Source organism: Lithobates pipiens, unplaced genomic scaffold, assembly GCF_037356315.1.
Source record: "Lithobates pipiens isolate NorthernLeopardFrog02 unplaced genomic scaffold, aLitPip1_a1.2 Scaffold_13, whole genome shotgun sequence".
NCBI classification, from domain to species: domain Eukaryota; kingdom Metazoa; phylum Chordata; class Amphibia; order Anura; family Ranidae; genus Lithobates; species Lithobates pipiens.
In genome coordinates this window covers 248,119,689-248,263,867 of record NW_027507718.1, presented here as the reverse complement: position 1 = coordinate 248,263,867, position 144,179 = coordinate 248,119,689, and the positions used below count along the sequence as shown (strand labels likewise).

At 44.5% G+C, this 144,179-nt stretch overlaps 1 protein-coding gene and 1 long non-coding RNA gene across 4 annotated transcripts; one reads left to right on the top strand and one right to left on the bottom strand.

Annotated features, from left to right (window-relative positions):
* Window positions 1-41,921: 41,921 nt before the first annotated feature.
* On the bottom strand, window positions 41,922-58,735 carry LOC143974770 (uncharacterized). Its single transcript, XR_013272278.1, has 3 exons — window positions 58,541-58,735; window positions 46,303-46,419; window positions 41,922-42,355 (listed from the first exon to the last, which is right to left on the bottom strand). It is a non-coding gene; the product is annotated as an uncharacterized LOC143974770 (long non-coding RNA).
* On the top strand, window positions 53,407-113,688 carry PPM1K (protein phosphatase, Mg2+/Mn2+ dependent 1K). Of its 3 annotated transcripts, none has more exons than XM_077476487.1 (7): window positions 53,407-53,526; window positions 67,261-67,779; window positions 67,891-67,991; window positions 75,242-75,407; window positions 88,147-88,291; window positions 95,294-95,428; window positions 108,433-113,688. In XM_077476487.1, exons 2-7 carry the CDS (start codon window positions 67,337-67,339, stop codon window positions 108,562-108,564), a joined length of 1,122 nt encoding a protein of 373 aa, XP_077332613.1. In that variant the 5' UTR covers window positions 53,407-53,526; window positions 67,261-67,336; the 3' UTR covers window positions 108,565-113,688. The 3 variants fall into 3 exon arrangements, with proteins under 3 accessions (XP_077332613.1, XP_077332614.1, XP_077332612.1); XM_077476488.1 differs by having other exon boundaries at window positions 53,435-53,518; XM_077476486.1 differs by lacking the exon at window positions 53,407-53,526 and adding an exon at window positions 58,947-59,129.
* Window positions 113,689-144,179: the final 30,491 nt, after the last annotated feature.

Genomic DNA, 144,179 nt, shown 5'->3' with positions numbered 1-144,179 from the left:
TACTGACATCTCATTTCTTGAGGCCCTAAAATGTCTTCACAGTACAAATATCCCTCAAATGACCCCTTTTTGGAAAGTAGTCAGTACAACGTATTTAGTTTTTTGAAGTTGTATTTTTTTGTAATTTTGAAATTCAATTTTTATTTTTTTTATATACTGTCACCCATGCAGTACAGCGTCATGTGGCGGTGACCAGCGACACTGACTGGTGACAGTATGACAGTATGTAAAAAAAAAAATACAAAACAATTACAACAAATTTTAATTACCTGTATTTATTGGCATACAACACGCACAGGCGTATAACACACACCTTCATTTTAGGAGGGAAGTTTCAGGAAAAAAACTTAAATTTTAAATAAAGAACTGTGAAGCAAAATAAGAGTCAGTGCTCATCGATGCTGCCTCACCATTGCCCACCTGCAGCCTGATCAATGCCATCTGTAGCCTTCCAATTGCTCATCAATGCAGCTTGATCAATGTCCATCTGCAGCCTCACAATTACCCACCAATGCAGCTTGATCAATGCCCATCTGAAGCCTCACATTTGCCCACCAATGCAGCTTGATCAATGCCCATCTGAAGCCTCACATTTGCCCACCAATGCAGCTTGATCAATGCCCACCTGCAGCCTCACAGTTGCCCATCAATGCAGCTTGATCAATGCCCATCTGCAGCCTCACAATTGCCCATCAATGCAGCTTAATCAATGCCCATCTGCAGCCTCACAATTGCCCATCAATGCAGCTTAATCAGTGCCCATCTGCAGCCTCACAGTTGCCCATCAATGCAGCTTAATCAATGCCCATCTGCAGCCTCACAATTGCCCATCAATGCAGCTTAATCAATGCCCATCTGCAGCCTCACGATTGCCTATCAATGCAGCCTGATCAATGCCCATCTGCAGCTTCACAATTGCCCATCAATGCAGCTCAATCAATGCCCATCTGCAGCCTCACAATTGCCCATCATTGCAGCTTAATCAATGCCCATCTGCAGCCTCACCATTGCCATGAATGCAGCCTGATTTGTGCCAATTTGCAGCCTCACCTCAGATTACTGCTGCCTTGGAGGGGATAGGGAGGGGGGGCAAGACAAGCGCCGTCAGATTACATACAGCCAGAATCTCCTGTTTACTCGGTGGCCTCTTTAATACAAAGTCCTGCCTCCTGGACCGGCTTTTATTATAGAACACTGGTCCAATGCCAGCCCAGATGATGGGACTTTCTATTACAGAGGCCGCTGATTAAACAGGAGATTCTCTCTGTATGTAATCTGCCGGCTCTCGCCCCCCCTCTTCCCTCCTAGGCAGCCCAAACTTCAGTATCGGCGTATAACACCCACACACTATTTGCACCTGATTTTCCAGGTGAAAATGTGCATGGTATACGCCAATAAATATAGTATTTTATTTAAACGTTTTAAATATTTTTTTCTTTCATTTTTTTTGTTACCATTTTTTTTTTTACAGTTACCAGAGTAATACAGTGTTATCATACTAACACTGTACTAATCTGAGGAGGTGATCAGGATTTTCTTCTTTTTTTTTCTATGATTGCTTATAACCGTGAATTTTGCAGTTTTAAGCAACCATTTTTTCTGACTGAAAATGATTCATTCAGTGTTTACTATTGTGATTAGCTGTGATTGGCCACAGCTAATCGCATTGTACAGATGTGCTTTGATTTGCCCCATCTGTACCATGTGATCACTGTGACCAATCTCAGAGCTCATCAATATAGTACACAATGAAAGGCATGAATCAAAGTCTTCCATTGTGTACAATTGTCACATGATCTGCTGTGATTGGCCACAGCAATCACATGGTACCTGCAGCTGGCGGGTACAGTGATCTGCCATCTGCTGTATTCGGTGGAATACTTCGTCACGTTTTTGGGGTGTTTTCTTGCACATTAGTTACCACATTTCTTGAACAACACCATTCATTTGAATGAACCTCCTTCCACTCCATAAACACACTTAAGAAGCTCATGTACCAAATTTTTACATGAGCTAAGCATGTTTTGCGTTGTGTGTTTTTTGCGTGGAAAATGTGCAGCAGATTATGCAACTGCTACCCATGTTTGGAATAACATTAACAAAAAAGTGCGTTGCGAGTTTTTTAATGTGTTTTTTGTGCGTATGCAGTGTGAACAGGGCCTACAATAACAACAATAGTAGGTTGGTAGTTACAAAAGTTATCATAGATGGTTAGCACATCTGAATTAAAGATTTAAGACTTTACAGTTTGTTTGATTTTTTGATTATTTAGAAGTGGTTCTGCCTAGGGATTATTCCAACATTGTGGAAGGATGACACCAGAACTGTTAATATACCCTCCATGTTTTAGCAAGGTTTCCAGTGGCATGACGAGGTCAGGCATTGAATCTTTAGTATCTTTAATTAGTACATTTTAGGATTCTTATCATTACATTTAGGTTCTTATCCTTTTTGCTGCTTTTTTTGGATGGATTTTTGGTTCGAGAACAAAACAAGTTAAGGTTGCTAAATAATATAACATTACTGATTGTGGAGGGTTTTATACCATCATGGCTGGTTATAGGGCTTTTTGTGGGCTAATGTTTATCACTGTATTCAGTTTTAATAATTTAAATATTGTAGCTAAACACTGTACATCATTTGTATATGTATTTCAGGACATCTTACAAAACGTTAGTGGCTTTGGGGATCTAAATCTTCTTAGCAAGAATGTCACACTAGATTAACCTGTGAAGAGTACATGGAAAAGTACAAGACTTAAATGGATGAGCTGCTTCCGTCATATTTACATATCTACAACAGTTTCTGCGTAAGGTGACTATGCCCCCAAGGGCCTTTGGAAATTGTTTTAGAAAAGGCACGTACACAAAATAAGAGTAGATCGTAGAGGTCAGATTGTGTCTTAGCAGCTACACGACAATGATACAACTGTGTTTAATGATTTATATTACAGAGATCTGCTGTCAGCCTCTTTCAACCTTATTTAAATAGCTGAGAACAATCAGTTGCATACAATAATCACAAAGAAATTGCAAGGACAAGGGAAGTAAACGTAAACATAAATTAAATTAACATGAAAGAACAGCATATGCTATCACACATGCAAAATTATCAGCAGTATTGATTAGCATATTAAATATTCACATAAACACAGAATATACACTATATTGTCAAAAGTATTGGGACACCCGCCTTTACACGCACATGCACTTTAATGGCATCCCAGTCTTAGTCCGTAGGGTTCAATATTGAGTTGGCCCACCCTTTGCAGCTATAACAGCTTCAACTCTCCTGGAGAGGCTGTCCACAAGGTTTAGGAGTGTGTCTATGGGAATGTTTGACCATTCTTCCAGAAGCGCATTTGTAATCTCAGGCACTGATGTGGATGAGAAGACCTGGCTCAAAATCTCCACTATAATTCATCCAAAAGGTTGAAAGGGTTGAAAGGTTTGGGTCTAAGTTAGGCCTCTCTGCAGACCAGTCAAGTTCCTCCACCCCAAACTCACTCATCTATGTCTTTATGGACCTTGCTTTGTGCACTGGTCCAAATCATTTGCTGGAGGGGGGATTATGGTGTGGGGTTGTTTTTCAGGGGTTGAGCTTGGCCCCTTAGTTCCAGTGAAGGGAACTCTAAATGCATCAGCATACCAAGACATTTTCATGCTCCCAACTTTGTGGGAAAAGTTGAGGGTTGGCCCCTTCCTGTTCCAACAAGACTGCACACCAGTGCACAAAGCAAGGTCCATAAAGACATAGATGAGCGAGTTTGGGGTGAAGGAACTTGACTGGCCTGACATCAACCCCTTAGAACACCTTTGGGATGAATTAGAGCGGAGACTGCGAGCCAGGCCTTCTCGTCCAACATTAGTTCCAAACCTCACAAATGCGCTTCTGGAAGAATGGTCAAACATTCCCATAGGCACACTCCTAAACCTTGTGGACAGCCTTCCCAGAGGAATTGAAGCTGTTATAGCTCCAAAGGGTGGGCAAACTCAATATTGAACCCTACAGACTAATGCCCTGCACAAACGGTCGGACATTCCAACGACAAAATCCATCCACACTTGTCTAGCATACACACGGTCACACAAAGTTGTCGGAAAAGCCAATCGTTCAGAATGAGGTGACGTAAAACACGTACGACGGGACTATAAAGAGGCCAGTAGCCAATAGCTTTCATCTTGTAATTAATTCTGAGCATGCGTGGTAATTTGTGCATCGGAATTGTCTACACACGATCGGAATTTAAACGATTGGATTTTGTTGTCGGAAAATTTTATATCCAGATCTCAAACTTTGTGTGTCGGAAATTCCTACAGAAAAAGTCTGATAGTGCCCACACACGATCGGAATTTCCGACAACACAATCCGATCGCACATTTTCCATTGGAAAGTCCGTCCGTGTGTACAGGGCATGAGATCTCAGTCCAACAGTAAAGTTAATGTGCATGTAAAGGCAGGCGTCCCAATACTTTTGACAATATAGTGGACGTATTCATTGTGCTTGTGTGTTTCTCTTTGTGAGTGGTATGTGTTTACTTTATTAAGATGTAGATACTTTAGAGCTGAATTGAACTTTCAGCTTAAAGTAATATTAAACACACACTGTTTTCTATTTTTGTATGTGGATGATGACACTGTAATTATTATAATAAATATAACATCTAAGTACAGTAGTACTTTGGATTACGGGCATAATCCATTCCAGAAGAATGCTTGTAATCCAAAGCACTCGTATATCAAAGCAAGTTTCCCCATAGATAATTTGTTCTACAGCCACTGCTTGTCTATGCAGTATCGCATGGGGCCAGAGGTAGGGGGCGCTGGGGACACTTGGAAACACTTGGAGAAGCTCGGAGACCACTTGAAGACACTAGGAAACACTCAGGAACGGAGTGTCTTTGAGCGGCTCTGAGTGGCTCCGAGCATTACCACCACCCCCCACACCTCTAGCCAAATGCAGTACTGCACACCCCAGAGGCTTGAATCCTGCATATCTTGCGAGACAACACTCGCGAACTGAGTAAGGATTTTTTTTTTAAAACAGCTCGTATTGTGAAACGCTTGGAAAACGCGTTACTCGTAATCTGAGGTTTTACTGTACCTTTTCCTAATAGATATACAGCTGTCACGTGACCCAGCTCTTCCCCTGCCTGTCTGCAGGGAAACATAAGCAGGAGGAGGAACTCCTCTGCTGTTAGTCACATGTTCCAAATAAAGAAAAACCAGCCTTCGGAATACAGAGTAAAAATAAATAATTCATATCAATAAACTGTTTTAAATTGTCATACAAATATATATTTGAAATCAAATCTTTCTTATTTTTTGGGAATAACATGGTGCAGGCAGATTTTGTGTCACACCCCTCTAGTGTGTGTTTTAGAATAATAGGGAGGTGAAGCCACCATTCATCTACATGTAATGTGCCACCCCCATTGTGTTTAGCTGGTTAGTGGGCATGGAGGAGGAGGGTGGGGGTGGGCTGTCATTTACCACTGTGTATACGCCCACATGTGTGACTCTATAGTCACATGGGCAGCTCAGATGTGGTTTGGAGGAAATCCTCAACCTACTGAAAACTGAGCATGTGCAGAGTTGTCACCACAGCTAAAAAATCCCTAGCTGAATTGGGGACACGAACAGAAGGTGGAGATAGAGAGCAGCAGGATCAACCAGGTTTGTCTGCAGAATACAGAAAATGAATCTCATAGTGACTGAGTAAGTATGAGCAGCGTGTAATACAACATTTATTGATAGTTTTTTATGATGTGGGTTTTGTGAAAATTTAGATCGGCTAAACAATATCCGGGCACATCAAAACAAAAGCAGACAGTTCTTTTTCTTTAAAAAGCAGTCTGAGAAAAGCTTGTCCCCTGCCAGCATGCTGTGAAGAAGGACATTTGTTCTCTGTGCGACAGTAATGCCACGTACACACGATCGGACTTTCTGACAGACTTGGTCCGGCGGACCGGAATCCGTCAGACAATTCGATCGTGTGTGGGCTCCAGCGGACTTTTTTTTCCCCAAAAGTCAGACGGACATAGAAATAAAACATGTTTCAAATCTTTCAGACGGACTCAAGTTCGATGGACTAAAAATCTGGAAAACCGTTCGTCTGTGTGCTGGTCCAACGGACCAAATACGACGCAAGGGCAGCTATTGGCTACTGGCTATTGAACTTCCTTGTTTAGTCCCGTTTATGTCATCACGTTCAAAATGAATGGACTTTCGAAGGGACTTAGTCCGGTCATGTGTGGCCAAGTCCGTTTGTTCAGAAAGTCCATCGGACCTCTGCCGAAAGTCCGTTGGGAAGACTGTCGGACCTTGTCTGACGGAAAGTCCGGTCGTGTGTACATGGCACAACAGTCTCTCTGCAGAGGTCCAAATTGCCTGTTGATTAAGACCAGTAGCTCTGCAATCAGGAAGTCCATGCTCCCTGCTGATTGGAGAACTGACCCCAGGACGGCAGGCAACGAGCACGCTAGACCTCTGCAGACAGATTTTCAACACTGAGAGCAAAGGTCCTTCTCAGATGCATGCTGGCAAGGGATGGACTTTTCTATACAGGCTTTGGCTGCTTTGTAAAGAAAATGTACTTTACGACTTTGCACACCTCAAACGTGTTCAGCTAATTTAAATATAGTAATACTGGCATTCAGGATCAGTTGATAAAGATTTGGCCAGTCACTCCTCACCTATGAATATGAGCTGTCAGTTTAGAAATATGAATAGTACAGGCATACCCCACTTTTAAGTACACAATGGGGTTTATTTAGGCTGCTTTCACACTGGGGCGGGAGCAGCGTCGGCGGTAAAGCGCCGCTATTTTTAGCGGCGCTTTACCGTCGTTTTAGCGGCGGTGTGCGGGTGCTAGCGGGGTGGTTTTAACCCCCGCTAGCGGCCGAAAAGGGGTTAAACCCGCCCGCAAAGCGCCGCTGCAGCGGCGCTTTGCCGGCGCTTTGCCGGCGGTATTGCCGCGGTGTCCCATTGATTTCAATGGGTAGGAGCGGTATAGGAGCGGTGAATACACCGCTCCTTCACCGCTGCAAAGATGCGGCTAGCAGGACTTTTTTCACAGTCCTGCCAGCGCATCGCTCCAGTGTGAAAGCCCTCCGGCTTTCACACTGGAGTTAAAGGGGCCGGTTTTTTTCAGGCGCTACACAGGCGCTATTTTTAGCGCTGTAACGCCTGAATACCGCCCCAGTGTGAAAGCAGCCTTACTAAAGCTGGAAAGTGCAAAATCAGGTTCACTTCTTCATAGAACCCAATGAGCTTCCAGGTTTTATCATCAAAGATTAATTGAACCAGCTGGGGTTAGAAGCTCATTGGTTTCTATGCAGAAGTTTGCCTGATTTTGCACTTTCCAGCTTTAGTAAATAAACCCCATTGTGTACTTAAAAGTGGGGTATGCCTGTACCATGGTCACTCACCAAAGTGTACCAGTACCAGCATATAAATACACCTGGTTGCCACCCCACACGCTTGACACCAAATAAGTTTATCTTGGTTTCTTCAGCAAACTGTTTGTGGGCTTTGTTGTGCATCATCTTTAGAAGAAGCTTCCTTCTGTGACGACAGCCATGCAGACCAATTTGATGCAGTGTGTGGTGTATGGTCTGAGCATTGACAGGCTGACCCCCACCCCTTCAACCTCTGCAGCAATGCTGGCAGCACTCTTATGTCTGTTTCTCAAAGACAACCTCTGAATATGTTTTATCTTAATCTTTAGATTAAGGCTTACCTGTAGGTCCAAGAAATATCTCCTAAACCTATACGGTTTAGGAGATATTTGCCCGAAGACAGGCGCACTGAGCGCGGCATCGTCAACGACAAAGATGCTGCGCGTGTCGGCTCCTGTGCACATGCGTGGGAGTGACGTCATCGTGGCTTCACCGAATGACAGCGGCGGAGCTGCGAGACCCCACCGAGAAGATGGATGCGCCTGACTACAGGGGACAGCGGGGACTTCGCTGGCTCCTGTGTCAGGTAAGTGACACATAATGGGCTACTATGTGATGCATAGTAGTCCATTATGCTTTGCCTTTGCAGGGAATGAAAGAGGAAGTAAACCCATCAGGGTTTACTTCCTCTTTAACACACCTGCCCCCCATTCACACCTGAGACCTTGCAACACTAATGAGTCACATGACACTGGGGAGGCAAAAGGGCTAATTGGGCCCAATTTGGGCATTTTCACTTAGGGGTGTACTCACTTTTGTTGCCAGCGGTTTAGACATTAATGGCTGTGTGTTGAGTTATTTTGAGGGGACAGCAAATTTACACTGTTCTACAAGCTGTACATTCACTACTTTACATTGTAGCAAAGTGTCATTTCTTCAGTGCATTCACATAAAAAGATATAATAAAATATTTACAAGCACGTGAGGGGTGTACTCACTTTTGTGAGATGCTGTGTGTATATATATATATACACACACACATATATATATATATATATTGTAAGGGATCTTCCCGGGGTAGGGTGTGTTTGGACACAGTTCACAGCAGACTTGGAATTTATAAAGCAGATCTTGGCGTTTATTCGTGGTACAAACAGTCCAGCAAACAAAATATACAGCAACACCGTGCTTTCTAAGTACAACAAAAATAAAAGTCCTAGCCCGGCTGGGCGCTTACTAACAGGTTCTGCTCACCTATCTGACACTTACAAACACAGCGTCTTTCGCCTGGATATCGCAGGGTGAGTTTTAGCTCCAGCAGTGGCTGTGCTTGCAGCTTCCTTCAACACACAGATTGTTCATTCCCTGGCTGAGAAGCAATCACCTGCAGACCCTACAGAGCCTTTAGCTTCCCAGGCTAATTAGGATCCAAGCTCACCTGATCCCAAACCCAGAACTGGATCGGGGGATGTGGAATGACAGGTCCCTCTACCAAACCTACCTGCCATTCCATATAAACCCAGGCCCGGCAAAATTAAATAACAACTCAGCAGCATATCGCTGCTGAGAAACTGATCCATCCTGGATTTACCATCTCACACTGTGTAGCAACCTAGGTGAGATGTACACCCCCTCGATCACTTCTCCAGTGACATGTCTACATATCCCCCCCCTCTTTTTCAGACCGGAGGGCTGAGCCTTTTGTCCCCACAGACAACTTACCCTTGACAATGCGTCAGCATTTGCCTGTAATTTCCCTGGCCTGTGTTCCACAGTGAAATTAAAGTTTTGTAGGGAGAGAAACCATCTAGTCACTCTTGCATTTCTCTCCTTGTTTAACTTCATCCATGTTAGGGGGGCATGGTCTGTCACCAACTTGAATTTCCTGCCTAGCAAGTAATACTTTAAAGATTCTAGGGCCCACTTCACTGCCAAACATTCTCGCTCCACAATGGCATAATTTTTCTCGGCCGGGGTTAGTTTTCTACTCAAGTACGTCACCGGATGCTCCTCACCATTCACTACTTGTGAGAGTACTGCACCTAAGCCTGTGCTAGAGGCATCTGTCTGGACCAGAAATTCTCGCCTGAAATCGGGGGTGACTAACACAGGTGGTTGGCACAAGGCAGACTTAAGGCTTTGGAAAGCCTCCTCGGCCTCTGGGGTCCACGTGACCATTGCTGTCTTTCCGCCCTTTGTCAAGTCAGTTAGCGGAGCAGCAACTGAGGCAAAGTTCGGCACAAATCTACGGTAATAACCCATAATACCCAGGAAAGCTCTAACCTGTTTCCTTGTCAGGGGTCTAGGCCAATTCTGTATTGCCTCAATTTTATTTAGCTGTGGCCTAACCAATCCTCTTCCAACAATGTAGCCCAGATATTTGGCCTCTTCTAGGGCTAGAGCACACTTCTCGGCATTTATGGTCAACCCTGCATCACTTATGGCATCCAACACGGCCTGTACCTTACAGAGGTGACTTTCCCAATCAGGGCTAAAAATGACCACATCATCGAGGTAGGCGGCTGAGTAATCACGATGTGGTCGCAGAATCAAGTCCATCAACCTCTGGAAAGTTGCAGGCGCTCCATGTAACCCGAACGGCATCACTACATACTGGAATAGCCCATCAGGGGTGGAGAATGCAGTTTTCTCTTTAGCCTCACCAGAAAGTGGAATCTGCCAGTAGCCCTTTGTGAGATCGAGGGTGGTTATGTACCTGGCGTTACCCAACTTCTCAATCAACTCATCTACCCTGGGCATAGGATACGCATCGAACTTGGAGATCTCATTCAACTTTCTGAAATCGTTACAGAACCTCCAAGTTCCATTGGGCTTTGGGATTAGCACAATTGGGCTGGACCATTCACTCTGTGACACCTCAATTACCCCCAGAGCAAGCATACGTTTTACCTCGGCAGATACGGCTTCCCTACGTGCCTCGGGTATCCTATAGGGCTTAAGGTTTACTCTGCTTCTAGGCTCAGTTTCAATGTGATGATGGATGAGGTGTGTACGCCCTGGGAGGTCAGAGAACTTGTTTTTGTTTTTCTGTAAAAATTCCTGAGCCTCCTGTTTCTGTGACACTGATAGAGTATCACCTACCTTGACTGGAGGGATTGGTTGTGACAAATTATTAACAGTATTTGTCGCCCCCAAGGATTCCCTGTCTTTCCAGGGCTTGATCAAGTTTATGTGATAAACTTGGAAAGGCTTCCTTCTACCTGGTTGGTGCACCTTGTAGTTCACCTCACTGATCTTTTCAACAATTTCATAAGGACCTTGCCACTTCGCCAAGAATTTACTCTCAACAGTGGGGACTAGTATAAGGACCCTATCGCCTGGGTTGAATGTCCTGATTCTTGCGGACCGGTTGTAAATTCTACTTTGGGCCTCTTGAGCTCTCTGGAGGTGTTCCCTTACCAGGGGCATTACAGTGGCTATACGGTCCTGCATTTGTGCTACATGCTCAATAACACTCTTGTATGGGGTGGACTCATTCTCCCATGTCTCTTTTGCAATGTCTAGTAGACCCCTAGGGTGATGACCATAGACCAACTCGAATGGTGAGAACCCTGTGGACGCTTGGGGCACCTCCCTAATAGCAAACATGAGGTAGGGTAATAAATGATCCCAGTCACGACCATCTTTTGCCACCACTTTCTTCAACATATGTTTCAAAGTTTTATTAAATCTCTCCACCAATCCGTCCGTCTGGGGGTGGTACACAGAGGTACGGATGTGTGAGATTTTAAATAGTCTGCATAATTCCTTCATTACTTTCGACATAAATGGCGTACCTTGGTCAGTTAGGATTTCTTTGGGGATCCCAGTCCTAGAGAACATATAAAACAACTCACGTGCAATTGTTTTAGATGCAGTGTTTCTTAAGGGTACAGCCTCAGGATAGCGGGTCGCATAATCCAGGACTACCAAAATATACTGGTGTCCTCTAGCTGACTTTACAATGGGACCCACTAAATCCATGGCAATACGCTCAAAAGGCACCTCTATAATAGGGAGCGAAACCAAAGGACTGCGAAAATGTGACACTGGGGCACTAACCTGACATGTGGGGCACGACTCACAGTATTTTTTAATGTCATCATATATGGCCGGCCAAAAAAACCTCTGGAGAACCCTCTCTCGCGTTTTGTCAGTCCCCAAGTGTCCCCCAAGAACATGGTTATGTGCCATGTCAAGCACCTGACGCCGGTACGGCTTAGGTACCAGAAGCTGTTCCACAATCTCATCCTTAACCTTATTAACCCTATAAAAAAGATCATTAGTCACCGAAAAATGTGGAAATCTTTTTTCAGCATCTGGTTCCTGAGGTACCCCATTCATTACAGCAACCTGCTCTCTCGCATTTTTGAGAGTGGGGTCCTGTAATTGTGCAGCCCCAAAATTATCTCTAGACACCTCTAAGTCTAGTATATTTTGCTCAGTGGGAGGAGCCTCCTCCTCCCCAGCCAGGACCTGTAAAGGAAAACAATCATTTTCATCCTGCATACTTTTATCATTCACAGTGGACAAGGCAACCCCCTTAGAGGTATCCTCACTCCTTTTGGGGATTTTTCTTTTTTCCCAGAGAGCCCAGAATAATGGAAAATCGCGCCCCAATATTACATTATGCATGAGGTTTTTAACCACACCCACTTCATATTGTACGGTGCCTTGTTCAGTCCCGACTTTAGCCAGCACTATAGGGTACATTTTTGTATCACCATGTATGCACACAACACTCATATGCTTTTTAGACTCTAAGTCCCCAGTCACCAGGCTAGCATGCACCAAGGTTACAAGGCTTCCTGAGTCCATTAACGCTTTAACAGGAAAGTCATTGATTGTAATATCGCAGATTTGCGGTTCAGTCTCTAGTCCAGGAACTGCAGCACAAGATGGTTCCGCAAATAGCGACTGACGCCGGCTAGCGTCACATTCCATGGGTTCAGAGGTAAGAGGGCAATGGGCCGACACGTGTCCCGCCTCATGGCATCTCCAACACTGGATAGGGCCTGGTCTCTTTGGCAAGGAGTCCTTTTCAGAGCCCCTTAGCCACCCGGGACCATCACCAGTCTTTTGTCCCTGAGACACCACTTGAGCCCTTTTTCCCCCCATCAGCACCCCTCCACACTCCCCCAATAGATGGAAGTCTCTTACCAGCTGACGGCACAGATCTGGCGCTCCGGGGAGGTGAAGATGCTGCAGGAACATCACGGAGGTAGTCCTCAGTCGCCTGGAACCTCTCCACAAGGTTGACAAGTTCGTTTGCATTCTTAGGATCACCTTGTCCCACCCAGCGTTGCAAGTCAGTAGGAAGGGCTCGGAGGTAGCGATCCATCACGACCTTCTCTAGGATTTGTGCAGGAGTAGAAGTGTCTGGCTCCAACCACTTTCTTGCCAAATGGATTAGGTCATACATCTGGGACCTCGCTGATTTGTCCAGACTGTAGCTCCAGTTGCGTACCCTCCGGGCACGGACTGCAGTAGTAACTCCTAGTCGGGCAAGCATCTCCTCTTTTAGCCGAGTATAGTCCTTAACCTCTTGCTCACTGAGGTCATAGTAGGCTTTTTGAGGTTCACCTGTTAAATAGGGCGCAATTACCTCTGCCCACTCAGCGGCTGGTAACTTCTCTCGCTCAGCCACGCGCTCAAATACTGTTAGATAGGCCTCAACATCGTCCTCAGCAGTCATCTTTTGCAGCGCTTTCTGCACAGTCCTTCTCCCAGAAAAAATCTCTGGAGCGGCTCCCATCACCACAGGCGCCTCTCGATTTGCTATCAGGTGCTCAATAAGTTGTTGTTGTGCAGCCATGGACTGTTCATGTCGTCTATTGGCCTCTATCTGAGCCTGCTGTTGTGCAGCCATGGACTGTTCATGTCGTTGCTGTTGTTGCAAACTCACTTGCATAAACTGCTTCAGCATCTCCTCCATGTTGCTGGACTGTTCCTGGAGTGTCATTGCAGCTTTCACCCAAGACATAAGCAGCTGTAGCCAAGTCTGTCCACACCGTTGCCCCTAGCAACCGACTTTGCCCGCATTCGAACACCAATTGTAAGGGATCTTCCCGGGGTAGGGTGTGTTTGGACACAGTTCACAGCAGACTTGGAATTTATAAAGCAGATCTTGGCGTTTATTCGTGGTACAAACAGTCCAGCAAACAAAATATACAGCAACACCGTGCTTTCTAAGTACAACAAAAATAAAAGTCCTAGCCCGGCTGGGCGCTTACTAACAGGTTCTGCTCACCTATCTGACACTTACAAACACAGCGTCTTTCGCCTGGATATCGCAGGGTGAGTTTTAGCTCCAGCAGTGGCTGTGCTTGCAGCTTCCTTCAACACACAGATTGTTCATTCCCTGGCTGAGAAGCAATCACCTGCAGACCCTACAGAGCCTTTAGCTTCCCAGGCTAATTAGGATCCAAGCTCACCTGATCCCAAACCCAGAACTGGATCGGGGGATGTGGAATGACAGGTCCCTCTACCAAACCTACCTGCCATTCCATATAAACCCAGGCCCGGCAAAATTAAATAACAACTCAGCAGCATATCGCTGCTGAGAAACTGATCCATCCTGGATTTACCATCTCACACTGTGTAGCAACCTAGGTGAGATGTACACCCCCTCGATCACTTCTCCAGTGACATGTCTACAATATATATATATATATATACACATACACACAGTATATTTCAGTGATTACATTCTTGCTCTTTGATATGACACTGAAAATGATCAGTGACCAATTACAATGAATAGAACGTGTGCACAGATTTGTTGTAACAACTAACATAGACCATGAAAAACATCAGTGTAAAGATGATGATCTGCTAAGTCCAGTAGACACCAGATCTAAACCGGTGAAAAGAGGGTAGGAAAATATCAAAGCTTTCCAACTGTAACAAATATGATTATGTACCTGACTCTGCTAAATTTACTTTGTAGAGAGAAACAAAGGTAATCTCAATACAAGCAACTGTTATAGCAACTATCTGTCTCAAACTATTTTTGAGCAATATTTTATAACAGCTTTGACTATTTTTGAATCGTGACTAATAAGAATACCCATCCATCTGTTATCATCACATTTATATCTCTTGGAAACCCTGGAACTGAAGTTATTTACAGAATATTATTGGTGCCTCTGCTGCCAAGAGAAAGGGAGAATGAATCTCCTCAATTGGCGAAGGAAAAGCAATAAAAACCCAACGAAGGCTGTAACTTCGGGGCTAAGTCTGAGCTGTGTAATCTGTTACTTTAGGTCAGGGATGGACTCATTAGGCATCTGTCACTGACACTTCCCCCTGGTCTGGAAGTTTGTAGACACTTCCAGGGCTGGAAGGTGGGAGTAACAAAGGACTGCCCTGACCAATCCCCAGCAAAAAGGGTCTGGAAGGGGGCAGGCCACCTCATAAATAGACATGAGCCATGCCAGCGGGGTCAGTCAGGTGGAAGATGGAGATGGAGTGCTGAGGAGACTGTCGGTGGCCCTTGAAGGTGCCTCCTAGTCTAGGTGGGGGGTGACCTCGGGCCTGGGGCTCAGGTGCTGGAAGATTCCCACCTAAAACACATGGAGAAAACCCTTCCTGGAGGCACGGGAGCAAGGAGAGAGACAACAGGAGCAGGTCAGCACATCTGAGTGATTACCTGAGAGTCAGCCAGGTGGACTGGTGAGTGTCAGTCTGGAGGGGCAGCTGCAGCCAGGTGGGTTGGCAGTGCCTGATAAGGTGGTGCTAGGCTCAGTAGCCACAAGAGTGATGCTAGCTGGACACTGAAATTCTGCTACACAACTAAGGGGCCCGCGGGTTCCTGCCCATAAAGGGCCATTGCTTCATCTGACCAAGTGACTGTTTGGTACTCACAGTGTTCAAGCTAAATTCTGCAAGCAAGTGTGTGCTGAAGTGAAGAAGTGGAGCTGTACAGTCGTGCTCATAAGTTTACATACCCTGGCAGATTTTATGATTTTTTTTGGCCATTTTTTTAGAGAATATGAATGATAGCACAAAATCTTTTCTTACACTCATGGTTAGTGTTTGGCTGAAGCCATTTATTATCAATCAACTGTGTTTACTCTTTTTAAATCATAATGACAACAGAAAATAGCCAAATGACTCTGATCAAAAGTTTACATACCCCAGTTCTTAACCCCCCTGACGGTATTCCCGAGTCTGACTCGGGGTGGATTTTTTATACCAAGAGCGGTATCCCCGAGTCAGACTCGGGACTGCATCGCTGGATCAAGGAGGAGGATTACTTACCTTCTCCCTCGGATCCAGCGTTGTCTCCCCGCTGTACAAGCGAGCCGTGTCTCGCTCGATGCATTACATCGCCGATCTCCGTGCCCTGCGAGCGTTGCGACGCACGGGCACGGAGATCGGCGCCAAATTCAAAAAGTGAAACAAACAGTAAACATACAGTATAATGTAATCTTACAGATTACATTGCTGTATGTAAATATTTCACATCCCCGTTGTCCCTAGTGGTCTGCCCAGTGTCCTGCATGCAGTTTTATATAATAAAAACTGTTCTTTATGCCTGGAAACTGGAGATTGCCCATAGCAACCAAAACTGTCATTTTACATCAAAAATGATTTTAGACCAGCTAGAAAACAGCGATAATAAATTAGAATCACTCGCAGAATTGAGCGACAGCGATTTGTGGGGAGATCCGTCATCAAATACTGAAAAGTAATGACAGTGACAATTCTGCAACTGAGCAAATTTCAGTGTTTTTGATTTGATTACATTATTGAATAATTTTTATTATTGTTATATTATTATTTGGTACAATTATTTATAATTATTTATTATATTATAATTTATGATTTCATTTTTCAAACTTTATCATACCCGGAATGTCTGCTAGACTCTGGTTTGGACAGATTTAAAAGAGTTATTCCTAAGAATTGCAGGACTACAATATAAAACGCCAAATTTTCATGCAAAATAATGGTACCGCTTTTAGCACCTAAAATCCGAAATAATCGTACCGCCAGGGAGGTTAATACCATGTATTGCCCCCTTTAACATCAATGACAGCTTGAAGTCTTTTGTGGTGTTTTTGGATGAGGCTCTTTATCTTCTCAGATGGTAAAGCTGCCCATTCCTCTTGGCAAAAAACCTCCAGTTCCTGTAAACTCTTGGGCTGTCTTGGATGAACTGCACGTTTGAGATCTCCCCAGAGTGTCTCAATGATATTGAGGTCAGGAGACTGAGATGGTCACTGCAGAACCTTCACTTTATTCTGCTCTAGCCAATGACAGGTCGACTTGGCCTTGTGTATTGAACCATTGTCATGTTGGAATGTCCAATTACGTCCCATGCGCAGCTTCCTAGCTGATGAATGCAAGTGTTCCTCCAGTATTTTTTTATAACATACTGCATTCATCTTGCCATCAATCATGATCACATTTCCTGTGTCTTTGTAGCTCACACATCCCCTAAACATCAGCGATCCACCTCCGTGTTTCACAGTAGGAATAGCGTACCTTTCATCATAGGCCTTTTTGACTCCTCTCCAAATGAAGCGTTTATGGTTGGACAACACCCATGCATACCATTGCTCTCCAGTGTATGCCATATTTTGTCACGGTAAGCAATCACCCCAGTTTGGCTTTTTAGCTCAGTTTTGGTCTCATCTCTCCAAATGACTTTATTCCAGAAGATTTGAGGCTTATCACTGTGCTGTTTGGTATATTGTAAGCGGGATTCTTTATGGCATTTGCGTAGTAATAGCTTTCTTCTGGCGACTCAATCATGCAGAAGTGCCTCCTTATTGTGCATCTTGAAACAGCCACATATTATGTTTTCAGAGAGTCTTGTATTTCACCTGTTGTAGTTATGAAGAAGAAATAATAAATTTGTAATATGCTGATGGAAATGTTAAAACTCAAGCAGGCCGGATGAACTGTGATTTTGCAAAAGTTGAACTGTTTCCCTCTTGGAACCATTTAAAGCAAAATAGGTGAACTTGTATGCTTTACAAGGCTTAACCGCTTCAGCCCTGGAAGATTTTACCCCCTTCCTGACCAGAGCACTTTTTGTGATTCGGCACTGCGTAGATTTAACTGACCATTGCGCGGTCGTGCAACATGGCTCCCAAACAAAATTGATGTCCTTTTTTTCCCCACAAATAGAGCTTTCTTTTGGTGGTATTTGATCACCCCTTCGTTTTTTGTTTTTTTTCGATATGAACAAAAATTTTGTATTTTTTACATTTTGCTATAATAACTATCCCCCAAAAATATATAAAAAAAAACATTTTTTTCCTCAGTTTAGGCTGATACTTATTCTTCTACATATTTTTGGTATTAAAAAAAACGTAATAAGCGTTTATTGATTGGTTTGCGCAAAAGTTATAGCGTTTACAAAATAGGGGATAGTTTTTATGGCATTTTTATAAAATAAAAAAAAATTCATTAGTAGTGTCGGCGATCAGCAATTTTTATCGGGACTGCGACATTATGGTGGACACATCGGACATTTTTGACACAGTTTTGGGACCATTGTCATTTATACAGCAATCAGTGCTATAAAAATGCACTGATTTCTGTGTAAATGACACTGGCAGTGAAGGGGTTAACCACTAGGGGGCAGGGTAAGGGTTAAGTATGTCCTGGGGGTGATTCTAACTGTGGGGGGGTGTGGCTACATGTGACATGTCAATGATCTCTGCTCCCGATCACAGGGAGCAGAGATCAGTGCACTGTCACTAGGCAGAACAGAGAGATGCTTGTTTACATTAGTATTTCCCCGTTCTTCCTCTCCGTGAGGCAATCATGGGTATCCCCGCAGCGATCGAGTCCGCAGGACCCGCGACCCGACTCGCGGAGGTTCCAGACAGCGTGCACGTGATGGCACGGTGGCAAATTTAAATGAACGTACAGGTATGCCCATTTTCCCAGCCGTGCCATTCTGCCAACATACATCGGCGTGCGCCAGTCGGGAACCGGTTAATGCATCGACCATCTTTTCAGGTTATACAAGCCTTATGTGAGAGAGAGATTTTTGGACACTAGTGTACCTCTTCACAAAACAAAGAAGATGTGTACCTATCTTGGTTTGTAAACAAAAGTGACAAACACAGCCATAGATAAAAAAGTTACACAAATACATGACTAGACTGTTATCAGATAGAAAACACCTTCAATTCATTGTGTAGATTTTAGGAATGTGGACACAGCTAAACTCTCTAAAAAGCCATTGAAACTGTTCAAAGTTCAAATCAACACATGGTGGAAAAGATTTGAAGTTTGTGCAAGTCAGGAATATTTTAAAAGTATCTACATGGTTATTATAAGTCACCCTTGTCTTGGGTTCTGCCTCTGACCTGTCGCTAATTCCTGACACAGCTCTGTTCCTGACTTCGGCTTTGCTCATGATTTGGTACCTCACTGCACGCCTGTTGATGACCCTGGCTATTCCTGTGACCACACGCTTCTGTCTCTGATCCTGGCTTCATGTCTTGTTCAAGTGCCTGCCTGACTGTCAGCTGTACCAGCTCTGTGTACTGCTGAGTGTTCCGGCCTCACGTCTGCTGAGAGCTCTTACAAGCCTCATGTCCTGAACCATCTGCTGGCACTCGTGTTCCTCCTGTCCCTCTGTACCCTTTATTCCACTTCCAGCGGGGCCTGGCTGTTTCTTCAGAGTGCATGTGCCGATTACGTTGTTGGCGCATTGTACAGCAAATATGTCCTAAACGGCGCACGTTTAGGAAATATTTACAGTACCTATAGGTAATCCTCATTATAGGCTTACCTATAGGTACAACTTAGCAATGGGGGTTTACAACCTCTTTAACCACTTAAGCCCCACACCATTTGGCTGGTCAAAGACCAGAACACTTTTTGCAATTCGGCAATGCGTCATTTTAACTGACAATTGTGAGGTCGTGCGACGTGGCTCCCAAACAAAATTGACGTGCTTTTTTCCCACAAATAGAGCTTTCTTTTGGTGGTATTTGATCACCTCTGCGTTTTTTATTTTTTACACTATAAACAAAAAAATAGCGTCAATTTTGAAAAAAACGCATTATTTCTTACTTTTTGCTATGATAAATATCCCCACAAAATATATAACAAATTTCTTTGTTCCCTCAGTTTAGGCCGATACGTATTCTTCTACATTTTTGGTAAATAAATCACAATAAGTGTTTGATTGATTTGCGCAAAAGTTATAGCGTCTACAAAATACTGGTTAGTTTTATGGCATTTTTATAAAAAAATTTTGTTACTAGTAATGGCGGCGATCTGCGATTTTTATTGTGAGTGCAACATTATGGCGGACACATCAGATAATTTTGACACATTTTTTGGACCATTGTCATTTTTACAGCGATCAGTGCTATAAAATTGCACTGATTACTGTAAAAATTACGATGGGCAGTGAAGGGGTTAACCACTAGCTGGCTAGGAAGGGGTTAAGTGTGTCCTAGGGAGTCATTCTAACTGTTAGGGGGCTTGGCTACGAGTGACACGCCACTGATCACCGCTCCCGATCACAGGGAGCTGTAATCAGTGACAGTGTCATTAGGAAGAATGGGGAGATGCTTGTTTATATTAGCATCTCCCCATTCTTCCTCTCCGTGAGATGATCGCGGGTATCCCCACGGACATCGAGTCTGTGATGGCATGGCGGCAAATTCAAAGGGACGTACAGGTTTGCCCATTTGCACAGCCATGCCATTCTGACGACATATGTACAGGCGGCAGTTGGCAAGTGTATAGTCATGCAATTTAGCCATTATTGGCTGACACTGCTGGCACTTTGTTCTGTTGTGCAGCTTACAGCCTAGATACAGCTGAAAATTAGGACTGTATCCTCCTTGCATGCAGTGGTTTCAGACATGTTAACTTTTAGGCCTCCTTCACACCTAGCCATTCCATTGTGGTACATTACCACACGCATTTTATCATGTGTGAATTTTGCAATAGGACTGCCCATAAAGTGCATCTACCACTGAAATGTAAAATCATATATTAATTTCTACATCTTGCAGGCAGCAAGGTACCATGGGATGTGTAGTTCTTAGAAATTGGAAGTAAGGGAATGTTTCAATAAATCTTATATTGGATTGTCAAATATTACAATTTTTTGTATTACTAATATTACTTACAGTGTATGCTGTGGCTATTTTTTGTATTACTAATATTACTTACAGTGTATGCTGTGGCTATACAATTATTTTAATAAAGGCTGCTAGTGCACAACAACAAAAGGGAAACCAGACCTGCACAGCGCACCACAAACCAGTGTAAGTCGTTGGCACCTACTATACATGTGCGTTGGTGTGCCATTCTCAGTGACTGCACTATGCCACAACAGAAGCAGGTGAACCATAGCTAAAGCTTGCAAAGCTGTAATTTTGCACAAGTTGTGTTTTTTGATCACTGGATATTTAAAAATGCAATATGAACTACAAGTAGCACTTTCATGAGATTTGACATGAACATTTTAAATTGCTGTTATGAACATTTTTTGTTGCTGTCATTTTGTTATCTGTCTGTTTAGAGCCAAGCTCTCTCTGTGGTGCTAATGTTTTATGCTATGCACCAGAATAAATACAACACATGCCCACTGAAAAAAAGAGTTTTCAAGGCTTTGATATAACCCAGAGCCTGCCTTGTCATTTTTGTAAAACATGTGTTCTCATAATGTACAGACCACACTTATTAGGAATAAAACAATATATTAATTGGCATCATACATCACCTAATACATCACAGGGAACATAAATACAGTACATTACATCTGGCCATACTTGGTTGCAAAAAAAGATCTTTAAAAGGAGCCTTTTTATTAAATTACTTCACATTAATCAGTTAGGCATATGTTAGCATTTAAAAAATGACATTATCTCACCCCCTTTCATGTTTTATGCACCACATTTAATGTGCTTGCACGGGCCCATTTTAGGTATCTTTAATTCGCTCATGCCTACAGGTGTCAGTTCTTAGGCCAACCAGTTGAATTGGCATACTCGGAGCTCGAATCCACCCTTCGGGTGAAAGACTTGGAGAGACCCACGTCTCAGCTCTACGGGTTCCTGCTGGTTGCTGCCAAGTTGTCCTCCCTCCGTAGGAAATGGGTGGGCGACATACCGGAGCTGGATGAGGACGACTGGAGGGAGATTTAGGACCTTCCCGTCTCCCCTCTGGTCTCAGCTAGGGACAAACTGGTCCAATACAAAATTGTGCATAGAGCTCACTACACGCCTTACAGGCTGCACCAGATGTCGTCGGCGCATTCTCTGGCGTGCTGGCATTGCTCCTACCAACCGGATGACTTTTTCCACATTTTTTGGATTTGCCCAGTAATCAAACATTATTGGAAAGAAGTACACCAGGTGATTGCTAAGGTCCCTAAGACTCGTGTTCCTTATGATCCTAAATATTGTCTAGTGGGGCTGGTGGAACAACTGTCAATGCTCAGAGTCAGGAAAATACTCATATCCCTGCTATTGTACTATGCTAGTAAGGCCATTACGATGAACTGGAAACAATCGTCTCCCCCCTCTGTCAGATTCTGGAAAAGCCTAGTGAATGCCAGTTTACCCCGTTTAAAGCCACCTACTTGGGCAGGGGTTGTCCACAAAAATTTGAAAAGGTATGGACCTGTTGGCTAGATGATAATACCACGGCAACTGATGCAGTAACCAATTCCTAGATTAACACTATATCTCTAGTCTATATTGACCCAACTACTCTCATGTTGCATTATCCTGCTGGTACCAATTTGAGCACAGATTCTCCTGAACTGAACCTCTCCCCATATTGCGGTTATAGTATAAGTTAGTTTGTTTATGTTGTATGTTATGCCCTGTTGCGGTATGTTGCCGCATCAGAAGAACTACCCCTGCATGGGCAAAAGTTTGGCCACTGCATGGGCTAATTTTGTATGCTAATGAAAATATAAAAATAGATCACTCACACATGTGATGATCAGTTAAAACCATGACATTACAAAACAAAAGACATAAAGAACACATTGTGAATTCATAGCAAGCATACAAAATATATTAAATTAAGGTACTCTCCAAACTCTGAAAAAAACACTGGTAGCCAACGCGTTTCTGGTTCAAGTCCTTTGTCAGGATTATTGGATAGGAGAATATGTAATCATATATTTGTCAAAAGGTAAGCAAAGTGTTGGTGCGATGTACACTGAGCTATGCAAGAAGAAATCACAGCAGAACACTGCGGAAGATGGTGTCAAATGGAGGCTTTCTGCCACTGCCCCTTAAAATCAAAAGGTGGAGTATCGTACAAGAGCCCTCCACACACTAGTAGTCACAAATCAGGATGATATATAAAATACAGTGAGGTAGGTATGTGAACATATGTTCAATGTGATGAGTATAAAAAAGTGTCTGAGCCTTGATACGGCCCTTCTTGGTCCTTTAGATATGCCATAAACAAAGGTAAGTGACCTGCCCCATCTTCCTGTGATCTCCCGTTTTGGGCTTCTTCTCTGTTAGGGCACCATTCTCCTGGACAGGTAAGTGTCCTTATCAGTGGTGGCTGGTGCTCAAAATTTTTGGGGGGACGCAAACAAACTAAGAAATACTGAAACCCCCCCATCAATTGCAGCCATTGTGCCCATCAAATGCAGCCACTGTGCCCATAATATGCAGCCACTTGCCCATCAAACACAGCCACTGTGCCCATAAAATGCAGCCACTTTCCATCAAATGCAGCCACTTGTGCCCATCAAATGCAGCCACTTGTGCCCATCAAATGCAGCCACTTGTGCCCATCAAATGCAGCCACTTGTGCCCATCAAAATCAGCCACTTGCCCATCAAAATCAGCCACTTGCCAATCAAATTCAAACACCTGTGCCCATCAAATGCAGCCACTTGTGCCCATCAAATGCAGCCACTTGTGCCCATCAAATACAGCCACTTGTGCCCATCAAATGCAGCCACCTGTGCCCATCAAATGCCACCACTTGTGACCAAAAAATGCAGCCACTTGCCCATCAAATGCAGCCACTGTACCCACTGACCCCTCCACTCGTGGGGTTTGCAGCTCTGGCTGCATCCCCGCCGTATGCAGATCGTGGCTCTGGCACCCTCCCACATGCGCCGTTCACGGCTCTGGCACCCGTGGAGGTGCCAGAGCCATGATCCGCATGTGTGGGGGGGTGGGGGTGATGCAGCCAAGGGGACTTACCTCTCAGAGCAGCGGCAACCTCTGCTCCAGCTCGAGTCTCCTCGCTCCTCTTTCTAAGCAGGTCTGATGTCTTACCTCCTGTTTTGTGGGGAGGAAGGTGAGTGTGAAAATAGCGAAAATTCATTCCCTACCGTCACACAATTGGGTGGGCTCACTCTCTACGCCATGAGCCCACCCTATTTTGAAGCCTATTAGAGACTCAGGCTCTAATCAGTTGCTTCCAAATGTACCACCCCTTGCCACCCCTGCCATAAGAATCCATGTGTCCGGCATCCTGAAAGGGGCCGGGAGCATGGATGGGGGGATGGCGCACATGCTCCCACAGTGCATGGTCCTTAGATTAAAGTCAGTAGCTAAAGTATTTTTAGCTGCTGACTTTTTTAATTTTTGGGGGGGAGACTGGAGCTCCTCTTCAATCTCCATAGATGACGAAGGGACTGTCTCCTGAGTTGTGGGGTGGAGGTAAGGATATCTGGGGCAGGGGAGTGTAGGGAATGGAGAGGGTGGAGAGTTGCTATAGATAAGGTAGGGTTAAGGAGGCAGAAAGGATAGATAGATAGATAGATAGATAGATAGATAGATAGATAGATAGATAGATAGATAGATAGATAGATAGATTTATTGTCATTGTAGAAAACAATTAACAAAGAAATTACATTTCTACTCCAACAGTATTTATTCACCACAATCATCACACTACACATTTACCATACATAATTTAAATATACCCAAATATTAAGTGCAATTTGTGTGAAGGTTCATTTATCCTTGAAGGGGTAGATAATGAGGTTGAAAACTTTATCTCGATGCCACCAATTGGAGAGGAGGAACATCATGGAGGATTTTGTCCAGGGGCAGCATGCAGAGAACAGAAGGAGCAGCGATCCTAACCCATCTAGTGGCACTGCCTCACAAATACAGGCCACTTATATCACCAGGGCTGGACCACAAAGCTATGCAGTGTGGGTCTTTTCAACCTGCTGCCAAAAACAATGTTGTGGTTTTCAGCCTCTGCCTGCAGCATATCAGCCATAATAAATTTACCAGCCATTTGGGTACCACAAGCATGAAGAGAGCTTGTTGGGAGCAGTACTTCAATGTGACAGGTTGGTGCAAAAGGTCCAGACTCCTACTTCTCTTTGTTCCCACTTTTCCCATCCACAAGACTGTGGTGCATGTGCTGTAACATGTGTGGCTGTTGTGACTGGGAGGGAAGTCACCAAAGACTTTTCAGAGACTTAGAATATGCTATGTCAGGTGGGCAAGAGGATCTTGGGGGATGTGGAGTCAAGCTAAGGCTTGAACCCTGTCAGACTTCTCCTATACTGTACCCATTTCTATTGCAAGAGAAAACATGCCTTGTCCCCTCTTCTTATATTGCAGCCTAGTCAAGATGCTTATATACTCTCCAGCCGCTAAACAATGTTTGTGAATATTTTCTCTCAAATATAACACTCTAATGTTTATATTAAGATAAACCTGCCTTGTCTTTCCCTCTTACAGTGCACCCTTACTAAGCTACTTACATACTGTTCAGCCACTGAACAATATTTGTGGCCACTGTCTCTGAAATAATGAATTCTAGTTTCTATTTCAGGATAAAATCTGCATCTTCTCTCCCTCTTAAATTATGGCCTAATCAAGCTGCCTACACGTTGTCCAGCTACTGACTAATATTTGGAGCTATTACATAGTTACATAGTGGGTGAGGTTGAAGAAAAACACAAGTCCATCAAGTCCAACCTATGTCTGTCAAATAATAGACTCTAATGTTTACAACGTATTTTAGGATAAAACCTTCTTTGTTGCTTCCTCTTAAACTGCAGCTTTAACAAGCTACTTACATATTATCCAGCCACTGAACACTATAGATTCTACAAACAATGGTGCTAATCTCAAAAACATTATCACACCTGAAGTACTGACAGCCTGTCTCATTTCTTGATACACTAACAAGCCAGGAAAGTACAAATATCCCCCAAATGACCCCTTTTTGGAAAGTAGACATTCCAAGGTTTTCAGTGACGTTTGAGTTGGTGAGTTTTTTGAAGTTGTAATTTTTTTCTCACAATGTATAAGATATTTCTAATACATAGCATGTACATAGCAAAAATGTGACATGGATGTGGCACGGATGAGTACTGATGTGGCATGGATGTTGCACGGGCGATCACTGATGTTGCGTGGATGATCACTGATGTAGTATGAATGAAGCACGGATGAGCACAGATGTGGCACATATGAGCACTGATGTGGCATGAATGAGGCACGGATAAGTACAGATGTGGCATGGATGAGCACTGATGTGGCATGGATGAGCATGAATGAGCCATGGATGGGCATTGATGGGCACAGATGAGCCATGGGTGAGCATAGATGAGCATGGTTGGGCATGGATGAGCATGGCTGAGCATGGATGGAGCATAGGTGAGCCATGGATGGAGCATGGATGGGCAGAGATCAGTACTGTGGGCACTTCAGATCCAGCACATAGCGCTGCTGCACCCGGCTCCTTCCTCTCCTCGCACACTGTACCAATTGGTGCGTGGAGGAGCTGAACCGGACATTCTTCGGTCTGTTGACAACTGATCGTTCTGGTGGTAAAGGGTGCTGTCACTGGCCCTTTAAACCATTCCATGACACCAAGGGCCCATTGGTTACAAACATTCCTGGGTGTACGCCTCTAGGGGGCGTGAGGGAACGCGATTCTGGGAGGACATCATATGACAGCCTTCCAGAGTTATCCTACCGAGCTGTAGCTGTCACTCGGCTATGGCATGGTCGGCATCTGGTTAAAGATGTTGAGAAAAATGAATAACTATTGGAAGGCAATACCTTGTTTGTTTTTCATAAAAAAAGCCTTGTTTGTTTTCCTGAAAAAAAAAATGTAACAACAACAATATTTCTGATTTAGTAGACACACAGTAGTATGGAAGTATGGCTCTGGAGCGGGAAAATTGTTCTGGAACCAAACTTGTAAATACGTTATTCACTGATGTGACAAAACCCACATACCTTACAGGAAAATGTTTCCTACTGCATCCCGTATTACACCCATTGAATGCAAAAGGGGAGATTTACTAAAACCGGTGTACACAGAATGTGATGCAGCTGTGCATAGTAACCAATAATCTTTTAACTAAAGCTTGTTCAATTATGCTTTGACAACAAAATCTGCACCGCGAGGATCCCCTTTATTTCTCCTTTCTTTTCTTCTTCTTTCTTTTTAAATGTCGCTTTAAATTACACTACAGTTTTAGTGATGACTTGCTATATGTTGCACTGATCCCTAGCAGAGGTTTATTGCACTATTCAGTTTACACACGGTCTGTACTGCCACTGACTATGGCCATTATGTTTTGCTCTCGTCTCAAGTGGAATTCTTCTGCATACATCGTGATTTTGCTCAAATAAGTTACCACACTAAGATTTTTCTGTTATTGAAAACTTTTGATATTCAATAAAACATTGTTATTTGAAAAAAAAAAAAAAAATCTAGAAGCTGGTTACTGTGCACAGCTGCACCAGATTCTGTGTATTTTAGTAAATCTCCCCTATACAGTCTAACATCCATTATTGGACATCTTACAATAGACATAATTGGCCACTGAATTCTCACTGTTTGTGCCACCCATCTACTGTAGCTTACAAGCTGGGATGAACTATAGACTTATGTACTGATGTTTGCTCACTGGGGATGTGACAATGCACACCGGCATCCTCTTTAGTTATTATATGCCCGGCAATGCAATGACTCTTTGGACCACATTTGTATCTGCTATGTAAACACAGCAGATCTTTATGACAACTGTAATTTTGTTTGATTTCTTTTACATTGCTGGACATCATGTGGACCCACCCCACTGAACTTCCACAAGACATGGGATTTCAGATCATACTATGACAGCAATGCATGACTGAAGCAGGAAAAAGCAAAACAAATATTTATAGAATTCACAACTATGTGGCGTGTCTAATAGCCTCATGCATGCCATATCAGTTCTACATTCCTACATTCAGAATTACAAGCCAGTTATCTTAAAATCTGATATTCTATGTAGCACCCTCTACCTTAGATAGTAGGTAGGCTGCTAGAATAGAGTGTATTGTGGTTTTTGTTTTTGTTACAGCCAGTGTAGGTAAATTTAGGCAGGCCTAGCTGTGAGCTAGGCCTGTTTGTTTTGATCTGGGGGCTGGGAATGGTTTTGAGTGTAGCAGCAGGTGACTGACATGTACTTCATCTCTCTGGCGCCTCCTCTGTTTCCAGAGGATTCTGGAAAAGAGGCAGGGCAAAGGATTGGAGTGGCATGGATTGTATCTGGGAGCCCTGACCAATCCCCAACTAGGATTGGCAGGGGGCAGGCCTCCTATATATACTCATGGTCAGTCTGCTGGGGGAGGAGTTGTCGGGTGGGAGAACTGAATGAAGTGTTAGGCTGTGGTGGCCCTTGAGGGAACCCCCTTTCTGGGGGGGTGGACCTTGGGCCTGGAGCTCAAGAGCTGGGAGGGAGCCTCTCTTTATATGGTCATTGAGAGGTAACCTGGAACAGGAGCAGGAGGAAGACAGCAGGGAGCACTGCTGGGAAAGTCATTCCGGAGGGATCCATTCCGGGGTCGGTGAGTGAGAAGCACAGTGAGAAGCTCTTGGAGGAACATGCCAGGATTTGATGTGAAGCCAGAGGGAGAGACTGTGGTGTCGTTGAAGTCAAGTTGCTGCAGCCAGGAGGGTTGGCAGGATTTGCATTGTACTTTCTGGGATCAGTAGTCCACCAAGTTTCAGTTAGCACAAATGTCCTTTTTCATCGCTATTGGTTGCTGCACCAAAGGGGACTGCAGACCCCTGCCTGCAAATGGCTATTAGTGAACTGTTGGCAATATTGAGAGTGAGGCCTAACCATGTGCTAACGGTGAAAAGAATCTAGGATTGCGCAGTAGAGAAAGCAAAGTGATCTCAAGTAGTGTGCTGGAGGACTGTGGAGCTTTAGAGACTGTCAATATAGATTCAACTATCTTTGTTCAAACAAGCAAGATTCTTTATCTGGGCATCCCATGACCCTTTTCCCCATCTAAGTTTAATCCCCTAAATAAAAGCAACAAAAAACAAGCTAAAGAACTGTTCATTGACTGGTAAAGTGTGTCTGAAATGAATGCCTGGCCAAGCAGGGTGATGTGTGGAACTACTACATGCAGCGACCCCACGGGGGCACCGCTACATCTATATAGAGAGAAACATAATTTTGATGTCAACTTTTTAGTCCTCTCACAGGATATTGGCCCTTCAACACAGAGTGAAAGCAGTGGGGGAGATTTACTAATACTGCTGCACTCAGAATCTGGTGTAGCTGTGCATGGTAGTCAATCAGCTTCTAACTTCAGCTTGTTCATTTAAGTTTTGACAATAAAACCTGGAAGATGATTGGTTTCTATGCAGAGCTGCACCAGATTTTGCATGCTCCAGTTTTAGTAAATAGCCCTCAGTGAGTCTTGCTGGGGTCTCAGCTTAGCAAAACAACAGTAAGGAACTTATTTGGTTGCCACACCAATATAGATAATTGGAAGTATATTGTTCATTAAGATTAATTTTTTTGGCTGGCATTCTGGGACACCTGTACCAGAAATATGGTTGATCCATAGATAACTCACTCTTTATGTCAATGTGTGGATACTTCCATCTTCCTTGTGTTACGACAGGCTCTGCTTTTTCTTGTTGGTCATCTTCTGGTTCTCTTAAACAAGCAACTCTCTTATATGCTCCTAGAATACCTATATGAAAAACTAGGAGAATTTCCACACCCCTCTTTATTGCAGCCAAATTCACCATTGCTAGTTTCCGGGAAATCCCCCATCCTCAGCTTTGAAGTTGCCAAGAACAGAGTCAATGATATTATGATAAATGAGAAGTTGGCGGACTCTCATGACAAATTTTTACAAGAATGGTGACCTAGGATAGAGCACACTGCTCTGGCAAGAATTGGCTTTTCACTTTTGAATATGTAATATGGTTGGTTCTGAGACTCCCTGGGACCCATTCCCCCTTCTCTCCTCTGTATGGCTGATTATAGCTGCTCATTTATCTTCGCTCTGGTTTCTTTATTTAAATTCACCAGAGAATGTATTAAGGTTCGATGTTCACTAAAGAACGCCGTGCTATCCTATATAAAATATTGTTGTCAACATATAACAAGGGTTAACCAAATTCCTAAAAGAATGGGAGGACATCAGGGAGACCATAACAAGTAACAGTCTTTTTGCAACACATGTACAGTGCCTTGAAAAAGTATTCATACCCCTTGAAACTTTCCAAATTTTGTCATGTTACAACCAAAAACATAAATGTATTTTATTGGGATTTTATGTGATAGACCAACACAAAGTGGCAAATAATTGTAAAGTGTAAGGAAAATAATAAATGATTTTCTATTTTTTTTTACACATAAATATCTGAAAAGTGTGGCGTGCATTTGTATTCAGCCCCCTTTACTCTGATATCTCTAGCTAAAATCTAGCGGAACCAATTGAGTTGAGTTGAGTCCAACTGTGTGTAATTTGATCTCAGTATAAATACAGCTGTTCTGTGAAGCCCTCAGAGGTTTGTTAGAGCACCTTCGTGAACAAACAGCATAATAAAGGCCAAGGAACACACCAGACAGGTCAGGGATAAAGTTGTGGAGAAGTTTAAAGCAAGGTTAGGTTATAAAAAAAGATCCCAAGCTTTGAACATCTCATGGAGCACTATTTAATCCATCATCCCAAAGAGGAAAGAGTATGGCACAACTGCAAACCTACCAAGACATGGCCGTCAACCAAAATTGACAGGCTGGGCAAGGAGAGCATTAATCAGAGAAGCAGCCAAGAGGCCCATAGTAACTCTGGAAGAGCTGCAGAGAGCCACAGCTCAGGTGCGAGATTATGTTCACAGGACAACTATTAGTTGTCTAATGATTCTTACTCGTCTAAGGTTATCAGTGGTGTACCCCATGATTCAGTGCTGGGACCCTTACTTTTTAATATCTTTATAAATGATATAGGGTCTGGGATTAAAAGTAACATTTCTTTCTTTGCAGATGACACTAAGCTATGCAGTGGAATAACGTCCTTACGGATGTCTCCAATTTACAAGCCGACCTCAATGCACTGTCTAATTGGGCAACTAAGTGGCAAATTAGATTTAATGCTGATAAATGTAACGTTATGCACTTGGGGCTAAGAATATGCATGCATCATACATACTAGGGGGAGTACAATTGGGGGAATCAATGGTGGAGAAGGATGTGGGGGTTTTGGTAGATCATAAGATCAATAATGGCATGCAATGCCAAGCTGCGGTTTCCAAAGCGAGCAAAGTCCTTTCTTGTATTAAGAGATGTATGGACTCCAGTGAGAGAGATATAATTTTGTCGCTGTACAAATCATTAGTAAGACCTCATCTGGAATATGCAGTTCAGTTTTGGGCACTGGTTCACAAAAAGAATATCAGGGAACTGGAGAAAGTGCAGAGAAGGGCAACCAAACTAATAAGAGGCATGGAGGAGCTTGTGCTATGAGGTAAGATTAGAGCAACTGAATCTATTCCTTCTTGAGAAGAGGAGATTAAGGGGGATATGATCAACATGTACAAATACATAAGTGGTCCATATAGTGAACTTGGTGTTGAGTTATTCATCACAAAGGACAAGGGGGTACTCTTTATGTCTAGAAGAAAAAAGATTTAATCTCCAAATACGGAAAGGTTTCTTCACAGTAAGAGCTGTGAAAATGTGGAATAGACTCCCTCCGGAGGTGGTTCTGGCAAGCTCAGTAGATTGATTTAAAAAAGGCCTGGATCCTTTCCTAAATGTATAGAATATAACTGGGTCCTAACATTTATAGGTAAAGTCAATCCAGGAAAAATCCAATTGCTTCTCGGGGGATAAGGAAGGAATTTTTTCCCCTGCAGTAGCAAATTGGAGCAGGCTTTTGCTGGGGTTTTTTGCCTTCCTCCGGATCAACTGTGGGTATAGGTTTGTGTATATGGGATTTTATTATTAATATTATTATTTATTTATTTTTATTTGAACTAGATGGACTTGTGTCTTTTTTCAACCTGACTAACTATGTAAATATGTAAATATGTAGTCATGCATGCCACAAATCTGGCCTTTATGGAAGTGGCAAGAAGAAAGCCATTGTTGAAAGACAGCCAAAAGAAGCCCCATTTGCAGTTTGCGAGAAGCCATGTGGAGGATACAGCAAACATGTGGAAGAAGGTGCTCTGATCAGATGAGACCAAAATTTTACTTATTGGCCTAAAAGCAAAACTCTATGTGTGGCAGAAAATTAACACTGTACGTCACCCTAAACACACTATCCCCATTGTGAAACATGGTGGTGGCAGCATCATGTTTGGGGATGCTTATCTTCAGCAGGGACAGGGAAGCTGTTCAGAGTTGATGGGAAGATGGAGCGAGCCAAATACAGGGCAATCTTAGAAGAAATCCTGTTAGCTCCCGTACACACAGTCGGACATTCCGACCACAAAATCCATCAGATTTTTTCAGACGGATTTTGTCCGAAACTGGTGTTGCATACACACGGTCAGACAAAGTTGTCAAAAAATCTGATCGTTCGGAACGTGATGATGTTAGTTTGTTACGACGGGACTACATTCGGGCTAGTAGCCAATAGCTTTGGTCTTGTAATTTGATCTGAGCATGCGTGGCACTTTGTCCAATTGGAATTCTCTACAAACGTTCGGACAAAGTCCGATCGGATCATGTTGTTGGAAAATTTTATATCCAGCTCTCAAACTTTGTTGGTCGGACATTCCGACGGACCCCACACACAGTCGGATTTTCCGACAACACGGTCCGATATGACATTTTCCATCGGAATGTCCGACCGTGTGTTTCGGGGCTTAGAGTGAGCAAAAGACTTGCGCCAGGGGTGGAGGTTCACCTTCCAGCAAGACAATAACCCTAACATAAAGCCAGAGATACAATGGAATGGTTTAGCTCAAAGCATATTCATGTGTTAGAATGGTCCAGTCAACATTCAGACCTAAATCCAATTGAAAATTACTGTTTACAGAAGCTCTCCATCCAATCAGACAGAGCTTGAGCTATTTTTCAAAGAAGAATTGGCAAAAATGTCACATACCAAAAAAGACTTGCAGCTGTAATTGCAGTGAAAGGTGGTTCTACAAAGTATTGACTGAAAACAAATGCACGCCACCTTTTGTACATATTTATTTGTAAAAAAATTGGAAAATCATTTATCATTTTCCTTCCACTTCACAATTATCTTCCACTTTGTGTTGGTCTATCACATAAAATTCCAATAAAATACATTTACATTTTTGGTTGTAAAGAGATGGGGTTACCACCTCTCCAGGTAGGTCTGCTGAAACAAAGAGGTTTTTCCTCTAGGAAATGAAGAGCCCCAGGTGCTGGCTAATGCATATAGCAAATCAAGGTGAGCAGAAAATTCTGGACAGCCGCACTCCAAATGAAACTTCTCGTGCCTTTATTAGAACATCAGGACCACACTGTACATGTCACGGCAAAGTAATACAGAACCAAAAACAACTGACGCGTTTCACACTAAACGTAGTGCTTACTCATAGCTGGGTAAGCAGTACGCTTAGTGTGAAACGCGTCAGTGTTTTTTGGTTCTGTATTACTTTGCTGTGACATGTACAGTGTGATCCTGATGTTCTAATAAAGGCACGAGAAGTTTCATTTGGAGTGTGGCTCTCCAGAATTTTCTACTCACGTTTTTGCTTGTAACATGACAAAATGCGGAAATTTTCAAGGCGTATGAATACTTTTTCAAGGCACTGTATCTTCAATTATTTTATTTAAAAGCAACTGTTAGCTCATTTTAGGTAATATTGCACTCTGTAAGTTCACACTAAATATTTACCCATATCTATCCATTATGTTGGCACAGTTGCAATATAAGGCTTTCAAATCTCCCTATACGGACATGTCCATTAACCACTTCAGGACCGCCGTATTGCCATTGTACGTCAACACAATGGCACAGGCAGGCACAATCACGTAGATTTACGTGATTGCCTTCCAGCGGGTGGGGGGGTCCGATCGGACCCCCTCCCGCTGTTTATGGCGGTCCGGTTCGGTCCAGGAGCGCTCCGTGATGAGGGGATGGCCGTTGGTTTTCGGCCACCCCCTCTGGATCGCTCCTGGCCAATGAGAAGCTTCCTCCCCTGTGTATTGTTTACACAGGAAGGAGGAAGTGATGTCATTCTCCTCGGGGCGGTCTTTTTGACCGGACTACGAGGAGAAGACTAATAGTAAGTGTGCACCAACACTACACTTACATGTAGGTACACACAGGCACACAAACCCCCCCCCCGATTCCCCCCCCGATCGCCCCCCGATCCCCCCCGCCCCCCCTCCCCCCCCAGTCACAGTGTCACTGATTGCATTGATCATTTCTTTACTGATCAATGCATTCAGTGTCAGTTGTGACAGTAAAAACTGTCAGGACAGTTAGTGTTAGGTCCAGGGTAGCCCCCTATCACCCCCCAATAAAGATTTAACCCCCTGATTGCCCCTAGAGTTAACCCTTTCACCCCCTTTTGCCAGTGTCACTAAGCGATCATTTTTCTGATCGCTGCATGTGTCGCTAGGTAGCTAGTTATTTTTTTAGGTTCACCGCCAGGTTTTTATATCGCTAGGTCCCCTGATATACTACCCAATAATGGTTTTAACCCCCTGATTGCCGCTAGTTAACCCTTTCACCCCCTTTTGCCAGTGTCACTAAGCGATCGTTTTTCTGATCGCTGCATTAGTGTCGCTACAGTCGCTAGGTAGCTAGTTATTTTTTTAGGTTCATCGCCAGGTTTTTATAGCGCTAGGTACCCCGATATACTACCCAATAATGGTTTTAACCCCCTGATTGCCGGTAGTTAACCCTTTCACCCCCTTTTGCCAGTGTCACTAAGCGATCATTTTTCTGATCGCTGCATGTGTCGCTAGGTAGCTAGTTATTTTTTTAGGTTCACCGCCAGGTTTTTATATCGCTAGGTACCCCGATATACTACCCAATAATGGTTTTAACCCCCTGATTGCCGCTAGTTAACCCTTTCACCCCCTTTTGCCAGTGTCACTAAGCGATCGTTTTTCTGATCGCTGCATTAGTGTCGCTACAGTCGCTAGGTAGCTAGTTATTTTTTTAGGTTCACCGCCAGGTTTTTATAGCGCTAGGTACCCCGATATACTACCCAATAATGGTTTTAACCCCCTGATTTCCGCTAGTTAACCCTTTCACCCCCTTTTGCCAGTGTCACTAAGCGATAATTTTTCTGAACGCTGCATCAGTGTCGCTAGTGTCGCTAGGTAGCTAGTTATTTTTTTAGGTTCACCGCCAGGTTTTTATAGCGCTAGGTACCCTGATATACTACCCAATAATGGTTTTAACCCCCTGATTGCTGCTAGTTAACCCTTTCACCCCCTTTCACCAGCGATCACAGTATAAGTGTCACTGGTGACGCTGGTTAGCCAGTTAGTTATTTAGGTTCCCCGTCAGGTTTTTATATAGCGCCAGGGACCCCCATATACTACCTAATAAAAATTTGAACCCCCTGATTGCCCCTAGTTAACCCTTTCACCACTGATCACCGTATAAGTGTTACGGGTGACTCTGGTTAGTTTGTTTTTTATAGCATCGGGGCACCCACCATTTATTACCCAATAAAGGTTTAACCCCCTGATCACCCGGAGGGTGATATCAATTAGGTTTTAGGGTCAGGGTCTGCGTCGCCCCAGGCAGCGCTAGGTTAGTGCCAGTACCGCTAACACCCACACGCAAAGCATACACCTCCCGTAGTGGTATAGAATCTGAAAAGATCAATATCTGATCTGATCAGATCTATACTAGCGTCCCCAGCAGTTTAGGGTTCCAAAAAAACGCATTGTTAGCGGGATCAGCCCAGATACCTGCTGGCACCTGCGTTTTGCCCCTCTGCCCAGCCCACCCAAGTGCAGTATCGATCGATCACTGTCACTTACAAAACACTAAACACATAACTGCAGCGATCGCAGAGTCAGGCCTGATCCCTGCCATCGCTAACAGGTTTTTTGGTAGCATTTTATATTCAAATCCGGAAGGCAGTGCTTGGTTTTCGGGGTCCCGTACGTGGCTAGGCTCCCAAAAAGTCCCCCACATGTGGTATCCCCGTACTCGGGAGAAGCAGCAGAATTTATTTTGGGGTGTAATTTGACTTCTGCCCATAGCATGTGTGAGCAATATATCATTTAGTGACAACTTTGTGCAAAAAAAAAAAAAGTTTGTAATATTCCCGCAACTTTTGACAAAATATAAAATATTCCATGGACTCAACATGCCTCTCAGTAAATAGCTTGGGGTGTCTACTTTCCAAAATGGGGTCATTTGGGGGGGTTTTGTGCTATTTTGGCATTTTATGGCCTTCGAAACTGTAATAGGTAGTGAGGAGTTAAATCAAAAATTTGCACCCTTAGAAATCCTGAAGGTGGTGATTGGTTTTCGGGGTGCCGTGCGCGACTAGACTCCCAAAAAGTCCCACACATGTGGTATCCCCGTACTCAGGAGAAGCAGCAGAATGTATTTTGGGGTGTCATTTCACATATGCCCATAGCATGTGTGAGCAATATATCATTTAGTGACAACTTGGTGCAAAAAAAAAAAAGTTTGTAATATTCCCGCAACTTGTGGCAAAATATAAAATATTCCATGGACTCAACATGCCTCTCAGTAAATAGCTTGGGGTGTCTACTTTCCAAAATGGGGTCATTTTGGGGGGTTTTGTGCTATTTTGGCATTTTATGGCCTTCGAAACTGTGATAGGTAGTGAGGAGTTAAATCAAAAATTTGCACCCTTAGAAATCCTGAAGGTGGTGATTGGTTTTCGGGGTGCCGTGCGCGACTAGACTCCCAAAAAGTCCCACACATGTGGTATCCCCATACTCGGGAGAAGTAGCGGAATATATTTTGGGGTGCAATTCCACATATAACCATGGCATGTGTGAGCAATATATCATTTAGTGACAACTTTTTGTAAAAAAATTTTTTTTTTTTTTTTTGTCATTATTCAATCCCTTAGGACAAAAAAAAAAAATATTCAATGAGCTCAACATACCCATCAGCAATTTCCTTGGGGTGTCTACTTTCCAAAATGGGGTCATTTGGGGGGGATTTGTACTGCCCTGCCATTTTAGCACCTCAAGAAATGAGATCAGCAGTCATAAATTAAAAGCTGTGTAAATTCCAGAAAATGTACTCTAGTTTGTAGACGCTATAACTTTTGCGCAAACCAAAAAATATACGCTTATTGACATTTTTTTTACTAAAGACATGTGGCTGAATAAATTTTGCCCTCAATGTATGACTTAAATTTAGTTTATTCGATTTTTCTTATAACAAAAATAAGAAAATATCTTTTTTTTTCAAAATTTTCGCTCTTTTTCCATTTATATCGCAAAAAAAAAAAAATCGCAGAGGCAATCAAATACCATCAAAAGAAAGCTCTATTTGTGGGAAGAAAAGGACGCAAATTTCGTTTGGGTGCAATATTGCATGACCGCGCAATTACCAGTTAAAGCAGCGCAGTGCGAAATTGCAAAAAGACCTCTGGTCCTTAAGGTGTTTATTGGTCCGGAGCTGAAGTGGTTAATAAAGCCTTATGGAGGAAAAACCTTTATTCCCCCCGAACCACTTTTCTGGAACCCATGGATCCAACCCATACACTGAATATCAAACATAAGAAATGTTTTGCTGTTCTTGCTGAACATCCACTAATGCCACGTACACACGAGCGGACTTCACGTTAGACTAAACTCCGAAGGACTTTTTGATGGAGTTCCACTGAAACGAACTTGCCTACACACAATCACACCAAAGTCCAATAGTTTAGAATACGATGACGTACGACGGGACTAGAAAAAGGAAGTTCAATAGCCAGTAGCCAATAGCTGCCCTTGCGTCGTTTTTGGTCCGTCGGAACAGCATACAGACGAGCAGTTTTCTCAATACTGGTTCCAGCGGAAAGATTTGAAACATGTTCTATTTCTAGGTTCGTCAGAATTTTAGAAAGAAAAACTCAGATGAAGACCACACATGATTGTAATGTCCGACAGAATGATTCCATCTGACCTTTTCTGCCGGAAAGTCCAGTCGTGTGTATAGTGAATAAGATCATCATCCTGAGGCACTGGAAATTCTCTGTGAAGCCAAATCTCCCCAATAGGGACACCTATATCAATACAACCTAACCCTTTATTATGTGGTTGATTCTTTATCCTCAGTAAGAACTTGTTCACACCAGCAGTGTCGGGCTATGTTGCCCAATGCAGCCCCAACAGAAGAACTGCCCTATGGTTTAAGTTGACACCGACATGCTGAAAAGAAACAAATATACATGTTGCATTTTTTATGTTCCACCACACTGTAACACATTGTAAGGAGTTCCGATGCATACTAATAGAATACATTCCACAGCACAGCTTAAAAAAAATGTCAGACTTGCAGTTGTAATAAAAGAGGTTAAATTATAGTTTAAGCATAAACATAAGAAGAAAAAAGTTATAAAAAAATAGAACTCTTCCAGAAAAGAACTTGACAACTTAAAAAAATATTTTATGCATAATAACGTAACACCTGGATATGATTTTAACCACTTTCAGACCGGACCATTTTGCTGGTAAATGACCAGAGGTCTTTTTACACTTTGGCACTGCGCTGCTTTAACTGGTAATTGCGCGGTCATGCAATGTTGTACCCAAACAAAATTTGCGTCCTTTTCTTCCCACAAATAGAGCTTTCTTTTGATGGTATTTGATTGCCTCTGCGATTTTTATTTTTTGCGATATAAACGTAAAAAGACCGCAAATTTTGAAAAAAAATGATATTTTCTACTTTTTGTTATTAGAAAAATCCAATAAACTCAATTTTAGTCATACATTTAGGACAAAATGTATTCAGCCACATGTCTTTGGTAAAAAAAAAGTCAATAATTGTATATTTATTGGTTTGCGCAAAAGTTGTCACATCTACAAACTAAGGTACGTTTTCTGGAATTTACGCAGCTTTTAGTTTACGACTGCCTATCTCATTTCTTGAGGTGCTAAAATGACAGGGCAGTACAAAACCCCCCCAAATGACCCCATTTTGGAAAGTAGACCCCCTAAGGAAATTGATAAGAGGCATGTTGAGCCCATTGAATATTTTATTTTTTTGCCTCAAGCGATTGAATAATGACAAAAAAAAAATTTTTTTTTTTTTTTACACAAAGTTGTCACTAAATGATATATTGCTCACACATGCTATGGGCGTATGTGAAATGACACCCCAAAATAAATTCTGCTGCTTCTCCTGAGTACGGGGATACCACATATGTGGGACTTTTTGGGAGCCTAGCCGCGTACAGGGCCCCGAAAACCAAGCACCGCCTTCAGGCTTTCTAAGGGCGTCAATTTTTGATTTCACGCCTCACTACCTATTACAGTTTTGAAGGCCATAAAATGCCAAGATGGCACAAAACCCCCACAAATGACCCCATTTTAGAAAGTAGACACCCCAAGCTATTTGCTGAGAGGCATGTTGAGTCCATGGAATATTTTATATTTTGCCACAAGTTGCGGGAAAATTACAAACTTTTTTTTTTTTTTTTTTTTTTCACAAAGTTGTCACTAAATGATATATTGCTCATGCATGCCATGGGCATATGTGAAATGACACCCCAAAATAAATTCTGCTGCTTCTCCTGAGTACGGGGATACCACATATGTGGGACTTTTTGGGAGCCTAGCCGCGTACGGGGCCCCGAAAACCAAGCACCGCCTTCAGGCTTTCTAAGGGCGTAATTTTTTGAGTTCACTTCTCACTACCTATTACAGTTTTGAAGGCCATAAAATGCCAAGATGGCACAAAACCCCCACAAATGACCCCATTTTAGAAAGTAGACACCCCAAGCTATTTGCTGAGAGGCATGTTGAGTCCATGGAATATTTTATATTTTGCCACAAGTTGCGGGAAAATTACAAACTTTTTTTTTTTTTCACAAAGTTGTCACTAAATGATATATTGCTCACGCATGCCATGGGCATATGTGAAATGACACCCCAAAATAAATTCTGCTGCTTCTCCTGAGTACGGGGATACCACATATGTGGGACTTTTTGGGAGCCTAGCCGCGTACGGGGCCCCAAAAACCAAGCACCGCCTTCAGGCTTTCTAAGGGCGTTACAGTTTTGAAGGCCATAAAATGCCAAGATGGCACAAACCCCCCCCCCCCAAATGACCCCATTTTAGAAAGTAGACACCCCTAAATTTAGGGGTACACTAGTGAGACTAGGTAATAAATGGCGGGTGCCCTGAAACTATAAAAAAATAACTAACCAACCAGCGTCACCTGTAACAGTTATATGGTGATCACTGGTGAAAGGGTTAACTAGGGGGCAATCAGGGGGCTTTATGCGGTAGTATATGGGGGTCCCTGGCGCTATAAAAAGCTGCGGCGAACCTAAATACCTACCTGCCTAACTAGCGTCACCTGTGACACTAATACAGCGATCAGAAAAACGATCGCTTATTAGGCTGGGTTCACACTGGAGCGATGCGGGAACGCCACGAATGCGCGGCGGGTTCCCGCATCGCATGCCTCCCGGCGGCAGTTCACACTGCCCTATGCGAACTGCTGGGAGTGTCAGTGAAATGTTAATGACACCCCCAGATCAGTTCGCATATCGCAGTGCGATCTGCAAACTTGGATCGCATGGTGTGAACACCCATGCGATCCGATTCTGCTGCGGACCAAAAAAAGGGTCCCGTGCGAGTTTGCGGCGGGTGCGACACGAATTCAGCCATACTATCTGTATAGCTGAACTCGAATCGCACAGAGATCGGATGTGATTTGCACTGCAGTGCGGTGCGAATCACATCCGTTCTCATAAACCGCTGCAATGTGAACCCAGCCTTAGTGACACTGGCGACGGGGGGTGATCACGGGGTTAAACCTTTATTGGGGGGGTTAGGGGGGTACCTTAGAACTAAAGGGGGCTAACCCTAACTGCCCTAACAGTTATTAGTCACAAATGACACCTGCCGGGTGATCAGGGGGTTAAACCTTTATTAGGTAATAAATGGCGGGTGCCCTGAAACTATAAAAAAATAACTAACCAACCAGCGTCACCTGTAACAGTTATATGGTGATCACTGGTGAAAGGGTTAACTAGGGGGCAATCAGGGGGCTTTATGCGGTAGTATATGGGGGTCCCTAGCGCTATAAAAAGCTGCGGCGAACCTAAATACCTACCTGCCTAACTAGCGTCACCTGTGACACTAATACGGCGATCAGAAAAATGATCGCTTATTAGGCTGGGTTCACACTGGAGCGATGCGGAAACGCCGCGAATCCGCGGCGGGTTCCCGCATCGCATGCCTCCCGGCGGCAGTTCACACTGCCCTATGCGAACTGCTGGGAGTGTCAGTGAAATGTTACTGACACCCCCAGATCAGTTCGCATATCGCAGTGCGATCTGCAAACTCGGATCGCATGGTGTGAACACCCATGCGATCCGATTCTGCTGCGGGCCAAAAAAAGGGTCCCGTGCGAATTTGCGGCGGGTGCGGCGGGTGTGGCGGGTGCGGCGAATGGCTGAACTCGAATCGCACAGAGATCGGATGTGATTTGCACTGCAGTGCGGTGCGAATCACATTCGTTCTCATAAACCGCTGCAATGTGAACCCAGCCTTAGTGACACTGGCGACGGGGGGTGATCACGGGGTTAAACCTTTATTGGGGGGGTTAGGGGGGTACATTAGAACTAAAGGGGGCTAACCCTAACTGCCCTAACAGTTATTACAGTCACAAATGACACCAATGCAAAAAAAAAAAAAAAAAAAAAAAAAAATGACATTGGTGTCACTGTGACTGGGGGGCAGGGGTAATTGGGGGGGTGATCGGGGGGTAAAGGGGGGGTGTGAGTGTGCCTGGCATGTTCTACTGTGTGTGGGATGTGTTGGTGCAACTCACTGATCCGCTCTCCTCCGTGTCGGAACGAAAAATACCGACACGGAGGAGAGAATACATCACTTCCTCTCCTGTGTTTACATTACAGGAGAGGAAGTGATGTCACCGGGGATTTCCATTCGTCGGGAGCGATCGCGAGGGGGTGGCCATGAATGAATGGCCGTCCCCTCGTCCGGGATCGCTCCCGAACGAAAACCGACCGCCGCAGGCACCGGGCGGGGGCCCGATCGGGCCCCCGACCCGCGGGAGGCAAAGGACGTACATATATGTGCTTATGCCTGCCCGTGCCATTCTGATGACGTACATCGGCGTGAGGCGGTCGGCAAGTGGTTAAAACCAAGATCAAGTGGTGTCATCATTTTATCAGATTAGTAGTAGCAGTAGTTGTAAAAAAACAAAATAGTTTTTTGTAGTCTGGAAGTCCTAGGATTGTTTTGTAAAACCTATACGGTGTCAGTGATTATATTCCTATCATGCTCTTGTTGTTTTATAACATATGTTTTCGATTCAAACAACCTTTCAAGATTAGTAGTCCACTAATTGAGATGTGCTTCACGGAAATGAAACCCAGGTTGCTTGCTCTTTTCCAGTCTGTAAACATCATCGGTAACAATCAGAACTCTTTCCTGTGCCTAGCAACTGTATGCCCTTCCAATAAAATGCTTCAACTTGCATCTGGTTGGATATTTCACAGTACACGCCTGACAAGTTAAGTGATACCGTTCTCTACACAAACAAGGTCCTGTTGACATTTTGCACTTTCACGTATTCTGCAAACAAACACAAAGGGCACCATTTAGCTATAGCAATCTTCGTTTCTTTAGTTGTTTTATTAATTTTAGCAAATGTGTGCCTGCTCGTCAAGAGGTTATTTTACGCCAACTGGTGTTGGCCTCTTGTGATTCATCACTTATGGTATGAAACACAGAAACACATCCAAGAAGGTATTGTTTATTAATAAAAGTATGAATTAATAGAAAATTAATAAAAAAACAGGGGTAAGGAATATGCAATGCAGAGTTCAGGGGTAAGTACATAATGTACAGGCCAAGGAACAATTAAACAATACCACTTCCTCCCAGTACACATTCCCCTACCCCCCCACACAGCCCCAATTCTCCCCAGACTTAAGCTCCCCTCAGAGCAGACCCCCACCTCCCAGCCCCTTCTCAGTACAGACCACCCCCACAGCACAGACCTCCCCCTCCCAGCCCCCTCCCAGTACAGACCTTCCTCCAGTATAGACCCCCCTCCCTCCTCATCAACACACAATCACTTTCCACTACAGACCCCACTCTCCCCAACAAAACAGACTTACTTTAAGTACAGACATCCATCCCTCTAGTACAGACCTCCACTGCAGACCCACTCCCTCCCTCCCCACCAATACAGAACCCCCTAGTACAGACCCCTTTCCTTCCCACAAGTACAGACCCCTTCCCTCCTTTAAGCACTCTAACCAGATGCAGTGGTTACAGGAATTCTTCATCTAGATCAGGGGTGCCCAACCTTTTGAAGAGCAAGGGCCACTTAAGCGGCTTGGTAACCGGTCGCGGGCCACAATGAGCGGAGATGGCAAGTTCGTGTTCACTAGGCATTTGCAGAGCGGACACAGGCGCAGCCCAATATACTTTTTGGCGGATCATATTGGATGTAGAACACAAGTCGGTTTATGTCTTCCACTACTTGGAGGTGAATGGAGGGTCCAATTGGTTGGACTGTCGGGCTGACTGTGTGAAAGGGGTCCAAGGCTGCTTTCACACTGATGGGTTGTGGTTTACCTGCACCACGTGTGCAACGCAGTGTACCTTTGGCTTTCCTGCAGTTTGCAATAGACTTCTATTATATTCTGCAGGTTTGGTGCACTTTCAGAAAGGTCACCAAACTCGCAGGTAACAATAAAAGTCTATGGCTTAGTGCAGATAACCTGCAGGTAAACTGCTCTGCACCTGCGGATCAGTTTGAAAGCAGCCCAATTGCCATTGCAGAACAGATATGCCCAAATATACACTGTGATTTTAGTAATAAACTGACCTTTAATAACAGTATTCTTTCTATTCTATCCAAGAGCAGGAGGTCGCGGGCCACATGTGGCCCCCGGGCCACTGGTTGGGCACCCCTGATCTAGACTGTGCAATGCCATGTCGTGAAGGTCATTCATATGCAAATCTTAAAAACAAAGTAAGGCCGCGTACACACGCGCGGACTGTTTGCCCAACCTTGTTCGTCAAACAGTTTCGGCAAACAGTCCGCTCAAAATTTGCATGAGCGGACTTGCCCACACACGAGCGGACTGTTTGACGAACAAGGTTGGGCAAACAGTTCGCTCAACTTTTGAAATGAACGGACTCGCCCACGTAAGGAGGCAAATCCGCCCATTTCGAGCGCGTGTACAGGTAGGCGGGGCCCGCGAAGGAGACTTCGCGGGCTCCGCCGCCTGGAATGGGATTAAAGGGGACCACCAACGCCGAAAAAAATCGGCGTGGGGGTTCCCCCAAAGTCCACACCAGACCCTTGTCCGAGCACGCTACCCGGCCGGCCAGGAAAGGGGGGCGAGCGAGCGCGCCCCCCCTCCTGAGCCGTACCAGGCCGCGTGCCCTCAACATGGGGGGGTGCCTTGGGGAAGGGGGGCCGCGCGGCCCCCCCACCCCAAAGCACCTTGTCCCCATGTTGATGAGGACAAGGGCCTCTTCCCGACAACCCTGGCCGTTGGTTGTCGGGGTCTGCGGGCGGGGGGCTTATCGGAATCCGGGAGCCCCCTTTAAGAAGGGGGCCCCCGGATACCGGCCCCCCCACCCTATGTGAATGAGTATGGGGTACAATGTACCCCTACCCATTCACCTGTGAAATAAAGTACAAAAAAAAACACAACACAGGGGAAAAAATATTTTATTGCACAGCTCCGGGGGTCTTCAGTCTTCGGGGGTCTTCTCGCCGGACTCCTCCGCTATGTGTGTGTAGCTCTTTTACTAGCGGAGGAGTCCGGCTTTCTTCCTCCCCGCCGCCGGCCTCTTCTCCCGACTTCGGGGGTCTTGTCCCCCTCTTCGGTTCTTCTGCCGGGCCACCGCGCCTTCTTGTAGCTCTTTTACAGGCGGTGGCCCGGTCTTCTGTCGCCGCTGTCGTCGTCGCCGCCGCCGCCTTCCGTTCTTGTTCTTCTTCTTCTTCTCCTGGAGATGTTGACTCGACGATCTCTCCGGCCGGAATGCCAGGGACACGCTCCGCTGCCACTTATATAGTGACAATGGGGCGGTGTCACATGGTATATGTCACATGGGTTGGTCACATGGGTTGATGTCACATGGGGACTATGACATCGTAAGGGGGCGGGGTCACCATGTGACCAACCCATGTGACATATACCATGTGACACCGCCCCATTGGCACTATATAAGTGACCGCACAGCGCGGCTCTGGCATTCCGGCCGGAGAGATCGTCGAGTCAACATCTCCAGGAGAAGAAGAAGAAGAACAAGAAGAAGAACAAGAACGGAAGGCGGCGGCGGCGGCGGCGACAGAAGACCGGGCCACCGCCTGTAAAAGAGCTACAAGAAGGCGCGGTGGCCCGGCAGAAGAACCGAAGAGGGGGACAAGACCCCCGAAGTCGGGAGAAGAGGCCGGCGGCGGGGAGGAAGAAAGCCGGACTCCTCCGCTAGTAAAAGAGCTACACACAGATAGCGGAGGAGTCCGGCGAGAAGACCCCCGAAGACGGAAGACCCCCGGAGCTGTGCAATAAAATATTTTTTCCCTGTGTTGTGTTTTTTTTTGTACTTTATTTCACAGGTGAATGGGTAGGGGTACATTGTACCCCATACTCATTCACATAGGGTGGGGGGCCGGTATCCGGGGGCCCCCTTCTTAAAGGGGGCTCCCGGATTCCGATAAGCCCCCCGCCCGCAGACCCCGACAACCAACGGCCAGGGTTGTCGGGAAGAGGCCCTTGTCCTCATCAACATGGGGACAAGGTGCTTTGGGGTGGGGGGGCCGCGCGGCCCCCCCTTCCCCAAGGCAACCCCCCATGTTGAGGGCACGCGGCCTGGTACGGCTCAGGAGGGGGGGCGCGCTCGCTCGCCCCCCTTTCCTGGCCGGCCGGGTAGCGTGCTCGGACAAGGGTCTGGTGTGGACTTTGGGGGAACCCCCACGCCGATTTTTTTCGGCGTTGGGGTTCCCCTTTAAGCCCATTCCAGGCGGCGGAGCCCGCGACGTCTCCTTCGCGGGCCCCGCCTACCTATACACGCGCTCGAAATGGGCGGACTTTCCGAGCGGGAACAGTCCGCTCATTTCGAAAGTACAGCGGACAAGCCCACACACGGGCGGACTGTTCGCTCAAACACAGTTTCAGCGGACAGTTTTTCGGATTTTCTGAAAGACTTTGTCCGTCCAACTGCCCGCTGAAACTGTCCGCTGAAAGCCCACACACGAGCGGACTGTCCGCCCAAACACTGTTCAGCGGACAAGGTTGGGCGAACAGTCCGCCCGTGTGTACGCGGCCTAACAGTGCAATGCCAATAGCTCTATCAGCTCTATCAGAATAAATACATATACCTTAAATTTGCCAAAACATAAAATACATAAAAACTCATAAATTCCTATAATAGTCACAAAACTCAAAAGTCCACACTATTCTAAAAATATCTTCGATTTTTATCTTCGGTAAGATTCCCAACACATATTCACAAGGTGCTCTCAAATCTGGACCTCTATCACTCAGACTGCTTACAATAGAAAAGGCTTCTAAGCACATTTATCATCAAGGAAAGAAAAGGGGGTTCTACCACTCCTCAACAGTGATCTGGAAAGGATTCTCATCCACCGTTTCTTCCCAAAACAACAATATCTGAAAGAGAAGGATAAATCATAATTCTCACTGTTGTCATATAAAAATATATCTACATAAACAAAAAAAATACCATGCTTATACAAGAAACAAGTGCAGTAAACCAAGGTGTTCATCAAAGTGCTCTTCACAGTATACATTAATCCAGTGTGTTCACGCCACAGCCAAGTGCATCAAATCTGCTCAACTTAAGCAAATGACCCCTTAAATTACAGGAGGTCCAAAATAGCTTCTAACGTTTTAAAAAAAGGCATATCTTCCAATAAGCTCAATCTTCCCGCTCAAGTCCTTCCTTGCAAGCAACCATAATTCATAACTAGACCTGTTACAACAGAAAAGGTATATTACTGCATTTGTCATCAAGGAAGGAAAGGAGGTTCCCGAACTTCTTATAATCAACTGCAACATTCAATCTTGAAAGGATTCTCATCCAGCGTTTCTTCCCTAGATGACAAAAGCTAAAAGAATAGGATAAATCATAGTGCTCACTGTTGTCATATAGAAATATTTCTAAATAAAATTGCTCAACTCACAAAAATACAGCTCTTCGTGTAACAAACAAGTGCAATAATCCAAATTGTTTGTCAAAATGACTTCACATTGTGCAGTAACTCAGTGTGTTCACTCATATAAACAAATATATACTGTACATATAAACATATAAACACCAAAACACAAAAGAGAAAAAGAAAGGGGAAAATAAAAAAATATGGGAAAGGGGAGGAAAAAATTAGGGCAGCCACAAAACAGTCAAAAAAAGATGTAATAAATCACCAATAAAACAATGTCATAAAACAATGAGTTTAAACTCGACATTCAGACCCTTGGGTACCAGGACCTGCATTTAAAAAATCCATCTAGACTCCTGACTAATGTGTCTAATAAAATTGCCCCCGTGGCAATATTTTATGACCTTTTCAACTCCCCAAAATTTCTTAAGTGATGAAAGCGCTGGACTGTAAAGTCTGAATCTTTCCCGAGCCTGGACAGGCTGAATAACGTCTGCTGTCGGCTGAAAATGGGTCGAAGGAGTGTAGAACTATCTGGACTCCTGTGATCCATAGGAGATGTACAGCCAAAATAGTTTTGGCTTTACTTCTCCTTTAGCCCTTATTCACACAGGTGAGACTTGTCATGTGATTTGACAATTTAAAATCGCAGGACAAGTCACACCCTATTTGTGCCAATGGAATCAGTGAAATTGGTGCGACTCGGACTTCCTGCACTGTTTTTGGCGATTTTATGTGCGACTTGCTTTGACAACTGTGCATGAAATCGCACAGATTTCGGCAAGCCGACACGGAATTACACTGACCGGCAGCTTTGAAATCACGCCGAAGTAGCGTGATTTCAAAGCCTCATTCAACGTGAATGGGGGCTTAAGGATTGGGTATAATGAATCAACACGAGCAGTGACCAATATGCACAGCCCCTACACTCCACTTCCTCTGGCAACAAATGTTTTGTATCCCTGAGGTAAGCCTTCACTGTAGAGACCACTGGCTGTAAAAAAAAAAAAAGTCAAAATATTGGCCTATATGGACACTAACAGACTCACTCCCATTAACTATTGGTCTCCCAGGAAGATTAGTACTATCCTTATGATTTTTCGGGAGGTGATATGCTGTATGATTGAATGCGACATATGAAGGGTACAATATGCATAGCCTCCTTCATATTCAAAATACCCTTTTCTTGACCAACTTCTGCAACTCTTATATCTAGTGAGATTTATTTTATATAAAAGTGGGATTTCTGTCTAAAATCTTATAAGTACGTCTATCTTCCAATAGTCTAACTGTCTTTTGTTATACTCTTTACTAAGGGCAACAAAACCAACCCCCTTCCAGGGTGGATAACTACATATTTATGGTTCTCAAACTTTTTTAATTCCTTGCCTGATCCACTCCAGATCTGTAGTCTTCTTAATTTTTTTTTTAATTCTCTAGATTCTTGAAGACCATATTCTTGAAACACGACCACGAATACTGCACAGTATTAAGAGCAGTTTGATGAACACCTTGGATTACTGGTGTTACTTGGATTACTGCATTTGTTTGTTGCACGAAGCCTGTTATTTTTGTGAATGGAATCATTTAATTTAGATATATCTTTATCTGACAACAATGAGCACTATGGTTTATACTTCTCTTTGAGCTACTGTCATTTTGAGAAGAAACGATGTATGGGAATCGATAGAATTCAAATACATTTTTTAAATTCAAGAAAATAGAATTTAAAGAATTTTTTTTGAATGGTGTGGACTTTTGGGTTTTAGGACTATTACATTAATTAATTAATTTATGACACGTTTTTATGTATTTTTATGTTTTGGCAAATGTAATCTCTTGCTTACTGGTCAATTTCATCCCCTTCCAGCCCAGACCAATTTTCAGCTTTCAGTGCTATCACACTTTGAATTGTGCAGTCATGCAGCACTGTACCCATATGCCATTTTTTATCATTTTTTCTCAGCCATTGTACACACGGTCGGAGATTCCGTCGGAATGTTTCCTATCGGACTGTTTTGTCGGATATTCCGACTGTGTGTGGTCTGCATCGGAGTGTTTCCTTCGGAATATCCGACGGACCAACTTTTCCAACTTGCCGGTAAAATTTTCCGTCAAAATGCTCCTATCGGACATACTCCGATCATGTATAGCCTACTCCGACAGATAAAGTGCCACGCATGCTCAGATCAAATTCCTAGGCCAAAGCTATTGGCTACTAGCCTGAACGTAGTCCCATCGTAACGAAATAACGTCATCACATTATGTACAATCGGATTTTCCGACAACTTAGTCCAACCGTGTGTATGCAACATCACTTCCGGACCCCTCACGGAATTAATCCGTCGGAATTACTCCGACAGATTTGGTATCAGAAGCTCCGACCATGTGTACAAGGGCTAAGACAGACACAGCTTTTTTTTGGTGGTATTTAATCACCATTGGGGTTTTTATTTTTTTGCTAAATCAATGTAAAAAAAGTACAAAAATTGTGAAAAAAACTTTCTTTGTTTCTGTTATGAAATTTTGCAACTAAGTAATTTTTCTTCTTCACTGATGTGCATTGATGAGGCTGCACTGATGGGCACTGATGAGACTGCACTAATAGGCACTGATGAGGCTGCACTGATGGGCACTGATGAGACTGCACTAATAGGCACTGATGAGGCTTCACTAATGAGCACCGATGAGGCTGCATTGATGGGCACTGATGAGGCTGCACTGATGAGGCTACACTGATAAAGCGGTACTGATGGGCACCGATAGGCAGCACTGGTGGGCACTGATTGGCACTGATGGGGCTCCAATGATAATCAGTGTAAATGTGTGCTGTCACAGGATCACAGGATAGCTGGTTATTGGCTTTCCTTTCTTCACACAGTGACAGTGCTGAGGAAAGAAAATGACGATAACTGGCATTTATTTACACGGGATCAGCTGTGACTGAATGCAGCTGATCACATGATGAAGTGCTGCTGTGATTGACCCTTTACCCCAATCTGTGATCAGCTGTGATGTGCGTTGATGAGGCTGCACTGATGGACACTGATGAGGCTTCACTAATGGGCACTGATGAGTCTACACTAATGAGGCTACACTGATGGGCACTGATGAGGTTTCACTAATGAGCACTGATGAGGCTGCACTGATGGGCACCAACAGGCAACACTGGTGGGCACTGATATGCTGCACTGATGGACACTGATGATGGGACTCCAATGATAATCAGGGCACTGATGATCAGTGCCCTGATTCTCAGTGTAAATGTGTGTTGTCACAGGATCACAGGATAGCTGGTTGTCACAGTGACAGTGGTGAGGAAAGGAAATGCTGATAACCAGCATTTATTTACACGGGATCAGTCTTGACTGAACACAGCTGATCACATGATAAAGGGCTGCTGTAATTGGCCCTTTACCCCAATCTGTGATCAGCTGTGTCCAAAAGACACAGCGATCACAGATCAAACTCGATGCGCGCCCTGGGGGCGGGGTTCTATGAAGACATCAATAGAAGCCCTCCCAGAACTGGATGACCATGCTGTAGCGTCTTTTGGCTATAGCGTGGTCTGCAAGTGGTTAAGGTACATGTATCTATTCTGATAGAGTTATTAGCGCTGATCTGTTATTTTGTTTTGACTTTTGAACTTGATTGTGAAATACTTTCCAGTGCTGGCTGGATTAATTATTTATGTTATTGGGGTTAGGCATAGTTGAGCATGCAGTCTTTCTTGTATCATATACAAATCCTTCCCTGGCTTCTTCATATGTAAAACATATTCCAGTTGATTCATATAAAAGTCCCACAGCAGTATGCATATGAATGAACTTTGTGTACAAGGGCAGAGCATTTGTGGGACATAGCCACTGTGCTTGGGACAGCGGGAGTAAGGATAAAATCCAGAAGAGTCCCACAAAATCCAGGGCTGTTGGGAGGTACAGTGACTGCAGCCAATCAGCTGCAGTAACTGTTTGGGTATTCTGACAGCTACAAGTTCTGTTTGTCAGAATACAATAGCCAGCAGGTGAGATCAGTCCATCTGCGCTGTTCAGCTGGATGAAGAAATCTGTTTGATTTCTTTCATTCAGCCTATGTGTATGGCCAACTTTATTCAATATGGAGTTAGACTATTAACAAGCCTGTGCTTACAATGTATTAAACACAGAACTGATCCGCCCTATATGCTCACTGTGCAAGCTGCGTAGGGCCCCGTCTCTGTGGGGGGCCCCAAAGGGTGGATCAGCTCTGCTCCCAGAGCTCCAATCTGCTCGGCGATCCCCAGCAGCAGCAATCCCGGATGGCCTCTGCATCTTCCTCCTCCTCCCCTCCCCCCTGATGGAGGAGGGTGGGGCCCCTCTCACCTGTGACTCAGCCACCCGCTAGGCTTTCGGGGGTTATACCCGGATGATGCCCGCAGCTGCAGGCATCATCCCGGTACCGTTGTTTAGAGCGGGCGATTGGCTTTCCAGGGATAACAACCGATGTGGCTAAAAGCCGTTCGGCTGTTATCCCGGAGGAGCGGGAGGGGACATCTCCCCTCCCGCTGCCTCCCGGCGCTGTGAATGGGCCTTCCGTCCCACCGGGAGACCCGATCCTCAGTCTGCCACTTCCCGTGGCTAGGGACAGACTGGCATGAAGCTGGAAATGGCTTTGCTCCAGTCTCCTGATTGTAAACACGGAAGCGACGTCACAACGTCACTTCCTGTTACTCGGCTGCCAATGGCGCCAGTTTTAGCAAAATATACAGTATTCAGAATCACCGAAACCGCCAATCTGAATACTTTGCAGTGCAAAGGAGGGATCAAGGTTCTTTTAGACCCCCCGATTCCTCCATAAAGAATACCTGTCACCACCTATTACTGTCACAAGGGATGTTTACATTCCTTGTGACAGCAATAAAAGTGATCAAATAATTTTTTTTTTAAACACAATTTAATTATAGAAAAATAAATAAAATAAATAAGAATTTTTTTTTTTAATTGCCCCCGTCCCCACGAGCTTGCGCAGCAAAGAAAAACGCATACGGAAGTCGCGCCCGCATATGTAAATGGTGTTCAAATCAGGTATCGCCTCGATCATCAGAGCGAGAGCAATAATTATAGCACTAGACCTCCTCTGTAACTCTAACCTGGTAACCGTAAAAAATGAATGTAGATTTTTAAGTACCGTAGTTTGTCGCCATTCCACAAGTGCGTGCAATTATAAAGCGTGACATCTTTCACATTATACAAAAAAAATCGGGCTAACTTAATTTTTTAAAAATTCATGAAAGCGTCCCTTTTCCCAAAAAGTTGCGTTTAAAACACCGCTGCACAAATATCATGTGACATAAAATATTGCAACAATTGCCATTTAATTCTCTAGATTCTCTGCTAAAAATATCTATATAATGTTTGGGGGTTCTAAGTAATTTTCTAGCAAAAAATACGAATTTTAACTTGTAAACACCGAAATAAGCTTAGTCATGAAAGAGTTAAAGGAGGGAGGATTGTATTGGGAGCACTGAAGTGTCAGGTGTGACTGTGTGGCAATGGCAAATGGTTCACATAGCTCATGGCATCACGGGTCAGGTAGAGGGCCCCTTAGCAGAATTTTATCTTAGGGCCCCAGGGAGGTCAGGATCGGCACTAATTAAACATCTAAACTGTTGACCTTGAATATGCATTACAAGCACTCATTTGTACATATTATAATGTTGTAGTATGGATTTCATGATACTGTATGAATTAAGCAGTGTTACAGATTTTGAATGCTCTAAAGGCCCGTACACACGGTCGGACTTTTTGACAACAAACATGCAAATTAGCTGTTTTGGAGCAACATCCGACTGTGTGTACGCTCCATCGGACAAACTTTTTCTGTTTTCATCGGACTTTTGTTGGCTCTGCGAACGGACAAACTTTTTGACAACAGAAGTCCGATGGAGCAAAGTCCGACCGTGTGTATGCAAAAGCATCGGACTTTTGTACAAGGTACAAACACGCATGCTCAGAACCATTGCAAACGATCAGACTACAATACAGAAGTTGACCAAAGGTGGCGCTGGAGTCATTGAACGTCCTCTTTTGAAGTGGCGTCCGTACGTTGTGACGTCACCACGTTCGTGTTTGTTGTCAAAAAGTCCGACCGTGTGTATGCAATACAAACTTGTGGACAACACACTTTGTACAAAAGTCCACGGAAAAGTTTGTACAAGTCCGACCGTGTGTATGGGGCTTTAGAGGTCACTTCTTCATGTTTATATCACAAGCAGTCTATTTATTTCACAGTATGAAGCAGTTGAATTGGCACTCCACTGTGTGCACAGCCTACTTATTGAGATCTGGCACGGTATGAACGCAAAGGCTTCATAGTTTGAGAGTCTTGAATAACTTGGCTCCTATTGGGTAAAAACTAGCCAGTAACACAGTGGTGCTTGTACAACGCCTATGTTATTACTTAAAGGTGGGTGTGTGCTTGGCATGTGTTGGTTTTTCATGTGTCATAAACCTTGCTTCTAAACACATGAGCACAACCTGAAACTGCTGTCACATTACGAACTGAATTGGGTCCTCTTGGAACATTAAGCACATGCAGATGGAAAACAGAAAGTACGACGGTAGGGAGAAATCTAATATGCATCTAATGCATTAACTATTAATGGCTCACCTTAATCATTTTTTGCAGTTAAAAAAAATTGCATTTATTATTATTTTTTTCTTAGAAGCCTGTAAAGCATAGGTGCTCAACCTGTGGCCCGCGGGCGACATATGGCCCTCCAAGCCCTCTTATGTGTCCCTTGACCTCAAACTGAATGCAGGGGTTTTGGTGTGCTTTCAGAAAGTGCACCACACCTGTGGGATATAATAGAAGTCTATGGCAAAGAGCAGCTAACCCTCAGGAAAGTACCAGATGCACTGCACTACACCTGCAGTACGGTAAACTGAAGCACATCAGTGTGAAAGTAGACTTATAGGGAGCTCAGCACAGTAAGGTCTCCTTTAAATTTTAGGTTTGGAGGGTGGTGAAACCCCATAGGTAAGGGAGGGATTTTTCCAACTGATCACCAATATAAAGGGGGGGGGGGGGCATTCTTCCTTCTGGCTACCAATGTAAGGGGGACATGTTTCCTACTAACCACCAATGTTAGGGGGGCATTCTTCCTACTAATCATTATTGTAAGGGAGACATTGTTCCCACTGATCGCCAGTATAAGAGGGGAATTCCCAATCTTATTTAGGCCACTCATTTTGTATTGTAATATTTTTATTGAACACTTTCCTTATACAATGCAATCATTTAAAACAGTATATCTAGCACATAAAAAGTAATTTATGTTTATGATGGCAGAAAAATAATCCAGTTTATTCCTATAGAGCAGCTATTTTCCATCTGGGTTGTGTGGAGCACTGGGGTTCTGCCAGAGGTTGCTAGGTGATTCCTTAAGCTGTGGCTGATTAACCATTCATTTGATGGTGCCTGCATGGTCCATGGTCCAAAACCACCTGGCAGAGTCAACTGAGTGAACCAGATGATCTTTCACTGTAAGGGTTGCATTCCTACTGTCCATCAATGTAAGGGGGGCATGCTTCCTACTGACCATCAATGTAAGGGGACATGTTTCCAACTCACAACTAATGTAAGTGTCCATTCCTTCTACTGCCCATTAATGTTAGGGAGGCATTCTGCCTTTTAACCACTGACCACCAATGTAAGGGGCATTCTTGCTACTGACCACCAATGTAAAGAAGGAGGGCCATTCTTCCTATTGGCCCCCAGTGTAAGGGAGAAGTGGCATTCTTCCTACTGGCCACCAATGTAAGTAGGGCATGATTCCTACTGACTACCAGTATAAGGGGGACGTGCTTCCTACAGACCACCATGTTAGGGATAGGGAGCAGTCTTCCTACCAACCACTATTGTAAGGGTGACATTCTTCCCACTGGCCATCAGTTTAGGGGGGCTATTCTGTCTCCTGACCACCAATGCAAAGAGCTATTGTTCCTACTAACTACCAATGTAAGCATTTTTCCTACTGACCACCCATGCAAGGGGGCATACTTCTCACTGATGACCAATGTAAAGGGGGGGGGGGCTTTCTTTCTTCTGGCTACCAATGTAAGGGGGACAGGTTTCCTACTGACCACCAATGTTAGGGGGGGGGGGGCATTCTTCCTACTAACCATTATTGTGAGGGAGACATTCTTCCCACTGATCACTAGTATACAAGGGACATTCTTCCTACTGAACACCAATGGGGTATTTAACCTACTCATCACCATTGTAAGGAGCATTGTTCCCATTGGCCCCTGATGAATTGGTTTTAGTAAGGGTTCAATAAGGCCTGAAAATGATTTTTGAGGTTACTCTGCTGTAACATTTTTAAGAAAGGTTGCTATAAAGAATCCATCAATTATGAATGGTTGGAAGGACTCTCTTCGGGAATAAACTGGATTTTCCATGCATACAAGGAAGAAGCTACTGCCTTGCCAGGACACTTTGCTGTGTTGGCTGAGGGGCTAGGTTGACTCCTCTTAAATGGGAACGGCCATAGATGGATCAAAATTTGGCTGGTCCCTACTGCATCTGCCAAATTTTGATCCATCTATGGCCAGCATATAGTGGAAGGAAACCCTCCTATTTAGCTAAGGAAGCTGCCATCTTAGCCTCTGTTTGATGCGCAACTATCATGATGCTGCACACGTGATCAGTTAGGACTCCAGCCATTGGATGGTTTGACAGTTTGATTTAAAGTGCAACCAATGTAACAGTTAGCATTCCCGACATGCTGAGAATGTAACTGTTTTTTTTTTAATCGTTAGATTGATGGGTTTAGTTCCGCTTTAAGGGCCAGTTCACGCTATAGAAATGCAGTCTGGATTAGTTCCAGATGCTTTCCTGCATGAGCTCCAGTGCGGTTTTGATGTGTTTTTGGTGCAGTCCAGTGGATCCTCCCCCTTTTTTTTTTCTTAACCTTAAATAAGGACATGTTCTTGTGCATTTCCTGTGCAAAAATGCAGCATGTTCTACTATTTTTTCTGGTACTGGAACGCCCTGGAACTGCAAGCACTGGTGTGAACTATGCTATTGAAAACCATATAACCTACTTTCCATGCGTTTTTGATGCAGAAAAAAAAGCACACTGGACTGCATGTCATGTGAACTGGTCCTTAAGCAGAAATAAAACTATATATTTAACAGTTTAAAAAAAACAGTTACATTTCTGACAAATGCCGGGAATGTCACATTGGATGTGCTCTCAACCAAATTGTCAAATCATCCAATGGCTGGTGCCATAACTGATCACATTGGCAGCATTGTGGCAGTTGAAGATTAAACAGAGGCCAAGATGGCAACTCCCTTGGCTCAAAACGAAGGAGGATATACTTCCAATTTAATATTTGGGGGGTGGGATTAAGGAAACAAATCATAACTCAAAATAAGTGATGTATATTACGTCAGCTTCTGGGAAGGCTGTCCACGAGGTTTAGGAGTGTGTCTATGGGAATGTTTGACCAAAAGCCAAGGACCACTTGTGGAGAGCTTCAGAAAGACCTGGAATTAGCAGGAACAACTGTTTCAAAGAAAACAATAAGTAATGCACTCAACCGCCATGTGCTGTATGAACGCTCACCATACAAGACTCCATTGCTGAAGAATAAGCATGCTGAAGCTTGTTTAAAGTTTGCTGCACAACATTTAGACAAGCCTGTGACATTCTGGGAGAATAAAGTCTGGTCAGATGAGACCAAAATTAAACTCTTTGGATGCCATAATACACACCATGTTTGGAGGTCAAGTGGCACTGCCCATCATCAGAAAAACACCCCCATACCAACAGTGAACTTTGGAGATGGGAACATCATGGTGTGGAACTGTTTTTCCAGCATATGGATTTGAAGACTGTTTGTGTGGAAGAATGGGCCAAAATCCCACCTGAGCAATGCATGTGCCTAGTTTCTCCATACAGGAGGCGTCTTGAAGCTGTCATTACCATCAAAGGATTTTGTACCAAGTATTAAATACATTTCAGTTAGCGTATTCAATACTTTTTCCCTGTGTCATTTCATTTTATTACACATAACTTCATTTCTGAAATGATTTGTTTTGGTTTCTTTGTATGTGTGGATTGCATGGGTTGTTACCGACGTGGTGAAAATGTCATGTCAGTAGCACCTTTAGAAATATATTTACCTAGTGAAATACAATGTAAAGTAGTTAGTGCACAGCTTGTATGACAGTGTAAATTTCCTGTCCCCTCAAAATAATTCAACACACATCCATTAATGTCTAAACTGCTGCCAACAAAAGTGAGTACACCCCTAAGTGAAAATGTCCAACTTGGGCTCAAAGTGTCAATATTCACCGTTATTTTCCAGCACTGCCTTAACCCTATTGGGCATGGAGTTCACCAGAGCTTCACAGGTTGCCACTGGAGTCCTCTTCCACTCCTCCATGACGACATCACAGAGCTGGTGGATGTTAGAGACTTTCCGCTCCTCCACCTTCCATTTGAGGATAGCCCACAGATGCTTAATAGGGTTTAGGTCTGGAGACATGTTTGGCCAGTCCATCACCTTTTTCCCTCGGCTTCTTTAGCAAGGCAGTGGTTGTCTTGGAGGTGTGTTTGGGGTCATTATCATGTTGGAATACTGCCCTGCGTCCCAGTCTCTGAAGAGAGGGGATCATGGTCTGCTTCAGTATGTCACAGTACTTGTTGGTATTCATGGTTCCCTCAATGAACTGTAGCTCCCCAGTGCCGGCAGCACTCATGCAGCCTCAGACCATGACACTCCCACCACCATTGTCGACTGTAGGCAAGACACACTTATCTTTGTACTCCTCACCTGGTTGCCACCACACACGCTTGACACCATCTGAACCAAATAAGTTCATCTTGGTCTCATCAGACCACAGGACATGGTTCTAGTAATCCATGTACTTAGTCTGCTTGTCATCAACAAACTGTTTGTGGGCTTTCTTGTGCATCATCTTTAGAAGAGGCTTCCTTCTGGGATGACAGCTAATCAGACCAATTTGATGCAGTGTGCTGCTTATGGTCTGAGCACTGACATGCTGATCCCCCGCCCCTTCAAGCTCTGCAGCAATGCTGGCAGCACTCATATGTCTATTTTCCAAAAACAACCTCTGGATATGATGCTGAGCATGTGCACTCAACTTCTTTGGTCGACCATGGCGAGGCCTGTTCTGAGTGGAACCTGTCCTGTTAAACCGCTGTATGGTCTTGGCCGCTGTGCTGCAGCTCAGTTTCAGGGTCTTGGCAATCTTCTTATAGCCTAGGCCATCTTTATGTAGAGCAACAATTCTTTTTTTCAGACCCTCAGAGAGTTCTTTGCCATGAGGTGCCATGTTGAACTTCCAGTGACCAGTATGAGAGAGTGAGAGCAACAACACCAAATTTAACACACCTGCTCCCCATTCACACCTGAGACCTTGTAACATCTTGTATTTTGAGGGGACATCAAATTTACACTGTTATACAAGCTGTACACTCACTACTTTACATTTCTTCAGTGTTGTCACATAAAAAGATATAATAAAATATTTACAAAAATGTGAGGGGTGTACTCACTTTTGTGAGATTATATATATATATACACACAGGTACTTACATAGTGCTGTCAATTTACACAGTGCTTTATATATCACATTTTTTCTATCCATTTAGCTGTCATGCGTTGTTGTGAATGTATCCCTCTCCAAGGAAACCTCTGCAATCAGATGATTAAGCTCACACATCTCTACTGACACCGCCAGGACTTGTCACAGTCATGTGTTCTCATCCACAACACTACTGATTGTTGATGATTCTAAAATAACTCAAAGCACAACATAGGACCCAGCATGGGGGGGCCGGACCTGCAGTTCCTACACACCTATTGGTTAGTGGAGACTTAGTCATCCAATAGGCGCTGAGAATTGCTTTAGTCACGGAACCCACCCGCGCCCCGCCTCCTTTATTGCTCTCTGGTAAAAAGCCAAGACGTGGAGGCGGCGGCTCTAACATTTAGCGGCTATTGGCTGGCTTCCTCTGAGGGGCGGGAATAATGGTAACTGGTTGGTCGGCTTTCTGTGGAGAATTCAGTTTGTATGTAGTAGTCGGTCGGTGGAGGATTGCCCATATCTGCGGTCTTCTGGTTGGTGCCATAGGAGGCAAGAGACCCCTGAACTTCCTGAGGCGGCTTTCTGTGACCATTCCATGTAAGGTCCCCCCCCCCTAGTATATTTAGTATGCGCTCCCCTGTATTAGTGTATGTTGGGTGTTGTCCTGAGTGTGGTGGAATGTCCGGCCTGCGGGGAGAGAAGAATGATAAGAGTGAGGTGTGAGCGCTATGTGCGGGGTGGGTGTTGGTGTTCGGCCTGTGACGTCACGCCTGCTGGAACCTAGAACGTTCCAAGGTGATATCACTGATCCCCACCCCGGACATCGCTGTGTGTAGTGCTCCGAGCGATCGGTCATCGCTGCCTACTGACACGGCGATCTCTATACAACAGGCCATCCTAGTGCTGAGTGTATCAGTTTACAGTCATCAGATCCTGGCCGCCATAGAATCTCAGCCATTGCCTCCATTCATTGGAGGGAATTTATCAAAACTGGAGCAGCTGGGCACAGCAACCAATCAGGTTCTGTCTTTCCTTTACAAAGCTTAACCAAACAAGGTAGGAGCTGATTGGTTACTGTGCACAGCTGTTCCAGTTTAGTGTGTGTGTGTATATATAGAGGGCATAGTGACCCAGTTCTGATTAGACCTGGCTGGCTTACATCTATAGATCTTCACAAGAAGGATTCAGGAGTGGAGTCTCACTGCCAGATTCCTGTTATGTTGGCGTATACAGGCAGTACCCAGTTATAGTCAGTGATGGCTGGGGGAATATCCCATCCACTACCATCACTGCGCTTAAATCTTCAATGCAAATTCAAACCTTGGGACCTTACACTTTTTTTTTTTTTTTTTTTTTTTTGTGTATTTAGTTTATTTCAGGCATCAATTTATGCAGTGCTTTTACTATATATATCTATCACTTACTTACTGGGCACTTAAACCCCCCTCCTGTTCAGACCAATTTTCAACTTTCAGCGCTGTCACACTTTGAATTGTGCGGTCATACAACATTGTACCCAAATTAAATTTTATTGTTCCCCCCCTCCCCCAACGAATAGAGCTTTCTTTTGGTGGTATTTGATCACCTCCTGTGGTTTTTATTTTTTGTTAAAAAATTTTTTTTTAAAGCAGGTAATTTTTCTCCTTCGTTGATGTATGCTGATGGGTGGCAATATTGGGCACTGATTGGTGCCAGTGGTGTGCGTTGATGGGTGGTACTGGTGTGCAAAGATGAGGCATAATTGCCTCTTCCTCTTCGGGACCGATGTCCCTTGCAGATGAGCCAGTGATCGGCTTTTTTTGCGCGAGGAGGGGAAAAAAACCCCCCAAAACAAGCTTTTGTTTACATCATGTGATCAGCTGTCATTGGCTGACAGCTGATCACATGGTAAGGGGCCGGGACTGGCCCCTTACTAGGATTGGTGAGTCTCAGTGACAGCGTGCACACAGGGGAAGCCGTCATGACAGCCTCCCAGAAATGCAGGTCCACTCTGTGGCCGTCATTCGGCTATAGCATGGACGTCAAGTGGTTAATTATTGTAAAGCACTGCATAAATTGATGATGCTGCCCGGCAAAAGTTAGCCACTGAATACCCTAATTTTAATTGAAATGCTGCAACACCACACACAGGTTAGACTAAAATGGCTTTGGACACAGGTCATAGACCAGATAAACAAAGTTTTTAACTTAACACTGAAAGCAACAGCTAGGACCTGTCTTTTGACTATCCCTGAGGATCGTACAGTCCCAAATGCCATTAAAACACCAGTGATTAGATGTCTTTTCCAGGCAAGGAAAATAATCGCTCAACAATGGCATTCACACTTAGGCCCATCAGTTGAAACCTGGATGGTAAATATAAAAAAGACAATCGCTAATGAGAGGGTCTTTTTTACTAGACAAGGCAACAATAGGAAGTTCAAGAGTCTATGGGGGCCTAGTCTGGGGAAGTTAGGTATTCTATTGTAGGTGAAAGAGCTGTAGATCACTTATGGGTATCTGACGTCCCTTTTTCCTTTTCTATACAGGTTTTTATTTTCCCCGTTTGTGTTTTTTTTTTTTCTCTCTTTTTTCTCTTTTCTTCTCTCCTTTTTTCTTTTTTCTCTTTATTTTTAATCTCTTTTTCCTTTAGGAATTTTTTAGCTAATTGGTGAATGTTATCGCTACAGAACTAGGGAGAGGAATAATAATTATTTATAATCAAGTGTGTGTAGGAAGTTCGCGGGGTTGGGATGGTGGGGGGGTGGGGGGGGAGTTGTTTAAACCCTACTCCGGAAGCGCTAGGGGAATAGGTATAATCACGGTATACACTATGCATAGGTTCATTTAAGTCTATTTATAGGATGTATATCTAATATATCAAAAACAATGGACTCTTAACTTTTTACTTTGTGATTTATAAATAAAAAATTTTTTTGTAAAAATGTACGCAATTAAACGAGCCACGATGATGTGGAACTGTGAATGAGACACTAATGAGCGGCAAGCTGATTTTAGTCTCTGGCGGAAAGTAACTGATGTGGCAAAAAAAAAAAAAAAAAAGATAAAATGGCTTTGACTTGTATTACATTCTCCAGTGTGTGTCATTTAAAAAATAAAATTAGAGGAAGTAAAGTTTTACTGTTTTGTACCTACAGGTAAGCCTATAATAAGACTCACCTGTAGGTACTGTAAATATCTCCTAAACTTGCACCGTTTAGGAGATATTTACTTTATATGCCGATGTCATCGGCGCATGCGCTCTGAGGGTACTTTCATGCTGGGGCCAGGGTCCGTTAAAGCGTCACTGCTAGTTTTAGCGGCGCTTTTAACCCCAGCTAGCAGCCGAGGAAAGGCTTAAAGGCCTGTGTTGCTGCACGTCCGAGGTGCTTCAGAAGCTCTACACTGCACAATAGATGCTGCTTGCAGGACTATTTTTCCTGTCTCGCAAGCGCACCACCCCAATGTGAAAGAGCCTGTCTCAGCGGTGTGTCGGCACCACTGCAGGGCTTCTTTCTAAGGTATTCCACAATGCGCTAGTATTCAATGCAGGGTCATGTCAAGGAATTTGGGGGGCCCCAAGCAAAATGGACATGGAGGCCCCCCAATCCCCCCCCCCCCCCCCCATGCACGCAAAGCCTACAGGAATCATAGCATAGCGATACAGTTTAAGTTCACCAACACTTTATATAAATAAAAAAGGTTTACAGTGCAAATACTGCTGTTGCATATAATGTGCATAAAATGTGAACACTTGCAAAAAAACAAAACACTACCATAAAATCAAATATACATTAAATTCTGTCATCTGTCGGTGTCCTCTCCTGCCGACCCTTATCTGCCTCCTCTGCACAGTGCACTGAGTGGCTTGCTATCTCCAGGGCAGGCTGACTGACACACACTCTGGGTTTCTTTGAAGTGCTGACAGTTCAGCACAGAACTCTGGCTGCTGGGGGAGAGTTGACAGGATTTTAATTTGATGGATCTGTCATGTTGGTGAGCATTTTACTTGCCTTTCTACACTGCAATCTGTCTCAAGAGTTTCTTCTGCATGCCACTGCCTGACTGGACTCAAACATACAGGGAGGAGGTGGGTGGAGCTAAATCTCCTCTGCTGTGATAGAACTGCCTCTCTCCTGCTCATGACGTCACTGGTTGCTATATGCCAAGGGGGTGGCAGGTAGCAACCAGTTTGGGCACTGAGCCAGTGGTGGGGGTGAAGGGTCTCTGCCAGCTAGGGGCCCACCACAGGCTCAGACAGTGACAGACAATGCAAAGGCTATTTTAGGGGGCATTAGATCGACCCAGGGCGGGTGCAGCCAATTGCAGGTTTGTCCCAGGCAATCCGGGACACGGGCACCCTAGGCTGGGGCCCCAAGCAATTGCTTGTTTTGCCTGTCCTGTTGCGACGGGCCTGATTCGATGCACACTATGCCTTTGTCTTGCAGGGGTGTGTTTATTAATAAAAAAAAAAAAAAAGGGGGGGGTTGTAAAGCCAAAAACAAAAATAGATAGAACAAGTATTGAGGGTGGAATGCACATGATCCAACGTAGCAGTGCTAAAGAAATCAAGCCTTTCCACAGATATATATATATATATATATATAATATACACACAAATGGGATTGCTGCACTTAAAATTTATTTGAAGAAAGACATCAACGCATGTTCCATTTAGTGTAAATGCTTGACGTTTTTGGGCTGTACATTTAGCACCATCTTCAGAAGACACCTACATCATGTTTCGTTCTGAAGAAGCACTTTCTGTACAGCATGAAACCGTCATGCATTTTACTCTGAATGGAACATTATTTGTAGACAGACATCAATTCAATTTTAAGTGCAGATATATATTGAAAGAAATATTTTTAAATTTTACATTCTGGTTGGATATACAGAAAAAGATAAAGAAATAGTGTTTCAGGAGCGCTGGGAAATCGGTATACAAATGCAATACAGATTTTCTATTCATCTTTTACAGCAAGTAAATGACAACTGGTTTAGGCCTGTAGAACTGGTGTTTTTACAATTCCACTACTTTTCATGAAGTTTACCCCACAGATCCCCTCCAGGTATTTTTGTTGGAACTGGCTTGACCAAAAGTAGACAAAGTGAGGGGGATGGGAACAGTGGGTGTGGTAGGCGAGCAGGGGCTATATAAAAAAACTTTTGTTGACACATGGGGGTAAACATTGCATCTTGATAACAGTCTGAACAACACAGTCAGCAGTAAATGTGGTGTCCCTTTGCAATTAAACTTGAGTGGAAATGAAATGTATCCAGAATGCCCAATTATTATAAAATCTATCATATTTATCTTGGCAAAGGTGTATGCACTGCTCAGCTTCCATGGTGGAATAACATTTTGCTAGCCAATAATTGATCAAAGATATTCACGTTTGCTTCCAATATGTATAATATAGCGATCAAGGTGAATTTATCCTTTAAATTTGCTGGCCTCCTGAAATTGCTTGTCATTGGCTCTTGCTTCCACATTACAGCAGTCACTGACCTGGTAGCATGCAACTACTGAAGTCAGAGTAACATCAGAATTCCTGCTCTGCATAACTTGGTGGTACAGAAAACAAAGCAATCCTCTCCCAGCTGGACACCACCATACAGGCTGGATAATAACCTCAGGAAATTCACAGTATTCCACAGCGCTTCACCTTTAAATTGACCTACAGTCAATTACATATCCAGTCCTTTCCCCTTTAACCACAATTATTTTTTTTTTTGCTAGAAAATTACTTAGAACCCCAAACATTATACTTTTTTTTTTTTTTTCTAACACCCTAGAGAATAAAATGGAGGTTGTTGCAATACTTTCTGTCACACCATATTTGCGCAGTGGTCTTATAAGCACACTTTTTTTTTTATTTTTTTGGGAAAAAATACACTTTTTTTTAATTAAAAAATAAGACCACAGTAAAGCCCAATCTTTTTCTGTATATTGTGAAAGATAATGTGAATTTATACCCAACATGGCTCATGGAATGGCGACAGACTTTTACCCTTAAAAATCTTCATAGGTGACGGTTAAAAAATTCTACAGGTTGCATGTTTTGCGTTAGAGGAGGTTTAGGGCTAGAATTATTGCTCTCGCTCTACCGATCGCGCCGATAGCTCATGTGTGGTTTGAACACTGTGAGGTATGTTTGCTTCTGCACGCGAGCTCGGTGGGACAGTGCGTGTTTAACAATTTTTCTTTTTCCTTTTTTTTTTTTTTTTTACTGTTTTTATTTTTGCACTGTTTAAAAAAAAAAAATAAAACATTTTACTCTTATTTCTATTACAAGGAATGTAAACATCCCTTGTAAAAGAAAAAAAAAAAGTATGACAGGACCTCTTAAATATGAGATCTGGGGTCAAAAAGACCTCAGATCTCATATTTACACTAAAATGCAATTTAAAATAAAAAAAATGGCCCCTTGAGAGCTATGGGCTGAAGTGATGTTTTGATTTCGCTTCTGCCCTGTAGTGTCATGAAGACGGGTGGGGGCCATCTTTCCTTCACTTGTCTCAATGCACAGCCAGTAAGGGGACCGGATTGCCTCCACTGCTGCCAACGGCTCCGGTAAGCAGTGGAGGGCATCGGAAGCCCTCTCCTGCCACCGATAAAAGTGATCTTGTGGCAAATCCGTCGCAGAGACCACTTTTAGCTTGTAGCCAGCTGAACACGGAGATACCAGGGTTATGGCAGCTAGCTGCTGCCATAACAATATCTGTCCTCAAGGTGAGGACGTATATCGGCGGTCGGCAAGTGGTTAACTCTCCACTCAGACACATTAAAAAGAAAAAAACGCTACATAGTGCCTCACCTTTCAACTGTTTATACACTCAACCATAATAACTCTAATTTTATAGGTGCATATTGCACCAGCAATCACAAGCATATGAATCTGCTGCTCTCCTGTCATTTGCTTGGATATATTTACTCATAGTGTTCTTCTTGGTACTCCTTGTGTGATGACGTCTGAATAATTCTCACCCTACGCATTTTGTCACAGGATCACGTGACTTCATTAGAGAAACACAATAGGTTACAACAGGGGTTGACAAATTTGCTTTGAATTTAGGAGCCAGTTAAAAAAGTTAGGAGCCATTTTTTTTTTTTTTTTTTTTTTTTTTTTTTTTTTTTTTTTTTTAGAGTGGTATGGATTGTCGGCTCCCGGGGTAAGGCCACTCATTTTCACCCCCTATCCCTAACTCACAATGGAGCACCCAGTCAATAACTCCAATGAAACGCTGTTACATCAGGGTTATGGGCTGACCAGAAAGAGTAAGGCTGGCGCTGGCGGGTGGAACTGGCAGGTGACACTGGCTTGGCAGTGGCACTGATTGGCAGGTGGCCCTGGTTTGGTGATGGCAGGTGGCCCTGGTTGGCGGTGGCACTAGTCACTGGCAGATGGCACTGATTGGCGGTGGCACTGGTTGGTGTTGGCAGGTGGCACTGGCAGGTGACACTGGTGGTGGCACTGATTGGCGGTGGCACTTATTGGCAGTGGCAGGTGGCACTGATTGGTGTGGCAGGCATGTGGAACTGCCAGATGGCATTAGCAGGTGACACTGGTTGGCATTGGCAGGTGACACTGGTTTGGAATTGGCAGGTGGCAGTAGCACTGGTTTGGAAGTGGCAGGTGGCCCTGGTTGGTGATGGCACTAGTTGGCACTGATTGGAGGTGGCCCTGGTTGGCGATGGAATTAGTTGGCACTGATTGGCGGTGGCGCTCGTCACTGGCAGGTGGCACTGACTGACGGTGGCACTGGCAGGTGGCTCTGGTTGGCACTGGCAGGTGGAACTGATTGGCACTGGTTGGTGGTTGATGGTGGTGGCACTGATTGGCGGTAGCACTGGTTGGCACTAGCAGGTGGCACTGATTGGCGGTGACACTGGTTGGCGCTGGCAGGTTTCACACAGAGCACTCTGTTACTGAAATGTAACAGAGGAGCTGTCAGAACTGAGCTTAATGTTGGGGGTGGGCGGGACCCAGCCGGGGTGTGAAACTTACAAGTAACAGAGAGGCAGATCTGTCAGATTTGAGCTTGATGTCGGGGTGGGCGGGACCCGGTCGGGGTGGGCGGGGCCCGGTCGGTGGGTCAGGACTCAGCAGCTATCAAACACCAGCCAACTATTGGGCTTCTTAAGAAAAGGGGCGGCCCACCCAGATCCCTTTGGTTGGTGTTCGATAGTGGCCGGGTCCCGCCCACTCCGGCTGGGTCCCGCCCACCCAACATTAATCTTAAATCTGACAGATCCTCCTCTCTGTTGCTTGTCAGTTTTACACACTTAGCGCAGCGCCGCTGAGTGTGGAGGAGGGAGGAGGACGGCAGTCCGTGTTAATGCTGCTGCATGTCTGGGGTATCAATAGTGAGAGGGCTGGTGGCAGCATAGGCGGCAGGTTGCAATTTCTGGTCGCATTGGCGACCTGGCACCTGGGGTTTGTCGAGCCCTGGGTTACAAGATAAAATCTGTAGTGGCGTTTAGTGATGCACCTTTTTTTGGTTGTTTTATATTCATGTGATTTATTTTTTTATTTTTTTTTGCACCACATTCTGGTATGAATGGGCACACAGTCTATAATTTCTTTTAACAATTCATAAAAACTTGCTGGCCATTGCCAAGTTCTAGAATAACTCTGAGGGGTGCCGAAAAGTATCTTGCACTTGTATTTTAAAGTTGTTGTTTTTTGCCAGCCGCAATGATATATATAAAGTAAACTGTTCCTTTTCTCTTTTTAACTTGCAGTTAATTCCATTTGAGCATACTGAAGAGATCAGATTGCAAGTTTTTTTCTTTAAACTACACTCTGTTTAGACAAGGAATGTCAACAGCGATCTTGGTTACATTTGTAAGGCATGGAGGGTCACAGGTAAGAGGAGCCTTGCTGAAGTCCCGCATATTACAAGAGAACACCCGTGTAATATCGGCCTGCCACTGCTCCAGTGTCAGCCGCAGATCGTTCTCATCACGCTTTGACCCTGACAGTAGTGGACGTCCTGCCACCTGGGACTCGTTTGGCATTTGGGACAATCGAATCGATGAACCTATTCAGCTTCCACCCAGCATTAAGTATGGCAAGCTCATTCCGCACATTAATTTATCCAAGGTTGGCTGTTCTACGCAGCTAGGGAAGAGGAAGGAAAACGAGGACCAGTTCGACTATGCCAAATTAACTGATAATGTCTTGTATTTTGCTGTGTATGATGGGCATGGAGGGGCTGGAGCAGCAGATTTTTGTAACAGATTCATGACACAGTACATCAAGTAAGTTTGCATTTATTCGTTACGCTATTCGCTTAATGATGGCGTATTCATAATTTTGGTTGTCAATATCGAACGTAGCTCAAGCTTATATTATGCATATTTTGCCAACAGGGAGTTCCTTAAACAGGAAGAAGATATGGAAAAAGTGCTGACAAAAGCTTTTCTAGAAATAGATAAAGCATTTGAAAGACATGCTCATCAATCTGTTGATGGTAAGTTCTCCCATTTACTTTGCTTGAAAATCTACATTGGGCTCAGTGTAGCAAACTATGATCAGGTAGTGATGAGGGAAGGATATTACAGTATAGTACTGGTAGAAATGTTAAGGGAAGTTGAAAAAATCATTAATTGTGACACTCGTTCACTGATGGTTAATCCTTAACTGTATATTAAACATGAGCACTGGCTAGATTTATCAGCATTAAATATTGATTCCACATATGTTCCCTAATTTGTCATGGGTGATTATTTTTTATTATAGTTCTGACTAATATATAGAATTTATATAGAACTGATTTATTTTATTTATATCTATTACAAGGTTAGTGGGCGAGCCAGGAGCTCTCAATAGTGATTAAAAGGATTGGTTAATTTGTAGATCAATGTTTTGTTTAATAGGTTAGGAGAAAGTCTACAGTTTTTTATAGAAATCAATCCGATTCTGTTTTATAATATATGTTGACTTTATTGACCCAAATTAAGTAGTGCAGATATACACACTGAGGTGTGCTGAGGCCTGCGTTTAACATTGCAATTGGCTTTAACATGGCAGAATGCTTTTGTAAAGGTCTAACCTATGATCTACACGGTATGGAACCCTAACATATGGATGCCTTCTCTGGGTGTGGCTAAGCATCTAACACTAACTGTATGATTAGGTAGCCATTGGAATCGATATGAGTATTTATGTATCCCTATGCCCACATTAAGACCCCTTTCACACTGAGGCGTTTTTCAGGCAATACAGCGCTAAAAATAGCACCCAAAAAAAGCCTCGGCTGCAAACCTAGTGTGAGCCCGAGTGCTTTCACACTGGGGTTCTGCGCTTTCAGGGCGTTGCAACGTCCTGCGAGCAGCTGCTTTGGAGTGTTGTAGGAGCAGTGAATACACCACTTCTCCCCTTTGAAAACAGTGGGGCAACAGCATGATACCGCCGGCAAAGCGCCGCTGCTGACGCCCGGGGCGGCTCTGTGTGAAAGGGGTCTAAAAGTAAAAATTTGAGTTTTGAGCAAAATGCAGTATGGGCTTATGCCATTCAGATTATGGCTCTAAACAAAACTTTTACTGGCAGTGCTAGCTTTTCATTGTAAAACTTGATAAAGAAAATGTTATAGTAATGCTATGGGGTTTTTTATGCTCTAAAATACATTGTACATTACATAATGGATCTAATTTTCAAATGTATTTATTATGGTCCTGAAGTAATAATGCGTACTAAGATCTGTGCCCATCATCCCTGTGGGCTTGACCACTTAATTACATAGGATTGTTAGCCTTTAATGCGGTTTCTAAAACCCAAGCTAATACATGAGACTCCGCCAAGTTCAGATTCCAATACCCTGTTAGACTAAAGTTGAATTGGCTGGGTAGAAACTAGTCTAACCTTCTTCCATTGGTCTCTATTATCTTGGAATTGTAAAGAAAACGTATGTGTCCATTGTGAGAGTACGTTTGGTGGTCAAATTGACTATCAGCCACTTCTGTGTAAGCTGCTGGGGTTCATTTTGGCCATTTTTAATTTGTTTAAATAATTGCATTAGAATATACTAGATGCTGTATATAGAAAGGTAACAAGTATTTCTTGTCTGTTCCAAATGCTGTGGAAGCAAGCTATTCATAGTATAGGCAGCCATTCTGTGAACTGGAATTCATCCTATCGGTTTACTTAGGACTCGTAAAGACCATTTCAGTGCGTGTTCTTATTACGTTGGAAGTCTGCAGTTTATGGCCTCTCCATTTTGTGCAAAAATAAATTTATCGGGTCTCCCCATATAATGGGCATGTTTGCCATTTAGACTCCTTTCACACTAAGGCAGTTTTCAGGCATCTTAGTGCTAGAAATACCGCCTGAAAACTGCCTCCCATTCATTTTAGTGTGACACTTCACACTGGAACAGTGTGCTTGCAGGGTGTTAGGAAAAGTGCAGCAAGCAGCATGTTTGGGAGCGCTGTACACAGCGCTCACAAAATGCCCTGCTCATTGAAATGAATGCCCAGCGCTTCCAAATCACCTTCAGAAGGGTCGCAACACAGGTGCTTTTAACCCCTTTTTTGGCCACTAGTGGGGGTTAAAAGTGACCCACTAGTGGCCGAACAACGCCGCTTAAACAGCACTAAAGCCCTGCTAAAATGAGTGGCACTTTAGCGCTAACACATGGGTGGTCCCAGTGTGAAAAGGGTCTTACTTTATATTTTGCTCCAATTTAAATTCTTTATGCTTGCTTTTTTCATGTGGTGCTAGAACGTTCACTGGTATACATATAAAGCACACTTATTTTCTAGAAATAAAATTGATACATAAATTAGAGGACATGCACATTAGTGATGATGACCACAGTTCACTTGTCAGTTCAGTGTATTTTAGAGCTTACTAATTCTATGTTTATCTAGATAATTGACTTATTGCATAGCCTCATGTTAAAAAAAAAAAAAAAAATTATATAATATAATTTTTTTTATTTTTATTTTTTTATTTTTTTTACTTGTAAATGCTCAGCTTGCAACACTAAGGAGATCTAAAAAGCTGCAAATAAAAATGGTAATTTTTATACAGTTGAAATCAGGATAGCTTTAACAAAAAGTGAAAATGAACTAAAATATAGAGTGTTTAATCTACGCACTTTGAATAGTTAGAAAAAGATTTAAAGGGGGTTTTCCTGGCTAAATCTAAAATCTGACAGGCGCTTCTCCTTGTAATTAAAAATACTAACTTCAATTACACTTTTCACACCCCCCCCCCCTTTTTTTTTTTTTTTTTTTTTGAGGGGGGAGAGAGGTTCTTTGTCCCCAAGGGTGATGAAAGTAAATAATGTTCGTGTAATAATAATTTTTTAACAAAAGATGGGAGGTTAGCACTTTGATTTACTCTGGGAGTCCCCTTGGAAAAACACATAACGTGATCAAACTATAGCTTTGTTTACTTCTACGTTTTCTTTTCCATTTATGCAATGCATTGTTTCTTGCAGCTTTTTTCCTCATCTTGGTGTTGCAGTCCTGTTTTGTTTGATAACCCCCTCCCCCCCGGGTGAATTTCCTATTTGCCTCTGTGTGCGTGTTATTTGTGGCAGAGACTGCACGTGGTGAGCAGCTCTAGGCTTGGAGGCCCCGGACGTTATAATGCTGGGCTTCAGTGGAAAGGGGAATCTCCCATATTTTGTCCCAGGTGAAGGAGTCCAGCGGTTCCTAGCCTGGACTACAGGAAGGTCCCAACATCCACTTTGTCACATTAGTTGAGATGAGCATGACGTAAAATAAAAATGTCCAGTGAGTGTTAAGATATATATCTTGAAAGATCTCTAGTTTTGTTTTTTCTTGTTTTTTTTATTTTATAGTGCTGTTGAAAGGACAGAAAATTTGAAACTAATTTGTGTATGGCTACAATTGCCTTCTGCAAGACATCAAATTAGGCACACTTGACACATTTGATCACTTCCATAATGAAGCACTTCTAGATTTTGGAACAATGTAAACCAAATCCCTTATTCTGTTATACTTTGTATGGCAGGTTGTTGTGTAAAGCTAGGTATTAGCTAAAGAATACGCCATTGATTTAATATAAGTGGATGTGTGAATTTGTGTTTTACTTTACCTGCCAATGATTTTGCATGCACTGTTGTGAAACCGGTGACAATTGTCCTATTGGTTGCACATTATCATTGGTCCTGGTAGACTTCATGACGTCTTGTGATAAAGCCTTCATAATGCCAAACTACTAAAAGTAAGTGTTTTTGGCTGCTTGTGTTTCTAACAATAAAATATTATGAATATCTACAAAGGCGAAGGGCATTTTAAAGTTGAATTAAACTTGCACAAGAAACTGTTCCAAAATCTAGGAATGAACCATCAGCATTGTAAAATTAGCCAGCTTTAGTGGTGCGGTTGTGTGTTTTTTATTTATTTATTTTATTTTTATTTTTTTATTATATCTTTAAGCTAATAGTTTACTTTCATATTAAAGCAGGTGTTGTGTGTTTTTTAACATGGAATGTAAATATAGCCTCTACAATCACCCTATGGATTTTGGTTGTAATAGAACAAATACCTGAGCAGCTATTTATCCATCATGCCTGCTGCTGAAGGTCCTACATTGATCTGACAGCAAGATTGGTCTACATGTATTGTACAAATAGACAAAAAAGCCATTTATACATGGTTCCCATTATATAGATAAATAAAAGACCTGGGGACCCTAGTAGATAGCAGCAGCTTGGCATTGCATGCCATTGCTGAGCCTAACAAAGCAAACAGAATATTGGCATGCATTAAAAAGTGGATCAATTCCAGAGATAAAACGATAATTATCCCGCTGTACAAGACTCTGGTTTGGCCGCACCTGGAGTATGATGTCCAGTTCTGGGCACCGGTCCTCAGGAAGAGGATTTACTGGAAATGGAGGGAGTAAAAAGAAGCGCAACAAAGTTAATAAAGGGTCTGGAGGATATTGGTTGAGGAAAGGTTGCGAGCACTGAACTTATTCTCTCTGAAGAAGAGACGCTTGAGAGGGGATATGATTTCAGTTTACAAATGCCACTAACAATAGCGATAAAACTTTTTGTGGAAGGGAGTTTAACGAGACACATATCCACTCATTAAAACTAGAAAAAAAGAAGTTTAAACTTAAACTACGTAGAGGATTCTTTACTGTAAGTGTGACAAGGATGTGGAATTTCCTTCCACGGGTGGTGGTATCAACGGGGAGCATCGATTTAGTCTTTTGGAACTATTAGATGGGTACCTGGGCGAACCACGGCATGCAGGGATGTGGTGTAGTGCCGACATGATGGACTTGTGTTGTCTTCCAACCTCGCCTACTATGCAACTAAGCCACAATTGAGTCCTCTGTTGAGGCCTGATCTTGCTGTTGTCAGAAAAACGTGACCAGTTGGCACATATACTGTAGGTATTACACAAAATGAAGAGTTGGTACAATATTTTTATTTTTTTTGTCTTGTCGAATTAGTTGCATCAATTAAATCTAAGGAAATTTTAGAAGCTGGGAATTGTTGCGACTCTGTTACAATGCATGTGGAATTTCTCCTCATGTAATTACAAATTTGACCTATTTTGTTGTTCACAGTAACACCTGCTTTAATGTATAATAGCAAAATCATATAACTGTAAAGCAACAATGTTTAAATCATTAGCCATCTATAATAATCTCATTCATGACATGGCACGATACATACAGTCACTGTTGCCAAGCAAATTCTGTATGATGAAGACCATCTGTTATAAAACTATGCCTTGGTTTGACTTGCGGGTGGTGGGTCGCTGTTGGCATAAAGGATGCCTTTTACTGACCTTTCCTGCTAAAAATGCTAGGAGCAGAAAAGATTACATGCCCTTATCCTGTAAGACAGGTCTGCCCACCTTTTGAGTAAGCCATCTTTTGTGCTCTGCTCTATTGAGCATTAAATTGGGTTTTGGTTTCATATTGGGTTTTAATGCTATTTTTATTTTTTATCAGCCGAAAAGTGAAGAAGTAAACTATATAAACGCTACACATTTTATTCTGTCACTATACAATTTTTATAGGCCATTTTGTAACTTTAACATAAAGGGTCTGTGTAGGACTCGTGCACACGGGACGTTTTTACAGTTGCTGTTAGGGGCGTCTGCCTTTTTTTTTTTTTTTTTTTTTTTTTCTGATTCTAAATGCCCCTCCATGTTGGCCTGTGTCCATGCACACATAAACAGTCAGAGGCATTTGGTGGCATATCTTGTTAGATTGTGCCAGCAGGGGTACACTGGAGATCAAGACCTCTGCTTAACACGGAAATCCAGCGCTCCTACACAGTGCTCCAATAAATTGTGCTCATGCTTCTGAGCAGTGCTATTGATTGGAGCACTGTACAGAAGGTGTCAGACCACTGCAGTCTGGCTCTCCTGCGTGCTTTCAGCATATGGCATTCAACCTTGGCTGCAGCACAATGATACATTTAAAAATAAAACCTTAAATAAACCCCAACATTTTACTATTTTGTGCAGCCTGACAAATTTTATTTATAAATTGTTTCAGTAATAAAAATTAGGCTTTAATTGGGATTTAAAGTATCTATACCCTAAACCACTTAAATTTTTGGACAGATTGAGGAAAGGTTGGAGCCCCTGTCGGGTTTTACTGCTAAGCTAGGCTCTGTTGGATTTCTCAATTTTGAGGGGGAAATCTGCAGCAGGTATACTGACAGAAGCTTTAACTACAAATCCCAAAAATGTTATCTGTCTGCATTTGTTAGAGATTTTTCCTACCTTGCTGTCTTGGTGAAAGCCTTTTTACAAGACGGTGTAGACAGTGTAGTAATCCTTTCAACAAACAGTTAAACATAACAGGTATTCTAATCCTCCTTTAGCCTCTCCAAAAAAAAAAAAAAAAAACACATTTTTGGATATAGATGCAGAGTATAACTTAAGTGGGGTACACACTATAAAAAAAAAAAATGCTTTTGTCCAAACAAACTTCGTATGATTTTCGTATATTGTGTAACTTTTTTTTTTTTTTTTTTATCATATGGGAACAGAATGAACGTTTTTCGTACAATCAGAAAAGGGAGACCGCGCACGATCAGAAACAATAAAAAAAAAAGCCATTTTCGTTCATCGTTTCTGATTTGCTGTGCGACAATGAGGAAAATTGGACAATTCATCCAATTTTCTTGGTGTATACCCCACTTTAGACTCTCTAGCCAGCCGTGTTTTTTTGCAACTGTCAAATTTTAAAATGTCTCTTCTTAGCAAACATGGAGGCAGTATTTAATTTTATAGTAAGGTTCTTGGAATTCTGCACCTATTACTTAGTGCCTCTTCAGAGGTCTTTCAGACCCTATGGGTTAAAATATAAGTAACCTATCACAGTAAATATGACACCTGCTGCACTAACAATATGGGTCTAAAAGGGATGCTGGGAAGGATTGCAATGTCTTGGGCTTGACCTTGCACTCAGATGTTAGTACACATCCAGCATACACATACATGACTTCTAAAAGGCATGGTATTTTCTGATTTTTGAAATTGTCTAAGATTTTAACAGTTCCTGTATAATATTGAATTTGATTACTTGAACCATATTTTGTCTTTATAATGCATGTATTGTGCCATGTTTTATCCAGCATGCGGATTTGTACATTTTCTACTAACTCATAAAGTTAGGAATGTAAAATCATGATTTATTATAGGCATTTTGCTTTTTAATGCACCGTACAATTTTTTGCTGTTGTAAAAAATGCTTCTGTTTATGGTATTTTAGCAACTCTCTTGAACTGTGGGACCACTGCAACAGTGGCTTTATTGCGTGATGGCATTGAGCTAGTTGTGGCCAGTGTTGGTGATAGCCGAGCTTTGTTGTGTCGGAAGGGAAAACCATTGAAGCTCACAATTGATCACACGCCTGAAAGGAAGGAGGAAAAACAAAGGTATAGTATTCAATTTCCTTTTAGGGTGATATCTCAAAGTATGGGCAGTGCTTTAAGACCTCCTTTACTGGTATTCTAAATACAGATAACATTTTTCTTTAGCACATCTTGAGGCCACACTACCAAAAGTTCATTGAATTGATACCTTTGCTCAGTAATTCATTTTATTAAAGCAGACCTTTACTCGGGTGTTAACTTGGAAACAGTATTCTGATGTGCATGGATAAAGTAAATGGTGAGATGGAGTAGTGTAGGAGTTGAGATGCATCACTTTTCAAGAGCGAATTCAGCTCTAGGTTCCTTCTGCGCTTGTCACATGTAATATTAGCCAGCCACATCTTGTTCTTTTCATTCAAACTAAATCACCTGAGCCAGTCGGCAGGCTTTTAAATTAGTCCTGCTTTTAAGGTTCTTGTTAAAAATTAAGTCAGCAGTTGCACATACTGTAGCGGCTGACTTTTTAATAATGGGGCACTTGTCGTCCTGGAATCCAGCGATGAAAGATCAGCTGGGGTGATGACAATCAGCTGTCGGGTTCTACCACCATTGCTGTTAAGGGAACAGGCTGCGCAAGGGTAAAGCGCGCTAGGCTCTTACTGGCCTGGCAGCAGGGGAAGGACGAGGGAGAAGGGGAGGCCAAACTTGTGACATGCCGCGGTGAAGTCCGACAGAATTGAGGACAGGGTAAAAATTTTCGATCACCCTTCTATCTATCCTGCATAGCCTGTACAAAAAAATGTATATGTACTTACTATTTTTAGTCTGGTATGGTTCAGTCACCTGATTTGGCAGCTCCAGCTCCCCCTGTGTAAGACTGTCCATAAGATTATTTCTTCCCCATTGATTTTTTTTTTTTTTTCAAATCAATGGGTTGAATGAAAGCAAGACCCAGTTCTTCCATCCATGCATTCAAGGTGGATGGGGGGAGAAACCTACACCCTGAGGTTTTGTATTCTGAAAGAGGGGACTTCACTGTTGCAATACACTGATTAGTGCTGGCAGCTACAGCTAGCGCTTCTGATTGAGTGGGGGAAAATTGGACAGGTTGATTGTACAGAAGTCGATCAGTAGAGCGATTTTCTGTACAACCAGCCCACCAATGCATGGATTTGAAATTCATCCGCTCCCTACTGAACTGACCAAATTTCGGTCCATGTATGGCTGGTTTAGGTTAGGGAGCACTTCACAGTGAATTGGCTATAAATTCCCAGGAGCTGTGACATCACCCATGGCCCCTCCGTTGTTGGCGCTATTTCTTCTCCCCCGCAGCAGCAGCTCCCTGACACTGTGATGCTATAGCTGCTGGATCATGACTAGACCTCATATCCTCTTCTCTTGAACTACATTTCCCATGAATCTTTGGGATTGGAGTGAATGTGGGAGGTACACTAGGCTTGTACAGGTAAATGTGAACTAGCCCACTTCAACATAAATCGCACCCCCTCATTCTCTAGCCAGCCATACTACTCGGTGACAAATGGTATGATGGGTTACAGCCTTGTCAATACAAAGCATGTCTATTCTCTGTCACGGATATGCACGGCGACTATCTAACCGCGATGTGCGTTCAGTGACTGAGGTATATGAGGAACTAAGGGAATAAGGGGGAACTTATACTGAGCACGTAAGTCTGGCTGTGGTACTTTCACAGCCCGCACTACCTTTCGCCACCACTAGAGGGAGACTCCACTCCAATGCAGCTAGCGGACCACACACAGGCAGATACAAATCTTGCATACAATCTGGTGCACTCTCAGGGTTGGGGAGCAGTATAGCAGTTACTACACACTTCTAGGGTTCCTCCAGCTATCCTGCAAGCTAGAACCCTGGTGTTAATCACTTTTCCCACTGTCCCCACTCCCGCACACCAGACGCACAATAAATGATTGCCTGCCACCACCCAACAGTTTTTCCGCAGACTGGTCTGCTGAGCCACCACACATACACAGATCTCCATCTGGCAGATCTGTTAGCTTACAATCTGCATGCAATCTGCCAACACGTGGTGCAATTGCATACCGATTGACATATAACTTAGGCTGAGAACTTGGGCACTAAATACAATAGCCTCTCCAGAGATATCCAGAGTCCTAGCTTAGTACACAGAAGTCGCTTATTCATTTTATCATTTAATATCCTGAAAGTGGGCAGTGCATAAAAGATATACAAAGAAAAGATTTAAATACAAAAAAAAATAGACACGCAAATTGGCAATTTGCTATGAAAATAAAAAGGATAAAAACAGAAATACACTTTTACCAAAGTCTATACTATTGTAGAAGCATACTGGAACATGTGGGAACTCCCCAGTTTCGAACTGGCTTTGTGGAAGAACAATGCCCATATCTCAGGCAACCCAATTTATTGAAATATGGATGTGGGCCGGACTTTAGCCCTTGACCAATCAACCCTGGGGGGTGTTCCTGTCTCAGCCCACAGGATGTTTTGTGTTCTGAAATTTGTCCCAGAACTGCGCTGATTGCTGGGTCATGGATAGGATTTCCGATACCAACGCATCAGTCCGATTGCGACAGTACCAATCCCTGCCTGTCGCAATCGGATGCCATATAACAATTTTGTGTGGTTTTCTAGGATTTCACACGTGCTAAAAATAGAGTTGCATGTACATGTAACCCATCACGTGTACGATCAAAAGGAATTATTTTCATCTCTGCCGCTAATATTTTAGCTTTTATGAGATGAAGTAGGTTCCTTAGATCTGTTGATATTAATCAAAGTTTGCAGACCGGCCGGGGCCTTGCGAATTCCCCCTGTGGATCAATGTAGCTAAAATGACAGTTTTCTTTGAAGCCTCAGGAAGGTGGCAATCCTATGTTTACTCTAATGGGAACATGAAACATGTTCTTTCATTAGCATTTGAAAAGGACAGAACCAATGTGCATGACTGATATTGATTACTATATTTTTAATAACCCAGAATTAAACGACCTCTACAGATCACATGATATCTCACTAAGGCAAAACTATCCTATGCTTAAATTTTTGTTACTCTCCCCTCCGGCCACAACAGGAGATAACCCTATTGCCCTTACTTGCTTTATGTAATTGTTACTGAACTGTGCACACATCCCATAATGTACACACTGTACTCCGCTGTAATTCAGTATTATAAAGATATCACAGCTGCTGGAGGAGGAATATTTCTAACAGCAGTCAGTGACCACCAGTGCGGAGTGGGATCGTTATCAGAAATCACCCAGCTGTGACAGGTATTGTATGTGAAATACCGATCTCTGTAATGTGCCGCCGGCATTGGAACAGTGCACTGTCAATCGCAATGCCGGTCAGCAAGCCGTTACGGTGAACGTTATTTCACATAGACAATACCTGTCACAGCCAGAGATCCCTGCTGTGTCCAGATTTCTGATAATCCCTCTCTGTAAGGAGATGATGGGGTGGAGGGAATAGGGTTGGAGTGGCGGTGGTGGCTGGCAGGGAGGAGAGGACAGCACCTCCATGGGCAGCACAGACCAAGGGCTGTGAGACCCCCTCCACCCACAACATTTCTACTTCCTCCCTGCTCACTTTACAGAACTACTAGTGGGGAGTGCCAAGTCCACTGGCTGAGGATACAGGAGGAATAGCAGCCAGCGGTCTTACAAATGGGAAACCACAGGGCAATAACTGTTTTTCAGCAAGATCAGCAGGCTACTACAGAGGAACTACAGAGCTCAGAAGCACATGGATGGCATAGTTGCTGAAGGTAGATCAGCAACAAGGACATCTGCTTTAAGCACACAGATCATTTTATGTGGGGTATGCAGGATAGGTAGAGGGAAAAGGGGAACATTTTTAAGAACGGTTAGTAAGCCGTTCGTTTTGAACATGATGACATACGACGGGACTAGAAAAGGAAGTTCAACAGCTCTTTAGCCAATAGCTGCCCTTGCATAGTATTTGGTCCATTGGACCAGCATACAGACTAATGGTTTTCCCGATAGGAATTGGGGGAGAAAGAGAGCTGAAATTATCCTCTGCAGATAGGAGGGAAGGGACACTCCCCCTTCACACAGGAACAGAGCTGATGCTGGCGATTCCCCTCCCCCCCCCCCCTTTTTTTTTTTTTTTTTTTCTCAAATCGCCTTTCAGGACAACCCCGGAGAGAGTAGCTCCACCTTGCAATCAGGAAACACATGCCCACTTTAAAAACACCTCCTCCTCCATGGCTTCAGTTATTGTGTTTCCTCCTTGGAGGAAGCATGTGCCTGAACTACACTCTCTGCAGGGGAGTAAGGCTTACCTTTTGTTGCAGGTTGTTTCTCTTTGACCCCCAGCAGCATCTCCACGGGGAGAGGACTCCTGGAGCTCCTGGTCCCGCCATCTCACGGGAGTAAGGACCCTCGGAGTGCCGGCGTCGGGTGCCCGGTGTCCGCTTGTTAGCGCAGGGAGGGCTCTGTTGCTGGCGGAGGCCGCTGCAGGTCAGCGGCATGGCTCCGTTTTCGGCGCCGGGTCCCGGGCGGCGACGGCGTCGTTCACGGTGACGCGCGGGCGCTCTGAGGGGGCGTGGCGCCGTGGTTCAGCGCCTGGAACGCAGGGGTCATGGGGCGGGTCAGGTGACCGTGTGCTTCCGCTTCCGGCCGGCCTTGATGACGCGGCGGCCGGGAAAATTTAAAATGAGAGCTGTTTGTAAAATAGCTGCCTCACTCAAACGATGGAAGAGTGCAAGCCAGCTATGGCGGAGACAGGCGCCCCCAGCACCGGTCCAGCCCAGGTACGTAAGGTGCACTGGCACCCTCTGCTTTACTGTGGGTATGTCTTTGTTTGTTCCCCCCTCTTGGGGGCCTGTCGCTGCAGGTCAGAGGTGGACTTCGCTCTGACCTTTTGCAGCCTAGTTCTGGGGTCTCACTAGTAGGTCTGTTTGGTGGTGGGTCTCTGCACTGGCTTGGTGTTAAGCAACTGGTTGTTGAGAGCTTTTAGTGAATTAAACCTGTATGTCGTTTCAGGAAAAATCACTAGGAAAAGCTAGACCAGGTCAGAGAAAATGTCCTTCCTGCAAAACCCCCCTCAGAGATTCATGGCAGAAGGCAATGTGCAGAAATTGTATCAGAGAATTGGTGGAAGAGGAAACATCTCAACAATATAAGGATTTGTTTTCTTCGGTTAAAGAGCTGACAAACTCTTTGAGTTCAGTCAAGTCCATCCTGATACAAAACCCTCCCGCACAGACCGAGCCTCAGAACTTACCGCCCAGCCCCAGGGCGTCGTCATCCAGACAGGTGGAAACTGAAGAGTCTGGAGACGAAGGGGGTAGTACTCTCATCTCCTTCAGGGATTCTGAGGAAGAGGAAGAAGATAGCAGGGGCTCCAAATTCAAGCTATCACTAGAGGAAGTAGATGATATTTTAAAAGCAATCTACACTACTCTAGAAATTCAGGAAGAAAGAGTACAACTGTCAGTTCATGACAAAATGTACCAAGGAGTGGAAGGACCCAGAAAAAGCCCCTTTCTTCTCTAAAGCTCTCAAAAGAAGGTTTCCCTTCGAAGATAAGGACTCAGAGGTTTGGAACAAGAAACCCAGAGTCGATGCAGCTTTCTCGCAGGTATCCAGACGAACGGATCTAGCCTTTGAAGATATGGGGATCCTTAAAGACCCAATGGACAAAAAAGCTGACTCCATCCTTAAAAAAGCTTGGGATGCTGCGTCAGTCAGTCTAAAACCAGCAATGGCAGCTACGGTGGTGGCCAGGAATCTGAAATGTTGGGTAGAGAAGCTGAAGAGCCATATTGAGGCGGGGACACCCCGCAAGGATCTCTTAGAGTCCTTTCCACTGATCCTGAATGCAGTCAAATACATGGCGGATGCATCAGCAGAATCAGTTAAACTGGCCGCTAGGTCTTCGGCTCTTGTAAATTCAGCCAGGAGAGCAGTTTGGCTGAAAACATGGTCTGGGGACACTGCCTCTAAGGTCAAGCTGTGTGGTCTTCCCTTCTCGGGTGACTTGCTCTTTGGTCCTGATTTAGAGTCTGTGCTGGATAGAACAGCCGATAAAAAGGCTTTTCCAGTTAAGAAAAAGCAGATTGCTAAAAAGAATTTTCGTGCTTTTCAGCAGTCCCATAAAAAAGACCAGGAGCACAAGAGCAGATGGGGTTCACAGAAGGGCAAAGGCAGGGGTGGAGTCCTCTTTAGATCTCCCCCAGAGCAGTCCCCTAAGAACAAGTGACAATATCTCCCCAGTGGGGGGGAGACTGTCAGTTTTTCGCGAACAATGGGACAGGCTGTCTCCAAATCTGTTCGTGAAGAGCGTTGTCGATCAGGGGTACAGGTTGGAGTTTTCAGAACTACCCCCGAGCAGGTTTTATGTGACAACATTGCCAAGGGATCAGGAGAAGGCCTCTGCAATGAAGCTGTTGTTACAGGAGCTGATACAGCAAGAGGTTCTGATTCAAGTCCCAGTAAGCCAGCAGGGCGGGGGTTTTTATTCACATATTTTTCTGGTGAAAAAACCCTCAGGGAAGTACCGTCTAATCCTGAATCTGAAATTCCTGAACAGGTTCATTCGGTACAAACATTTCAGGATGGATACAATTTTCTCCATCACAAAGCTGTTGACCCCAGAATGCTTCATGGCATCCCTGGACCTAAGGGATGCCTACCTTCATATACCAATTCATCAGGCATCGCAGCAGTTCCTGCGCCTGGCATTGAAGGTAGGGAGTTCGGTATGGCACCTCCAATTCAGGGCTCTGCCGTTCGGACTCTCGTCCTCTCCCAGGGTCTTTACGAAGATTATGGCAGAGGCTTTGGAACCCCTGAAATTGAAGGGGATTCCAGTCGTTCCTTATCTGGACGACCTTTTGTTTTTTGCAGACTCCAGGGAGCAGGTCCTAGTCAATCTCCAGAGGGCCCAGTCTCACCTCGAGGGCCTGGGATGGCTTCTAAACCTAGAGAAGTCAATCCTGACCCCCTCACAGGAAATGAAATTTCTGGGGTATACATTAAATTCGATTCTCCAGAAAGTTTTCCTGCCGTTGGCAAAACAGGAAAAGTTACAGCTAGCTGTACAGCGGATACAGAGCAACCAGACAGTCTCAGTCAGGATGGCTATGGCAGTTCTGGGCCTGCTTATGGCAGCAATCCCGGCTGTTCAGTGGGCCAGGTTCCATTCCAGACCCCTTCAGAGGGAGGTTCTGTCAAGCTGGTCCCATCAGGATCCTTTGGAAAAACAGCTAAAAATTTCGTCAAAGACGAAAAGGGCTCTTTGGTGGTGGAGAGACCAGGCAAACCTCTCAAGGGGCCTGGTGTGGACCTTTCCTGTGGACAAGCGCCTTACTACAGACGCAAGTGCCTGGGGCTGGGGAGCCCATCTGGATGGTCAGACATCTCAGGGGGTCTGGTCCAAACAGGAAGCTCAAAGATCATCCAACTGGAGGGAGTTGAAGGCGATCTTTCTGGGTTTAGTGGCATTTCAGCAGAGTTTGAGAGGCCACCATGTTCAGGTGTTGTCAGACAACACAACAGCGGTTACCTACATTATGAAGCAAGGGGGAACCAGAAGCAGGAGCTTGATGGAGCTGGCCAATCTGTTGTTAGCCTGGGCAGAACAGAACACAGCCTCACTATCGGCAGTGCATCTGAAGGGCTCTCAGAATTTGTTTGCGGACCTCCTAAGCAGGCGCAAATTGCTAGAGGCAGAATGGAGTCTGAATCAGGAAGTGTTCCTGATGATCTCCGAGGCCTGGGGGGTTCCTCAGGTAGACCTTTTTGCCAGCCAGCAGAACTCAAAGGTGGACAGATTCTTTTCTCTTCACCGAGGAGATGCAGCAATAGGGTTGGATGCATTCGCTCACCCCTGGCATTACCAGCTGTGCTATGCCTTTCCCCCCTTTCCTCTAATTCCACTAGTACTGAGGAAATTCAGGGAAGAAAGGACAGACTTAATACTAGTCACTCCTTTTTGGCCAAAAAGACCCTGGTTCGTGGGTCTTCGAAACCTAGCCTCGAAGCCCCCATGGAGGTTACCACTCAGAAAAGATCTGTTATCCCAGGGGACAGTAAGTCATCCAGAAGTGGAACTCCTGCAGCTAACTGCCTGGTTTCTGAGGAGGACCTGTTAAAGGCTAAAGGTCTCTCAGATAAAGTAGTAAAGACCCTGCTGTCCAGTAGGAAGGCAGTTACACAGGCAATTTACATGAAGGTCTGGAAAAAGTTCAACTCCTGGTGCAGTTCTAGAGAACTCAAGGTCAAGAGCACGGTGTCAGTCTTGGAGTTTCTCCATGAAGGAATGGAGAAGGGTCTCGCAGCCAGTACCCTGAAGACTCAGGTGGCTGCCTTATCAGTTTTCTTTGAAAAGACTTTATCTAAAGAAACTTTAATTTCTAGATTTTTTAGGGCTCTTGCTCGAAATAGACCAGTAGCCCTTAAAGACTTTCCCAGTTGGGATTTGTCTACAGTTTTACAGGGACTCTCGGGAGCACCGTTTGAACCCTTACAGGAGGCTTCTTTGCAGAAGGTGGTTTTAAAAACAATCTTTTTGGTGGCCATCACCTCGGCCAGGAGAGTCAGCGAGCTCCAAGCTCTAGCTATTACAGAACCCTTCCTTAGAATTTATCAGGACAGGGTGGTACTGAGGACGGATCCAGCATTCCTACCGAAAGTATCCTCAACTTTCCATCGATCACAGGAAATAGTGTTACCTACATTCTCTGCAAGCCCAGCAAATGCAGGAGAGGAAGTTTTTCACACATTGGATGTGAGAAGATGTCTTTTACAGTTTCTGAAAGTTACTAAAGAATTTAGAAAATCAAACGCCCTCTTTGTGATATTTTCTGGATCACGCAAGGGGGAGAAAGCTTCTAAAAGTACGCTGGGTAGGTGGCTTAAGTTGGCTATAACAGAAGCCTATAAAGCAAAAGGAGAAATACCTCCCTCAGGTATTGCTGCCCACTCTACTAGATCCACGGCAGTTTCCTGGGCTGAAAGGGCCGGTGCCACGCCTGAACAAATCTGCAAGGCTGCCACTTGGTCCAGTTATTCGACATTTTTCCGGCATTACCGGTTAGATCTACTGTCTGCAGCAGATCAGGCCTTCGGCAGGAAGGTACTGCAGGCAGTAGTCCCGCCCTAGGGTAAGTTTCTCGGTTATCCTCTCCGGGGTTGTCCTGAAAGGCGATTTGAGAAAGACTCAGTTAGACTTACCGGTGACGGTATTTCTAAGAGCCTTTCAGGACAACCGTTACTTCCCTCCCTAGGTTATGCTTAGTAAATGTATTAAGTTCTACCATGGTGTTGTGCTTTCTGTGCTTTGTTTTCCAGCGTCGGAAGGCCACAATAACTGAAGCCATGGAGGAGGAGGAGGTGTTTTTAAAGTGGGCATGTGTTTCCTGATTGCAAGGTGGAGCTACTCTCTCCGGGGTTGTCCTGAAAGGCTCTTAGAAATACCGTCACCGGTAAGTCTAACTGAGTCTTTTTTTTTTTTTTTTAGTGTGTGTGTGTGTGTGTGTGTGGGGGTTTTTTTATTAAATTTTTTTGTTATCCTTGATGTCAGGAAAACTTATCAGTGGTGACTCGTGCTGATGGTAAATGACCAAAGCAGCAGACAAAAATTACATTTTCTCTTTCGTTCATTGACTGACACAGCTCCTTAGTTCTTGACCTTAGGGTTATCACGCCACCTTTAGGAGCGGACTAGGCAGAAAATGTAAAAACAGCAAGACTGCACAGCACTGCCCAGGGGGCGGTCCTTCTGGCTAATAACCCCTTAGCATGCTTCCTGCAGCTCAGTTTTTTTTTTTTTCTGACTAGTGTAGAAGGACCTAGCTCGCTGAGAATTTTTTCCTTAATTTTTTTTCTGCAGTTTTGATCCTGTGATCTACAATCAACAGCTGGGCTGGGTGACAGGCTGGATAATATAGATCCTTGTAGTCTCCCCAGCTTGGCCATCGAACATGAGCAGACCCTAGCTATGGGCTGGGTTGGCTGTGACATGCCCCTTTTTGCTCCTGGGGCAGCCGGTGAGCTATATGCTCCAGGGGCACACATATGACCGGGCTACTGCTGTCTGTGTGCCGTGGCCAACAGCCACCCCGTACTGCTCGGGTGATGGGTCTGTGGTGGAATGTGTCCAGCAATCCGAGAGGAGGGGTTAAGTATTTCTCTCCCTGCCTCAGCAGGATGGAGCATCCCGGCATTCCCTAGGATATCGACCTAGGGGGTCTCTCACTCTCCCTTTCCTCTCTCTCACTCCCCCTTTCCTCTCGTTGCCTCATGCCCTCCTCCCCCCTGCTGGGGCCGCTGTGTGACTGGGCATGAGGTGCAGTGTATGCACCTGGCTGGGGGGGGGTGCTCCATGCTTTGGCTGGGGGCTGCGCTGCCTGTTTTTTTTATTTAAATTTTTTTTTATTCTGCCCATTTTTTCTTTACTATGAGGTGCTTGGGCTATTTTACTTGAGAAGCTGCTGCCATTTTGCTGAGGCTGCCACCATTTTCCTGTAGTCTTATGTGCTTTCAGCGTCTTTTTTTCCATTTTCTTGGTGATTATTTATTTTGTTTTTTTTCTAGGACTTTTTTCTTATAGCCGCAGCACGTTTTCGCCTCTAGTGCTGGATCTGTGTACCTCCAGAACAGTGCGATTTTTCACTCTGGGCACTTTGACTGACACGGGCAGAGCGGTCAGCGACAGCACAGCACTCGGTCAGGGTGGTGAGCCCTGCAGAGGGGCCCCTCAGTCTGTGAGCTAGGAGGGTGGATGTAGCTCTCACCATGCAGAGTCTACAGGAGTTTGGTTGGGTGCTGAACCTAAAGAAGTCGGTGTTGGTGCCGACTCAACGCCTGGAGTACCTGGGCTTACTGTTGGACTCCTCAGAAGCGAGAGTTTCTCCCTTCAGACAAGCTGCAGACTCTTCAAGCTGCGGTGCAGTTATTGGTGAACTGCAGGTGGTCGTCGCTGTGCCTCTGCATGCAAGTTCTGGGCCTCATGGTAGCCACTTTCGAAGCAGTACCGTATGCTCAATTTCACACTCAAGTCCTGCAAAAGGAGATATTTTGTCAAAATGGAACAAATCTCAATTATACCTGGATTGTCTAATTCAGGTGAGCCAGTTAGTCAAGGATTCCCTTCTCTGGTGGCTGAGGTCTCCAGCCCTTTGGTCTTTTTCCAATGTCCCTTGGCGACTCACTCATTGGTGGGTACTTTTGTGCTAGGGGTTTGACAACCACTACCTCCATGGTATCTGAATCTGGTGCTATCGGCATGCCAGAAACCGCCGTTTGAAAACAGGGAGATTCCCTTAACTCTTTCTCAGAAAATAGTCTTTCTAGGGGCTATTACATCTGCCAGGAGGGTTTCTGAGTTGGTGGCCTTGTCATGCAAGTCTCCCTACCTGGTCATCCACAAGGATAAGGCGGTGTTATGTCCGCAGCCCTCTTTCCTTCCAAAGGTGGTTTTGGCATTCCATCTAAATGAGTGCATTGTTACCATCCCTATGTCCTAAGCCGACACACCCAAAAGAGGTTGCCTTACATTCCTTTGACGTTGTCCAGGCTCTACGGGTGTCTGCTACGGCCCCTTTCCGAAAGTCACTCTCTGTGGCTGGTCTGAAAAAAGGTCTAGCGGTCTCGTCGTCCACCATTTCTGTGGATCAGACAGATCATGGTTCAGGCCTGTGCCTTTAAAGGGGTGGGTGCCCCCTTTTCCTGTCACAGCTCATTCCACCCAGGCAATTGGAATCTCCTGGGCTTTCCAACATCAAGCGTCTGTCTCCGAGGTGTGTAAGGCGGTGACTTGGTCGTCCGTTCACAATTTCAATAAATTCTACAAGGTTGACGTAAGCGTATCTTCGGATGCTTGCTTTGGCCACAAGGTTTTGCAGGTGGCTGTGTAAGGTTGCAATTTACACTTTAAGTTACAAGTTTGTAAACGCATCTTTTTGATGCATAAGTTGGCCGCTGGTTTTGATGACGGCTGTTTCAGATGGCAACTCCTCTGAAGTGTTCCTTTTTGTTGTGGGTGAAGCTATATTTTTTGCTGTTTCCACCCCCCCTTTTTTTTTTTTTTTTTTTTTTTTTTTTTTAACACTGCTTGGGGGACGTCCCTATCACTGAACGAAACAGAAAATGGGATTATTGTACTCGCCGAAAAATCCCTTTCTCTGAAATTCATTGGACACAACACCCACCCCATTTATGTTTGTACTGCTTTTTGATGAACTGAGCTGCAGGAAGCAGGGTGAGGGGTAATAGCCAGAGGGACCGCCTCTGTGCAGTCTTGCTGTTTTTTACATGTTCTACCTAGTCCTCTCCTGAAGGTGGTGTGATAACCCTAAGGTCAAGAATTAAGGAGCTGTCGGTTAATGAACTTCAGAGAAAATAAAATTTAATTAAATTTAAATTAAATAAGTACACACAATAGGATATGCTTTTATTTCAAATTTCATGTCTGAGGTTTACAACCACAAGGGTCCATGTACACTAGCTTAAAAATTGCTGCTTCTACAGGAGTTTTGTTTGCGTGTGTGTGTGTGTGGTGGCCTTAAAAATTGAACAAATACACTACTGTATATTCATGTTCTTCCATACAGACTGACAGATCTGACAGCTTCAAATCTCCCACCTGTGAGTAGGTATCCCTTCACATAATATGTATTCAAGATGTGTATTCACATAATATGTATTAAAAAAAAAAAAAAAAACTGTTAGGAGGGTATGTTGTAATAAGTCCTCCCCCCCCCCTTTTTTATTTTATTTAAAATTTTATCTTTTTTATTTTATTTCCCTCACAGGATTCGAGAATGTGGTGGCTTTGTTGCTTGGAATAGCTTGGGACAACCCCATGTAAATGGCAGACTTGCAATGACTAGAAGCATTGGAGATTTGGATCTCAAGTCAACGGGAGTAATAGCAGAGCCTGAAACTAAAAGAGTGAAGGTGAGAAATTTGGCACATTACCCAGTATTTCTCCACTTGTAGCAGTTTTAAGCGCAACTTAAATTGATGGTGCTACATAAGTACCAAAAATGTCATTACTCCTGTAAACTCTCGCTTCTTAGAATGTGCCCTGAGCATATGATGCAAAGCAACTCGACATTAAAAAGAATGGTGCAGTAATTTATAGCTGTCAAATTCCAGGTTGAATTGGCTCCAAAGTGACTGCATGTTGGTGTTTGCCCTTCCCTGCAGGCGCTAATCACTGCCTTTTTGACCATGCCACTTTAGATTAAGTAATAAACATATTGTCAGAGCAGTTTACTGTAGAAGTAGTTTTCTTAACCACTTTCAGACCGGACCATTTTGATAGTTTAAGACCAGACCACTTTTTGCGATTCGGCACTGCGTCGCTTTAACTGACAATTGCGCGGTCGTGCAACGTGGCTCCCAAACAAAACTGACGTCCTTTTTTTCCCACAAATAGAGCATTCTTTTGGTGGTATTTGATCACCCCTGCGGTTTTAATATTTTTGCGCTATAAACAAAAATAGAGCGACAGTTTTGAAAAAAAGCTTTTTTATTTATTTTTTTTACTTTTTGTTATAATATCCCTCCAAAAATATATTAAAAAAAAAAGTTTTTTTTTTTCCCTCGGTTTAGGCCAATATGTATTCTACATATTTTTGGTAAAAAAAAATCGCAATAAGCGATTTGGTTTGCGCAAAAGTTCTAGCGTTTACAAAATAGGGGATAGTTTTATGGCATTTTTATTAATTGTGTTTATTTATTTTTTTTTTTTTTATGTGACTGCGACATTATGGCGGACACATCTGAGAGATTTTTTTTACACATTTTTGGGACCATTGTCATTTATACAGCAATCAGTGCTATACAAATGCACGGATTCCTGTGTAAATGACACTGGCAGTGAAGGGGTTAACCAGGGGGTGGCAGTGTAGGGGTTAAGTGTTCCTAGGGGCGTGTTACTAACTGTGGGGGGCTGGGCTTTGTGTTGGTGAACACTGATCTCTGCTCCAATCACATGGAGCAGAGATCAGCGTCACTTGTTGCTAGGCAGAACGCAGAGATGCTGTTTACAACGGCATCTCCCTGTTCAGCCTCCCCGTGAGATGATCGCGGGTATCCAGACTCACGGGTGTCCCGACCGGCGCGTGATGGCAGGTCGGCATATAGAAATGGATGTACCTGTACGCCAATATGCCTGCCCATGCCATTCTGCCGACGTACTTATCTGCTGATGTATAGAGGTTTGTCAGGTTTTTTTTTTAATAATTTTTCTTGCATAGCACTGGTTTATGTTTACATCGAAGGTCAGGATAGGCTTAGTTTTGTGTGTGTTTTTTCTGTCTCTAAACTCTTCCTTGGGACCAGTGAAAAGCATAAACGGCCAAGGCCCCCTGCATTCTCTGTAATAAGCTCTATACTAAGGATAAAAATTACAGTAAGAATATAACTATTTTTCTGTATCCCTGGTGGCAGCATACCTGTGATGAATAACTAGCTGATAAGTTGGGGGATCAATTATTTTATTAGACTGGAACAGAAGCATTAATAGTTTGTCTACTAAAGTCCACAGTTGGATTCCTGGGTTAACCCTGTAATGCCTCAGAAAAGTATGCTGTGATGACAACGAGGCTGCCTTACAGCTGGTTTCCATGGAAACGCTTGAGCGAGCCACCTGGGAAGCTGCAACTGCTCTAGAGTGCAGTCACCTCCCCACTGAAGGAAGATCCAGGCTCCTTGCTCTGTGGATGAGTTTATCGAGCTGGCAGTGGCATTTTTCACTGGGTGTTTTTTATTTTTTATTTTTTTTTCTCCCCCTGCTTGGGCTGACACTTCACTCTATATGGTGCAGTGGCAGACGGGTACTTGCAGTCCTGCCGATTATCAAGTTCCTGTAAAGTGCCAGTCTAATCCTCTTCAAAATTGGAGAATGCCCAGGCATCTAGCATAAGAAAAGACGTTGCTACTCTGGGTATGAAATGTTTGCAGGGCCAAAAGTCACCCTATGTGAGAATGAGATCTTCACCTAAAGCTTCTAGGGCTTGGTGTTCTGAGACGGTTCCTCCCAAGTCACTGTAGCAAGAAATTGTGCCTCGTGTTTTGTTCTGTTAGTGCAAAAGGCTGGACTAAAAGTCAGAAGTGGTGACATGCCACTAGAGACTCTCTTCCTGGGTAGTCACGTTCTCAGCACTGCTCTAAGAAACCAAATGACTAAAAGTTCTTCCGACCTTACTAATTTTTGTAACGGCTGAAATTGCTGCTACCTGAACTATCAAAGAACTTGAGAGTAGTGTGTGGGTGTGGTATGGGGTTTTTTTTTTTTTTCCTGGATTCATACTTGGCTCAGTGGCTATAGCATCAGTTCCCCAGCGCCTCTGCACTGAGAACCGAGCAATCGAACATCGCTGATGGCTCGGTTCTCTGTTCCCTGAGCGGAATGCTGCAGACTGTCGGCTCTCCGTTCTCCCACGCTTACTGATGCGCTGAGCTGTTGAGGGTTGGGGAGCGGCCATCTCAGGCTCAGCAGCTGGCTGAAAGGGTGAGACAGGCATCAGTCCAGGCACCTGGCATATCCAGGCTTTATTATTGCGATGATGCAGTGCCTGGACTTATTTCTGTGAGGTCAGCAGAGAGCGGCCTTCAGCCCATTCTCTGCTGAAAATGGGTCACAGAAGTTTAAAATGAATTGCACTCCTGTGACCCATAGGAGAAGCCCAGCCAAATGAGCTTAGGCTGGGCTTCTCCTTTTTTAAACTAAGGCCTAGATCCAGTCCAGGCTGAAGGAAATCCAGGACCCCTAATACTAGCGGAAGTAATGCCAGTCCTTTTTTTTTTTTTTTTTTTTTTTTTTTTTTTTTTCTACTGGTAGGTGACAAATTTATCCCAGATATTTTCCTAAATGTTAGAAGGCTTACTTGTCGATCTTGCATGAGGAGCAGCCCAGGTCCTCCAATCCCCCCCCCCCCCCCCCCTTCAAAAGCTATGCTTGGGGTAAGTCTGAGCAGATGCAGGTGAAGGAACCCTCCTTTTGACAGCAGAAGCACAAACTTGGAAAGAGGAACTGGTTTCTGGAACCTGAGATACATTGTCAGGGGGAACTAGGGCCTGCGAGGCCAATAAGGTAAAATGGCAATGACTGAGGTATCATCTTTCAGAAGCTTCTAAAGGAATGAGAGGAAGAGCCTAATGCCGCGTACACACGGTCAAACTGTATGACGTACTTAGTCTGGCGGAAAAGTACGCCAGACTGTCCGTCGGAATTTCCGAACGGGCTACTTGCCCACACACTGCACTTTTTGAGCAGACTAATACGGCGTACTAAGTCCGCCGTACTATCCGCCCTACTTTTGAAATGAACGGACTCGCCCACACACGCGGAGGAAAGTCCGCTCATTTCGAGCGTGTCTCCAGGTAGGCGGGGCCCGCGAAGGAGACGTCGCTGGCCCCGCCGCCTGGTATGGACTTAAAGGGGAACCCCTAACGCTGAAAAAAATCAGCGTGGGGGTCCCCCCCAAGTCCACAACAGACCCTTGTCCGAGCACGCTACCCGGCCGGCCAGGAAAGGGGGGAGAGCGAGCGCCCCCCCTCCTGAGCCGTACCAGGCCGCGTGCCCTCAACATGGGGGGTGCCTTGGGGAGGGGGGGGGCGCGCGGCCCCCCCACCCCAAAGCACCTTGTCCCCATGTTGATGAGGACAAGGGCCTCTTCCCGACAACCCTGGCTGTTGGTTGTCGGGGTCTGCGGACGGGGGGGCTTATCGGAATAAGGGGGCCCCCGGATACCGGCCCCCCACCCTATGTGAATGAGTATGGGGTACAATGTACCCATTCACCTGTAAAATAAAAGTACAAAAAAAAACACAACAAACTAGATAAAATACTTTATTGCACAGCTCCGGGGGTCTTCCGTCTTCGGGGGTCTTCTCGCCGGCGGCGAGGAAGAAAGCCGGACTCCTCAGCTAGCAAAAGAGCTACAAGAAGATAGCGGAGGAGTCCGGCGAGAAGACCCCCGAAGACGGAAGACCCCCGGAGCTGTGCAATAAAGTATTTTATCTCGTGTGTTGTGTTTTTTTTTTTTTTTCTACTTTTATTTTACAGGTGAATGGGTAGGGGTACATTGTACCCAATACTCATTCACATAGGGTGGGGGGCCGGTATCCGGGGGCCCCCTTATTAAAGGGGTCTCCCGGATTCCGATAAGCCCCCCGCCCGCAGACCCCGACAACCAACGGCCAGGGTTGTCGGGAAGAGGCCCTTGTCCTCATCAACATGGGGACAAGGTGCTTTGGGGTGGGGGGGCCACGCGGCCCCCCTTCCCCAAGGCACCCCCCATTTTGAGGGCCTGTTACGGCTCAGGAGGGGGGGGGGGGGCGCTCGCTCGCCCCCCCTTTCCTGGCCGGCCGGGTAGCGTGCTCGGACAAGGGTCTGCTGTGGACTTTGGGGGGACCCCCACGCCGATTTTTTTCGGTGTTGGGGTTCCCCTTTAAGTCCATACCAGGCGGCGGGGCCAGCGACGTCTCCTTCGCGGGCCCCACCTACCTGGATACCCGCTCGAAATGAGCGGACTTTTCTCTGGGCGGGAAAAGTCCGCTCATTTCAAAAGTATGGCGGACTTGCATACACACGGCCGGATTGTCCTCCGAAATGCGAGTACGACGGACAGAATTTCGAAAAAAACGAAATTCTTAGTACGCCGGACTGCACGCTGAAAGTCCGCTGAAGCCCACACACGAGCGGACTGTCCGCTGAAATGTGTTTCGGCGGACTAAGTAGGCCATACAGTCCGCCCGTGTGTACGCGGCATAAGCCTGACTACAGTTCCAAGGAAATAGCAGAACATCTTGTTGTGCGGGAAACTGGAAAATTTAGACCGGCTGTATGTTCATCTTGCCCAGGAGGTATACTGCTCTCGGGTCTGCTAGGTGGCATTCCACCCATGACATTGAGCTCCACCTCTTGCAGAAGTGTTCTGCTGCACATGCCTCCTTGGTGTTGGATTTAAGCGAGTGCTGCTTTATTGTACATTCAATGAGACCACCTGGATTTTTGTACAGCAGGGATGTTTGCGCTGAAACTAATGCTGCCTTAATCTCTAGGATGTTTGAGACCAAGCCCCAGGCTGAAAACTTCCACCTGCCCTGGACCCCGTCCTCTCTGCAGCCTTTCTCGTTGGCATCTGATGTATTTAAGATCCTGATTGATCACAAACTGACCTGGTCTGAACGGACATAGGTTCCAATAGACCTATGGCATCATTGGTATATGGGCTGACATTGTGCCCCACAGACTGGTATTGGTATGCTGACAGGAGAGAAGTGGTTACTCCCAGAATTCCCTCCTTGATCTTGCTTTTCTGGGGTGGAAGAGACGCTGAGGCATTGGTAGTGTTGAAGAGTATTCCCAGGTCAATTATCTACTGAGCAGGAAAAAGTTGACTTTTCTCGAAGTTGATGATCCACTTAAATCTCTGGAGAGTGCTATCAGAATTGGTGACTTAGAAGATGCTCTCGGTCCCTGGCCATAAGCAAAGTATCATCCAGCTAATGATGGAGATCCTTCTCCCTGAGGGGGCTAGAATTGCAATGAGGACCTTTGTCAAAATCATTGATGTGTAAAGGCTTTTGAATTGCAAGTGTAGCTGTCCTACTGGAAACCTCAGATATTTTTGAGAAGACCAGAGGTAGGACTCCTGGAGGTCCAGCAAAGGCATCCAGCTGCCTGGCTACACCGCTTGAATTGTATGGAGGGGGGTCTATTTTCTTTTTCTTGAAAGTGTGTGTGTAATCTCCATCTAAAATCTGTGCTTCTCCACCACTTGAGACTTTGCAAGAAAAGTAGTGGGCTCCACCAGCATAGCACACTCTCTAGTCTTACTGATATGGCTCCGGTTTTACCAGCAGGTCAAAACATGCTGTTTACCGTTTAAGGGAACAGGGGATGTAGAACTGATGTATCTGCTTCAATATCTCCTATATTGCCATACCAGCTTCCAAACCCATGGTCAGAATATGTAAGGGCAAAGAACACACAATCTAGTGCTCTGTATCAACTGTATTTAATAAAAGTCATTGCGCTTGCATACATGGCACTTCAGCAGTGCTAGCTATCATCGTGTTAAAACGCACATCAGTATGCTGACATTCAAAGAGGCGGCCACGGATAAAGTCCCGTTCCAGGCTCCAACCCCATATGTGTTACATCTAAGGGTGTGGCCTTCGTCTGTAGAGGATAACTGCATTTAGGCATAGGCATCTATTCACTGGTGCATGAAGGGGGGGGGGGGGGGGGGGTGACTGTGGGGAGCCTTGACTGTCCCTCTTCACTGGTCCTGAGGGAGTGCTTTAGAGGTGGCGCTCTATCAAAGGTGTGCTGCCATGTGGGCGCCAGGAAAAAAAACTTGCATTGTGGACCTTTTTAAAACATTTTGTGGGTTGTTACTGTGTGCATGTGAAGTGTTGCCACACAGACTGCAGCTGGCACTGTGTGTATTGAAGGTTTTTATCTGATCATGCATGTACTGAACTTTTTGCTGATTTACATAAATCTTTCATAATCCTTATAACATCTAAGTGTTATGGGGAATTTACTATTGTATTCAAATCCTTTTAGGGAAGATGCTGACCTCTACTGGTAGATTTAGTAAAGAACTGCCTTATTACTGCAGGAATAAGATTTGCAGTCTGCTGTAATATAACCTAGTACATACACAAGGTGATTCACATCTAACCAATTTCAGTTTAAAACTATAATTTGCAAAATGAAATCTAAAAAACCTTTTGAGAGGTGTGTATGTATAGTTTTATATTTATTAAAATTGAGGCTTGCTCATTTAATTTGTTACATTTTTGTTTTAGGTCTTTGGACTTTCTATTAGTACGCCACATGTGTACATTTCATTTGCACAATGTACTACTAAAATGTGTAAATATAAAGCATTTCTTATAATGGCCTTTTTAACAGTGTGTTTTTTCCATTTCTAGCTTCATCATGCTGATGATGGCTTTTTAGTATTAACTACAGATGGCATTAACTTCATTGTTAACAGCCAAGAGATCTGTGACATTATCAATCAGTGCCATGATCCTGCCGAAGCAGCACAAGTCCTTACTGAACAGGTAAGTGTTGCATAGCCTTATGGGATATAATACTACATGCAGCGTAGCAACTTCTGTGCAAGCCTCTGTCTCCTCCACTGCTTTGCTGCTGCTCAAATTGATTACCATAAATATAAAACCCTGTAAAGAGTAACTAAAAATACTGAATCTGGCCAGTTTTTCTAACCTGTGTGTGGTGGGTTTTTTTTTTTTTTTTTTTTTTTATCAAGTGCCATAGAACTGCTGGCACAGTTTGACCTGAATGGCACCGCTGGAACTTAAAATGTCACTATTAAAATTTCTGTTGGCATGATATAGCTTGGGGTGCTGAAATGGTTGGATAACTAGAAATTACCCTCCTTTGCCATAAACTAACAGCAAAATTCCCACACAAACCCCCTTTTAGAAAAGCGCATCTTTCCATTTATACCTCCCTACTAATTGGGAGTTTGTTAGAATTGTTAATCCAGCCTGGAGATTGATGATAATGTCACTTCCTGTGCAGGTATGTAGCACTTATACTGTTGGACAGTGAGGAACACTGTAGCCACTCAAATTGTTTTAGCACATTTACATGGTTTCCACCATGTAAGTGACGTATAACATGCACTTTTTTTCCCCCTAAAATCAGGGGGAAAGTGGGGGTGCGTGTTATACACCGATCCCCCACAATTTTTAACCCTTTCTGCCGCTCTCTGCGGCTTCAGGGGTATTTCCGGCACACTTGGCCGTTCCCGGCGCCTTTCGGGAAGCTGAAAGCCGCGAAGAACGGCCGACTGTGGCCAAAAATAGCCGAATGCGGCCGAGAACTACTGAGCGCCGCCGAGATACAGTACATCCGCTCTCTGTATCTCGGTGGCACCATTTTTAAATGACAAAGCCACAGAAAAGACTGCAAATGACTGACGAGGCTAAATGCAAGGCTGCAAGAAACTTATGAGGCTAAATGCAAGGCTGCAATGGAAGGCTGTAAATGACACTGACAATGCTGTATTGATGGGCATTTAAATGTAAGTTGTGTGTGTGTGTGTGTTTTTTTTATTTATTTTTTTTCTTAAACTTCCCTCCTAAATTTTTTTTTCTTTTTAAATTCCCCCTTAAACTTGGGGTGCATGTTATACGCCAATAAATATGGTATTTACCCAAACTCGACTGAAAGCAAGGGTATCTAAACAAAATATCAAACGTTTTGTGGTTACGATTCAATTAAATACATTTGTAGGGGGAATTTGTCCTTCCCTGCCCAGTGGGTTAAACTGACCATAGTAAGTAGATGAGGGCAGAGATTTAGGTTACTCTGATCTGTAACGGATTCCATCTATAGCAGTGGTTCTCAACTAGAGGTGATTCAGTTCGCATTGTGCACTATACAAGCATTTCATTCATTCATTCATTCAACTCCTGTCCTCCGGACCCACTAACGGGTCAGGTTTGCAAGATAACCAGAATACATCACAGGGGATATAATTTGCCACTCAGTGATTGCAGTATTCTACTCTGCATTTGCCCAAGGTAATACTTAAAATCTGGCCTGTTAGTGGGTCCGGAGGAGTTGAGAACCACTGATCTATAGTGATAGCCATACTGGCAGATATGGGGGGGGGGGGCGGCGTCTGGTGTATGGTTGTCCCTGGAAAAATCCAATGCTGTCACTAGTTCTGGTGAGAGATTGCCCCCTTCCTGCTTTGGCTATGGGACACAGATGGCAAAAAACTGACATAGGGTTAGAACATTCCCTTACTCAATGTAAAATGTGTTTTTTTTTTTTTTTTTTTTTTTCATACATCATGGGACAGTCGGACTAATATTCATTACCTACTGGGTTATACTCCATCACCAGGTGAATGGACACTGGTAGACCAAAGGTCTTCAGACAGGAAGTGATCCCCTATATAACCCCTGCCACGTGGATGACATGGTTTGTTTGAGCTCTCTGAACTCCAAGTTTCTAATCCCATAAGTGGTTCTTAAATGAATCAAGGGATTGACCGATCAGGTCCATTTGACACAGGCTTATATGTTTAGATAAATGGTACCTGAGCCTTGCAAAGAAGACTAAAGCTTCTGCAAGGTTTTGCCTGTAGTGTGGCTTCCGGGCACTGGACCCTGCGAAGTGGAATCCTGGACACCTCAGCGCTAAGGCATTCCTGCAGGGTGCTGTACATGTCCAAGGGAGTGGACCCTGAACATGAAGAGGGTACCTAGTCCTTGAAGGTCCTCAATTGACAGGAACCCGCCTTGATGGGTGAAATTTGAGCTTTTGGTTTCTAAGCTGCCCTGCGCTTGGACAGGAAAGTGAAACCCCTTTACTTGGAGGTTTCTCAGTGATTGTAACAATCGGTCAGGCTAGCTAGAGGCTGGACACCTGTGTGCGCAGTGACGAGACGGGAGTTTTGGGCTAGCTGTGGATGTTTGCAATGTGTACTTCTTCTTTCTTTTTTTTTTTTTTTTTTTTTTTTTTTCTTGTCTGGCTGTTATTTACCTGTATAATGGCGCACGACGGTGCACCATTTCGCCTTGGTTCACCAGGGCTCATGGGCATCTGCAAGAGTGCCGCTATGCTTAGCAGTTTGGTGGGCATGGACAGTAGCCTTTTATCTGGGTGCACGAATATTCACATCATGCGCAAATACAATTATGCATGCACAGAATGGTCCAGTGCACACCCAGCTTACTTAAGCAGTGTAGGCCAAGCATGCTGTGCTTCCTAAGGCATCTGCGGGACACAACAGGCTCTGAACAGACACTTGCAGCGGTTCATTACTTTCTTACCCAAGTCATGTGAGTCACCATGTGTTTTGGCAGGCTAAAGGTGCTTAGCAGGATTGTTACATAGGGGGTTGGAGAGCCCTAGTAAAGGGTCTCCCTTCTGAGGTGTTTTAATACTACACCCAAGTACTTTTTGTGGCTAGTAAATGTCTTAGAGCACAGGATTGCTGGTATGATTGCCTCTATCTCACATGGTAGCAGGAAGCGTGATAGATCCCAAAGATCTCCGGAGGGAAGAGTTCTCTACTTCCTGTTAAGAAAAGCAAGACCTCCCTCGTTTAAAACCTCAGTGGCTGCTTCCTCCAATGTCTAGGGCCAGGGGCAAGCTGCAGGGCCTGGGTCCAAGATTCTTCTAAAACCAGCACCAAACCCTCCTTTTGACAGGACGTGCCCACTCTAAGTTGGGGGGGCGCTGCTGCGCTTTCCAGTCATTTGGAGAACAAGAATTCAGGACGAGCGGGTCAGCTCAATTATCTTGCGGTTACAAGCTAGAGTTGCGGGGGGAGGTCCTCCTCTCAGGTGTTTAAGATCCAGCGTTCCCTCGGATCCTCAAAAAAAACCTATTGCATCAGCCACTAAATCCTCTAGTGCATCAAGGAGTGATTTTAGAGGTTCAGGTATCCAAAAGGGCATGGGGTTTTACTCAAACCTGTTTATGGTTCAGAAACCAAATGAGGACACAAGGCCCATTTTTGGACCCAAGATCCCTGAACAAGTATTTGATACAGTCCTGTTCAGCTGGAGTCTGTCCGTTCAGTAGTAGCCTCACTCCAGAGTGGAGACTTTCTAGCCTCCCTCGATATAAGAGGCATACTTGCACATGCCTATCTTTCAGCCTCATCAAAAGTTCCTAGGTTTTTCAGTAGAGGATTGTCGCTTTCAGTTTGTGGCTCTACCATTCGGGCTTGCTACAGGTCCCCAGGTGCTTGCAAAGGTCCTAGCACCAGTACTGGGTCTTTTAAGGACACAAGGGATGCTGGTGCTCGGGTATCTGGATGACTTCCTCAGAGATCACTCATTACATGCTCTAGAATGGAGCATAATATGCACAGTGCAGTATTTGAAAAACTTGGGCTAGATCATAAATACCAAAAAGTCCACCTTGAAACTAGCTCAAAGTCTAAAGTGTTTAGGTCTAATCTCGGATATGGTTCAAGCAAGAATATTTTTACCACCTGTAAGGTTTGTGCCCTGTAGGTTCAGGGGCACCAGATAACCCTTCATTTGGCTCTGTATGAATCTTCTAGGGAGCATGGTATCCTCCGAGGCAGTGCCCTATGCCCGGTTCCATTCCAGGCCTTTACAACAAGACATCTTGGCCTGAATCAGAAGAGGAAAAGCCCTGGATAATCCAATGTGCTTATCTCCTCGGGCACGCTTAAGCCTAAACTGGCGGTTGCAGAATCGGAACCAGCGAAAAGGAAAATCCTTTCTCCCGGTAACTTGGAGAGTACGGACTACAGATGCCAGTATCTCAGGCTGGGGAGCGACCCTAGAAGGGCTCAGGGTAAATGATCAGGGGCAGAACAGATCCTGCCCATCCACATCCTGGAATTATGGGCAGTACGTCTGGCCCAACGGTCCTGGACGGTGGAGCTTCAGGGCTGCTCTATCAGGGTTCAGTTTGACAATGCCCCTGCAGTGGCCTATATAAACCATCAAGGCGTTGCCATCGCTGAAGGAGGTGAACCACGTGCTAGCCTGGGCAGAGGGACATGTGCCGAACAAGGTAACCTCTGGTAATTGGAGCAGATGCGCTGATAATTTCATGGAGACAGTACTCCCTGGTTTATGCTATCCCTCTCCTTCCACATTTGTTGTGCATGACTCAGAAAGAGGGGGTTCCAGTCATTCTGGTGGCACCAGCCTGGCCCAGAAGGCCCTGGTTTCCATGGATTGTAAGACTGACAATAGACGGGCCTTGGATGCCTCCACGTCACCCCAATCTAGTGTCTCAAGGTCCTATATTCCACCCCAATTTACAGTCTCTAAATTTGATGGCAGCCAAGGTGTTAAAGGACCGTTGCATCTTGGGATCAGTAGTGAATGCTAGAAAAGCTGCCGTTAGGAAAATTTTATCATAAGGTCTGGAAGACTTGTATTGCTTGGTGTGGAGCCAGAAAATGGCATACTCGGAAATATGTGATTTGGAGAACTCTTTTCTACAGTCGACTGTAGAAATCAAATTGGCTTTGAGTACAATCTGAGGTCAGGTTTAGGCCCTATCAGTGTTCTTCCAAAGGCCATTAGCCTCCCATTCACTGATCCAAACCTTTTATGAGGGGGTAACTCGCTTGCTTTCCCCCTATTAGGTCACCTATGTGTCCTTGAGACTTGAACTTGGTGTTGTCTGTGTTTACAGAAATTACCATTTGAGCCGCTCAAGGAAATTCCATTAGACTTGCTGTCACGCAAGCTAGCCTTCCTGATGGCCATCACCTCATCTTGGAGGGTGTTGGAGTGGTTGGCCCTTTCATGCAGGGAACCATACTTGATTCTTCACCATGACAGGGCCGTGTTACGACCTGTTACATTCAAAAGTGGTGTCGGCCTTTCATTTTAAATCGGAACATTATTTTGCCTTCCCTTTCTTTTTCTTTTTTTTTTTTCTCTCTCTCAGCCTCGTTCGGCGGAAGAGAGGCAACTGCATTCTTTGGAGACGTTGTCCGGGGCAGTCAAGGTTTATGTGTCCTAGATCTGTGGAGATCCGAGGATCAGACTTCTTCTCCCTTCTTCTCCCTTCTTCTCCCTTCTTCTCCCTTCTTCTCCCTTCTTCTCCCTTCTTCTCCCTTCTTCTCCCTTCTTCTCCCTTCTTCTCCCTTCTTCTCCCTTCTTCTCCCTTCTTCTCCCTTCTTCTCCCTTCTTCTCCCTTCTTCTCCCTTCTTCTCCCTTCTTCTCCCTTCTTCCTCCTCCAAAACGGAAGTGCTTCCTGTGTGGGAGAGGGTTATATAGGGGATCACTTCCTGTCTGAAGACCTTTGGTCTACCAGTGTCCATTCACCTGGTGATTGAGTATAAACCAGTAGGTAATGAATATTAGCCTGACTCTGTCCCATGATGTACTCAAAAGGCTTTTCAGGCAAGTATGATGAAAAAATCCTATTTTTGCCTATAGTTCTACTTTAACCAATTTGCGCCAGTAGGACGCCCAGAGACGGCCTCGGCTTTCGGCGGTTATATCTGAATGATGCCTGAGGCCACAGACCTCATTCAGATATCAGCATTTTCAGACGGCGATTCCCTGCACCACAATGATCATATCGGCTGTTTCGCCGCTTGATCATTCTTGCGGGAGGGGACGTCCCCCACCCCCCCCCCCCCGCCGCCCTCCGGTGCTTTTACCGACTCGCCGATTCAATCGGTGGGTCAGTCACAGGATCTGCCGGCCCCCAGATGATACCATAGAGATTTCCGGTGGACCAGATGGTCCCCGAAGTCTCTGTTCGTCCGGAGGCAGGGCACGATGTTATGACGTCACGCCCGGCCTCTGCATTCAAAATAACGGCGCCGATTTGGCTGGGAGGCCGTGATCTGTGTTTCTTATTGACCCCATATCTCACTGTAAATGGGTCCGATCGTGCCATATTCCTTTTACAAGGATTGTTTACATTCCTTGTAAATAGGAATAAAAGTAATGCATATTTTTTTTAAGTGTCAAACTAAAAAAATAAAAGTAAAATTATCAATAAAAAAATAAATAAAATTAAAGTGCCCCTGTCCCTGTGAGCTCGTACGCAGAAGCGAACGGATACGCAAGTCCCGCCCACATATGAAAACGGTGTGCAAACCACACATGTGAGGTATCGCCACGAACGTTGGAGCGAGAGCAATAATTCCAGCACTAGACCTCCTCTGTAACGCAAAACATGTAACCAGTAACAATTTTTAAAGCGTTGCCTATGGGGATTTTTAAATACCAAAGTTTGGCGCCATTCCACGAGCGCGTGCAATTTTGAAGCGTGACATGTTGGGTATCTATTTACTCTGCGTATGTTAATCTATCACATTATGCAAAAAAATTGGGCTAACTTTACTGTTTTTTTTTTTTAGCATGAAAAAAACACGTTCTAAAAATTGCTGCGCAAATACCGTGCGAGATAAAAAGTTGCAACAACCGCCATTGTATTCTCTAGGGTCTTTGCTAAAACATATAATGTTTTGGGGTTCTATGTAATTTTCTAGCAAAAAAATTATGAATTTTACATGTAGGAGAGAAATGTCAGAATTGGCCTGGATGCAAAGTGGTTAAGGCATTTTAAATGACCTAATAAAACCTATTGACCATCTTGCAGCACAAATTTTAGGTAGGGTTGCATTTAGCACGTTGGAGCAAATTTTCCCAAGTGTTCTTCCAGGACAGCCCTTGAGAGATGGAGCTCCTCCCATCGACCCAGGAAACACATTGCCACAGTTCAAAAGGCGGTCCCTCAGGTCCCTGGTCAGTCATTTGTGTTTCCTCCGTCGGAGGAACATGTTGCCAGGAACCTGAAGGCCCCTCTCAGGGGCTGCCTGAGAACCTGTAGCCATGAGGGACCGGGTCCTATTCCTTGGCTGCAGTTTTGGGTCCATACCTTTTTTAAACGGCTCGGGTACCGTCCAGCTGATTCGGAGCAGACCCGTTACCCTCCTCCTTCCAGTGCCGAGGTGGCCAGGGGCAGAATGGCGCTGGTTTCCCCCAGGAGCGGTGAGTGGAACCTCCATCTCAGCTCCTTGTTGCGGTGGGGTCGGAGACGCCGAGCGTCACTTCCGGCGGAACCGCGTCATCACTGCGTGCCGAGACTTCCGGTTCCGGGTCTCTAAAGGTACAAGGAGGAGAGGGAGAGCCAGCGCTGTGCCTGTGAAGCCCGACCAGCGTCCAGCAATACCGGACTAGCGGCGGGATCGGGAGCATCAGAGGGGGACCATGGAGGCTATTCCCCAGGATACTCCGGCGGAGACAGGCACCAGCCAATCCCAGGTAGGCTGCTGGGCATGCTATTACTCTGGTGGAGTGGTGGTGTTTGTAGGCTGGGTCCTGTAGTGCCCCACGGTGGCGGTTTACTCACAGTGAGATTGTTTGCACTTGGTGATTGAAGGAGGGACATGGGGCTGACGCTAAGAAATCCTTTGTCTTCTTATTTCAGGCTAAAGATATCCCAAGGGAAGACAAGACAGGCCGCAAAAAGTGTCCTAATTGTGGGAATAGGTTGTCCTCTGGCTCTAACAAAGCCCTATGCAAGCAATGCATTGCAAGCTTGCTTAAATCTGAGGCAGATTCCCCTTTAGCAAAGTTTTTGGGCTCCTTTAAAGAGGAAATGGCGTCGACCTTTAAGTCCCTCCGGGAGTTAATCACTGACGTGGGATCAGCTGCAGCTGCCTCCACGAGTAAAGCAACTATAATCTCTTCCTCACCATGCCTTACAACACCCAGCTCAGGGGAGCCCCGTATGATCAGGGAGCCTAGCCCCACGTTGATTAGCCCCGATTCCTCTGACACTGACTCGGGTCAGGAAGAGGATCAAGTAACATCCAAAGCCTCAAAGTATAGATTGTCTCTTGAGGAAGTAGATGAGCTAATGGGGGCTATCTATGATACGCTGGAAATTGAGGAGGAAGAAACTCAGTTATCTAGACATGATCAAATGTATGAGGCTCTGGGGGAAAAAGAAAGCAAGGGTTTTCCCTATACATAAGGTGCTTTCTGACCTTGTCCTTAAGGAGTGGTCTGAACCAGATAAAAAGGTTTTCTTTCCTAAATCCCTTAAGAGAAGGTTCCCTTTTGATGAGAGCCCAGAGGCGGTCTGGAATAAAAATCCTAAACTAGACGCCCCTTTGTCCAAAATCTCAAAACAAGCTGATCTGGCTTTTGAAGATATGGGTCACCTGAAAGATCCAATGGACAGGAGAACTGACATTGTCTTAAAGAGGGCCTGGGATGCCTCTATGGCAGGCTTAAAACCAGCTCTAGCCACTTCTTGTGTAGCTAGAAACCTGGAGTTCTGGTTGTCGCAACTTCAAGAACATTTAAAAGCAGGCACTCCTAGGGGGGAGCTTCTGAAATCCTTCCCTATGCTTTTTAAGGCCACCAGTTTCATCTCTGACGCCTCCACGGACTCCGTAAAATTTGCGGCTAAGTCAGCAGCACTTTCAGTGGCAGCAAGGAGGTCAGTATGGATGAAAACCTGGGGGGGAGACACGGCGTCTAAGACCCGCCTGTGCAGCGTCCCTTTTACAGGAGACTTAGTCTTCGGGCCTGAATTAGACTCCGCCTTAGAAAGGACGGCGGATAAAAAGAAAACCTTTCCCGCAAAAAAGAAAAATTTTCAAAGAAAAATTTTTCGTCCCTTTAAAGAACCCTCTAAACCAGAGAAGAGTTCAATCCCCAAAAAACATTGGTCGGGGCATAAAGGGAAAGGAAAAGGGGGCATACTGTTTAGCCGCCCCAATCAGGATCCCAAACCCCAGTGATGCCAGGGTCCCTGTGGGAGGAAGATTAAGCCAATTCCTTCCACAATGGGAAGAGACAACTTCAAACGAATTTGTCTTAAACATAATAAAAAGGGGTCATGCGCTGGAGTTTCACAGCCGCCCTCCTTCAAAGTTTGTAGTGACAAAACTTCCAAGTCACTCAGAAAAGGCCAGGGCCTTACCCTTACTGATAGGGGAGATGGTGGATCAAGAAGTATTGACACCAGTCCCTATACAGGAACAAGGAGACGGTTTTTACTCTCACATTTTTTGTAGTAAAAAAGCCGTCAGGAAGATTCAGATTAATTATGAATCTCCGACCATTGAATCGCTCCATCCGTTACAAGAGATTTCGGATGGAGTCCATTTACTCCATAAAGAATCTCCTGCAGAAAGAGATGTTTATGGCTACCCTGGATTTAAGGGATGCTTATCTGCATATTCCAATAAAGGAGGAATGCCAGAAATTCCTTCGAATGGCAGTACAGATAGACACAAGGGTTTACCACTTTCAGTGCCGAGCGCTTCCCTTCGGTCTGTCATCCTCCCCAAGAATCTTTACCAAAGTTCTCGGAGAGGCTTTAGTTCCACTGAGGCTTCAGTCAGTCTCAATTATTCCCTACCTAGACGATCTACTCCTAACAGCACGCTCGGAGAGTCGTCTTTCTCAGGATCTGGAGTTGACTCAACTCAGCCTGAGTCGGTTAGGGTGGATTGTCAGCCAGGAGAAATCCAAGACAACCCCAACACAGGAGATCCTGTATCGGGGTTACTGGATCAAGTCAGTAGATCAAAAAATTATACTGCCGGAAGAAAAGATTTTGAATCTGTGGCAGAGAATATCTTTTCTTCAATGCAGCCCCAAATGTACAGTGAGGGAAGTAATGTCGGTCTTAGGTCTTATGACAGCAGCCATTCCAGCCGTACAATGGGCCAGGTTCCACCAAAGAGACCTTCAGGGGTTTCTGCTAGAACAATTAAGGGGCAGAGATCTGGAGGAGGAAGTTTTGATCCCCTCAAGGATAAAACGCTCCCTCTGGTGGTGGAAGGACAGGGAGAACCTGAACAAAGGGGTTCATTGGGTCCTTCCTATCACTTCAACACTGACAACAGATGCGAGCAGTTGGGGCTGGGGAGCCCACCTCGGCTCAAGCTGGGTCCAGGACAAGTGGACCCCGGAAGAGAAATGTTTCTCTTCCAACTGGAAAGAGCTAACAGCAATCCTGAGAGCGGTCTTAGCCTTTCACCCCACAATACAGGGTCACCATCTACAAGTCCGTTCAGACAATATGACGGCTGTAGCATACATAAACAAACAGGGAGGTACCAAAAGTCCTCGTTTGATGGTAGTAGCCAGACGCATTTTCCAGTGGGCAGAAGCCAATCTGGAATCCATTTCTGCAGTCCACCTGAAAGGGGAGCTGAACAACACGGCGGACTTGAGTCGACAAAAGATTTCGAACCAAGAATGGTCCTTACACCCAGAGGCATTCAATCTCATAACAAATCACTGGGGAAAACCAGAGGTAGACCTTTTTGCGAACAAAAACAATGCAAAGGTTCCAAATTTTTTCTCGCTAAACCCAGGAGATCGGCCCCTGGCTGTAGATGCCTTGCAAGCTCCATGGTCTTTCAATCTGGCGTATGCTTTTCCCCCTCTTCATCTCATTCCGAGGGTCCTAGCAAGATTCCTCAAGGAAAAAACCTGTTTGATTCTAGTAGCACCGTTTTGGCCCAGGAGACCATGGTTCACAACGTTGCTACAATTGACAGATTGTCCACCTCTAAGGCTTCCCTACAGACAGGACCTCCTGTCGCAGGGACCTCTTTACCATCCACAGGTCGCCACACTGAAGCTTTCGGCGTGGTTACTGAGGAGGAAATCTTAAAGAGTAAGGGCCTGACAGATGAGGTAATTGCGACCTTACTACAGAGTCGCAAACCAGTCACGAGGGCTATTTACAAAAAAGTCTGGCAAAAATTTAATAGCTGGTTGAATAGCCGTGACATAAACACGGCTAATATTCTACAGTTTTTACAGGAAGGTGTAAACAAGGGTTTAACCCTAAGTACCATTAAGGTACAGATAGCTGCCTTAAGTGTGTACCTAGATGAACGTTTACAGGAAAATCCTTTTGTCGCTAGATTCTGTAAGGCAGTCGCTAGACGCAAGCCAGTCAGAGTCACCAAAGTCCCATCCTGGGATTTAGCAGTTGTACTAAAAGCTTTCTTGGGGTCACCCTTTGAGCCTATCTCGGAGGCCTCCTTAAGGCTTGTTACATTTAAGACAGTACTCCTGGTGGCAATCACTTCAGCCCGTAGGGTCAGTGAAATCCAAGCCCTTTCCATCAGGGAACCTTTTCTACAGATCCTAGAAGACAGAGTCATTCTAAAGACAGACCCTGGGTTCTTACCAAAGGTAGCATCTAGCTTCCATAGGTCCCAAGATATTGTCCTTCCCTCATTTTGTCAAAATGCAGCAAATGAGAAAGAGGAACGTTTTCATTTATTGGATGTGAGGAGGTGTATTCTAGAATACCTTAAAGTAACAAATCCATTCAGAATTTCAGACTCCCTTTTTGTCCTTTTCTCCGGACAGCGTAGGGGACAGAAAGCTTCAAAAGTAACCATAGCTAGATGGATTAGGCTAGCTATAGCAGAGGGGTATAAGGCCTTGAATAGAGATCCTCCTGAGGGTGTTAAAGCTCACTCCACAAGAGCGTTGTCTGCATCCTGGGCAGAAAGAGCTGGTGCCACCCCGGAGCAGGTATGTAAAGCAGCCACATGGTCAAGCTTTTCCACCTTTACAAGGCATTACCGACTGGACTTAATGTCTAGTCAGGATCAGGCCTTTGGGAGGAAAGTCCTCCAGGCCGTGGTCCCCCCCTAATCTGGTAAGTACTTGGGGATCCTCTCAAGGGCTGTCCTGGAAGAACACTTGGGAAAACTGGAGTTAGTACTTACCGGTAACTCCTTTTCCGGTGGTCTTCCAGGACAGCACGATCCCACCCTTTATTTGATTATAATGATGTACTAATGTTATTACCTGTTATGGTTTATATGTTTTTCAGTTCCATCCTTCGGTTCTTGGTGAATGACTGACCAGGGACCTGAGGGACCGCCTTTTGAACTGTGGCAATGTGTTTCCTGGGTCGATGGGAGGAGCTCCATCTCTCAAGGGCTGTCCTGGAAGACCACCGGAAAAGGAGTTACCGGTAAGTACTAACTCCAGTTTTTACAGCGTATTTTACAAGCAAACCTTTATAAGATTGGATCAGAATAAGGCTGGGTGCGCACACATACGAATTGGATGCAGTTCAAAACACATCCAATTCGCATGACATGTGAACCAACAGCTTTCTCTATGGAGCCTGTTCACATATCTGTGGGCCCTGTGCATTTTTTCAGTCAAGTTCAAGTGCGATTTCAAGTAAAAATTTCCCCCTGAACAGGTGGGCAAAACCGCATCAGGCTCCCTTTTAAAAAAAATCGCACTGAAACCGTGGCCGGACGTGTGAACAGATCCTCAATGTGTATGAGGTGGCCAGATTATGATTGCGCTTATGTAAGGATCTGATCATGTTGCCCTTTTATTCTAATTTTGTAGCTCTACCGAAGGGAGATTTGAATGAGCGTTTGATATAACACTAAACTTACAATACTTGCAAAACTTTCTGTACAATTTTTTTTTTTGGGTGAAGTTTATGTAATACGAAGTTGGCATTTCTGATAAGGGGATTGTTTTGAATATTGTTGTTTTGAAATTAAACTGTAACTTTATGATCTTTTATTTATGGAATTGTGTTTCAGGCTATCCAGTATGGGGCAGACGACAACAGCACAGCCATCGTTGTCCCCTTTGGGGCCTGGGGAAAGCACAAGAGCTCTGAAGTCGGATTTTCATTTAGTCGCGGCTTTGCATCAAGTGGAAGATGGGCGTGATCATACCCCTGTGTGTTTATACACACAGCACAAAATGTCTATCAACATTCACTCTATACCAAGCAGTCTTTTCTTCATACAAGCCAGCCTTTCTAGCTCTGTTTTTTTTTTTTTTTTTTTTTTTTCTAGAAGAAGGCTGGGCAATACAATGCTACACATAATTACACTAATATACAGAATAGGTAATGATGACCGCTAGACAAATTTGAAAGGGAATATAACTCTGCATTGTTCACAAACTTTCTGGCCTTCAGGGCTCAATTACAGTGGGCCACTTGCATTGCAGTAAGGAACATTGCCATGGGCTGCACTGCATATATGTTCCATAAGCTGCGCTGCATTTGTTAAGGCTCCCATTCAACTCACTTGAATGGGATCACAGACTGCTCATCCAAATCTCAACATGCCACTCCGCTTTCTGCGTTTTTTATCCAGTGTTTTTTGCCTATGTTGCGAAAATGCAGGATAATCTGGTGGGATGTGTGAGCTAGCCCTTATGCTGGTTATGCACACATGATGATTTTCTGGCATTTTGAACCAGTTTTTGATTACTTCTGTAATCAAATGGGAAAGGCAACCTACAACTAAAGGTTTTGGTAATTTCTTAGTATCCGCAGAAACTAGCATATTGTCTTCAGATGTGTTCAGTTTCTGAGTGGCTGAGATGGCTTAAAATGGTGTGTATGGCCAGTATTTGTCATGAACAATGTAAGCGGGCACTTTATTGCTCATTTTGCACTGCATTACTGAACACTTTATGCTGGCTATTTGTCTGTTACACTCTGAATTTGTGGTGTTAGTATTATTTATAACTTTGGGCTCTATTACACCACTTTTAACTCTTTTCTACTTTATGAAGGTTGGTATTGGGCATTTTTTGCAATCCCTTCAAATGCCCATTTTTTTCTAAAATGTGAACATGAGTTGGACAGACAGGTTATTACTTTTTATTTATTTTATTTTTAGTTTGCATTTCTTTGCCATTTTTTAATGTAATCTAAGTATTTCTAATTTGTATATTGTGAGAAGAATCAGCTGTGTGTTGACAGATTATGGTTGTGTTCAACTGTCCCAAGACCCAAAATCAGGTGTTGGTATCATGGTATTCTTTTTGCAAAGGTTCCTTCGGTGTTTATTTTGCGTGAACTCTTCAGAATGTGTGTTAGCTGCTAAAATCTGTGTTTTCCAACCTGTGGTATGTGCACCATTTATTGGGTGGCAGATGCTTGCAGGTTTACAGGAGTTTTTTACTTGGGTAAATAGTGTCTACATCCTTCTCCCCCTTTTTTTTTTTTTTTTTCTCTCTCTCTCCAGGGGTACCAGATGATGAATTTTGTGGTTATGATACAGAAATACATAGTGAAGGGGTCCTTTCACACTGGCTGTCCAAGTCCAACTGTCAGTTTTTCAGGCAGACCTGATCAGACCTTGCAGTTTCCCTGATGGAGCGATGAATGTCGGCGGACACCTGTCCATTGACATCTGCCGCTATCTGATCCTGTCTGCAAAATTCAGATGGATGGTGGTCCTATTTTCCGTTTGGCTGATTGGATTAAAACAGACAGGCGGTCTGTTTCAATCGGATTTCACTATAGAGGAGAAGCGCAACTGTCTGCTCTGCACAGCGGAGCGATAGGACCTGTCATCCACCTGCTCAGTGGTGATCAGCAGAGCAATCTCCTGAGCAAGCAGAATCCTTTCCATGGAGGCGCCCATGTGAAAGGGGCCAAACACTGCAAGATTGTGTTCAATACATTGATCCCCAACCAATGGCTGATCGCTTGCCATGATGTTGCTTGTGACAGTCGTTCAACTTGGAAAAAAATGAATGAAGTGTTGTGGAAGCAACTCTTCATTGATAATTGAATAGGGATTACATTATGACAAACTGTACCTGTACTTTGCACAAATAGGAAATATGCCCCTTTATTCAAGTCACTTACACTTGCCTTTTTCTTCCCTGCTGCTCCATTTTGACTGCTTTGAGTAAAGGGAAATATTTAGTACTTTTGGCACAGAGGACAAGATTACTCATTCCCCTTTTTCCCAAAGTGCAGAATGGGGTGCCCATCGCCAGGCAGTGATTAGAAGATTACATATGGATTTTCTTTGCTCATTTTGGCATCTGGTGTAAGAGGGGGCAAAGGGAAGCAATGTATATGCAGCTTGAGCTGGAGAGGGCCCTGCGTGGACAGGGCATTGATTCACTTTGACAACCACATTTTTTCCAGTTCTTTTGTGCTGTTGATGGAAACGCCTAAAGCAGGGGTATGCAATTGGACCAGCTGTTGGGAGAACTAAAAGTCCCATGAGTCCGCATGACACACCCAGAGACAGAGGTGTGATTGAACAGCTGAAGGTCCACTAATTGCATATCCTTGACCTAAAGTATATTTGTAGCCACTACAGCTTTAAAGCGATTAACTTCTTAAGCAGAGAACTTCCTCCTGCAAGGTAATATGTGCTAGTATGCGCCACATATTACTATCACATTATGAAAGACTTGCCCAAAAACGAAGCCCTCCAGCAGCATGCTTTCACCGCTGCAGGGGCTTTCATCTTCACCCAGTCTCCCTTATGGGTTTCTATCCTGCAGCCGCTTGAATGGCTGAGCTACAATGAAGTCACTCCTGTGTATGCATGCGCTAGTCACGGCCTCAGCACTGGTGACTTCACAAGCGAATATCGCCTAAACTGCACATTTAGAAGATGTTAATTTTACCTACAGGTAAGCTTTATTATGCACTTGCCTGCAGATAACAATCACAAAACTGAGTTTACTACAACTTTAAAGTGTTACTAAACCCACAACAATAAAATCAGTCTGTACATGCAGCATAGCATGCTTATTCTACTCATTGTGGAATTTAAGGGTAACGTTAATCCTCTTCATTGTGTAAAAAGGCTGTTTTTATCCCGTATGCATAGATTCTCCTCCTCTGTCTATCTGGGGAAGGCCAGCTAGCACAGGCAGGGTAACCAACTTGCACCTGCTCAGTTGTCTTAAATGCTGGAGAGAACAGTTACTTGTTCGCAGGGATAGCCAGGTCACATGATGTTGACATCACACATTGTATACAGGCTGTAGTGGAAATCTCCTACCTGAAACCTCAGCACTGGAGAAACGGTTTATCGTGTAACCATGGTATACAGATCATCCAAAAAGGTATATAGTGGCAGTGTTTTAATTTAAAAAAATTTATAAGCTGGCGGGAACAGATTAACTATTTTAACCACTTCAATACAGGGCACTTAAACACCTTCCTGCCCAGACCAATTTTGAGCTTTCAGCGCTGTCGCACTTTGAATGACAATTGCGCGGTCATGCTACACTGTACCCAAATGAAATTTTTTATCATTTTTTTCCCACAAATAGAGCTTTCTTTTGGTGGTATTTGATCACCTCTGCGGTTTTTATTTTTTGTGCTACAAATAAAAAAATACCGAAAATTTTGAAAAAAAAAAATGTTTTTTTTTTGTTTGTTTCAAAACTTTGTAAATAAGTACATTTTCTCCTTCACGGATGGGCACTGATGGGGCTACACTAATGGGCACTGATGCGGCACTGATGGGCACCAATGAAGTGGCACTGATGAGGTGGCATTGATGGACACTGATAGGCGGCACTGATGGGCGACACGGATGGACACTGATAGCTGGCACGGATTGGCATGGGTAGGCGGCACGGGTAGGCGGCACAGATGGGCATGGGTGGGCACTGATAGGCGGCACAGGTGGGCACTCATTAGCAGCACAGGTGGGCACTCATTAGCAACACAGGTGTTATACTGTACTAATGGATGCCAATCAGTGCCAAACAATAATGCATGCCAATCAGTGATGCCCATTGTGGGCACTGCCATCCATTATGGGCACTGATTGGCATCCATTGTGCCTGACTGGCATCCCTGGAGGATTACCTCTGCTGGGCATCCCTGGTGGTCTGGTGGTCCAGTGTGGGCATCCTCGGGGGGGCTGTGCTGATAATCGATCAGCACAGACCCCCCCCTGTCAGAGGAGCAGCCGATCGGCTCTCCTCTACTCGCGTCTGACAGACGCAAGTGAGGAAAAGCCGATCACTGGCTCTTCCCATTTACACTGTGATCAGCCGTGATTGGACACGGCTGATCACGTGGTAAAGAGTCTCCGTCGGAGACTCTTTACCGAGATCGTAGTTGCCGGGTGTCAGACTGACACCCCGCAACAACGATCGCCGCGATGCGCGCCCCCGGGGGCGCGCAGCGGCTCATAATCCTGATCACGTCATATGACGTCCGGTCAGGATTATGAAACCACTTTGCCGCCGTCTATTTGTAATAGGGCGGGCAGCAAGTGGTTAATATTATTGTGTTTTTGTTTTTTTAACATAAAGTTTTATTAAATTTTTGCACAGTACATGTCAGAACAGTGGTACAATCTCAGCAATAATAATTATGGCAGTTTACAGCGGTACATCAAGAGAAATAAAAAGTCAAATTTGGGCTAAGCAGCATATCAACATATCTGATTACAACATATATTTAGGCAGTGTTTCCAGTAAGTCGGAATTGCACTCAGAGTAAGATCCGTGGGCTACACATCATCATGGGTGGGATACCAACATCTATATATTATTGGGTTTAGTAACGCTTTAACTGGTTCTAAATGCATCCTGCTTTTTGATGTGCAGTTTCATGTCATTACAAACTGAGGAAAAATATTGTTTCTTCACTGGTCTTAACAGCAGAAGGCAACTGAACTGTCTGGCTACTTATCACCTGCATTGTACATGGATGTGACTCCTCTGCCAAAAAGGTTAAGGTTCCCTGGTCTGGTACCTATAAAGCTGAAGCTCGCAAAACTGCAATTGGCTCCACTGCATTTACCTTATTGCTACATGACACATGCATGGGAACAAATTACCCATTACTGCATGCATTCCAGATGTTTAATTATAGACATTGGAGGAACTTACAAAGTAGTCTGGTTCTTAAATGTACTGCATATAGCATTGTTCATCTTTACAAAATAACCGATTTATGTGCAGTTTAATATGCTTTTGCGGTCATAGCATAGTGTGTATATAATTTTGTGTATATTTGTGTAAATATCGTTTTTGTAATTAATAAACCATTCTGGAACTTGTTTTGAGTTGTGTATTGAAATTTGAGTGATTGCATTCATTCTTAGGCCTGGTGTATTATGTCTGCATGGGGCATTTGCCTTTTTTTGCTGTAAACTTCACATGCAAAAGACCTGCAAATAACAAATGAGTGAACCTATGCCCAGCTGAAGCACACTAAAGCATGTATTCTGTATACTCATTAGAAAAAAGCCTTCACATCTGTAGGGGGTCATGGAAAATTCTGAATAGTGGCAAAAAAAAAAAATCAGCTACTTCCACTTATCTTTTGTAGAGAACAGAAACTTGGGCATCTGTGACCCTTGAATGTAAAATGTACAGTAAGTCTTATTCACCTGTTAGAAACCAGTTGGAGCCCAACTGTGATGTTTGAGAATAAACTCCATATATCCAACTAGAGATCAGTGATGGCTTATCTTTTAAAGCGTCTCCTCTCTCTTATTATGATGTGAATGAAAGTGCAACAATGTCCTATCCCTTTTTAGTGCTCCCCCATGATCTGCATTGGTGTGAAAGCTAAAACTATAGAACATAAGACCAATTGCCTTGTTCGTGTGTTGGGACTGCATTGGTCAATGCTGCTGGTCTGACTGAGACTTAAAGTGGTAGTAAAGTCCCAAAAAAGCCTAGGGGCAGTTGAAGTAATGTACTAGTATGCACTGCATACAAAGCATGCTATGACTGACTTAGTGCCAGCAGTGAACCGCTGAAGGGCTTAATTCTATCATCTGCATCCAGTCTTCTGGTGCATGTTTAGGAGATTCGTTGTATCTTAAATTCTTTAAAATGGACTTTACTACTGCTGTATTGGTGTGTGGGTTTTTTATTTTTATAGGTAGCATTTTAAGATGGCTTTTACTGTCATCACTGTGATGGGACTTCACCCACCAGCTCGCCCTACAAGTGCCCACACACCATTGACTTCTACCTGTAGTTCATTCAGTGTGGAACCTTTACAGTTCTATAGCCTGGCTTGCAGCCTCCTGGTTACATCAATCAGCCTTGTGATTCTCAGGACAGCCCCCCTTGTCTGCCGAGTGACTCCATGATATAGATCCACCGCCCTGGAAGCCAGCACTGAGGCTCACCACCCAGACCCATCTTGGCCCTTCTCTGTTGGAGAACAGTAAGCAGGCTTGGCCACTGTGGTTGTATACATCTGACACTTGTCCTGGGTGAAGTGTTTTTTTTTTTTTTTTTTTTTTTTTTTTCCATACACCATTGCATAAACTTATGTTTTTATAGAATTTGTGTAATCGACTATGCATTTATCACATTCTATCCATTCATACACAATATGGATCCAAGCACTATCTGGAACATTTTCTTGCATCTTTGAGTACTCTTCCCCAAGCATTTATTCCCAGCAGCTATTATCCATAAGATTAACACTTAAATCCACACCCTTATTGATTCCCTTCAGGCGCCTAATCACTTCAGTTTGCTCTGCACTTTTCACTGCTGAATGTCAGACAACTTCTATTGAAGCCAAATTCAAGTGTTCCAACAGTTCTCAAGTATCACGGTCACAAAAATCTATGCAATTCAGAAAGTTCAGAGTGCATTAATAGGAAAAAGGAGGCAGGAAAAAGTGAAAAGGTTAAAAAAGTGTTTCAAGGACTCTGCCACATGTGGGGGACACCAGAAATGGGCATCCTGGCCAACCAGATTCAACAACAAATGGCCCAGGGATCCTCCCAGGCCTTTTTCAGTGCATGTCCTGAAGACTGTGGGTATTGTTTTTTGTCTAATATATGCCCATCTTCGTTGCCTGCTCGGCAAGATAGAGGGCTTTCCAGTAAATCCCACTGCACCAACCTGACCCAGATGGTTATGGTTCTTGGACCTTGTCAAAATTTACACCAGTGTAACATGTTCCAAAGGTAAATGTATCTCTTAAAATATTATTTTTCATAGCTTAACAGGCTCTTGGATACACTACCTGCATTGTGACAGCCTTTCTATAGGTCATCTCTGTCACACATTCAGGTATTAGGACTGGCTCAGCCACTCATCGGAGCCATTGGATTCTCCTGCGTAGTAAGGCTCGATTCACACCTATGCGGTTTGCTTTTGTTCATTTCTGATGTGAGGTTTTGCACATGTTTGTTTGTTTTTTTTTTTTTTTTTTTTTTGTAAATCAAAGGGAAAAAAACTGAAAATTCCTATCAAAATACTTACCGTAATTTTCCTTTCCTGATGGACTCCATGGAAGCAACGTGTGGGTTAAGTCCCGCCTCCACTACCCTATAGGACACTACTCCCATAAATCTTTGCTCCCTGCCCATGGCCGTGTTCGGTAACTAGCCTACTCCAGCCATTTTGGGAGGGAACTCCTGCTGCCATGGAGTCCATCAGGAAAGGAAAATTACGGTAAGTATTTTGATAGGAATTTTCAGTTTTCCTGACAGACTCCATGGCAGCAACGTGTGGGAAATAACTCGCCAAACACACTCGGGTGGGCAAAAAAATGCTGAACAAAAATGTATTTAACACTGTCAACCGACAGCACCTTTAAACCAAAATCAACGGAAGATAAACTGGCAGGTTCGACACAATAGTGAGCCATAAATGTATGAATGGATGACCATGAGGCAGCTTTGCAGATAACCTCAGGAGCCACATGACGTGAAGCTGCCCAAGAAGTAGAGAGACTTCTCGTGGAATGTGCCGTAACCGCCTCAGGAGGAGCCAAGCCCTTCTCTTTATAAGCCCACTGGATCGCCTGAACCACCCACGTGGAGATGGATCTGACCGAAGCCCTAAGGCCTTTGTTTTTACAGTGAAAAAGAACAAAAAGATAATCCGATTGCCGGAAAGAAGCTGTTGCCTCCAAGTATTGTTTCAGAATAACTCCCATGTCGACAGGATGAAGATCCTGACTCCCAGCAGAATTAAAGGTAGGAAGAGTAATATCCTGATTTTCGTGGAAGACTGAGGTAACCTTTGGATTCGACCCCAGCATTGGCAATAGGACCACTCTGTCAGGGAAAAATGTGAGGAAAGGTTCCTTTGATCCTAAAGACTGAATCTCAGAGACTCTCTTTGCTGAAGATATGGCTACCAAAAAAGATGTCATTAGGGACAATTCTTTGACTGAAAGTGTTCTGTCCAGTTGTGAGAAGAAGTCGAGAACCAGCGGTAAATCCCACTTGGGGAATCTAGGTTTCCTCTGTGGTCTAAGTCTAATTGCTCCTTTAAAGAATTGCTGAACCAAGGGATGTTTAGCCCAGGATACTCCAGAAAAGGCCGAAATTGCCGAGACTTGTACACGAAGAGCGCTGACAGATAGGGGAATGTCTAGTCCAGACTGTAAGAAACCCAAAACATCCTGAACCGTCAGATTACCATTAGAGCAAGACTTGGAAGACAAGTGACTTGTGAATCTAGACCAAATCCTCTCATACACCTGGTTGGTACTTTTCCTCCTTGCATTCATGAGAGTAGGAATGGCCTCCTTGGGACAACCCAGAGCCTCTAACCTTCCCCCTCTCAAAAACCAGACCCTCAGACATAGATGGGCCGGACAGGGATGGAGCTTCGAGCCCTGAGATAGAAGATCGGGTCTGAGAGGAAAGGGAATCGGATCTCTGACACTGAGTAGCATTAGAAGCAGAAACCATGGCCTGTTGGGCCAATAAGGTATTACAGCTATCACCTCTACTGCTTCTGATTTGAGTCTCTGCAGGAACTGTAGAATAATAGGAGTCGGAGGAAAGGCGTAAGCTTTGTTGAACCACCATCGATCCGTCAGTGCATCCACTCCGTAAGCCTGAGGATCCCGAAACCTGGAATAATACCTTGCCAGTTTCTTGTTGCAAGGGGAGGCAAATAGGTCGACCTCTGGGGAGAACCACAACGTTAGAATCCACCTGAAAACTTCTTCGTGAAGGGACCATTCGTTGTTGTCCAGACTGACTCGAGACACTGGAACATAAGTTGCTGTAATGCTGACCAGGTTCTTCTGAGCCCAAAACATGATTGGCTCTACCTCCTGAAGAAGGGACAGACTCAGAGTACCTCCTTGTCTCCTTATATATGCCACTGCTGTTGTGTTGTCTAGTCTGAGTAGAACCAAGGTTCCTGAGATCAGATGACGAAAGGCTAGGAGCGCCCGGAAGGCTGCCCTTAATTCTAGAATATTCGACACCATCCCCCTGGAAGGATAGGCCCAGGTGCCTTGTGCTACTTCCGTCAAACAGTGGGCGCCCCAGCGCCTGTTGCTGGCATCCGAAGTTATTGTTATCCATGAGATGGGGAGAATGGAATAATTGAATAGATTCTCCTTCTGAAGCCACCAGGGCAGAGAGATTCTCATTGAAGATGTGATCCGGATAAGTTGAGTCTTGTCGCCTAGCCATTGGTGAAGAAACCCTTTTTGGAACGGTCTCATCTTCCATTGGGCCCACTTCACCATTGGAATTGTGGCCACCATAGTGCCAATAATTCTCAGGCACTGAAGAGCCGGGAGATGGGAGGCTGAGAGGGCCGGACGAATTCTGTCCCGAATTACCGCTACTTTCTCTTCGGGTAATGAGATGGTACCCTTCACTGTGTTGAAGAGTGCGCCTAGGAATACAAGAGACTGAGAGGGAATTAACTGACTCTTTTCTAGATTCAGGATCCAACCGAATTCTTGAAGAGTGGAGATAACCTGATCCTTGTGCAATAACAGACGGTCTCTGTCCGGGGCTAGCAGCAGAAGATCGTCCAAATAGTGGTGAAGACAAATTCCCTTGGCTCTCAATAGAGCCACTACGGCCAACAACACCTTTGAAAAGACTCGGGGGACGTTGAAAGCCCGAACGGGAGACATACGAACTGAAGATGTAGTTTTCCTACTGAAAATCGCAGAAACTGCTGAAAATCTTCTGCCACAGGGACATGAAAGTAAGCGTCCTTTAGGTCTATTGAAATCATCCAGTCGCCTGACTGGACTGACTGTTGTATTGTTGACAAGGTTTTCATCTTGAAATTTTCCTTTTTGATAAAACAATTCAGATGTGTAAGGTCTATGACTGGCCTTCAAGAACCGTTTTTCTTTTGGACCATAAAAAGAGGAGAATAAATTCCTCTCCCTCGTTGATCGTCTGGCAGGGGAAAGGCAGCGCCTTGAGCCAATAAAGATTTCACGTAGGCCAACAGGATCTGCCTTTTTTTCTTCTGAGGCCGGAAGGGAGGTGGGAACATACTTTAGTCTTGGGGACCTGCTGAAGGTCCAAGAATGGCCCGAAGAGACCGTTCTGACGGTCCAGAAGTCCTGGATTGAGGCCGCCCAGACATGCCGAAAATGTAGAAGACGAGCCCCCACCTGGCCTATCTGAGCGGGCCCAATCTCAAAAAGATTTGGTTCGTTCCCTCTCTCCTGTCGCACTGCTCTTGGCGGATTTCTTAAAGGACTGCCTTGACTTCCATGACCTGGAATATTCCTGACCCGGTCTATAGCTACGGGCCTCCCTGGCCTGCTCTTGATATTGCTTTTTAGGAAAAAATCTCCTCTGGCTTTTTAAACGTCTATCCTGAGGAAGAAACCCCGACTTCCCACCAGTAGCCCGGGTTATGGCATTATCCAATTTATTCCCAAAAAGGGAAGGACCCTCGAAAGGGATACGGCACCACACCTGTTTAGACGCTGGATCAGCCAGCCAGGGACGGAGCCAAAGAGCCCGTTTGGCGGTTACAGCTGAAAGCATAACCCGAGACACTAGGCGGATGATGTCAATCGAAGCTTCCCCCAGAAAAGCCGATGCAAGCCGTAACTCCTGGATAGGAGAGTTTTTTGCGACTTCATCCGAAATGTTTCTGAGGGTATCATCCACACCGTCCGTCCAGACTTCCATGGCCTTGGACATTGCCGCTAAAGCCAATGCTGGCTTGCATGCCATACCAGCAGTGAGGTAGACTCTCTTTAAATCGGAATCAATCCACCTATCTAAGGCATCCTTAAATGAAACTGTATCTTCCAATGGAAGTGTCACATGTTTTACTAGTCTCATCACCGCTGCATCCACGAGTGGAGCTGATTCCAGATACTTGACCTCATCCTCCTTAAAGGGATATAACCTTAGGACTTTTGAAAGCATACTATTCTTTTTCTCAACTTTACTCCATTCATCCGTGATGACCTCACCAAGTTCAGACAGGAATGGAAAGTTAAGACGCTCCCTTTTAAGTTGCTTAAAATACTTTCTTTGTTTGGAAGGATTAGCCACCTCATCTTCCCAGTTCAAAGCCTCTCTGATTGCCTTACTCTCCCCCTTGGTGAAGACTAAGTCAAACCCCACACAGGGACTATCTTCCTCAGATTCACTGTCTGATGCAGCAGCTGAAGGGTGGCTTGTTAGAGAGGACTCCCAGAGCTCTTGAGCATGCGACTCCCTGACTGGTGACTGAGGTGATTCTGACTGAGGCACAGGGGTCTGACTGGCGCCGATCCCCTTGAGGGATTCTTTCACCACTTTTTCCACAAGGGATCTTAGTTGCTGGTCCGTACCCCCTCTCTCACTAGAGGCTTTGGAAAAGCAGAGGTCACACAGAGATTTCCCAGTAGGAACTTGCGATCTGCATCCCCAGCAAGTATTAATAACTGAACGGCTGGAATGAGCCCTGGAGGAGCGAGATCGATCCTCGCTACGGCGCCCGGATCTTGAGGTTGAGCCGTGATGTTAAGACTTAGAATATGAATGCCGGTGATAAGACTTAGAAGAATCGCTTCCTCTATGCGTTGAGCTGCGTTGCTGTTCTGATCTAGATGGGCTAAGACAGTGATAGAAGAGACATACAGATAAGGAAAGATAACAGACTGACTAATACCGGACCCCCCCCCCAGACAGTACCTATTATGAGAGGGCTGGCCACATACAGGCGGAGGTGAGTCCATATCTCTAGGGGTTTCCATAATTGCTGCAAAGATATACAAGTAAGGCTGAGAGCACCATACACACATACACGCCCACCCCCTCTTCCCAGAAGGCCACCTACCTCCACAGAAGAAATCCTGGACAAGGGGAAGTCACGTAATAGCCTGCAAGCATTCCCAAAGATTGCAGGCTATTTCCTATGTTTAAATAGGGCGCCTTAGTGACGTCATCACCGCGTCCTGTGCGCCGCTACTGCGCATGCGCGAATAGCGCCATTTTGCCGCTATCGCGCATGCGCGAACCAAGCCTCGTTCCTGTGCCGTACTCGCGCATGCGCAGAACGAACGTATCTAACGAAAAACCAGGAAGTGAGCGGCGGCTGGAACGCAGGCTAATCCAGCCGCCATGCCTATACCCACATACATGGAAACACAAAAAACGAATGGAAATGAAGGAAAAGCAAGGAACAAACACAAACTGCTGCCATGAAAAAGAGGAACAATCTTACCACTCCCACACGATCGTCTCCAGGCCGAAGGTGAGAACAATACATACCGGACTTCTCAGGGCAAAATAGGTAACCTACTATTTAGCTGGGCTATCAGACCGAATGCGCAGCCTGCCTGCCAGTGGCTAGGTTCCTGGCTTCCTCCAGCGCTTATATCCAATGCCCGCTCCATACCCCGCTAATAGCTAGGGCTTAACGGAGTCATGCGACAATTCCATCCATAGTTGCTATTCGGCCAAACCAACAATGGAACCGTGTGGGAGCAATCTTCAGGTAGAAAGACCGTAATGGGTCCTACGGAGGAGGACAAAAAAAAGAATACGGCCATGGGCAGGGAGCAAAGATTTATGGGAGTAGTGTCCTATAGGGTAGTGGAGGCGGGACTTAACCCACACGTTGCTGCCATGGAGTCTGTCAGGAAAGACACACTACATGCTTTTCTGCAGCTTCTCCATTGACCTCCTATTGAGCCAAAAAAAGAACAGTTTTGCGGTTTTGACCCTTCCCAAAAATGCAGTAGCTAAAAAGCATGTATGTGAACGTGTCCCATTGAAAACTATGTTAAATGATCTGTAGTGCGTTTCTGCAAAAAAAAAATGCATAGGTGTGACCCCGAGCCTTGATCAGTAGACAGTGCAACAATAAAAAAAAAAGTATGCTTGGGAATTTAAGGGACACGGCCAGCACAGAACCTCCCCGATGCGCAGCTGCGTGCAGACAGGAAGTAAACAGGAGGACGTCCAGGGATGCCCTCCCGGCACTTAGCGTCCGCGCTGTAGCTGTCTTTTGGCTATAACGTGGGAGCGAAGTGGTTAAGCAATATCATTTGTGTCACTTGTCTTAAAAATAGCACGGATAAACAAACTTGAATTTCTTGTTGGTATTAGTAGAAAATTGTAAATCTCTCAAATCAAAGATTTGTATATTTTTATAATTACAATACTGTCTATAATTAAATAATAAAACATTCTGACAAGACGCTTACTATCCGATTTGACAGAGCTTGAGCTATTTTGCAAAGAAGAATGGGCGAAAATGTAATTCTCTAGATGTGCAAAGTCAGTAGAGATATGCCCAAAAAGACTTGCAGCTGTAATTGCAGCAAAAGGTGGTTCTACAGTATTGACTTGGGGTGGCTGAATACAAAAATGCACACCACACTTTTCAGATATTTATTTGTAAAACATTTTGAAAACCTTTTATCATTTTCCTTCCACTTCACAATTTTGTATATACCGTATTTATCAGCGAATAACACACACGCTCCCCCCCCTTTAAAATCAGGGGAATATCATGGGTGCATGTTATATGCCAATCCCAGTCGATCTCCCGCTGATTGTGAGGAAAGGAGCGTGCAGTCCCGCCCACCTCCACTGATTGCGATAGGCGCGAGCGCCGTAAGCATACAGAAAAGAGCGTACTTCGGCTAGGCTCTGCTCCTCTCGCAGTCTCGCCCCTGACTGTGAGCAGAACCGAGTCTAGGTGAAGTACACTCAGCTTTCTGTATGTTGGTGGTGCTCTCTCCTCTCGCAATCGGTGGAGATGGGTGGGACCAGTACACTCGGCTTTGTGTATCTCGGCTCCTCTACGCTTGGTCAGCGGAGAGCGGCGTCAATTTTAAATCGGGGGCAATGCTGCAAAAAGACTGGCAAGGCTGCAATGATGGACAAGGCTGCAGATGGACACTGATGAGGCTGCACTGATTGGCATTTAAATGTAAGTTTATTGGCGTATATCACATATAATCCCAATAAAATACATTTACCTTTTTTGGTTGTAACATGACAAAATGTAGAACATTTTCAAAGGGTATGAATACTTTTTCAAGGCACGGTATCTACTGAATAAGATGGTTCCTTATTTGAAACATGTAAAACCTGAACTCAAAGCAAATATCTTACTACCCAGACAAAATAATTATACCTGCTAAAGAATTTGTATTTTTGTGCACTGAGAACTGGGCTTTACCCGTCCCCATCAGAGAGCAAAGCTAGGCAGATGGCACGCTTTATTTGGAACAGTGGTGTCATTGCTTCATCTCCAGCCTGCTGCCTTAACAGTGAAAGATCTGCAGCAGATTGATGAGGCCACCTCCTGAAGTGAAATTTTACTGACCTAAAACAAATTTTACCGACCGTTCAAAAATTAGTTTTTCGGTGCTAATATCGATATTTACTCTACAAATGCGTACTGAAACTAGTGCTGTTAGCATGGTGTTTAAAGTGGTTGTAAACCCTTACAACACACTTTGACCTACAGGTAAGCCTAGATTAAGGCTTACCTGTAGGTCCAATAAATATCTCCTAAACCTAAACGGTTTAGGAGATATTTGCCGAAAGACAGGCACAGCAGCGCGCAGGCACACTGAGCGCGGCACCATCAACGCCGAAGCCGCGCGTGTCGGCTCCCGCGCGCATGCGCGGGAGTGACGTCATCGCGGCTTTGCCGAATGACAGCGGTGGAGCAGCGAGACCCCACCAAGAAGATGGATGCGCCGGACTACAGGGGACAGCAGTGACATCGCTGGCTCCTGTGTCAGGTAAGTGACACATAATGGACTACTATGCGATGCATAGTAGTCCATTATGCTTTGCCTTTGCAGGGAATGAAAGAGGAAGTAAACTCATCAGGGTTTACTTCCTCTTTAAGGTATAATAAAAAGCACACAAACATATTTCTCCATTTAGGTCCCTTTCACACGTGGACCATTCAGATCTGCCTGTCAGGTTTTTTCAGGTGGATCTGAACGGTCGCTTCATACAGCTCTGTGGAGTGTCGGATGTCAGCGGCGACATGTCCACTGACATCCGATCAGCACTGCAAAATCCAGACAGGTGGATGTCCTATTTTTCCATCCGCCTGGATTGGATTGGATGAAAACGGACAGGCGGTCCGTAATCAACAGATTTGCCACCCCCCAACATAGAGAGCGGACTCTCTGACAGATCCGTCCCTGCACAGAGTGCAGAGATGGTCTTGTCATCCACCAGCTCAGCGGGGCTCAATGGAGTGGGCTCGCTGAGCGTATCCGGAAGTGACGCTTGCACCAGAGCGGTCGATCTGAACTGTTTTGCTGCTAATGCTGCCTATTTACCCCATTTCGTTTGTGAGTAATTTTAACCTTTTAATAAAGTAGTGATTTTTAAAAACATACTACACTATGGTTGCTCTTATACTTATTCTCTGAGCTATATTGGAACATCTTGCTGGAGTATACTGTGACGGAGATCTGAGAGTGACCCCCTGAGGCCCCCCCTTCCACCCCCTTTCCTGGGACTCCTGGTATATCCAAGAGGAGGCTGCATATACGCTATATTTTATATAGCGGGAAGGTAATTACCCAGTGTGCACACTTATGCGTGGACTCACTTATGTGGAGGAAGAACCTCTGAGATATTTCCCAGCACAGAATCACTTTAGATGTTTATGTGACATCATCACGGGACTGTGTTCACGTCATTAACAGCTGGATATAGTCCAATTTTTTGCACTCAGCACTTTCTGTTTATGGAGTTTTGTTCTATAGTTCGATTATTATATGTTTTTTATTAATATTTTGTGTTACACTAAGCACTTTGTTTGCATTTTTTGCACTTTATTTTTGCTTGCTTGCATTTTTTGCACTGTAGTTTTGCACTTTATTATTGTCACTAGTTTGTGCTTACGTAGCCAGTAACTGTTTATATTTCAGTCACTTTGGTTTTGCTATGATGCACTCAGCACTTTCTGTCATAGAAGTCTGATTTATAGTTAGACCACTGTATGTGGTTTTGCACTTAGCACTATTTTTATATCATAGAGATATAAGTTGCACTTGGGATTGTGACAGTTATTATTGTGTACACACTGTTGCAGGCACTATTGATAGAATAATTTCTACATTAGGATAAGAGTTCTCCCTTACTACTTTACCATACTAGTTTGAATATATACCATCTGACATATATCCATCTAAATAATTAGCTCTATAACATTTTCGTGTAAGATTCGTAAGACTAATGTCTTATTTCTTCTGCCAGAGGGTCCTAAGAAGGGACAAGCAGCGTCAAAATCCACTGTCACTAAGTGCATTTGGCAAGTTATAATTCAAACGTATGATTTAAAGGGAAAGATTGCCCCTTTTCAAGTTAAGGCGCACTCTACCAGAGCGGTTGGTGCTTCTTGGACAGTGCGTCACCAGGCCTCCAGGTCTCAAATCTGCAAGGCTGCGACTTGGCCTTCAGTACATACATTTGCAAAATTTTATCAAGTTCATGTAAGTTGGAATGAGGATATCACCTTCGGGCGCAGTGTGCTGCAGGCAGCAGTATAAGTCCTCAGGTCTGGGGGTTACCCTACAGGTTGTGTCTCCATCCCACCAAGTAATTACTTGAGACTCTGTGTCCTATGATGTACGATAAAGAAAATAGGATTTTTAAAACAGCTTACCTGTAAAATCCTTTTCTTGGAGTACATCATAGGACACAGAGCTCCCACCCCTCTGTTTTATGGGGTGAGAGTATATTACTTATATTGCTTGGCTACAAAAACTGAGTGCTCCTGGAAGGAGGAGGGGTTATATAGAGGAGTCAACTTCCTGTATTGGTTATACCAGTGTCAACACCTGAAGGTAGGCCTATAACCCACCAAGTACAGTGCCTTGCGAAAGTATTCAGCCCCCTTGAACTTTTCAACCTTTTGCCACATTTCAGGCTTCAAACATAAAGATATAAAATTTTAATTTTTTGTGAAGAATCACCAACAAGTGGGACACAATTGTGGAGGTGAACGAAATCTATTGGATAATTTAAACTTTTTTAGCAAATAAAAAACTGAAAAGTGGTGAGTGCAAAATTATTCGGGCCCTTTACTTTCAGTGCAGCAAACTCACTCCAGAAGTTCAGCGAGGATCTCTGAATGATCCAATGTTGTCCTAAATGACTGATGGTGATAAATAGAATCCACCTGTGTGTAATTAGGTCTCTGTATAAATGCACCTGCTCTGTGATAGTCTCAGGGTTCTGTTGAAAGCGCAGAGAGCATCATGAAGACCAAGGAACACACCAGGCAGGTCCGTAATACAGTTGTGGAGAAGTTTAAAGCCTGATTTGGATACAAAAAGATTTCCCAAGCTTTAAACATCCCAAGGAGCACTGTGCAAGCGATCATTTTGAAATGGAAGGAGTATCAGACCACTGCAAATCTACCAAGACTTGGCCATCCCTCTAAACTTTCAGCTCAGACAAGGAGAAGACTGATCAGAGATGCAGCCAAGAGGCCCATGATCACTCTGGATGAACTGCAGAGAACTACAGCTGAGGTGGGAGAGTCTGTCCATAGGACAAAAATCAGTCGTACACTGCACAAATCTGGCCTTTATGGAAGAGTGGCAAGAAGAAAGCCATTTCTCAAAGATATCCATAAAAAGTCTCATCTAAAGTTTGCCACAAGCCACCTGGGAGACACACCAAACATGTGGAAGAAGGTGCTCTGGTCAGATGAAACCAAAATCAAACTTTTTGCCCACAATGCAAAACGATATGTTTGGCGTAAAAGCAACACAGCTCATCACCCTCAACACACCATCCCCACTGTCAAACATGGTGGTGGCAGCATCATGGTTTGGGCCTGCTTTTCTTCGATAGCGAAGATGGTTAAAATTGAGGGGAAGATGGATGCAGCCAAATACAGGACCATTCTGGATGAAAACCTGTTGGAGTCTGCAAAAGACCTGAAACTGGGACGGAGATTTATCTTCCAACAAGACAATGATCCCAAACATACAGCAAAATCTACAAAAGAATGGTTCACAAATAAACGTATCCAGGTGTTAGAATGGCCAAGTCAAAGTCCAGATCTGAATCCAATCGAGAATCTGTGGAAAGAGCTGAAAACTACTGTTCACAAACGCTCTCCATCCAACCTCACTGAGCTCGAGCTGTTTTGCAAGGAAGAATGGGCAAGAATTTCAGTCTCTCGATGTGCAAAACTGATAGAGACATACCCCAAGCGACTTGCAGCTGTAATCGCAGCAAAAGGTGGCTCTACAAAGTATTAACGCAAGGGGGCCGAATAATTTTGCACGCCCCACTTTTCATTTTTTTATTAGTTAAAAAAGTTTCAAAAATCCAATAGATTTCGTTCCACTTCACAATTGTGTCCCACTTGTTGGTGATTCTTTACAAAAAAAAAATTTTTTATATCTTTATGTTTGAAGCCTGAAATGTGGCAAAAGGTTGAAAAGTTCAAGGGGGCCAAATACTTTCGCAAGGCACTGTAATTACTTGAGACTCTGTGTCCTATGATGTACTCCAAGGAAAGGATTTTACAGGTAAGCTGTTTTAAAAATCCAATTTTTTTTTTTTTTACCTCCCCATCTATTCCATTGAGCACTGGGATTTTTATTTTGTTTTGTTTTTTGTGGTGGGTTGGGGGGCAGAATTGGTCATTTCTTGCTACCATGACAATAGGCAAAAAAAAAAAGGGGGGTGAACTTCCTGTCCCATGACAGCTCCACTACCAACAACTAAAGTAAAATTAGCCTTCATATGCAATAGATAAACCTCAAATTCTGCTTGCATTTGGCAAGTGGAAATAAGCTAAGGGCGAGTGTGGAGCAGGGGTGGACTGGGCCAACAGTTTCCTGGCTGATCACTTCTGCCATTTGCCTCCCAGGCCCCTCTGATGCCCTGTAAAATAGGCTGCACCACTTATGCCAGAAGCAATCAGCCAGGAAACTGTCGGCCTAGTCCATACCTGCTCCACACTCGCCCTCAGCTTATTTTCACTCACCAAATGCTGTGGCACAGCTTGGATCAATGAAATGCCGGCTGCTGTCAAAAGTCTTGCCTCCTGGACCGGCTCCTATGATAGACAGCACACTGGTCCAATGCTGGGAAATTGAATCAGTGTGCTCTCAATCATAGCAGCCATCAAGGAGGCGGGACTTTTGGCCTGGTTTTTAGATCCAAGCTGTGTCACAGCAGGAGATCCTCTGTGTGATCTGGCTGGCTCTCCAACTGATTCCTCCCTGTGATTCCCATGTAGTGATAGGCTGCACGGATTGGCCACTGATTAGGTACCACTAATGTGCTGCACTGATTGGCAATCATAAGGCTGCACTGATTGCCACTGATGAGGCGACACTATATGCGCTGATAGGTTGCACTGATGGGTACTTATATGATTTATGTTAATATTGTTCATATTTGTTTTTGTAACTTAATTCTGCATAAAATATTTAACAGTGTCATTTCATAAGATAATTTATGAGGATGTTTTTAGGGGTGTGGCAGGGTAAGAGTTGGGTGGGGCAACTGGCGGTGAGTGAGTAATTCTTATGGCCTGAATAGTACAGCCAAAAGTTTTGAGAATTACATATTCATTTTCACAAATTCTGCTGCCTCAGTGTTTTTAGAGCTTTGTCAGATGTTACTATGGTATACTGAAGTATAATTACAAGCATTTTATAAGTGTCAAAGGCTTTTATTGACAATTACATTAAAGTGTTGCTAAACCCCCACCATAAAAATCAGTCTATATATGCAGCATAGCATGCTTGTTATACTCACTGTCGAACATAAGGGGTTAATCCTCTGCATTGTGCAAAAAGGCTGTTTTATCCTGTATGCACAGATCCTCCCCTCCTGCACTGTCTGTCTGGGGAAGGCCAGCTAACACAGGGAGAGTAGCTGTCCTGCACATGCTCAGTTGTGTCTTTAGCTGGAGAGCACATTTATTTGTTGATCAGAGCTAGCCAGGCTGCATGATATTGACATCACACATGTGGGCATAGAAATCTCCTTCCTGAATTCTCTGCAGTTTATCGTGTAACCTTGTTATACAGATCTTCCAAAAAGGTATATATAGTGGCAGTATTTTAATGTAAAAAGATTTATAATCTGTAATCTATAATCTGTAACTATTTTCATATTACTGGGTTTAGTAACACTTTAAGTGTACACAGAGTCAATATTTGCAGTGTTGACCCTTTTTCAACACCTACCTATGCATTTCGCCCTGGAATACTGTCAATCAACTCCTGGACCACATCCTGACTGATGGCAGCCCATTCTTGCATAATCCAATGCTTTTAGTTTGTCAGACTTTTTTTTTCTCCCCACCACCTCTTGAGAATTAACCACAAGTTTTCAATGGGATTAAGGTCTGGGGATTTTCCTTGCCATGGACCCAAAATGTTGATGTTTTGTTCCCAAAGCCACTTGGTTATCACTTTTGCCCTATGGCAAGGTGCTCCATCATGCCAGAAAAAGCATTGTTCGTCACCAAACTGTTCTTGGAGGGTTGTGAGAACTTGCTCTCGGAGGATGCTTTTGGAACATTCTTTATTCATGGCTGTGTTCTTAGGCAAAATTGTGAGTGAGCCCACTCCCTTGGCTGCAGGGCCGGTGCTACCACTAGGCGGACTAGGCAACCGCCTAGGGCGCACTGCCGCCTAGGGCGCAGCCAGGACCGCTGGTTTCCCTACTTTGCACTGGGAGCTTGTCAGTGCCTTGTTCTCCATAGTCCAGCATGCACAGGGCGTGCACAATGACAGCACGCTAGCACGGCCGGCCACGTCAGCTCCACTCACACACACAGAGCGGCATGTTTGTGGTGCCCTCCGCTCCCCCTCCTGTCTGCCTTCACTTCGGGCCATTTCTCATTGTTTACTGAATGGGAGGAGCGAGAGAAGTGTGGGAATCCCATCCCAATAACGGGGGAGGCCGTCCTGTCCCGCCCCGGGGCAGGAACACTTAACAGGTGACAATACATTCGCCGCCATCCTCCTGCCTCTACTCGATGCCGACTTGAGCCCTGGGACAGAAAAGCACACTGGAAGCTATTGGCCACGCCCACCACCACACGGAACGCCCGCCCCTGCTATTGATTGGTCATGCATCCACAAGCATACGACTCTATGATTGGCTGCTCTGACGGGCTGTTTATTGCTGAGCTAGGATTCCATGCAACGTGACTGCCTCTTGAGAAGCTGACACTAACAGCCAACACAGTGAGTGAAGTTCTTGCACATGTCACACTGCCCCCCACCATCACCTGTCACACTGCCCCCCCACCATCACCTGTCACACTGCCCCCCACCATCACCTATCCCACTGCCCCCCACCATCACCTGTCACACTGGCCCCCCCACCATCACCTGTCACACTGCCCCCCACCATCACCTGTCACACTGCCCCCCACCATCACCTGTCGCACTGCCCCCCACCATCACCTGTCGCACTGCCCCCCACCATCACCCGTCACACTGCCCCCTACCATCACCCGTCACACTGCCCCCCACCATCACCCGTCACATTGCCCCCCACCATCACCTGTCTCACTGCCCCCCACCATCACCCGTCACACTGCCCCCACCATCACCCGTCACACTGCCCCCCACCATCACCCGTCACACTGCCCCCCACCATCACCCGTCACACTGCCCTCCACCATCACCCGTCACACTGGCCCCCCCACCACCACCTGTCGCACTGGCCCCCCCACCACCACCTGTCGCACTGGCCCCCCCACCACCACCTGTCGCACTTCCCCCCCACCACCTGTCACACTGCCCCCCACCACCACCTGTCACACTGCCCCCCCACCACCACCTGTTACACTGGCCCCCCCCACCGTCACCTGTTACACTGGCCCCCCCACCATCACCTGTCACACTGGCCCCCCCACCGTCACCTGTCACACTGGCCCCCCCACCGTCACCTGTCACACTGGCCCCCCCACCACCTGTCACACTGCCCCCCCACCACCACCTGTCACACTGCCCCCCACCACCACTTGTCACACTGCCCCCCCACCACCACCTGTTACACTGGCCCCCCCACCGTCACCTGTCACACTGGCCCCCCCACCATCACCTGTCACACTGGCCCCCCACCACCACCTGTCACACTGCCCCTCCACCACCACCTGTTACACTGGCCCCCCCAGGTCACCTGTCACACTGGCCCCCCCACGTCACCTGTCACACTGCCCCCCCACCATCACCTGCCACACTGCCCCCACCACCATCTGTTACACTGGCCCCCCCACCGTCACCTGTCATACTGCCCCCCACCATCACCCATCACACTGCCCCCTACCATCACCTGTCACACTGGCCCCCCCCATTACCTGTCACACTGGCCCACCCAACATCACCTGTCACACTGCCCCCCACCATCACCCATCACATTGCCCCCCACCATCACTTGTCTCACTGCCCCCCACCATCACCTGTCACACTGCCCCCACCATCACCCGTCACACTGCCCCCACCATCACCCGTCACACTGCCCCCCACCATCACCTGTCTCACTGCCCACACCATCACCTGTCACACTGCCCCCACCATTACCCGTCACACTGCCCCCACCATCACCCGTCACACTGCCCCCCACCATCACCTGTCTCACTGCCCACACCATCACTTGTCACACTGCTCCCCACCATCACCTGTCACACTGCCCCCCCCCCACCACCACCTGTCACACTGGCCCCCCCACCACCACCTGTCGCACTGGCCCCCCCACCACCACCTGTCGTACTGGCCCCCCCACCACCTGTCACACTGCCCCCCCACCATCACCTGCCACACTGCCCCCCACCACCACCTGTTACACTGCCCCCCTCACCTGTCACACTGGCCCCCCACCATTACCTGTCACACTGCCCCCCCACCATTACCTGTCACACTGTCCCCCCACCAATACCTGTCACACTGCCCCCCACCATCACCTGTCACACTGCCCCCCACCATCACCTGTCACACTGCCCCCCACCATCACCTATCCCACTGCCCCCCACCATCACCTGTCACACTGGCCCCCCCACCATCACCTGTCACACTGCCCCCCACCATCACCTGTCACACTGGCCCCCCCACCACCACCTGTCACACTGGCCCCCCCACCACCACCTGTCGCACTGGCCCCCCCACCACCACCTGTCGCACTGGCCCCCCCACCATCACCTGCCACACTGCCCCCCACCACCACCTGTTACACTGGCCCACCACCTGTCACACTGTGCCCCCCACCACCACCGGTCACACTGCGCCCCCCACCATCACCTGTCACACTACCCTCCACCTGTCTCTTTGGATTGGGCTGTCTTTTTTATACGGGGATGTCTCTTTGCGGGATTTTGATTTCTCTTTGGATAGGGCTGTCTCTTTGCTGGATTTGACCGTCTTTGTTATATGGGGATGTATCTTTGCTGGATTTAGCTGTCTCTTTGTTTGATTGGGCTGTTTTCTTCTTTTTTTTTTTTTTACTGGATTGGGCTGAAAGAAATGTAGCAGTTTTATATTTATATGTTTTAATATTTTCTACTGTTTTTTAAAATGGTAGTTTTATTTTATTTTTTTGAAGTGGGGGGTGGGGGGCGCAAGTAGCTGGTCTTGCCTAGGGTGCAAAATAGTACAGCACCGGCCCTGCTTGGCTGAGAAACCACCCCACACATGAATGGTCTCAAGATGCTTTACTGTTGGCATGACACAGGACTGAAAGTAGCGCTCACCTTTTCTTCTCCGGACAGGGTTTCCAGATGCCCCAAACAAGCAGGGGATTAATCAGGGAAAATGACTTTACCATTTTACCCCAGTCCTCAGCAGTCCAATCCCTGTACCCTTTGCAGAATATCAGTCTGTCCCTGATGATTTTTCGGGAGAGATGTGGCTTTGCTGCCCTTCTTGACACCAGACCATCCTCAAAGTCTTCGCCTAAAGCCCCGTACACACTATCAGATTGTCTGCTGAGTTTTTCCTTCAGATTTACCAAAACCATATAATATGAGGTCAAACCTTAGGAGTTTCAATGTGTATGCAATCAGGCAGGCCCTTCTACTACATGGTTTTGGTAAACCTGAAGGAAAAACTCAGCAGACAATCTGATAGTGTGTACGGGGCTTTACTGTGTGCACAGGTGCACTACTCACACCTGTCTGCTGCCATTCCTGAGTAAGCTCTGCACTGGCGGTGCCCCGATCCCACAGCTGAATCAACTGTAGGAGATGGTGCTGGAGCTTGCTGGACTTTCTTGGGCACCCCAAAGCCTTCTTCAGTGGAAATGTTTTTTATGAGATTAAGTTAATTTTCAAGGCAAAGAGGGACTTAATTGCAATTGATCTGATCGATCTTCATAACATTTTTGAGTATATGCAAATTGGCATAATAAAAACTGAAGCAGTAGACTGTGAAAATGTATATTTGTGTAATTCTCAAAAACTTTTGGCCATGTAGCTCAGGGCTTGAAATGTTGAGCCCTGATAGAAAAATGTAGGCCTGGACTGGCCGTAAACAATATTTTCATAACTCAAACTGTACTTTTCTGTATTTAAAACTAAGCATACTTTAAGCAGAAGAAACACCCAGTGGTTTACGCTTGGATACAGTTTCAACCTTGTGGTCATACATTGTGATAACAACATCTTCAAGCATTTGCTAAGTAATTTTTCCTGGGCCACTCTTTGCTGATAGTAGTCCTTCCAACTTTGAAGTTGAAAGTTTGTTCCCAAATTTGTTCCCAAGATCAGTTGTCATTAACTTGAGAGACAAGAAAACACTTTCTACCTCAGCTCACGGGAAAGCATATTTATTTCAAATTTAACCAGATGTAGGATTTTAGGTACTTTCTGATTATTCTAAAGAATAATACAATTTGTATGTCCTACCATGTGCTAATGAGTATCATAACTATCAGTCCCAGCTGTGTAGCGGCAGACAGCTGACCTTGTGTTTGGTGCAGTTCACGTGACCCAAGGAGGGCAGCAAGCAAGGCGTTGGTGATGGAACAGGCTGGTCAATAGCAATGGTGTGAATGGAAGTCCAGACTCCAGGAATACCTAACAGCACAAAGCGGAAGAATAAGAAACCAAATTAATAATTTAATGAATCCAAAGAGAATGCTTCAGGAGTTGTGGCAGGCAAGCAGTATTTGTGCTAGTAGCGGCAGACCGCTGACCTTGTGTTTGGTGCAGTTTACTTAATCTAAGGAGGGAAGCAGACAAAGCGTTGGCTGCCGTGGTGGGCCAGGCTGGTCAATGCAGTAGGGTGATTGGGCATCCAGGGAGAACCAACTTAATGTGGGAGGAGAAAAGATAAACATGATAGTATAGTTGGTGTTTCATTGCATTCATTTCCCCCATAGAGTGCTTGTCTTCATTCATTATTCAACCACCAGTGCTGCTCCATATGCATGCATGTATTATTATTATTATTATTATTTTTTGCCTCCAATAGTGATGCTCCATATGCATGCATGTATTATTATTATTATTATTATTTTTTGCCTCCAATAGTGATGCTCCATATGCATGCATGTTCATGTTTTTTTTTTTTTGCCTCAGTAGTGCTGCTTCAATCCATATATGCATGCATTTTATGTTTTGCCCCCCTGTAGTGCTGCTCCAATATTCATGCATATATTCATATTTTTTGTCACCAGTACAGTGCTACTCCATGTGCATATATGTGGAGCAGCACACCTGCGGGCAAAAAAAAGAATACATCATCCATGCATGCATATTGGAGAAGTACTACTGGGGCAAAAAATGAATACTTGCATGCATGCTATTTTTTTGACCCCAGTAGTGCTGTTCCAATATGCATGTATGCCATAAATTAATTTTTTTTGCCCCCATTGTTGCTCCATATACATGCATGTTGTATCCATTTTACGGCCCCAGCAGTGCTGCTCCATTGCATGTATTCATTTTTTTCTCTAAAAGTGTTGCTCCATCCATGTCTGACCATTCTGGCATGTGCATCATTCATTATTGGTCCCCAGGCAGCCCCCCGGCCCCGCATAGTAACACGCATGTGTAGCAAATTAATTTGGGGTCTTTTGTGCACAATGGGCTAGCACAGTCAGGGTCCAGGAGTCAGTGGGCAGAGCAGAGGCAGGCAGCGTGTGCGACTGAGCAGCCCAGCTAGGAGCTGCGTCCTTACCTCCTAGCTCCTGCGATGCAAATGTCAGCTGGTGGGAAATGTTTAATTATTGAGTATATATTGTGCAGTGCAAGGATGTGGACTCATACCCCAGTTGAAGTCTTTGTAGATGAAACACGTCGGGTTTGAGTCTTTTCCATGCCATTGTGCCTTTTTTTTATTTTATGCTTTTGTGATCCAAGGAGATTTCATGTCTGAGGCAGTTTAACCACTTCCATACAGGGCACATTGACCCCCTTCCTGCCCAGGCCAATTTTCAGCTTTCAGCGCTGTCACACTTGAATAAGAATTGTGAGGTCATGGGATGTTGTACCCAAATTAATTTTGATCATTTTTCCCCTTCCCCCACAAATAGAGCTTTCTTTTGGTGGTATTTGATCACCTCTGTGGTTTTTATTTTTTGCGCTATAAACAAAAAAAGAGCGACAATGTTGACCAAAAAAAACACAATATTTATCACCTTTTTGCTACAATTAATATCCCAATTTTTTCACAAAATTTTTTTATTTTTTTCCTCAGTTTACGCCAATATGTATTCTACATATTTTTGGTAAAAAAAAACAAAACCCAATAAGCATATATTGATTGGATTGGGTCCAATCGTATCGGGTCCTGAGCAATGTGGCGGGCGTGCACGCTCGTTTTCCACAATGCAGGGAATCCGAGGATGTCATATGACAATAGAGCGGTAGGGAAGTGGTTGAGCTTAAAAAGGTTCAGTCTACCCAAAATGAATATTTCAGTTTTTAGCAGATTTTAGAAAGGTAAACCAAATGGCAGTTTCTTATACCTCTCGACTCTATATGTCATAAATGATTGGGTCTGCACACCTGCTAGGGCGTTAGCAGGGCTCCCCAGTCTCCCTGTTAAAGGTTTTATTTATTTTATATTATGGAAAATGCGACAGAGGGTGCTGAAACATGCAAGGTGAGAAAAGAAACAACCAAAACTCTTAGGCCTCATGCACACTGAGTGTTTGCTCAGCTCCTCTAAATGCTGCTTAAAAAGCTGCTTAAAAATGTGGTAAAAGCCGTTAATGTATTCAAATGTAAATATTCTGGCCAATTAGAATGCATTAACGTTTATGCATCTTTACGGCCCAATGCTTCTCTCCTAAACATGTTTTTAGCCAGTAGATACTCCTCTGCTGAAACGTCTGTAATATCTATGTGCGCATGAACACATGGGCTAATATACAAGTGTGTTTACAGGCTAAAAATCTAAACACCAAATGCCTGTAAAAGTGGTGTTTGTTCTGCTCAGTGTGCATGAGACCATAGGTGAACAGAAACAGAGTTCCACCTATACAGTGCCTTGAAAAAGTATTCATACCCCTTGAAAGTCTCTACATTTTGTCATGTTGCAACCAAAAACGTAAATGTATTTTATTAGGATTTTATGTGATCGACCAACACAAAGTGGCACATAATTGTGAAGTAAAAGGAAAATGATAAATGTTTTAAAATTTATTTTACAAATAAGCATGTGAAAAGTGTGGCATGCATTTGTATTCAGCCCCCCCCCCCCCCCCCCCCCAGTCAATACTTTATAGAACCACGTTTTGTTAAAATTACAACTGCAAGTCTTTTTGGGGTATGTCTCTACCAGCTTAGCACATGAGTGAATTTTATGCCCATTCTTCTTTTGGAAAATAGCTCAAGCTCTGTCAGATTGGATGGAGAACAAACAGCAATTTTCAAGTCTTACCACAGATTCTCAATTGGATTTAGGTCAAATGAATATGCTTTGACCTAAACCATTCCATTGTAGCTCTGGTTGTATGTTTAGGGTTGTTGTCCTGCTGGAAGGTGAACCTCCACCCCAGTTTCAAGTCTTTTGCAAACTCTTAACAGGTTTTATTCTAATGCCACATACACACGAGTGTAATGTCTGACACAAAAAGTCTGACGGAAGCTTTTCATCGTATATTCCGATCATATGTATGCCTCCTCTGACTTTTTTCTTTTTTACGAAAATTCTGACAGACCTAGAAATCAAACATGTTTTAAATATTTCCGACGGAACCAATTCCTATCGGGAAAACTGCTCGTCTGTATGCTGTTCTGACGGACCAAAAACGACGCATGCTCTGAAGAAAGTATGAGACAGAGGCTGCTGACTATTGAGCTTCCTTTTTCTAGTCCTGTTGTACGTGTTGTATGTCACCTCGTTCTTGCCGATCGGACTTTGGTGTGATCGTGTGTACGCAAGACAATTTCAGCGGAACTCTGTCGAAAAAACCTTCAAAGGTTATTCCGATGGGAAAACTGGTCATGTGTATGCGGCATAAGATTGCCCTGTATTTGGCTCCATCCATCTTCCCATCAACTCTGACCAGCTTCCCTGACCCTGCTGAAGAAAATCATCCCCACAACATGATCTTGCCACTGCCATGTCTTACGGTGGGGATCGTGTGTTCAAGGTGATGTGTAGTGTTAGTTTTCCAACATAAATACCATTTTGCTTTTAGGATAAAAAGTTACATTTTGTTCTCATCTGACCAGAGCATCTTCTGAAGGCAATTGGTTCCACTAGATTTTAGTTAGGGGTATCAGAGTAAAGGGGGCTCAAAACAAATGCACCCTTTTCAGATATTTATTTGTAAAAAAAAAAATGAAAACCATTTATCATTTTCTTTCCACTTCACAATTATGTGCCACTTTGTGTTGGTCTTTCATAAAATCCCAATAAAATATATTTACATTTTTGGTTGTAACATCATAAAATGTGGAAAATTTCAAGGGGTATGAATACTTTTTCAAGGCACTGTATGTTAACAAGCTGGAAATATAAATGCGAAACGCCTGTAAAAGGGGTGTTTGTTTTGCCCAGTGTGCATGAGACCATATGTGAACAGACTACTTATAACCAATATATAACTTTTGGAAGGACTGCTCCTTTAAATCTGCTTCGCAACAAACACAAATATCACTGTTGGGGCATCCAGGGCATATAGGAAAACAGAACTTGTTAGGTCCTCCTTGCTTCTGTAAGTAAATTGTTTAGAAAAACAAGCCAATGTAATTACTTACGCCTCTTCATGACTAACTGTGCATACACAGCGCTCATTATTTGCAGGAATTTGTGGAATGTGCTTTTTAAAAAAAAAAAAAAAAAAAGGCAGAACACGTTTTCATTGGCTGATATTGTAAGATTATTATGTTACCTAAGCAGGAATGGATTAAAAATCACTGCTACCAGCTACACATTATTAAAATAACAGAATATAAAATGAAGCAAAGTTTATATACCTTGGAAAGCATAACCAAGCAAATTTATGTATTGGGAATATTTGTTTTCTAAAAAAAAAAAAAGTTTTCTACGTTAATAAGAGAAGTAGAGGAAAAGCAAACCGGAATTAATCTTCTGTGTACTATAAGCATCCTAATGCCTGGTATGTGCTGATCCTGTACTAGAGGTCTCTTTCTTCTATTTATGCATTACTTGTATTGACACGAACTTATTCAAGCACCCCATTTTCCTGGTTGCAAGAAGGAAGACCTCCTGAGCCCTGACAGCCATCTGCTAAGGTAGGTGCGTTACTGGTTGTCAGGATGCAGGAAGTAGTCTTTGAGATTTAAAGCAAATATAAAAAAAAAAAAAAAAAACAGCCACCGCGGCAACACAACTGAATTTGGTACTTGTTAGCAATTAGTTTTCCATCTCTAAAGTATTTACTAGTTTAGGAAAACACAGACCTACGGTAACTAAATCTATTTATTAAGCTAATGATTTGCCAGTTTCCCTGTTTACACAGTGAACAATTCATCTTTGTAAATGCAGTGTGACATTTTATTTTACATGAAGTTACACTAATGACTAGGGATAGCAGATGGCAGGAGGAACATTACGTTGACACGGACGAGCATGAAAAACAGAGTGAGAGCACCCTATCTATATATTAAATCAATGTAACTGGCACTCTCCCTTCGGCATAGGTGTGTGCAGCAAGACACGTGTGAGTGATATATATATATATATATATATATATATATATAATCTCCCGGGGGGGGGGGGGGGGATCAGTGAAAGGGAAGTGTGAAAGCACTTCTCAAATTGCAGAGCTGGTCAGTGAGAGATCTTTCCAATCCTCCCGCCAGCACACAGAGCAATAATGCTAGTGCGCAGGGGCCAAACCTAGATTGTCTTATGTAGGGGTGCAGTAAAAAAAATGTCAGAGCACGGGAGGGTAGCAAGGCAGAGTATAGGGTCAGCAGTTTGTAGGGTAGTGTGAAGGGTGGCAGCAGCGCCAAGGACAGGGTTATTTTAGACGCACAAATGTCAATGGATGCGCAAATAGGATCTGTAGTCAGAGGATCTCACCATCTGCTACGCATGCTTCGCAGACTCATCCCTTTTATCCCAAAGAATGACAAAGCAGTGGTAGTTGGATTACCACAATATCAACTTGCGCGATTACAACTGATCCAAAACACGGCGGCAAGGCTGATAACAGGAAAAAAACCCTGGGAAACCATCGCTCCTTCGCTGAGGAGCTTACATTGGCTAACGGTAAAAAATTGGATCACGTTCAAGACCCTTTACCTCACCCACAAATGCGTGCATAGAGAAGCTCCGCAATACCTAATGGAGAAACTAAATCATTACACACCAAACCGCAGTCTTCGATCAGCCAACAAAAACCTCCTTGCCGTGCCCAAAGCCCGGTATAAATCCAAGGGGGATCGGAGATTCGCTGTCCAAGGTCCTCGGCTATGGAATGCTCTACCAATCAACATCCGCCTGGAAGAAAATCACCTGGCTTTTAGGAAAAAAACTCAAGACCTTCCTCTTCTAGCTGATGATCAAAGCTCGCCACAGCGCCTTGAGGCGATTCAGTTCGCATTGTGCGCTATACAAGTATTTCATTCATTCATTCAGCAGGGCAGAGGACAGGGGTCCTTTTCCCATCTCTGTATCATATGCCTCGTACACACGATCAGACTATCTGGCAGACTTAGTTTGGCGGACAAACCGCTGTAAAAGTCCGCCGGACTGTCCGAACGAGTGGACCTGCCCACACACGGGACTATCCGCCGTACTTTTGAAATGAACGACATGCCCACACACGGAGGAAAGTCTGTTCATTTTGAAGGCGGCTCCAGGTAGCCGGGACTAGCAAAGGAAGTCAATGTCGCCGCCTACGGCGGCTAAATTGACACGTCGCTGGCCCCCGTCACCTGGTATGGACTTAAAGGGAAGCCCTACACTGAAAAAACTGCGTGAGGGCCCCCCCCAGGCCCATATCAGATCCTTATCCGAGCACGCAACCCGGCCGGTCAGGAAAGGGGGTGGGGACGAGCGAGCGCCCCCCCTCCTGAGCTGTACCAGGCCGCGTGCCCTCAACATGGGGGGTACGCGGCCCCCCACCCCAAAGCACCTTGTCCCCATGTTGCTGAGGACAAGGGGTTCTTCAGGCCCCGACAACCCTGGCCGTTGGTTGTCGGGGTCTGCGGGCGGGGGATAAACAAAAGAAAACTGAAGAGCTTAGGAGGAGTTTCTGTACTAACTATTCAATGTTAGTATAGCAATCTCTTCTGCTATGCTATAGTGTTCTGGCAGGGGGACGTCCCCCCTGCCAAAACACTCCTGTCAGCTCTCTGTCATTGGATGAGAGTGCTGATCAGGAACCAATCGGCAGACCTTTTTCGACCAGCTTCTGTTGGACCAAGTGCACATGGGCCAAATGTTGGCCGGCTTCTGTTGAACAGGCTGATGCCGCCGCAAATTCGGGTGTGTACTAGGCTTAAAGTGATTGTAAACGATCACCTTGTTAAACAACCCATTCAGTTAAGAATAGAAATGAAAGGCCAAACATTTTTTTAAATAGCTATAATTAAAAAAAAAAATAAAAAAAAAATATATATATATATATATATATATATATATATATATATATATATTATATATACCTTTTTTCCCTTTTTTTAAAATAAATTATCACATTATCTCTGTTCTCAGCTGCATAAGAGCTGGAGGGGGAGGAGAAACAGCATTACACTGAGCTTTCCAATGAATAGCTGTGCAGCAGGAGGTGTGTGAGCACAAGTCTGATCATTGGTGGAGAGCAGGCTGAGTTCCCATAATAGCCAGAGAACTGACCATCGTGTGCTCTCCTGCTTTGTGTGGTCAGTTTTTAATAGCAGAGGAACTGGCAGAAAAACCTGGAATTTCACATAAAGGAAGAATACAAAGTTTGCCTGGTGCTGCATTTTGTAGGGGGGGGGGGGGGGGGTGGCATCTGTACCCTGTTGCAATTTTAAAGCAGCTGGGGTAGGACAAATTTAAATGGGGCAGGCACCCATTTTTAGTCTTGCCTAGGGCAGAACAAAACTAAAACTGGCTGAGTGTTTGGATAGTGGCTGCACAATCTTTTAAAGGCACATAACTTCTGTTTCAATGTAACATTTATTCCTACACCATGAGAGCCCTACCTGTGTTTCTTTGAGGCCACTGGAAGCTGAGGATTAGAGGCCAAGGGCCATTTAAAGGGACATAAACCATCTAATACCACCAAGGAAAGCGATAACCCATTAAGATATCTGGAATGGAAAGACCATCTTGTTTATGCCCCAGGAAGGAATAAGCGCATTAGACTTAATAACATATGTTATTAGGTAACGTATGTTATTAGGTCCAAGTGTTGAGCATGCAGTGGATGATTTCATTTGTGGGACTTATTGTGTTATTAATATTATTGTTATTTTATGGATTAAAAATGAAATGTGGAAGACACAGAAATATTATAAGCATGCGGACTGGTGATATATAATTTTGTGTCATTTGGATGCACAGTGGTGTAGAGGTATATGGTCACATATTGTTCACAGTGCCATTTCTATTTATTTTTGATTTCAATATAGAAGGTGCTCCGCATCATTGTATATACATTTAGTAATGGATAATTGTGGGAGATGTATAGTGCCTTGCAAAAGTATTCACTCCCCCTTGCTTTTTATCTGTTTTGTTACATTACAGCCTTTAGTTTAATGTTTTTTTTTAATCTGAATTATATGTGATGGATCAGAACACAATAGTCTAAGTTGGTGAAGTGAAATTAGAAAAATATATACATAAAACTATTTTTTCAGAAATAAAAAAACTGATAATTGACATGTGCGTATGTATTCACCCCCTTTGTTATGAAGCACATTAAAAGCTCTGGTGCAACCAATTACCTTCAGAAGTCACATAATTAGTGAAATGATGTCCACCTTGTGTTCAATCTAAGTGTCACATGATCTGTCATTACAAATACACACCTAAGCAAGAGGCACCACTAACCAAACATTGCCATGAAGACCAAGGAACTCTCCAAACAAGTAAGGGACAATGTTGTTGAGAAGTACAAGTCAGGGTTAGGTTATAAAAAATATCCAAATCTTTGATGATCCCTAGGAGCACCATCAAATCTATCATAACCAAATGGAAAGAACATTTCACAACAGCAAACCTGCCAAGAGGCGGCTGCACACCAAAACTCAGGGACCGGGCAAGGAGGGCATTAATCAGAGAGGCAGCACAGAGACCAGGGTAACCCTGGAGGAGCTGTAGAGTTCCACAGCACAGACTGGAGTATCTGTACATAGGATGACAATAAGCTGTACGCTCCATAGAGTTGGGCTTTATGGCAAAGTGGCCAGAAGAAAGCCATTACTTTCAGCAAAAAACAAAATGGCACGTTTTTAGTTTGCGAAAAGGCATGTGGGAGACTCCCAAAATGTATGGAGGAATGTGCTCTGGTCTGATGAAACTAAAATGTAACTTTTTGGCCATCAAAGAAAACGCTGGCGCAAACCCAACACATCACATCACCCAAAGAACACCATCCCCACAGTGAAACATGGTGGTGGCAGCATCATGTTGTGGGGATGTTTTTCAGCAGTCGGGACTGGGAAACTGGTCAGAATTGAGGGAAAGATGGATGGTGATAAATACAGGGATATTCTTGAACAAAACCTGTACCACTCTGTGTGCGATTTGAGGCTAGGACGAAGGTTCACCTTCCAGCAGGACAATGACCCCAAACACACTGCTAAAGCAACACTTGAGTGGTTTAAGCGGAAACGTGTAAATGTGTTGGAATGGCCTAGTCAAAGCCCAGACCTCAATCCAATAGAAAATCTGTGGTCAGACTTAAAGATTGCTGTTCACAAGTGCAAACCACCTAACTTGAAGAAGCTGTAGCAGCTTTACAAGGAGGAATGGGCAAAAATCCCAGTGGTAAGATGTAGCAAGCTCATAGAGACTTATCCAAAGCGACTTGGAGCTGTGATAGCCGCAAAACGTTGCTCTAGAAAGTATTGACTTTGGGGGGGTGAATAGTTCTGCACATTGACTTTTTCTGTTATTTTGTCCTATTTGTTGTTTGCTTCACAATAAAACAAAAAAACAAAAAAACACCTTCAAAGTTGTGGGTGTGTTCTGCAAATGAAATGATGCAAATCCTCAAACAATCCATGTTACTTACAGGTTGTGAGGCAACAAAACACGAAAAATGCCAAGGGGGTGAATACTTTTGAAAGGCACTGTAGTTCCTATATAGACTAAGCATACTTTGGAAACTGAGAGAAAGAGAGAAAGAACTACAGATTCCAGAGGCACTGGAGCTTTAAAGGAAAAGGAGGAGGATTGTTACCGGGCAGAGAAAGGGATGTGAGGACATTCTGAGAGGCGGACTGATTGCTGACAGGCTGCTTACTACTACATCTGGGACGGAGAGAGGCGCAGCAGCAAGCATTCCCTAGTACCAGAGAACACCAATTACACTGACTGAGCCTGCTGTCTGATTGTCAGGGAGAATTATGCGTATGCTGACTTTATTGAGCCACCTAGGGGGAATATAGAGTGATCATCTGTTGCCACAGAAGTTGCTATTTGCAACCACTAACCTTAACCTTAATTTTTTTTTTTTTTTTATAATAAACTTGTCATACTTACCTGCTCTGTGCAGTGTTGTTTGCACAAAACTGCCCCAATCCTCCTCTTCTGGGGTCTTTGTTGGTGCTCCTAGCTTCTCCTCTTTAGTTAGTGCCCCCATAGTAACAGCTTCCTATGGGGGCGCTCATGCATGCTCAATCCCGAGCCCCGCTGCACGCATTCATAAACACAGACTTGCCCTCATCATAGAATTCGATTGACAGCAGCAAAAGCTAGTGGAAGTAAGGTAAGTTCTGCTTTAAAGTGTGGAAAAGGTAC

Coding starts and splice junctions, on each gene's coding strand:
- PPM1K (XM_077476487.1), top strand. CDS start 67,337: ATGTCAACAGCGATCTTGGTTACATTTGTAAGGCATGGAGGGTCACAG. Junction 67,992..75,241: donor TGCTCATCAATCTGTTGATG/GTAAGTTCTCCC, acceptor ATGGTATTTTAG/CAACTCTCTTGAACTGTGGG. Junction 95,429..108,432: donor CACAAGTCCTTACTGAACAG/GTAAGTGTTGCA, acceptor ATTGTGTTTCAG/GCTATCCAGTATGGGGCAGA.